At 52.5% G+C, this 128,391-nt stretch overlaps 5 protein-coding genes and 1 long non-coding RNA gene across 7 annotated transcripts; 2 read left to right on the forward strand and 4 right to left on the reverse strand.

Moving 5' to 3' along the window:
- Positions 1–1,764: 1,764 nt before the first annotated feature.
- Positions 1,765–5,936, reverse strand: LOC150005308 (uncharacterized). The gene is made up of 2 exons (XR_016512435.1): positions 5,553–5,936; positions 1,765–2,107 (listed from the first exon to the last, which is right to left on the reverse strand). It is a non-coding gene; the product is annotated as an uncharacterized LOC150005308 (long non-coding RNA).
- A 140-nt stretch (positions 5,937–6,076) lies between these two features.
- On the forward strand, positions 6,077–18,079 carry ZBTB47 (zinc finger and BTB domain containing 47). The gene is made up of 6 exons (XM_090284581.1): positions 6,077–6,232; positions 9,340–10,893; positions 12,471–12,618; positions 13,757–13,872; positions 14,401–14,545; positions 14,749–18,079. Exons 1-6 carry the CDS (start codon positions 6,230–6,232, stop codon positions 15,108–15,110), a joined length of 2,328 nt encoding a protein of 775 aa, XP_090140707.1. The 5' UTR covers positions 6,077–6,229; the 3' UTR covers positions 15,111–18,079.
- An 8,077-nt stretch (positions 18,080–26,156) lies between these two features.
- On the forward strand, positions 26,157–32,419 carry KLHL40 (kelch like family member 40). Its single transcript, XM_090284612.1, has 6 exons — positions 26,157–27,408; positions 28,699–28,859; positions 29,117–29,224; positions 29,416–29,601; positions 30,921–31,067; positions 31,879–32,419. The coding sequence occupies exons 1-6, from the start codon at positions 26,248–26,250 to the stop codon at positions 31,988–31,990; spliced, it is 1,875 nt and encodes a 624-aa protein (XP_090140738.1). The 5' UTR covers positions 26,157–26,247; the 3' UTR covers positions 31,991–32,419.
- A 213-nt stretch (positions 32,420–32,632) lies between these two features.
- HHATL (hedgehog acyltransferase like) lies at positions 32,633–41,821 on the reverse strand. The gene is made up of 13 exons (XM_090284613.1): positions 41,696–41,821; positions 39,916–40,034; positions 39,495–39,562; positions 38,915–39,028; positions 38,586–38,780; positions 38,005–38,214; positions 37,465–37,636; positions 36,866–37,010; positions 36,712–36,747; positions 34,864–34,977; positions 33,598–33,799; positions 33,062–33,203; positions 32,633–32,862 (listed from the first exon to the last, which is right to left on the reverse strand). The coding sequence occupies exons 2-13, from the start codon at positions 40,019–40,021 to the stop codon at positions 32,738–32,740; spliced, it is 1,629 nt and encodes a 542-aa protein (XP_090140739.1). The 5' UTR covers positions 40,022–40,034; positions 41,696–41,821; the 3' UTR covers positions 32,633–32,737.
- A 5,503-nt stretch (positions 41,822–47,324) lies between these two features.
- CCDC13 (coiled-coil domain containing 13) lies at positions 47,325–89,163 on the reverse strand. The gene is given in 17 exon segments (XM_090284611.1): positions 47,325–47,899; positions 48,466–48,599; positions 49,677–49,681; positions 50,934–51,088; positions 58,631–58,753; positions 60,849–60,932; positions 61,429–61,568; positions 63,479–63,685; positions 65,157–65,333; positions 67,940–68,101; positions 70,244–70,348; positions 71,553–71,669; positions 73,888–73,977; positions 75,549–75,691; positions 79,083–79,231; positions 81,018–81,244; positions 89,106–89,163. Coding segments are annotated over 16 exon segments (2,172 nt in total). The 5' UTR covers positions 81,239–81,244; positions 89,106–89,163; the 3' UTR covers positions 47,325–47,739.
- Positions 89,164–96,529: 7,366 nt separating this feature from the next.
- On the reverse strand, positions 96,530–104,446 carry HIGD1A (HIG1 hypoxia inducible domain family member 1A). 2 transcript variants are annotated; one of them, XM_090284608.1, is made up of 4 exons: positions 104,376–104,446; positions 99,113–99,227; positions 98,353–98,487; positions 96,530–97,549 (listed from the first exon to the last, which is right to left on the reverse strand). In XM_090284608.1, the coding sequence occupies exons 2-4, from the start codon at positions 99,207–99,209 to the stop codon at positions 97,500–97,502; spliced, it is 282 nt and encodes a 93-aa protein (XP_090140734.1). In that variant the 5' UTR covers positions 99,210–99,227; positions 104,376–104,446; the 3' UTR covers positions 96,530–97,499. The 2 variants fall into 2 exon arrangements, with proteins under 2 accessions (XP_090140734.1, XP_090140733.1); XM_090284607.1 differs by having other exon boundaries at positions 99,113–99,223; positions 104,376–104,437.
- Between the last annotated feature and the right edge of the window lie 23,945 nt (positions 104,447–128,391).

Below are 128,391 nucleotides of genomic sequence, written 5' to 3' on the forward strand. Positions count from 1 at the left end.
CCAGGCCATGCGTGGGGTACTTGGGAGTGAGAAAGAGCCCTAAGCTGGAGGGATCTGGCAACCCTCGATGGACGGAAGGGTGACTTTGTATGTATTCAAACCATTACCCATAAAAGGTTCACAAACAGGGTTAAGGGGCCAGTTCTTTGCCAAGTGGACAGACGAGAGCGTATTAGAAAATAAGACCTAAGTTAAACAAACTTACTCACTAGTGAATACAAAACATTGTGATTCATGTGAAGGATTTTCAAAAGCTGCCTGCAGTGGAGAATATTGCTTTAATAATACTCTGGGAAAAAACTGAATTCAGAACCCAAACAAAAACTGCCAAATCTCATTATGTTAAGAAAAGTTATTGTTGGGCAGATTGGTTTTCTGTTGCTTTGTAAGTAATTACCGCAAACTTCGCAGCTTAAAACAATGCCCATCTCTTAGCTCATAGTTCTGTAGCTCGTGAGTCTGGCTTGGCTTGGGTGGGTTCTCTGCTCAGGGACTCACAGGGCTGAAACCGAGGGTCCGCAGGGCAGCGCTCCTTCATGGAGGCTCTAGGGAAGAAGCCGCTTCCAGGTTCGTTCAGGCAGGTGGCAGTATTCTGCTCTGTCGGGGGGGGGTGGGGGGGGGTCCTTTCTCAGCTCCTTGAGGCTGCTCGAATTCCTCTTTATGTGCTCCCCTCCATCTTCATCTCCCCGCCTTCCTCCTCTGTGTAAGGTTCACATGATTACACCAAGCCCACTGAGAAAGCCTCCCTATTTTAAGGTCATAGAACACATAACAGGAGTGTTCCCCTATCCACAGGCTCCCGGGCTGGGGCATGGAGTGGGGGAGGGGCGTTTTAGACGTCTGCCTACCTCAGGCAGTAACCTGGCCCATCGGGGCTGAGACAGTGGGCCCTGGAAGCTTCGTTCGTTTTCTGTGGAAAAGAACAGCCCTCGGCTGCAGCGTCCAACTTGTGTGTTTACCAAATGAACTACAGAGACAGCTTTTCTTCCTAAGGGGATTATTCTGTATTTTAAGTTAATTTTTAATAAAATGGAATTATGTTGTGTATTGTGCTTCTTAATAGAAAATGCATTATTGGACTCTTTGTAACGTCCTGTTTACTGCAAATGAAATATGATATAGCTGGTATTGTTTAAAAACTAGGAAAACTTTTGTACATATCAGCAATGTCTAATTTGTATACACTTCATTTAAATTCCCCTAAAACTTGAAAGGGGCACCTTGTAGAAATAAAATACACACTTAGTCTAAGTCTGAGTCTGTGCATGCTTCATCTTTACTCATCCACACTGAACTAGTCCTTCTGAGGTTGGGGAGGGGACCTGGAGTCCTTGCTGCCCCTCCTCTGAGGCTCCCTTTCATCGGGTCGCTGAGCACCAGGCCCAGGCAGAGACGTGCACCTCCCCAGGGAATCACTGGTGGTGCCTGGTGTCCCCTGGGGACCCGGGTTCCTCCAGGCCTTGCTGTGGTCACCCAGCTGTGGCCTGCAAGCAGAGGTCCTTGCTGAGGAAGGAGGGGTCGCGTTCTGTCTGCGAGTTGCTGCCCAGGGACAGTGCCATGCCTGCTGACCCACCCGTATAGCCTCCGCGCCTCACTCCTCACGGTTCCCCAGCCCGGCACAAGGCGCCCTTGGAGGACACAGTCACAGGGACATTTTTAGTGACCACAGGAGAATGTGCAGAGCAAGAACAATTAACTTTTTTCTCCTCGGGACCCAAGGAATTTGTATTTGTTTAGTAAATAAAACAACCTCTCACAGTAAGACTTGCAGAGATTACATTTTCAAAATTCTGTCATCATTAGACACCTGCCCACTCCCAGCCCCAAGTCAGGCAGTTCCTGACAATGGCCAAATCCAGATGTGTTGCTTTAAGATTTTAAGAAAAGTTCCAAGTCTGCTGTGGTCATTCCCCACGTGAGGTTCCTGCGGGGTCTTACTTTCTAGTGAGCTCTGGGACCTTGATTCACGTTCCGATAGTGACCATCTGCTGGGCAGTGTTGGGGGCAAGGAGTCCAGGGCTTTGGTCTTGACTGTTCTGAATTAGCTGGGCATTGAATAGGAGGTAAGAGGGTCCAAGGAAGATGCCTGTCCCATGCCACCATGTCACTGGAAGGGAAAGGAGACTCCACTCCGTGCAGTGAGAAGCCCGCAGATTCTCTGACCAGGTGATGGGCCCGAAGAGGGCATCCACTCGGCTCCTGCTGGCCATGGTGACAGGCGAGAGCCTGAGGTCCCCTGAGAAGCGTGTGATGGGAGGAGCTAGGCAGGGTGTCTCATGCACTTCTGCTCAGCAGGGAGCCGTTCCTTGATGCTGTAAAGGCAGAGCCTCGCAGGAGACGGGAGCTGCTTGCCTCAGGACCTACTGGGTAGCTCAGGTCAGTGCCCAGCGAGGCAAGAAGCCCTACACAGAGGGGCAGGAGGCCGGAATGGTCTTTTTTTTTTTTAAGGTTTCAGTAGAAAAAGACAGTGCTCCTTGCCCCTACCTCTTCCTGTGAATCCGAAAGCTTCAGGTGGGGTTGGAGGAGCAGCAGGGAAATCCCAGCTGACCCAGGGCCCTGCAGGGGAGGGGAGCATAGGTCTCCGGGAGGGGGGGTTGGAAGGGCGTTGCTTATGTTCTGCCTCCAAGGAGCTCAGAGCTCAGCACTAATAGGCTACAGCTGCTGGCGGGTGGGGACCTAATTCAAACCAGCAGGTTGCCCTGTTCTCTCCAGCAGCACAGACGTCATGGCCTTGGCATTTGAGGCCTCCCTTACAGCGCCTGGGATTCTCTCCCACCCTGTTGGGTCAAGGGACCCCACACCTCTCGTTAATGACCGAACCTGGCCCTCCACATGGGCCTCGTACCCTCCTCCTGGAGCAAGCCCCAGGGGCCAGCATCCCTAAACTACTTGGCTGTGGGCTTGGTTCAAAGCATTTAATCTAGTTCTAGGAGGGAGGAGGCTTTAGTATCCCAGTTCTTCAGAAAAGGGGCTGAATTATAAAAATCCAAGCAATTCCTCTAAGGTTACCCGACTTTAGGAAGTGGTGGAGTAGAACTTGAACCCAGGCAGTCTGGCTCTGGCCCCAAACCCTTGAGGACTGTGCCATAGAATAGTTGCTCATAGGGGTCCTTTGTATCTTCAAAATAAAATCAAATTAGGCCACAGGCACTGAGGCCAGTGGGATCCTTTCAGGGCATCTGGCCTGGTGGTTGATTTTAGTTTGCAGGAGGCCCTGGATGACCTGAGGCTGAAGTGCCAGCCCAAATGGCCACTCTGTTCACCCTCCTTCCCCCATCTCAGCTACAGCAGCTACACAGCTCCATGGTCCCCAGTGAGGCTGGCCCCACACAGCCACACAGCCACGCATACACACACACAATACACACCCTCTCTACCCCCGATCTTCCCAGGTTCAGTAGGGGCGAGTCTGGTTTCCCCGACCAAGTCTGGGGGCTGCTTGTTTGGGTCTGTTCCTCATCCCTAACATGGGAGAGCAACTTGGGGATAGATGCTTAGGGAAACCTGAGAGCTGGTCTCTAGAGGCAAGGGGCAGGGGCGTGCTGCTGATCTTGCCGGCACCCAGTCCCCAGTGCCTGAAGGCTCCTCATGCTCCTCCCTTGTCTCCACAAACTCCTGGCTTCCCACTGGAGCATGCCATTCTGGCCCAGGGTTCCCCTCCCCAGTAACCTGGTCTCACCCCTTCCCCCTCCAGAAAGCCTGCCTTGACCAGGCCTGCGGCAAAGCTCCCATGGCGGGGCCCTTGCCACGGCCCAGAAAGTAATCCATGCGGCCAGGCACTCTCGCCCAACTAGAATTTGGACTCCATGACATCAAATCACCTCCAGTTCCTGCTGCTGCTAAACTGCCTCCTGCCCCCTGGTGCTCTCTCTGCCTGGGGTGCCCTTCTCCCTCTGCTCCAGCCGAGGTTCACTCAACTTGCAGGCCTCAGCTCCGAGCGGCCACCAGGCTAAGCTTCTCCAACAGCCTCTTCCTGCCCGTTCCAGTGTGACTGAAGAGTCAATAGCTTCTCAGAGAGCCCGGGTTCTGCCTGGGGCTCCCCAAGATGGGTAGTAGGCCAGAGAAGCAAGAAGAACAGGTGAAGTCTTCATGAAGACCCTGTCATTCCCTCCCTTCTCACCCAGCCTCTAGCCCCCGCTTTGGCTTGACTGCTGCAGCCAAGGCCAATCCCAAAGGGGCCAGCAGCTTTACCTTGGTCACGCTGGCCCGCCAAGCCATGACTGGAGTGTCCCTGCAGTCCTCTGCTGGGCTCCTCCCAGCCATGGGGGAGGCCACCGTCTCCCTGGCTCCTGATGCTGGTGCCTCCCTGTCCTTATCCAACCAAAAGCTACACAATCCCTCCCTTGCCACTGAGTCAGATAAGAAGGTGGGTTGGGAGGAAGAGGCCGAAGGCAGCCCTGAGGTGACAGACTACTGTGACATGTAAGCTGCTGTGGCCTGGCCTTAGCCCAAGACCTCTGGGAGCTGGGCCAGCTGTTATGTACCTACCATGGCCACAGAAGAGCAAAAATGTATGCAGTGGCTGCCTCTAGGGCACGTTCCCATCTGTGCCCCTTCCTCTCTTTGGGTCTCTTTTTCCACCAGGGTCTCTCCTGACCCTCCATCCAGCCAGGTGCATTTCTTCCCTACCTCCTGCTGCTGTCTTTGCCTCCCAGGTGTTTTCTCCCTGCCTCTGGGACAGCCTAGTCAAAAGGACCTCCCCATTCTGGCCTTAGGGGAGGCCCATTCAAACTTGTAGGACAGACCATCCGACTACAGGATGGGGCCTTCCTGGGATCGTGGCCTCTGCCTCATTTTCCCCTGGCACTCAGAACCAAGTCACTCCGCACAGGCCCCAGAGTCTCTGCCCACTCGAGTAAGGTGGCACACTCAGGGGATACTCCTGCAGCGGGTGCATAAGCACAGGTGCCTGTGTGGGGGGAGGGGTGGGGCTGAGTGGTACTGCCAGGATGGGGGCAATGGGATGGTGAGCGAACATGGGGCAGCAGGCAACCTGGAGTGGGGTGGGGTGGTGCATCTGATGACATGGCCACATAAAAGGCCCACAGAGGCCCCCTCTCCACAATTGTGGCCCAGCCACCACCTGGGCCCTGCCAGCCCCAGCCCCTGGTGGTCCCCACCCTGCTGCCTGCTCGGCCTGGCAGCGGTCCTCTGTAGCCTCCTGCCAGCACAGCCAGCCCCCTGCCCCCACTGGTGTCCGTGCCAGAGCAGCATTCCGCAGGCCTGGCTTCATCTCCCCAGCAGAGGCCAAGCGAGGAGGCTACGAGCAGCCGTCAGGTCGCAGGGCTGGGGGCACAGTGGGGCCCGGGCCTCTGGCCCCCACTCCTCTTGTCTCTTCTTTTCCTGGGCCAGTCGCCTTACAGGATTTGGTCACCACAGCTGTGGTGCCTGTTCTTGTTACCTCCTGCCCTACGTGGACCTGTGCCGCCAGAGGAGGACACCGGGTAGGTACCGGCTGACCAGAACCAAGGCCTGGGAAGCGAGCAAAAGGAGCCCTGGGCTGCCCTGGGGTAGGGGTGAGGGGCCCGGCTAGCTGGAGATCCCAGACTCACCCTCAGAGCAGCCCGGGACTGAGGTGGGGGTGGTGAGCGCCGCTAGGGTGCCGGTTCTGTTCCTCGGCGTGGGATCGCTCAGGGGAGCAGGTGGAAGCCTTTTCTGCATCTGCTTGGGGGGCGGGTGCGCCCAGCCTCTAGATCTCAGGGCCGCCTCCCACTCCGACCCCGCCTCTGTGGCGCAGCTGGGGGCACCGAGGTTAGACTCGGGGACTAACCAGCCGGCGGTGGAAAGGGGGCTCGGCGCGGGAGAGTGAGGCCGGGGTCCGTCCTCTACGGTGGAAGGCACGGGGCCTGGCTGCGGGCCCCAGCGGCCTGAGGCAGAGCGGGCAGCTCCGGGACGGTGCACGCCACGCGTGTCCATGCCCCGCGCCGGCACGCAGGGCGGCCTGGCCCTTTAAGCGTCCAGACGGCGGCCCCAGCTGACGCGCGGGCTCCAATCGGCGCCCCGCGCCCCCCGCCCGCCGCGCCCGAGGCTCTGGGGCCGCAGCTGCTCGGCTGCTGGACTCGCTGCGGCCCTGCGCCTCCGCCCGCCCGGCCGCGCCCCCGGGGGCCATGGTCGCGGGGCCCTGCGCGGGGGCGGCCCCCAGCGCGGCGCTTCATGGAGCGGCCCCGGCCTGGCCGCCGGGGGCAGCGCGATCCCGCGGGGCCCTGTGAGCCCCCAGCGCCAAGGCACCATGGTACGCAAGGCCCTGCCTGTCCCCCCTCTTATCCGCCCACCTGCCCGCTCTGCCCTCCCGAGCACCCAGCCCGCTGACTCGGGGTGGAGGGGTTGGAGGGATTTCCCCCCTCGCCAGGTCTCCCGAACCCCTTCTGGGTCCCCGTGGGCCCGAAATGCTGCGCTCCGGTGCGGCCCTCGGTGGGGAGGGGGTTAAATTCCTGGGGTGGGGGCCTTGGGCGCGAGAGGCTGAGGTCTTGCTGGGTACGAGTGGAGGGGGGCGCTCCCCTGAGCTTTGACTGCGCCGCCCTCGGACTGGGTGACGGGGGAAGGGGGAGGTCGGATTCCCGCCTGGGCCTTGGGCCACGTGGGCGCTGGAGCCGCCCTGCTTGGGGATTCGGGGTGCCTGGGCCAAGCCGGGTGTTGGGGGGCTGCCCGCAGTTCCAGTCCAAACTCCTGTGTGACCTTGGGTCGGTCCCCCGCCCTCTCTGGGCCTGCCTCCTGGGAAGGTGGGGACCATAAGCACAGAGGAGCCTGGGCTAGACACCCCCGTCCCCAAAAGGAGGAGCCTGGAAGTCATGAGCCTGCGCCCATTGCTCAGAGTGGGCCGCCCCACTGCTGCCTGGTGATGAAAGGATTGTCATGGGGGTGAGGGGGTGCAGATGGAGCCCTCCAGGGGGGCACTGGTCAGGTTAGGGAGGCAGCTTCTTGGCCATGAGGCAGGTAACCCCTCAGGTGTAGAAGCTCTGAACTGAGTGAGGGCCTGGGCAGGTGTCCTGGCACCTGGCTTCTCCCCAGCCTGGCTTGGGGACCAGGCTTTGAGGGCACAAAGCCCCCTGGCAGCAGGAGTGCCTGACCACTCCCCTGGTCCTGCATCTCAGCCAGGCTGGCCTGGCCCTCAGGGTGGGGTATGTGGCTACAGCTGGCTCAGCCACATGGGGAGGGGCACGGCAGCTTCAGGGAACTGGCACATCTGGCTGGGGAGGCGGGCACAGCTGGTGGGCCCCGTGTGGAAGGTGCCAGGCGAGGGGGCAGCTGTGCCCTGCTGAAGGGCTGCCAGTTACGAACTCAGGCAGCATCTGTGCGACTTCTCAAAGAAGTCCAGTCACAGTGCCTGGTCCTGAGGTTCTCGGCCCCTCGGGAGACAAGGATGGTGCTGGCTTAGCTGGGCTCCTGCCTTGTGAATGGAGTCTTTGGGGCAGCACCACCCGCAGGCTAGCACTCCTCCTCTGCCGAAGCCAGAGACCCTGGGTCCAGACCTGCACGCAAGAAGGTCGGGCACTGGAGGGCAGTCTGTGAAGGGGAGCAGGGTGGATCGGACCCAGTGACCTGGGGTGGGCTCCCCCCAACAGACCTGGCTTTGACAATTCCTTATCCAAACAACTCCCTCTGCCACTAACTGGCCACTGGCGCCCCTAAGGAGCCCCTGTTACTATCCAAGTTGCACCCTGACCCCTCACTGACCTACAGGTAGCAGCAGCTCTGGGGAGGAGGTTGAGGGAGAGGGTCCCCAGATGCCTCTTCCTGCTTTTTTTAAGTCATTAAAGTTCAAGAAATCTGTCTACATGGAGTAGTATCCAGCCCAGCAGGGAAAGCTGGGAGGCCAGGGGTCCTGCTGCTGCTCACTTTGGGACTCTCCCATTCTGCACCTCAGTTTCCCCACCTGTGCAATAGGAGTTGGCCCCAGAAGATGAATCAGAGTGGGCTCTGCGTAGGTGCGGGCTGGGTGCTGCCCTGGGCTGCTGTTGTCCCCCGTAGCTCCTTGAGGCCTATTCTGAAGCCCAGGGCAGATTCTCATTCGAGTGACTGTGAAGGTGAGAAGAGACACCCCCACACACCTCTCTGCCCAGTCTGGGCCCACCCACTGCTACCCTAGCAGTGGAAGGACCAGCATGGGGGGTAAGGGTGGGCTGTGGATGGATGGGATCTGGGTTTCATCCCAGGGCCTCCAGGCAGTTGTCTGGGGGACAGAGGTGGCTTTGTGGCACTGGAGCAAGGTCCTCAAATATAGGATGCTCTGACCCAGCTGGACAGCATCTGAGGAGGACCAGAACCTGGAACCTGGGGGGTTGGTCCAGCCAGGCAGACAGTTGGCAGATACTTGAGCATCTGCTGTGCACGGGACCCGTGCAAGGGAAGGGGGCCGCCTGCCTGTCTGTGCTGCCCACCTTTTCGGGGGACCACTGTGGTGGAGCCAGGAAAGGTTAAGCCAGTTCCTGTTGTTGTAATCCACAAGCACGAGAAAATCCGACCCATCAGACTTCAAGGGCCTCCTGGAGGCTGCAGAGGCCCTCGATGGTGTGGCCTTGCAAGATGGGGCCATCTCAGGGCCTCTGGGACAGGCATTGGGGCCAACATGGGTGATGTGTCCCCCCACCCGCAGAACCCCTGTGTGAGGGGGAGTTGCTGGTGGACAGGCCTGAGGCCTGAGGCTCAAGCTCTAGCAAGTGATGAGGGGCTGGCTGGATCCCACCAGCCTTCTCCCGTGGGCCAGCAGGACCAGGTGGGCAGGGATCGCTTCACAGAGGTTTTTACCTCTGCGGTGCTGAGGCCCAGGCGAGGTGCCACTCCCAGGGTGCAGCAGCTAGAGTCCCGGCAGTGAGCGAGTGAGCCTGGCTTCTGTTCTCGAGGTGTCTGGGGTTAGGCAGCTGTGGTTTTATTTGTGTGAGTGAGTGTGGGGGAGAGAATTCTTGGCGCTCAGGAAATGCCTGTGTCCCTACTGGGGTCACCACCTAGTCCTAGTTTGCCCACGAGGGCCCTGGTTTAAGCACTGAAAGTCCCACATCCTGGAAAACCCCGAGGTTGCTGGCACACCTGGACAGCTGGTCAGCCTGGGCCCTTTTCCCCTCTTCCTCTTCCCTTCCCCAGATGACTTCCTGTTTTGCAGCAGAAGAGCTGGAGGCCCAGAAAAGTTAACTGATCTTTGGCCTCAGAAAGTCTCGATCGGAGTTTGAGCTCCAAGGGACAGCTAACTTGAGCTTGAATCCTGGTTCTTCTTCCTCCTCCTCCTCGCTTGAGTGTTGCCTCCTTTTCTGTAACACGGAACCAGGAGTGATGGGTGGGCTGCCTCCCGGATGGTGGGCCGGGGTCCTGCTGGCCTTGCCCTGACCTGTGCCCTCTGTCCTGCAGTTGCTGGTTGAGAAGACAACCGACTCACCAGCGGCCGAGTTCTCGCTGGTGGAGGACGTGGCACTGCACTTCGCCTGCTTGATGGGCCGTCTGAATGAGCAGCGCCTCTTCCAGCCTGACCTCTGCGACGTGGACCTGGTGCTGGTGCCCCAGCGGAGCGTCTTCCCGGCGCACAAGGGCGTGCTGGCCGCCTACAGCCAGTTTTTCCACTCGCTCTTCACCCAGAACAAGCAGCTGCAGCGCGTGGAACTGTCCCTGGAGGCGCTGGCGCCCGGCGGCCTGCAGCAGATCCTCAACTTTATCTACACGTCCAAGCTGCTGGTTAACGCGGCCAACGTCCACGAGGTGCTCAGCGCTGCCTCGCTGCTGCAGATGGCTGACATCGCGGCGTCCTGCCAGGAGCTGCTGGACGCCCGCTCCCTGGGTCCCCCGGGCCCCGGCGCTGTGGCCCTGGCCCAGCCGGCCACCAGCTGCACCCCGGCCGCGCCACCCTACTACTGCGACATCAAGCAGGAGGCCGACACCCCGGGCCTGCCTAAGATCTACGCCCGTGAGGGGCCCGACCCCTACTCTGTGCGCGTTGAGGACGGGGCGGGGGCTGCAGGTGACACAGTGCCTGCTGCCCTTGGGCCTGCTCAGCCCTTCTTCAAGGAGGAGAAGGAGGGCGGCGGAGAGGAGGCTGGCGGGCCCCCGGCTGGCTTGTGCAAGCTGGAGGGTCGGGAGGAGTTGGAGGAAGAGCTTGGGGGCTCCGGCACCTACAGCCGCCAGGAGCAGTCCCAGATCATCGTGGAAGTGAACCTCAACAACCAGACACTGCACGTGTCCACGACGCCCGAGGGCAAGCCAGGCACCGCCACAGGCCCGGCCACCATGGTGCTGGGCCGGGAGGACGGGTTGCAAAGACGCTCGGAGGACGAGGAGGAGGAGGAGGAGGAGGAGGAAGAAGAGGAAGAAGAAGAGGAGGGTGGTGGCAGTGGAGGGGAGGAGGAGGAAGAAGAGGAAGGTGGCAGTCAGGGAGAGGAGGAGGAGGAGGAGGAAGGGCATAGCGAACAGGAGGAGGACGAGGAGGAGGAAGAGGAAGGACACAGTGACCAGGATCAAGAGAGCTCAGAGGAGGAGGAAGATGAAGAGGAGGAGGGGGAGGCGGGGGCCAGGCAGGGGCCAGCAGGGCGCAGGGGCAGCCGGGCAGAGCCCCCTCCCCACAGTCACATGGCCACGCGGTCGCGGGAGAATGCCCGGCGTCGGGCACCCCCTGAGCCCGAGGAGGCAGGGCAGCGTGGTGGGAAGAGGCCAAAGCAGCCCCCTGGAGTGGCCCCGGCGCCGGCTCGAGGGCCACAGGCTCCCGATGGGTTGGGGGCCAAGGTGAAGCTGGAGGAGAAGCAGCACCACCCATGCCAGAAGTGCCCGCGTGTTTTCAACAACCGCTGGTACCTGGAGAAACACATGAATGTGACCCACAGCCGCATGCAGATCTGTGACCAGTGTGGCAAGCGCTTCCTGCTGGAGAGTGAGCTGCTGTTGCACCGGCAGACAGACTGTGAGCGCAACATCCAGGTGGGCCTCGGGGCGGCTTCACGGGGCAGACGGGGCGGGATGGGGCAGAAGGCCAGCTGAGGCCACACAGCCAACCAGGCCGGGCCCTGGGCACCCAGGGTTCTGCTGTCTGCATGGCCCCAACAGTCTGGGGGGACCAGACTTAGCCCCCAGACAGCAGGACCAGCCCAGGCCCAGGTTGGAGAGTGTCAAGGAGAGCTTTCTGGAGGTGATGTGTAGGGCCGGGCTGCGACACATGGGAAGAGGTGCAGATAGGATTGGAGCAAACGGTACCCTTATCCAGAAGGGCAAGGGAGCATGAACTTGGGAGGAAAAGCGAGGTGCCTGAGCACAGGAGACGGGGGCCAGCCAGCAGTGAGGAGGGACAAGCCAGCAGAGCTACTGTCTGGAGTCACAGCTCACTCAGCGCACAGAAGCACAGATGGAGGGAGGAGGGGGTTGCCCAGAAGGGGCACCGTTTTCCACTTGCCACAAAGGCTGAGGAGAGGAGGGGGCAGCTGGCTGGGAGGGGTCCCTGCATTCAGCTCTTTGGAGATGCCAGCTGGGCCTGGGGAAGAGGGACTGGATGAGAAATTTGGGAAGAGCAGGGGCTGCCGGGGCCGAGTAGGGCAGCTGGGCCAGCTGCCAGCCCCGGGGCCAGCCTGAGTCCGTGCCAGCCTGGCCTCTCAGGGTGTGGGCAGCACAGGTTTTTACCTCTGTAGCTGAGGGGGGGGGGGGGCGAGGGCAGCAGGTAGGCGGGTGCTAATTGCCTGAACTAATTGCTAATTACAGCGCCCAGTGGAGAAAGTGTTACCTGGGGGTTACCTGGTCTCCTGCCCCGCCCGCTCCTACCTGTTCCCCCTCGCCTGCCTGCTGGGCTGCTCCTTGACTCTCCACCTGCCGCACCCCTGAGCCTCCCTTCTGAAGGGAAAAGACCCTTGTTTCCTTCCCTACCTGGGCAATCTGACCAACCCGCCCCCAGTTCTGCCTGAGCCCTGGTCTTGCCTCCAGGCCTCTGGCAGTGTTCTGCAGGGATGGGCAGGACAAGGGCCCAGGGGAGAGGAGAAGGGGAGTGGAGCCTTAAGGTTCCTACCACCTACCTGATGGGACCTGGGGCTTCCTGCAGCGCCCCCTCCACCCAACAACACTTCCTGCAGCCAGCCCCTTGAGACCTATGTCCTTGGTGATCTCGTGGTGTCAGAGCATGGGTCCCAGCAGGGGGGCAGCAGAGATAATGCCTGGACCTGAGAGGGACCACACAGTGGCCCTTTGGCCAGTTATGTGTCCCCCCTCTATAGAGAGGTCCCTTGTTGAAAGGAGCATAGAGGAAGGGCCTCCTGGGAGAGGTGACCCCTGGCCCTAGTTAAGTTCAAGGATCAAGGAGGGCCAGGCTGCAGCCCTGGGCAGTGGGAGGGTGTTTAGGGAGGTACCACCCCCCAACCCCCAGAACATCAGATCTGGCTGGTCCTTGGCCTCGAGGGCTCTCTCTCCAGCACAATTCAGGTGAGGAAAATGAGGCCCAGGGAGGGGCAGCGACTTGCCCTTCATCACAGGGTCCTGACTCAGGACCCAGGGCCTGAAGTCCTCTCGCCCTACAGTGTGTGACATGCGGCAAAGCTTTTAAGAAGCTGTGGTCGCTCCACGAGCACAACAAGATCGTGCATGGCTACGCAGAAAAGAAGTTCTCGTGTGAGATCTGCGAGAAGAAGTTCTACACCATGGCCCACGTGCGCAAGCACATGGTGGGTAAGTCTAGGCCGGTGGGGGTGGAGCCTGAGGACAGAGCTGGCCCGCTGTTGGGTGTGCGGGGAAGGACTTCACCTCCAAGGGCAGTGTGAGGGCGTGAGAAGGCCCCTCTCGGCGGGGGCAGGTGGGGGGGCTGGGGTAGCTGGTTGCAGCGGCAGGTGTGGCCCCAATAGGCCCTGGAGCCAGGGCTTCCGTGTTCAGTTAGGCAGGCTGCACATTGCCCAAAGGCTGCTGGACAAGGTGTCAGGTGGGGACGAGAATCCAGTTGGCAGAGGCCCTGCCTGTTTGAGGACAGCTGTGCCTCTGATGCTCTCTCACCTTCGGGCCCCCACAGGGCTCTCTTGAATGCAGCCCTTCCCCCAGGGTCACACCTGGACACAGTGAGGAGGAGCCCCAAGTGTGTGTTGGGCCACCCCTCTGCCTTCCCCTCCCCTCCCTCTTGGTGGGCCTGGCCGCCAGTCTAGCATCCCTGCAGCCCTCCCTTCCTTGCCTGCTCATGAACTTGGGCTCAAGGGAAAGATGACCAGGGTGGGTCTTACCCCTCTTCTCCACCAGACAGTGCTCCAGTGTGAACTGCCTGGGAGCTGGGAGCCCCAGTTCTCAATTTCAGCCAGGAGCTGCTGAGCAACCGAGGACTGGGGATCCTTCCCAGGCTCAGGTTCAACAGCCCTGAGCTGAGGGAGCCCTCGCTGCCTCCGATTGCTTCTTCCCAGACCCTCTCCATCATGTGTCCGTGGGTTCTGGGGGCAGAGCAGCTATGCTTCAGCCACCGCTGAGACACAGCACCGCTCCCAGCCTCCTTTTATACAAGACACTGAAGCCCACAGAGGCTGTGCAGCGAGCCCATGGCCAGGCCAGAATTTAAGCGGAGGCCAGTCCTGTTGGGATTCTTCCACATTTCCCCAAAACTTCAGGGGCCAGGCGGCCTTGGCCATTTCTCTTGGCCAGAGGCTGAAGAACCAGAAGGGCCTCCACGCTTTTCTGACCAGACTTCAGAGCAGGCAGAACGCGCCAGTGGGGAAGGGTGGGGGGGGCTGCCTGGGAGGCAGCCCCAGGTCCTGGGACAGAGACAGTGAGGCAGACCCCAGGGCAGGTGGGGTCCCCCAGAGCTGTGACGGCCGTGGTGCACGCCCGGCAGCTCACACCAAGGACATGCCCTTCACCTGCGAGACCTGCGGCAAGTCCTTCAAACGCAGCATGTCTCTCAAGGTGCACTCGCTGCAGCACTCCGGGGAGAAGCCCTTCCGGTGCGAGGTGAGTGCCCTTCTCCCTCTGCCCCAGGGGCCACCCAGGACAGGACTGAGCTCGGGGACAGCAGCTGTTTAAAAGCCAGGGGTGGGAGCAGTGGGTACAGGGTTCTGAGACCTCCCACTCCATCCTTACCTGGTCACCCACCAACCTGCCCCCACTGCCACCCTGCTCTGCCACTCCACCCCTCACCCAGCCACACGCACTCAGGGTGGGGTGTCTCCCTGGGCTGGAACGAGGGGCGGGCTTTCTGGAGAGGTGGCAAGGAGGAGCCGCAGGTGGGGGTGAGGGGGCCTGACAACAGAGAAGGGTGCGCGGGGGTGGGGAGCAGCTTTAAGTACGAGGCCTGCCTCCACTCTGCGGCCTTTTCCCACTTCCTGATCCCCATTCCCACGGGGGCCCCGCACCCCATGGCCCTGTCACCGCTGCCCCTACACTGCTCTGACCCTGAAGCCAGGGCAAGCGCCTCCCTCCCTGAAAGCCGCTTCCCGCTCTGCCCCTCGCCGCCCCCCGCCCCCCGCCCCCCGCCCGCAGAACTGCAACGAGCGCTTCCAGTACAAGTACCAGCTGCGGTCGCACATGAGCATCCACATTGGCCACAAGCAGTTCATGTGCCAGTGGTGTGGCAAGGACTTCAACATGAAGCAGTACTTCGATGAGCACATGAAGACCCACACAGGTACGGCCGCCCCGGGGGGGGCCCTGCTCTGGATGCGCGGGACGCCCTGCCCCTTCCCCACCTCGGACCTCAGTTTACCCTTCTCACAACCGTGCTCCCCGCCTCCCCGGGCCAGTGAGGCTGGTTCAGAGTGTCCCAGGGTGGGGAGGACCCTAGCGCGCCAGGACCCCAATGACAGCGCGCTGCCCGCCGCCGCCCCCCAGGGGAGAAGCCGTACATCTGCGAGATCTGCGGGAAGAGCTTCACCAGCCGGCCCAACATGAAGCGGCACCGGCGCACGCACACGGGCGAGAAGCCTTACCCCTGCGACGTCTGCGGCCAGCGCTTCCGCTTCTCCAACATGCTCAAGGCCCACAAGGAGAAATGCTTCCGCGTCAGCCACCCGCTGCCCGGCGACGGCCCCCCGTCTGCGCCGGGCCTGCCCCCCGCCCCGCCTCCGGCTCCCGCCCTGCCCCTGCTCCCCGGGCTGCCCCAGGCCCTGCCGCCCCCGCCGCACCTGCCCGGCCCGCCCCCACTCTTCCCCACCACGGCCAACAGCGGGGGGCGGATGAGCGCCAACAACTAACCCCGACCTACACGTGCAGGACCTGGAGCCCCTCCTTGTGGGAGGGCACACCCGCCCGGCACTGCTGCGCTCAGCCCCGCCGGTGGCCGGACACGCTCTGCTTGAGGCCCCTGCCCGTAGCAGGGGTGCAGGCTGGTGGCACCCCAGATCTGGTAGAGGACACCTCACTCCCAAGTGCCCCCTTTCAGTGACTCCTTGAAGCCTTTCCTTTTTTTTTGTTTTTTTGGAAGTGAAGGAAAAAAAAAAAAAAGAGAGGACACTATTTGCAGTACCCCCCTCCAGGTGAGGGGGGCGCTGGAGGCAGCAGGGACAGTGGAAGGGGTGAGGCCTGAGCTGGCGGGGTTGGTTGTCCAGGTAGAGCCTGGGCCAGCCTTGGCAGCCCATCCCCGCCTTCCCTGTGCCCCCCTAACGGGCCCCCTTGTCCTGGAGGCTTGGGGAGAAATTGGGGTGCCAGCCCCCTTGGAGCAGCTGTGGACTCAGTCTGAGGTCTGTGCACCCCACTCAGGGGCTGGACACTAAGGGCCCGCGAGTGGTGTGGTGGGCAGTGGCGAGGCGTGAAGACTTCAGACCCAGCTCTGCACCGAGTGGAGTGGGGCAGGCGGGGGCTGGACCCCAGGCATTTGCTTTCCCCACTCGTCACCCCCAGCAAGAAGCCCCGACCTGCACCGGCCTGTCCCGAGATCCCTGGGTCTCAGGGTGCTGTGGGCAGATGGGTTGGCTCCCACAGCACCAGCTCCCAGGAGCCACAGTCAAGCAGCCCCTGCAAGCGAGTGGACCCCAGGGGAAGGGCCCTAGGAGGAGGCTCGGGCACGTGTTTTGAGGTCTCAAGGTGCTATCAGTGGGGCAGGAGGCAGGGGCTTCTGTTCACTGAGCACCCTGCCCCTCACCAGCTGCCCTGGCCGTGCCTGCCATGCTGGAGGAGATGCGTGTGTCGCGTCCCTCTTGGCTCCCTGGAGGCAACGCCAGGCCTCATGCTCTCCTAGGCCGCACCGCAGCCTGCCCCTGGCTCGGGTCAGCATCCTTGTCCCTCCTGGGCCTCGGCGCTGGTGGCGGGGTGCCTGTGGCATTGTTGGTGAAAGGACCTACCTGCATGTTCAGGCCCAAGGGGCAGGGCAGGGTCCTGAGGGAGCCCCTCCCTGTGCCCAATGCTTGCCCCCATGAGGCCGGCACTAATAGGTCACCCTTTTTTTGTTGTCATTTAACACCTTTATTCCTGCCTTTGAAACGGGGAGGAAGGTTTCATAAGCTACATGTTTCCTAGTTAAGCTCTTTCCTATTGTGTTTATACGGTTTTGTTTGTTATACTCTTTGCACCTTAAACTCCCACGACTACGCCCCCACCACCACCTCCTCCCCAGCACCGCTGGCATGGGGAGAGGCCCGAGCCCACGGGGGACAGTGGGGAGTCTGGGCCCCATCAGCCTACGGGCTGGGGGACTTGGAACCCCTCTGGCCTCCTTGTGAGGCCCATGGCGCTGGGGCAGGGAACTGGGCACATTTTAATCATCAATAAACGAAGCACTTTATTCTGTACAGATGTGGGCAGGCCCAAAGAACCCAAGTGATTGGAGGGTCTCTAACGCACGCTGCACAGCCCGCCTGCTCTCCAGGCGTGGAGCAGGCAGGGCCCTGGCCTGGTTGAGTTTGGGGCTGCCTCTCCCTCAGCAGCAGTGCAAGCCAGAGCCCGCAGACACGCTGGGGATGGAAAGGGGGCCCTCCCTGCACGAGGAAGGCTTCTGGTCTGCCTCCCAGCTCTTTGACTCCCCATCCCTAGCCTGGGCCGCCTGGGCGCCTACTTTACTGAAGCTCTTTCCCCTTCTTGTACCCGTTATCTCTGGGCTTCCAAGATGTCCTCAGGGTCCCCCCCTCCCTACTCCCCAACGCTTGCTATTTCTAACCTCTGGTCCCAGTGCCTGGCAGCTCTTCAGAGCTGGCTCACATTTCCCCCCAAAAAGTTGATCTTCACCAGTGGGCTCTAGGCTGGGACCCCGATGGCTTCCCAACCCCTTGTCGCTGACACCAGGGTCTACCATAGGGGCTGGTGGCCTTGTCACTTGCTACCCCACTGCGGCCTTAGCCAGCCTGGGGGCCCTGGCCAGGCCAGACTTTGACAAGCAGAGTCCAGAGATGGGTGTAGGGGAGCTGACAGGGAAACCCTGTCCCAAGACTGGGGTTCCTTGTCCTTTTGTACCTTCCCTCTGAGGGCAGGAGAGGGGCCCAGACAGCAGGCTGAGCTCTGGTCAAAATGGTCTTGTCGCTATATAGGGGGTCACGGCCAAGCCCTCTCCTGGGAGGCCCCATCCCAGTGGGGCCAGAAGCCCTGTGTCCCTGGTGCTAAATGCTCCCCTCTAGGGCCACTGTGGGAGGGAGCTCCTTTCCAGCCAGACCACAACGGTCTGAAGCAATAATGAACCCCAGCAGTGCCAGTAGGGATGGGGTTCTCGTTTTACCAGCTTTTCCTTCCTTTTTTTATTTTAAAAACAAATTAGCAAGCACCTGGATATTGGACTGAGGGGACTGGGGCTTCATACCCAGCCCCCAGGGCTGGCCGTAGTGGTGGGGTGGGGGGCTTAGAATCATCACCTCCCACTGGAGTTTGGCTATGAGGAGGTCCCTCTGTCCAGCTGGACTTCCCAGCCCATTTGGCCAGACCTCGGGTCTGGAACCTGGGCCTGCCCCTCTGCCCCAGCTCCTCTGGGGCTCCCTGGGCTTGGGCCAGGTTGGGGTGAGTGGCCAGAGAGATGAGAGGGTGTGACTCAGGCCCCACAGTCACAGTCCTGGGAGAGCCTGAGCCTCTACCGCTGGCATGTGCTGCCACAGGGGCCCTCGCGGCAGTGGCAGAATAGCTGTGCCAGGCCCGTGGACCCCTGGTGTCTGGTCAGATGGGGTCGCCCCACAGCCGCTGGTTGCGTGGGGGCAGCAGGCGGGTGAGTGAGAAGAGCGAGGGGAATAAAGTCAGTACAACTGTTCCTTGGCCCAGCCTCTTCGTTTTTTCTTTAAAAATCTTTTATCTTCACTCAAGGGTATATTTATTGATTTTAGAGAGATAAGGGAGAGAGAGACATTATAGTCAGTTGCCTTCCATATGTGCCCCTACTGGGGATCAAACCCACAACCTAGGTATGTGTCCTGACTGAGAATCGAACCCACAAACTTTTTGGTTTATGGGATGATGCTCCAACCAATTGAGCCACCCGGCCAGGGCTGCCCAGCTTCTTTACTTGTTGACTGCCCAGACTACGCTGAGAAAGATTTGGACCAGAACAAGGAACTCAACAGCTCAGCTATAGACCGCATGGACATCATGCCTCAGACCCCATCTTCCCGCCCCCTCCCCGCCCCCCGTAATGGTGGGCTGGACTCCGGGGAACACCCAGAGTCGGGAGCTGAGGCAAGAGGAGAGGTGCACCACCCCAAACTGATGCCAGGGCTTGGGCAGGGTGCGGAACGGGCTTGAAAGAGGAGAGGTCCTGGGGCTAGTGAGCTTGAGGCCCCCAAAACAATGCCACAGGAGGCCAGGGTCCCTGCAGGTGTGGTTTTCTGGGAGCACCAGGTATGTGGCTGCAGGAGCCCCTCCCATTCATGCTCAGTGCTGCGGGGGGGGGGTGAGGGAGGGCACCATGAGGGCCAGCGTGCAGTCATTCCTCCCTTCATGGGCAGGCCAGTGTGAAGGGGCCAGGTATCAGAGATGCTGTCACGGGTGCCTGAGAGGACAAAAGCTCCTAAGGAAGACAGGTAGTGACCTCTCTGAGCAGGGAGCACGTGGGTCCCCCGGGACCTCTGGCACACTGGCTCCGTCCCAGGTAGGGCTCTAGGCCCCGGGGGGATCTGGTGAATGAGGCCCCTGTGTTTGGGTCACTTTTAGTTTGGGTCCAGACTGGGAGGGAGGACAGAGGGCTGGTGGGTGGACTCATCAACCAACCCGAGGAGTGCCGGTTCCCAGGGTGCCTTTTCACATGGTCCCATTTCCTTGACTGAAAGGACCAGGGGCTCACTCAGGTCACCCTAGAAAAAGGCTCGCCAACACACCCAAGGGCCTGGCTGCGCAACCCCCTGCCCCAGGTCTCTTGGCGGTGGGGCAGCGTGTGTGTGGCGGGTCTACCTCTCTGTTTCTGCTCTCTTCCCTCTTGCTACCCCTCAGTTTTCACTCACCTCTCTGCACATCCTTTCCCTTCAGCCCCACCTGTGCTCCATCATCATCGAAGTGTGGTTAACCCTTAAACAACCTGCAGTTAGGGACGCTGAATGCAATGCAGTCGAAAATCCACGTATAACTTTTGATTCTTCCCAAACTTAACTAATAGCCTACTGTTGACTGGAAGCCTTGCTGATAATAATTAATCAATACATATTTTATATATGTATTATATACTGTATTCTTACAATAAAATACGCTAGAAAATGTTATTAAGAAAATACATTTATAGGACTGTACATATTTACGGACAAAAATTCCGTGTATAAGTGGACCCATGTAGTTCAAACCCGCATTGTTCAAGGATCCACTGGATTCCCAAGTTCCCCCTCCCGAAAGCCTTGGGCACGTGCCATGTGAGGCTGGGAGGCAGAGACCACCAGGGGGCTGCGGGGCGTGAACGGCAGGCACCATGGTGGGCACCTCTGGATTCCTCACTCTGCTCAGCTTTGCTCTTCGGGACCAAGCAGCTCCCTAACACCCCGTGACCTGGAGCTCGGGTCCGAGCAGTGCTGGCCTGCTGGAGAGAGCTGGCTTTCCTTCTGTCTGAGGCACAGGAGGGGGCAGGGAGGTGGGAAGTGATGCAACGCTGGCTGAGCAGCGCCCTTGGACCTGCCCCCGTTATGTGGCTTTTGAGAGTTGTGGCTGGTAAGTCAAGATAGGCTGCACACAGTCAGTGGCATTAAGCCCATTCCCATTGCTGTACAGTCACCACCACCACCCAGCCATACGACTCTCGCAAAACTGAAACTGTCCCCATTAACAGTTACCCCCTAGTCCCCCTGCCCACTCCCAGCCCCTGACAACCAACACTCTGCTTTCTCTATCTATGATTTGACTACTCTAGATACCTCATATAAATGGAACCATACATCCTTTGTCCCTTCGTAATGGGCTTATTTCACTTACCATGGTGTCCTCAAGGTTCATCCATGTTACAGCATGTGTCAGAATGCCCTCCCTTTTTCAAGGCTGAATAATATTCCATTGCATATGTGTGTGACACCACATTTCATTTACCCATTCATCCGTCTATTGTCTATTGACATTTGGGTTACCTTCACCTTTTGGCTATTGTGAATAATACTGCAACAAACACAGGTGTACAAATACCTCTCTCTTTGAGATCCTGCTTTTAATACCATTGGGCATATAACCAGAAGTGCATAACTGGTAATTCTATTTTTAATTTTAAGACAAACTGTCATCCGTTTCTCATAGTGGCTCTACCATTTTTACATTCCCACCAACAGTGCACAAGGCTTTCAATCTCTGCACATCTTCGCCAACACCTGTTATTTAGTTATTGTTTTGCAGTAGCCGTTCTAATGGGTGTGTGTGGTGGTAGGTATCTTGTCGTTTGGGCTTACATTTTCCTAGCCATTAGTAACATTGAGCATCTTTTCATGTGCTCATTGGCCATTTGTATATCTTCTCTGGAAAAATGTTTCTTCAACTCCTCTGCCCATTTTTTAATCAGGTTGTCTGTTGTTGAATTTTAGGAGTTGTCAGAGCTGTTACACCTGTTACATCGTAAGGGGCAGAGCCTTAGGTATATTTGTCAGTGCGGGGAAGGGGTCCGAGAGGGAACAATGCCGTTTGCTTATTACTCGCCCCTTTTCCAGGCACTTCTAAGACTTCTCCCACTTCCCGTATGGGACTGGCGCCCCTCGAGCTCTTGCCCTGGCCGTCGTTCCCAGAGGGGGTGGATCTGCAGACATTCTAGAACCATGAGGGCCCATTAAACAAGTGGACTCTGCTGAGAGACCAGCAGTTTCCACCTCTGCCCCAATCCCCACTGGTTTGCAGTCAGAAGCAATGAGGCTTGATTTTCCCCGGTGCTGAGACTGTGAGCTCTGTGGTCTGGTCTGGTGCTGGGAGCGCTCCCCAGGTATCTGTGACTGCGCTTTCCACTGGCCTGCTGCTGCCACCACACCGTGTCCTCTCTCCCAGCCTCTGCCCCTCCTACCTGTATGGATGAGTATTTCTTCTTTACATCTTTGTTGGACTTCCATGCAGCTCGGTTTTCTGGAAATTCTGGTTGTCTCTGGTTTTGAGGTAGTTGTATTCCTCCTTAGTTGTGGAGGGAGACACAGCATGTCTGCCTCGGCCTCCATCTTGGCCGGAAGTCCTATAGCTGTCTTTACACCAGTACCACAGTATTTTGATTTCTGTAGGTTTGTAGTAAGTTTTGAAATCAGGAAGGGTGAGATCTCCAGCTTTTTTTTCCCAAGAATGTGTTAGATGCCTTACATTTCAAGTCCATGATTCATTTTGAGTTAATTTTTATATGAAGTGTGAGATTTAGGTTGAGGCTGTTTTTTGTTTGTTTTGCCTGTGGATGTCTAATAGTTCTAGTACTATTTATTGAAAAGTATTCTTCTTCCATTGAATTGCTTTTGACCTTTGTCAAAAATCAGTTGAGCGCATTTAGATCTATTTCTGGGTCTTTCGTTATGTTCTATTGATCTATATATTTGTCCCTCTGCTAGCACTGCACAATCCTGATTACTGTGACTACACAGGAAGACTTCAGATCAGGTAGAGTGATTCCTCCCACTTTATTCTTCTTTGCTAGAAGTGCTGTTACTATTCTAGGGCCTTTGCCTTTCCATATGGATTTTATAATCTTGTCTATGTCTACTAAAAACTTTTCTGGGATTTTGATAAGCTACTGAATTAAACCTATAGTTCAAGTTGGGGAGAATGGACATCTTCACTATGTTGAGTCTTCCAATTCACAAGCCAGTATGTGGCTCCATTTATTTAGGTCTCCTGCGATTTCTTACATCAGCATTTCGCTATTTTCAGTACACAGATCCTGTATGTATTTTGCTAAGTGTATTCTTAAAAATTACACTTTCTTTGAAGTGACTATAAATGCTATTAAGTTTTATGTTTTGGTTTCTACATATTCATTGTCAGAAAATAGAAATGCCATTGATTTTTGTGTCTTGATCTTACATCTTTCAACCTTGCTGAACTCATTTATTAGTTCCTGGATGTTTTTGTTTGTTTGTTTTATTTTGTTTTGCAGATTCCCTGGGATTATTTCCCCTCTGTTCCTAAAAGATAGTTTCATCAGATATAGAATTCACCATTAATGGTTCTTTCAGCTCTTAAAATATGTTACATGCTCTTTTGGCCTCCATGGTCTCTGGTGAGAAATCCACCATCATTATGTGGATGTTCCCCTGTCGGGAACGTGTTGTTTTCCTCTGGCTGCTTTCAAGGTTTTTCTCTTTGTCTTCAGTATTTGAAAGTTTAATTTTGAGTATTGGCATTGATCCTGTTTGAAGTTTGCTCAGCTTTTTGAAGTCGCAGGTCTGTGGCTTTCACCAAAGTTTGGAAGTTTTCAGCAATTATAACTTCAGTTACTCTTTCAGGCCCAGTCTCTCCTCTCCCTCTGGGGCTGCTTGATGCCAATGTTGGATCCTTTGTTCTTGTCTCGTGGGCCTGAGAGGCTGTTATTTTTTATTTTATTTTATTTTACTTTTTGCTCCGCACTCTCTCTGTTCTTCAGATCGCGTATGTTCTACTAATCTGTCCTCATGTGCACTGACTTTATCCTCTCTCATCTTCCCTCTCCTACGGAGGCTGTCCAGCAAGTTTCTATTGCTGTTATTCCATTTTTCAGCTCTGTAATTTCCACTTGCTTCTTCTGTATAACTCCTGTGTCTTTGCTGAGATCTTCAATTTATACAGATTTGTTCCAAGAGAACATGTGATTTATCATGGAAGCATTGTTATGACGGCTGCTTTGCAACCCTTGGCAGAACATTCCGACATCTGACTCGTCTCAGTGTTACCGTCAGTTGATTCTTTCCACATTCAAGTTGCGATTTTCCTGGTTATTATTACAGCTGGTCATTTTTTATCATATCCCGGACATCTTGGCTATTATGTTAGAAGACTCTGGGTTCTTTTTTTTTTTTTTTTTGGAAACAAGCAGTCACCCTGCTTAGGTGTAGCACGCAGGCCCAGGCCAACTTTTGTGGGCTGTTTCCAATGACAATTTAATCTGTCACTAGTTTCTGTTTCTGCTGCCTGAGAGACCAGAAGGGGTTCCCCAAGGCCAGGTGCCCAGAGTCACAAGTCCCACAAGGCGACTTGTGGGTGATGGATATGTCCTCTACCTTGATTGCGGTGGTGACTTCACAGGTGTATAAACATACATCAAAATTTATCAAACTGTACACTTTCCATATGTGCAGTATATTGGGTGTCACTTACGCCTCAACAAAGCTGTTTAAAAACAACATAACACTGATCTTTATTTGTTGACCCTCTAAATTTCAGTTTCCGATATCTACCTTGTAGTTTTGGTGTGACGATTGAGTAAAAATTAAAGGGATGGCATTTTCCTTTGATTGAACGAAAAGCGGTGGAGTCATGCTATCTCCACCCACACCCGGTCCTCGGCCCCCTCCCTGGGTCATTCACAGAGTGAGCACAGCAGAGATGACACAGGACTGGCCGTGATGTGACGGTTGTTGATGTGGGATGATGGGTACATGGGAGGTCAGTATACCAGTCTTTCTACTTTGGTGTGTGTTTGCATTTTCCATAATTAAGAGTGAAAAAATCAACAGTGGCTCCCCATTTCGCTGCGAGGGAAACTGCACGCGGCTCTGCACCGTTCCCTCACCCCTCCTCTCCATCCCCATCTCCTCCTTCTCCCCTCCTCATTCACTGCTCCAGCCTCACCAGCCCCCTCCCCTTCCCGGAAGGAGCCAGGTGCTTTCGTGCCCCAGGGCATTTGCTCAGGCTGTTCCCTGCCTGGAACCCTTCTTCCCTTGGCTCAAATGTAGTCTTTTAGTGAGTCCATCCTGCCTCCTCCATTTAAAACTCTTACCACCTCCACCTGTCACTGCCCACACCCCATGTCCTGCTGTTCGTCACCAGAGCACATATCACCATCTGACATGCTGAGTAACAATTTATTTGTTGCTGTCTTTCCCCGACCCCTGGCTAAGCGTAAGCTCCATGAAGACTGGAATTCTTGCCTGATGTGTTCACTGCTGAATCCCCAGCAGGTTCTCGGTGAATGAATGAGCCACATAGGTATAGTCTAGTGGAATGCTTGGTAGAGAGTGAGCACTATGGGATTCATCATCATCTAAAAATACATCGTGGAGTCACTTGGTAAATATAAGTTAATTCTTCAGTCAGTACCTTCTGCCCGGGTCTTTGGAAAATGAGACTATAATTAATGGGTCTTTTGCTGTTGTTGTTGTTGTTCATTGGTGGGAAGCAGTGGGTCCTTGGGGGTAGGCAGATCGGCCTGGAATTCTGGCCAGGCCACGTGTCAGCTGTGTGACCTGGCCAAGTTGCCAAGCCTCTCAGCCTTGTGTCACTGACAGGACCTGCTGGGAGTGCCCTGCACTCCAGGGCTGGGTTGGAAACCCTCCCCTTGCCCTCCTTGTCATTTCTGCAAGATGGACAGGACCACCTTCAAGACCTTCGCACATGCTCTGCCCTCAGGAGCCTGCTGGTGGGGCGAGCAAGAAACGGTCAAAAGCGCTGCTCAGGAGGGACAGGCAGTGACATCGCTGAGATCACAAAGGGGGAGGTGACTCAGTCCTGGCCCAGCCCGAGGTCCCCTCTCCAATCCCTCCACCCCCAAGCCTGAGATTATAAACAAGTGACTCAGAGGAATGATGGGAGATTGCCCCTAACAGGTCACACCAGTGTCCTGGGGGCTAAATTTAACCCACAGCTGCAGCCTCCAGCACTTTGGAAACAAGTTAATCTTGGTGGGGGAGGCTGATGTGTGTGAAGGGGGATAGGTCAAGAGTCCAGAGCAGTGTGGGCATAGGGGACTGGCAGTCCTGGGTCTCTACCCTGATCCCTTAGACTGTAGACAGGGGCCGGGGGGCCCAAGGCCAGGCAGGCTCGAGTCAAGCCAAGAATAGACCAAAACGAGGGAGCACAGACAGCTGAAGTCCTGGAATATTAAACTTTTCTGGAATATTAAACTTTTCGAGTGTCTCTCTTTGAACGCCAAAATCCAGAATGTCACTCCCCCTAGGATGTTAAAACCCTGGGGGGTTGAAGCACCTACAATAGTTGAATTCTAGGAAATTAATCTTCTAACACATCTGACACCTAATGTCTGACATCTAAAACCCTGTGACTGTTCTCCTAGGAATACAGACCCCAGTGCTTCTGAACCTCAGCAGAACACATTGAGGCCCCTCTTAGTCTAACTCCTCCACCTCATTGGTAAGAAGGGAAACAGAGGCTCAACAGAGCCATCTGACCCGCCCTGGGCTCCACAGGAAAGTGGCCACCTAGCTTACCTAAGGCACAGCTGAAGGAAGGTATCAGAGCTGGGGAAGGAATTGGAAAAGATCTTCCCATTTTAAAGGCAGGACAATAAGTTCCCCAGGGAGTGAATGCCATGCTCAAGTTCCCTGAGCACCAAACCCAAGCACACTGTATCCCGAGGTGGCTGGAGTGAGATGTCCTCCAGAGACGGGGATAGAGGCACTCGATGGAAAGACCCAGAAGGCAGGAAGTCAGGGAGACCAGGAAGTAGGACTCTGATGCTTGTCCCTCCCTGATGTAAATGGCAGAGGCTAGGTCGTCCCCTCCCCCAAGGGGCACTACCCAACCAAGGAATGCAGTCAAAGCCACCCTGCGCTCCATTTAGAAATGAGGCAGTAAGGCCCTCATCTTCCCAGAAGGGCCCAGAACCCCCACTCCCATCCCATGAGCCCCTGGGGCTGAGTCAAGGCTGCTCTGGGAGGGGGCCTCTGCCCAGTTGTCCCCTCTGCGTCATGTGCAGGAGGCCAGGCAGCTCGCCTTACAGGGCCAGGTCCGCCTCTATATATAGCCCCAGGAAGACAGCTGCATAGACTGAATACGACCCAGCGGGAAAGCAGGGAGTACGGAGAGGAGGCCCCCGGCACCCTAGGTCTGCGCCCGAGGCCACCCACCATGGCGCTGGGCTTGGAGCAGGCAGAGGAGCAGCGTTTGTACCAGCAAACGCTCCTGCAGGACGGGCTCAAGGACATGCTGGACCACGGCAAGTTCCTGGACTGTGTGGTGCGGGTGGGTGAGCGCGAGTTCCCCTGCCACCGCCTGGTGCTGGCCGCCTGCAGCCCCTACTTCCGGGCGCGCTTCCTGGCGGAGCCGGAGCGCGCAGGCGAGCTGCGCCTGGAGGAGGTGTCGCCGGACGTGGTGGCCCAGGTGCTGCACTACCTGTACACTTCGGAGATCTCGCTGGATGAGGCGAGCGTGCAGGATTTGTTCGCCGCGGCACACCGCTTCCAGATCCCATCCATCTTCACCATCTGTGTGTCCTTCCTGCAGAAGCGCCTGTGTCTCTCCAACTGCCTGGCCATCTTCCGCCTCGGGCTCCTGCTCGACTGTGCGCGCCTGGCGGTGGCCGCCCGCGACTTCATCTGTGCTCGTTTCTCTCTCGTGTCTCGCGACAACGACTTCCTCGGGCTCTCAGCAGACGAGCTCATCGCCATCATCTCCAGCGATGGCCTCAACGTGGAGAAGGAGGAGGCTGTGTTTGAGGCGGTGATGCGGTGGGCGGCGGCTGGCGAAGCTGAGGCCAAGGCCGAGCGCCAGCGCGCGCTGCCCACCGTCTTCGAGAGCGTGCGCTTCCGCCTGCTGCCCCGCACCTTCCTGGAGAGCCGCGTGGAGCGCCATCCTCTCGTGCGGGCGCAGCCCGAGTTGCTGCGAAAGGTGCAGATGGTGAAGGATGCCCACGAGGGCCGCATCACCGTGCTGCGCAAGAAGAAGAAGGAGAAGGGGAAGGAGGCAGCTGGGGCCAAGGCGACTGACAAGGGCACAGGAGAGGCCAAGGCAGAGGAGAACGAGGAGGAAGACGAGCGTGTCCTTCCCGGCATCCTCAACGACACTCTGCGCTTTGGCATGTTCCTGCAGGACCTCATCTTCATGATCAGTGAGGAGGGCGCCGTGGCCTATGATCCGGCAGCCAATGAGTGTTACTGTGCCTCCCTCTCCACCCAGATCCCCAAGAACCACGTCAGCCTCGTGACTAAGGAGAACCAGGTCTTCGTGGCTGGGGGCCTCTTCTACAACGAGGACAACAAAGAGAACCCCATGAGTGCTTACTTTTTGCAGGTGTCTGGCCAGCCTTGGGAGGGGGTGGCCAGTGCCAGGTGCTGGGCACTGGGGTCAGCCTTGAGACCCAGGAGAGAGCTGTGTCTACTTGTTGGTCAATGTCATTGGTCTAGGGTGAGATGTAGACTAGGGAGGTTCACTGACAGCCACTTGCCTGAAAGCTGAAGACAGTTATAGGCAGTGGACCATGAGCTGCCTAACTTTGGTGTTTCAGTTTCAGGGGGATGTTAGCCCCAGGATGGTCTGATGTGTTGGGGGCTCTAGCCCTGCACAGGGATGCGGTCAGACATGGTGAGAAGAAGGAGCAAGGTTGGTGTAGGGATTCTGGGCAGGGCCTTTGCCTGAGGCCAGGACTGGAGTGTGGAAGAGAGTGTCCCAGACAAAGGGATCAGCCTGCCTAGTCCAACCATTATACAGATGAGGAAACTGAGGCCCAGGAAGGACCAATAGAGTGCCCAGTCCAAGTTGTAGTGTGACTGTGGGATCTCAGAAGGCAGAAATGGCTTCCTGGTGACTGGCCATTATAGGTGTGAGCCAGATGGGTGGGATTTGGAGACCCGAAGGGGAGGGTGGTGGGAATGAGCCTAGCGAGTTGGTACACTCAGTAAGGCCAGGGGTGAAAGGGGTGAGGAGGAGCTTGATGCCGGACTTAAGCTGGGAGGTGAGGGCAGCTCTACCAGTTACCAGCCAAGGCACAACTGTTCATTCTCTCTGGGCCTCTGTATATAAATGGGGGTATTGCTATTCCTGCTTGAAGAGGTTGTCTGAAGGTTAATGGTGGGTCTAAAGAGTTCATCAGCATCGGGCTCAGCCCTCAGAAAACTTTTAAAAAACATGAGCCACTAGTATTGTTATTATAAGACTGTCCACATGGACAGGGCGAGAGACTTACACTGCAGGTTTTAAGGGGGAGCGCCAGGGTTGCCTGTATTTGGGTTTCCTATGCAGTGGGATGGGGTGAAGAGCAGGGGGCAGGGAGGTAAACTGGGGCAGGGCCGGGGCCACCGCTGATGTCCCTCTCAGAGGCCTTGGCAGAGCAGCCCCATCCAGGTGCTATACTGGTGACCTCCAGCATCTGCCCATTCAGAAGTGGGGCAGCATGGCGGCTTGCAGGCTCAGCTGTTCTCAACCTCATAGGAGGAGGGACACTGTCTCCAGAAACCACCTCCAGGCCACGCTGGCCCTACCTGGAGGCCTGGACTCCTCTGTGACCCAGGGTGACCGGATGGGACTGAGCTGGGGCTGGGGAAGTGGGGCGGGGGGCGTAGCTGACTGCATTCCCGCCCGCAGTTTGACCACCTGGACTCAGATTGGCTGGGGATGCCGCCGCTGCCCTCACCGCGCTGCCTCTTCGGCCTGGGAGAGGCCCTCAACTCCATCTACGTGGTCGGCGGCCGGGAGCTCCAGGACGGAGAACGTTGCCTGGACTCTGTCTTCTGCTACGACAGGCTGTGAGCGCGGGCAGGGGGCGGGGCCGCCCGCGGGATCGGATTGGGAGCCTGGAGGCGGGACCCGTCTAGAATCTAGCAGGACAGAGACTTGGTAGGGGCAGGCGGTTGGCAGGTGGGACGCTAGAGCGAGGGAATGAGGGATCTGGGGAGTTTCGGTAATCTACCGGGTGCGCCCCGAATATGGAATATGTGTTGGGTGGGTCGGTGGATGGCAGAGACAGGGACTGAACGCGCCCACCCTCTCCTCTCCCCTCCAGGTCGTTCAAATGGGGTGAATCAGACCCGCTGCCCTATGAGGTGTATGGCCACACGGTGCTCTCCCACATGGACCTTGTCTATGTCATTGGCGGCAAAGGCAGCAGCAGGTGAGCTCAGGCCTGGAGAGAGGGCGGCAGCAGGGCTGCAGGTGAGATGGGGCAGAACTTCCCTGAGGCTGTCGGGTGTTTGTCTTGGCTGCCTAGGGAGGCAGGGGACAGCCTTAGGGACAGCGCGAAGGTGGGGGGTGGAGGGCTCTGCTTCTGCTTCCCCCCTCTCACTTACGGCCCCCACCCTACAGGAAGTGCCTGAAGAAGATGTACGTCTATGACCCGAAGAAGTTTGAATGGAAGGAGCTGGCACCCATGCAGACTGCTCGATCACTCTTCGGGGCCACCGTCCATGATGGCCGCATTTTTGTGGCTGCTGGCGTCACAGACACGGGGCTGACCAGTTCAGTCGAGGTGTACAGCATCACAGACAACAAGTATGGCTGCTTGACCCCTGTCTACACCCCCTTTCCCAGGCAGGACAGCCAGGGACCAAGGGTCTCACTGTAACCCCCTGCCTGTGAGGCTCTGGGCCTGTCCCAGCCCTCTCTGTGTCAGCCCTGGAAGCAAGCACAGCTCCGGTCTCGGGTTTTCACAGTCAAGCTTGGGCATCAGCGCAGAAATAGCCCCTCTCCCCTGATCAGCAGTGAAGTGGGCTTCCCCCACAAGGCGGGGCAGGGTTCTGGTCGGCCTGGCCTGCAGGAGAGCACTCCCAGGAGTGGCGTACGCAATGCCAGGTTCCTGGTGCAGAGATTCACACGACGTACCAGCCTGGCACTAGGGACGCAGTAGCGACCCAGCCACCACACCCTGGGGGGTCAGGAAAGACACCACTGCAGTGGGAGAAGGATGCCCAGGCAGTTAGGAGAGGAAGGCAGGACCGTTGGAGGACGGGCCATTGCTCAGAGCACAGGCAGGTCAGGGGTGAAAGGAGGTGGGGAGGGGCGTACTGGGCTGTGGAGGCAGTGAGCAGGGCTGAGAACTTCACCCAGAGGCAATGAAATGCCTCTGATGGGTTTCACTAAGAAGCCTCCTGGCAGCTGAAGTGGAGAAGAGATCAGGAAGTTCCCAGGGAGCAGGGTGCTGCTTTATAACAAGAGGTGATGGTGGCCCAGAGAAGGGCTTGCGGGGGTGGAGGGCAGAGCCAATGCACTGAAGAAAGCTTTAGGCCAGGGCTTCTCACACTGCAATGTGCCCACAAGTCTCCTCGGGATCATGTTAGAGGGCAGAGGTGTGTGCGCTGGGCCTCGGGTACCAAGCCCTGTGGTGGGTGGGGACCTGAGAGCGTCTGGGAGGGTGGGGATGAGGGGGCTCAACAATGGGAGCCAGGGGAGAGGAGGGGAGACAGCTTGAGGGTAACTGGACTGTGGGGGAAGAGGGGCCGGGCAGGAGTCCAAGGGGCCGGGAGCTTGATGGCCTCTGAGCTAGCAAGTGGGAGTCGGTTCAGGAGCGAAGGCGGGACATTGGGGAGATCCATGACGGAAATGGGGGCAGGTGGGAGGGAATGTGGAAGGGAAGTGGGAGAGGCGAAGAGAATGGGGAAGGCAATGAAGATCAGGGGAGGGGGAGGGGAACAGTGTTGTGCACCAGGTGGGCATTCCTGAGAAGGCCCAGAGCAGGACATTGTGCTGAGAGCCTGCGAGCCTGGGCTCTGGATTTCAGAGGGCTGTGGCTGGGGCTGGGGCTGCTGGGGTAGGACAGTCACCGGGCTTGCTGAGGCGTCTCCTGTGACGCACCTGCTGCCCCCCCTCCCCAGGTGGACGCCCTTTGAGGCCTTCCCGCAGGAGCGCAGCTCACTCAGCCTGGTCAGCCTGGCGGGCACTCTCTATGCCATCGGCGGCTTTGCCACTCTGGAGACTGAGTCCGGGGAGCTGGTGCCCACAGAGCTCACCGACATTTGGAGGTGAGCCTGGCCCCAGGGAGGGGAGGGGGAATCTTGAGCAAGGCTAACAGCTCACAGCACAGCAGCCAGCAGCCAACAAGGCACCTGGCAGGCTCGTCGGGGGGCAGAGTTGGTCCCTCTTCCGGGAAGAGACAGTGGACCCTGTTCAGCCCTGGTTCTTTCCATTTGGTTGGGAAAGTCTGTGCTTGCACATATGACACCATGCCCCACTGTGGGGCCCCAACAGTGTCACGGTTGGGAGCTCACCCCAAGCTTAGGGCACAGACCCATGGAAACAGGTCCCAAAGTAAAGCGGTCCTGAAGAAGCAGTCAGGCCTTTCCTTTCCCCTCCCTCCTGGATGCTCTGGGAGCGGGCTAGGGCCAGGATGGAGAAGTTGCTAGACCCCAGCTTCCAAGAGCCATTGCTTTCTGTGTTTGGTCCTTCCTGGGGGTTCAGGGGAGAGGTTTCAGTTACCTGCGGCCCCTGCTGAGCCTTCCATCGCCCCACTGCTGCAGGTGGCCTCCAGGGGCAGTGCTGTTGGGAGAGCAGGAGTTAGGGGGCTGAGTAGGGAAATTCTATGTCTCAAGGGAAGATGTAGACCTTACTGGAGAGAAGTAGTCCTTCCTCGAATGTGGGGTGGGTGTTCTTTGGGGGTGAGCCTTTGTGGGGGCCCTTTCCCAGAGCATGAGAATCCTCCAGGAGGGGACCATTCTCCAGGGCTGGGGCCAGGGGACTCCTCAAGGGTGGGCCTCATGTCCCCAGCCACCCCTCCCTGCCGGGCCTCCCTCCGAACTTGGCTGACCAAGCTCCTCATCCCTGCCCCACCCCCAGGTACAATGAGGATGAGAAGAAGTGGGAAGGTGTTTTGCGGGAGATCGCCTATGCCACCAGTGCCACCTTCCTACCTGTGAGGCTCAACGTGCTGCGACTGACCAAGATGTGACCAGCCCAGAGGGCCTGAACCTGAGCACCCTCCCGTCCAGCCTTCCGGGGGTTCCAGGGAGGAAGCTGGGAGAGGCCAGAGCCCGCCTGGATCTGTCGTAATGGCTGAGCGAACCAGGGAAGGTAACGTGGCCCAGTCCTAGCCTTGGGACAGGGACCAAGAACTTGAGCCCCCCCCTCTGCTGTCTCCATTCCCCCCGTGTTCTTGGTCCTTGAGCCAGAAGCACAAGGACATATCCCAGGCTGCATCCTGGCCCTGCCCCAGCCTGGCTGCGTGCGCCAGTGAATTTCCCACAGGACCCAGTCCTCGCCTGTCACATGGGGACTGTCCCCATCAAGTGCTCCCTGCAGCACAGATAAGTCCTTTTCCGTAAGAAGAATAAAGCACCTTCTGAGCAAGCAGCTCAGGGTCCAGAATCAGGTGTTCCGACAGAGTGGTCAGCTAGTTTGAAGATTCCCGGCTTTAATACTCAGCTTTTGGGTTACCCATGTTGGTGGTCTCTGCCCTCCATGCGGCTGTCTCCTCCATACTCTACACGCACCAAGAGCTTGACCCCCTCCCTGAGGCCCAGAACTCCCAGCGCCTCATCCAGCACCGAGGAGCCAGGAGAATGCTCGGGGGAAGGGCTGGGACCAGCCAGACTGTGGTAGAAAAGTCTTTTATTCTTTCGGTCAGGCTGCGTCTGGCCTGGCCTGGCCTGGGCCCAGGAACGGCTGAGCAGAGCTGTCTTTTCCTCCCCCACCGCCCCTACTCCGGCTTCAATTTGTCCTGCCTCTGCTCCTCCTCCAGCGCCAGGGTTCGCTCTCGTTCCTTCACCAGCTGAACACCACAGTAGGTGACAAACAGGACAGCCAGCGTGGTCTGGGGAAACCCTGTGTAGGGAAGAGGTCATTGAAGCCTGGGAGCAGACCCGCCCCTCAGTGACTCTCCTCTTCCCATGTCTCTCCCTTTCAACCGGCCCTCCCTGCTGAGTCCCTGGGGTATTGGGGTGAGGTGGGGGCATTTCAGAAGGTCTCGGTCCTTGCGGTTGCTGCCTGGCTTGTTCCTTACCCCCGCCCTCCTGTCCCTCACCTGTGAGTAGCAGGCGCCGGGCGACCAGCTCTGTGAACTCCAGGCTGTTCAGGCTTACAAGGTTGTACATGATGATAGCCCAGAAGTTTATGGCCCCGAAGACAGCCCGGACCCTGCGGGACATCTGCTCCGACAGAGAGGCCTGCCCGGTCCCGGAAGGCGTTGTCAGTGTGGCGAGAGGCCCAGGGGAAGAGGACATGGTTGGTCAGAGGCCTTGCCCTCGTGGTCGTGGGGGTCCCCAGGGATGTGCCTGTGTCTCTGAGAGTCCCAGGTCAGCTCTCCATTGTTTTTAAAGATGGGGAAACTGAGGTCTGGAGAGAGGGCAGAGCCTGACCAGCATAGCCAGGTGGGGCGCCACATCCCACAGGAAGTACAGAGGGCCAGATACCCACAGGATGAGCCATTGTCCTGACAACCAGGAGGGTGGTAGGGAGAAAGTTCTGGACCAGGGACCAAATGTGGCTGGAAGCCTTCAGAGAGCAGCAGTGCCCAGCGCCCCGCCCCCCCCCCCCCCAAGCCCCAACCCCTCTGCTCACCTCAATTCGTGCTAGGGGCCCCCACTCTGCCAGCTTCTGCATCCAGAGCTCAAAGTTGAGGCCAAAGCAGTTAAGGATTGACCACAGGTAGACAATCTCACAAGGCCCAAGCCACAGAGTGGTGACGGCAAAGGTGGCCACTGTGGCCACCAGCTCCGGGATCACGGCTGAGTGCTCCCCACCAATGTGGTCATACACGTACCTGCAGGAAAGGTGGGAGAAGGGACCAGTGGCAGTGTGGGGAAGGGCAGGCAGGAGACGGGCAAGGATACGCACCGGGACGGCCCTCCTCAATGCCGTCATCCGGCACACTCCACATGCCTGCCCGCAGGTGGCTTCTCTTCCTCTCCCCAAGGTCAGGACGTGGGGTGCTCGGCCTGGGACTCCAGATCTTCTCTGGCTGTTTTCGTTCAGTCCCCCAGTAACCCCATCCAGACCCACAGCTCTGAAAACTGTCTCCACGCTGAGCCCCCCATCTGTGTCTGGAACCCAGTCTTCCTCTGGACTTTTCTATCCAACTGTTACCAGACATCTCTCTTGAATGACAGATTCCCCCATCCCTGCCCAAACTCGCCTCGTCCCTGTCCGAGTTGATGACACTACCATCCATTCCCTTGTAGGCCAGGAGTCTTAGTGCCATCTTGAGTTTTCAATTCCCACCTCCACCCACATCCAAGCCCGCAAATCCTATGGGCCACCCCCAGCCCTGACCGCGGCTCACCACCGCCCTTGTCCAGGCAACTTCTCCTCTCACAGAGGTTACTGCCTGTCTCTTAACTCATCGTGCTGCTTCTGCCTTTGCTCCCTTCCCTCTGTTCCCCAAATAGCAGCTAGAGGCATCTTTAAATGGTACACTTTAGATTACATCACTTCCACAATCAAACCTTCTCCTAATGCCTTCCCACCGCCCCACTACAATTAGAATAAACTCAACTTCCTTACTGTGGCTCGGAGATCGCACGTCCTCTGGGGTCTGCTGCCCCTTGACCTCATCCCCCGTCATTCTTGACCTCATTCACTCTGCTCTGGCCTGTTGGCCTTCCTGACCCTCAGACACAGCAGGTTCCTGCCTTGAGGCTTGTGCACCTGTTCCCTCCATCTTGAATTATCTTCCCCAGGTTCCTTTGTTACTCAAGCCTCAGTTCAAGTATCGCCTCACAGACCTCTGCCCAGATCCTGTGGCCAGCTTCTACCCCACCATACTGTGCTCATTTTTATTTTTCATAATGCTTACTGCTCTCTAAAATTATTTATGTGTTTGTTTACCTGTGTATGGTCTGTTTCTCCCCATTAGACTGTAAGCTCCATGAGTTCAGAGACTTTGCCATGTTCACTGCTGTATCCCCAGTGCCTAGAACAGTGCCTGGCACATAGTAGGTGCTTAATAAATATTTGTTAAATAAAGTCAGTAGAAGACCCATTGAGTAACGTCCTTGAGCTCCTCATTTCCAGTGGTTTCTTTTCCACTCCGCCTCAGCCACCCACTCTCCTGGTCACAGCTGAACTTTGTCACCACTTGAAATTTCACTCATTCTTAATTCCAGTTCTTTGCCCAGCTCCTCCTGGCCTCGCCCCCTAGCTCCAGCTCTCCAATCTCATCAACACCCACCCTTCCTCATCCTCTGAACCCTCCTTAACAGGCTTATATTCAGTGAGCAGCGTTACAAATAACCTACAAGCCTTTATTTCTCACTTCTCTCTCACCTGTCTGGGAGAAACCCATCACCCACTTTCTCCTCACCTGCACCCAAGAAGCTCAGCGCTGATGGGGAAACTCTCACACCTGCACATAGTAGAGCCTATAAGTCCACTCCCTCCAACCCCACCTGGGCTCTCAATGCCAAGTTTTCTCTAGTCAGCTTCTTCCGGGCTCTGCAGGGGATACGCCACCCTTATCTCCCCTTGCCAAATATGTGTGGGTGTCTGGGGACCTAGGCAGGAGAACACACAGATACCACCTCCCTCCATGCCCCCAACCCTGCATCTCTCAGCGGATGACATTGCCTCTCGCCCACTTCATGGAAAAATCCAGAGCCTTCAGGTGGAATCCCCCACCCTTCTATCCGACCCTGCCCTCCTTCCTCAGCACACTGGCTTCCCTTCCTCTGCCTGCTTCCATCCCCTTCTCCCTCCTCAGGGGCCTCCCTCCATCAGTCAGCCCTCTGTCCTGCATCACCAACACCTTCCTCTCTACAGAATAACCCCCCCCCCCCGCGCACCCCAGCATGGTCCACTATTTCTTGTCTTTAAAACACCCCACTGTCCCCTTTAACCGCTCCTCTGTCTTGCCCTTCAGTTGCAGACGTCTTCCAGGAGTTGTCACACAAGAATTCCCCTGCAGTTCCTCAGTTCCTTCTCCCTCCTCACCTGCACCTGCCGCTCCAGTGTAAGGCTGAACACCACCACCAACACTAACGCTCAGTCTCTAGCTTCCGTGACCCCAGCGGCACCTGACTCCGTCGTCCCCACCACACCTGGATGGTCTTCTCTTAGTCCCAGGATGTCACATGGCCTTGACTTCTCTCCTGCTCCATGACCACTCCTTTCAGTCCTTTCTGCCTGTTCTTACTCCTCCCCCCATCCAGAGTCCTTCCAAGCCCAGTCTCAGCTGTCCCATCTTTCCTCTTTTCACTCTGTTCTTTCTCCTTGGGACTCTTAAGGCCTGAGGACCACCCACCCCTGTCATGCTCAGAGTTCCATCCATCCTCCAGACTTCTCTGAACCCCCTCCCAGAACCTGCCAGATTCTCACCAGACACTTCTCGAATGGAATCCCTTTCTGGAAACCAGCCCCCATCCTCCCAGGCTGCAGGTAGGAATCTGGGTCATTGCCCTCTCCTTCCTGATACCTGCGGCCCATGGCCAAGTCCCGCCCAGGCTGCCTGCTGTATTGCTCTACTCCAACGATGGCTCTCACCTCCAGGGTACCCCCCCAACCCCCCGCAACTCCAAACCCCTGTGTCTTTCACCTAGACCTGTGCCACGACTTCCTCGCTACCCTCCCCGCTTCCTCTGGGCCAGGGGTGATCTTTCATTACATGGACCAACCTCGGCACTACCCGCTCAAACGCCTGGCCCCGTGACTCTGCCCAGCCCCCTGCCCACCCAAACTCACTTGCAAAGCCAGTCGTTGATGCCACGGTCAAAGTGCCTGTAGGAGGAGGGCGGCTGAGTGTGAATCAACCAGGAGCAGGGCTCCTGGGCACAGAGAGGGGGAGGCTAAGGAAGGCGGGAACCCCGGGGTGTGGCCCCCCGATGCCCGCGCTCACGTTTCTGCGAAGAGGTAGAGCGCTGTGATGCACTTGGGGGGCTGGGGCGGGTCCAAGTGATCCAGGCGTGCCACTGTGTTGACGATGCCGAAGAGGACGGCCGCCTTCACCCAGTCATACACCAGGTTGGAGTAGGCTAGGCCAGCTGGGGACAGCACATTGTCACCACCTGGGGGCGTGTCATGCTGCCCCCACCCCCACCCCAGGCACCTAGATCTGAGCGGGCTGCCCTCCGCTACCTGCGCAGGCTTCCCATGTCCTGGGGGAGGTCCTGCTGCCCAAACCGCTCCCATGGGCACTCCATTCCCAACCTCCTGGGCCATGGCCACCCCAGAGAGACCCCATCCCATTGTGGAGCTCAGCTGAGGCCCCAGAGAGGTGGAAAGGGCTCTGTCCCGTACCAGTCTGGCCTCACAGGACAAAGCGAACAAGTTCCACACATTTCAAAGGATAAGTCTCTGCTCCCGCACCCTTTGGTAGGGGCTGTGCCCCTTGAGGTGTCAGCTTCCCCAGCAGGGACACCGTGGGGGCACAGAGGGTCTGTCTTTCTGGGGTGGTGGCCCACACCCCACCCCTGTTCTGGGCTCCTGTGCACCCACCGAGGGCACTGTCTGGCAGGCGGTTGGCAAACTTGAGGTCGCTGGGAATGGTGAGGATATAGAAGAAGTGAAAGAAGATGTCCACGGCCAGGACGGCCGCCACGCTGAGGCCCGCCTGGGCCCGGATCTGCCACAGCTCGCCCTCGCGCCGCACCGGCTCCACCTGACTCACCTGGGGGATACCGAGTGTCCCAGTGGGGAGCCACCACCTGCCTGGGGGTCTGAGGATGGGGGAAGAGTTGGCTGCATCCTGGCAGCCCTGCCTGAGGGGGGGAACACTCAAGGAGGGTTACCGCCTTCTGGGGGAGACCCAGTCCTGTCTTGGGAGCCCCAGCCAAGCAGGAGGAGAGCCCTGTCTGACGGAGGAGGCGCACCTCCATCCTGTGACCCCTGCCTAAGGGGAAGATGTGGCCCAGTCCTGGGGTCTGCAGAAGGGAGCCATGCCTGAAGATGGGGACACAGCTGCCCTGGGAGTCCTACCAGTGACCAGGAGCCCCTGTCTGAAGTGGGAGAGCCAGCCCAGCTCTGGGAGCGCCTCACCTGGGCGTGGAAGCGATCAAAGGTCATGATGGGCCCGAAGAAGAAGAAAGGCAGGTAGAAGTTGTACTTCAGCAGGTCAGCTAGGGAGTAGCGGCGGTCAGGGTGGGCACAGCTCTCCAGCGCAAAGCTGGTGCAACGCAGCACCGTGAAACCACTGCCCCCGTGAAACAGCACCTCTTGAAGATCAAAAGTGCCCGTTACAAACCCGTTCTGGATGGGAGAGAACAGGCCGCCAGCTCACCACGTGCCCCTTGTCTCTGGGAAGCCCACCCAGCTTCCCCCAGTGGCCCAGCCTCATCCTGTCCCTTCCTCTCTCCAGATCTGGTCAACATTGGCCACTCAGGGTCCATTCCTGTTACGTGCTGGGGAAAGAACAGGGAACAAGCTGGACATGTCCCTGCTTTGGTGGAGGTGACTGCCCTGTAGGCAAGGCATACTCACTCCATGCTCAGAGGCTTGGAGACAGCTGGGAAAGTGGAGGAAAGGCTTGGGGAGACTTGGGAGGTAAGGGCTTTGGATGGCGTGAGAGGTTTGGGGCCCTATCCCCGCACCCTCCACCCCTGCCCCTCCCTGTTGCGCACCTGCCAGGAGATTAGGGGGTCCAGCTTGAAGGAGGCAAGGCTGGCCATGCCGAGGCCGAGACAGAGCCAGGGTCGACCCAGGAGTGAGGCCGCGTAGAGGCCGACACAGTGGCCAAGCAGCAGCAGCAGGTACCAAGGACCCATGGCACCCCCCACGGCCAGCGCCCCGTACACAGCATACGTCCAGGAGCGGAGCTGAGGACAGGGAGAAGGCTTCATTGGCTGATCCGTACCCATGCGGTCGGGACCCCAGCATGGATTTCCCACAGCCCCTGTGGCTGCGGAGGGGCTGGGAGCCGGGGGACTGGGGCGGCTCAGGCCGTGCTCACCTGGGGAGCAACCATGGTGCAGAGTTTAGCAAACAGCACATGTCCGGAGAGGGCGAAGATGATGACGTTGCGGAAGGAGGTGAACCACATCACCCACTCAAAGTCGGCCACGTCCTGGGGTGGGCCGGGCAGGTTAAGGTGGGGCAGGGGGCGGGATGGGCTGGCCCTCAGGCAGGTCAGGGTCCCAGCACCATCCCAGTCCCCATGTCAGCAGAGCCAGGCTGGGGTGCCCCGCCTTTCCCTCTGAGGGAAGCACCAGGCAGAGAAACAGAGAGGAGTGAGGGGCACCGAGTGGGCTGCCCTGTCCCTCAAAGCTCCCCCTCTCCCCGGCACCTTGCCTGACACCCCGCCATTTTGGCATTGTTCCTGGGAAGGATGGTGCCAGAGGCCCCTGCTAAGGCATGTCTTGATTTGTTTCTTAAATGAGCAGGGTCTGGGGTAGGAGGGGCTCAAGCAGAGACACCCCCCCCCCCAATTGAGAGCCCTCAGAATAGGGGAGAGTCAGAAAGGGTGTGGGGTCGGAGAAACCTGCCAGGGGTCAGGTGCCCTCGTCACGGATCCTGGGGCGTGGAGAACCTACCATCTTCCGACCAATGTACTCCCAGCCGGGTCGCACAGACTCCCGGAAGGCCTTCCTATGGACCCCATCTGAGAACAGAGTTGGCCTCAGGGAGCGGACCTCCTCCGCTCTGCCGTGCCTGCCCCTGCATGAGGCTGTCCCCCTCCCTGGGAAGTATGGGCTTCCCTCAGCCTCTGCTTCCCTCTGGGTCTCCCTGGGTCTCTGCGCCCGGGGCTCTCCCTCTCTGTGGCTCTGTGCCCAGTCCTCTGTCAGTGCCTCTGCAGGTGCCTCCCTTTGACTGTATCAGGCTCAGCCCAGCCCCCAGGGCCGGGGGAATACCCTTGGTCTGGATCCTCTACGTTTCTGGCCTTGCTCGTTGTTGGAACCCTGAGGCCCCAGGAAAAGAAGGGTCCCGCTCCCTTGCCCAGGGCCCAGCTATTACCTTGTGAAGCCTCAAGGAGGCCCCGGCCAGCGTAGCCCAGGGCCCCACTCAGCACCAAGGAGTACAGGCCCAGCTCTGCCGCCGGCAACGCTGTCTTGACGCCCATAGCCTGGATGGGGCTGGGGGAGATAGATTGGGTGAGGGCCCCGCTGACCCCCCCAGCCCTGCCTAGCCCCACTTTATGGTCCCCCACTGAGGTGGTGAGGACCCCATTCCTGAGACTGCCCCCCCTGCCCCATGGGGTCTCATGCCATCATTCTCCCCACCCCCCATCCCCAACTCTTCTCAAGCCTCCCCTCACCCTAGCTGCTGCCCTAGCTCCTACCTTTCCCACTGATGTCTTGAAAGCGTAGCCTCCACCCTCAGTCTGCCTTCCTCACCTTTGTTTACTCCCCAATACCTTGCGGTGGGCCGGTCCCCACCCTGTGCTCAAACTGCTCCTGCCAGGGCCTCAGATGCCCCTCGTGTGAAGCCCTGTCTGCATCCCCACAATTTGTCTCTGGCCCTCAGGGTCCCCATGCTCCTGTCTCAGTGCCTGACAAAGTCCCATCCCCTCCCGGCCCCCTCCCCTGACTTCCATGCCCTCCTGAGCCACCTTGACTTTCTGTGACCTCCCAAGGGCCATCCCACAGAACCAAGCCTCCAGCCTCTCCCCGACCCCCACTGCCCCAACCAGCCCTTGAGCCCCGGCCTGCCGTGTCCCTGCTCCCTGCCTGTGTCCGTGACCACGCCGGGCCACTCTCTCAGTGCTCTGTGTATTCAGACCCTGGATGCTGGCTGGAGGTTCTGCTATTTGAAGAGTTGCCCTGGGGAAGTGGGAGTGGGGCCAAGCGGGCACCAGGGAGGGTGCTGGCCGCTGTCCAAGGTGCTGACCGGTATCAGGCTCAGGGCGAGCCTAGCCACTCCCTCCTACCAGAGCCTCCTTCGTCCCCAGGAGCTCTGCTGGGCCATCTCTGGGACCTCAGCTAGCACATACTCCCTTCCTAGTTGGCTCCAGCCTGGCCTGAGACCTTCCCAAGGGTTCCATGGATAACAGACTCAGGGTCCAAATTAAAGGGAAGAACACACCTTGGCACCCTCTCAGGTTGGGCTGAGCCAAGAGGTAGCAGGCATGGCTCTGTCTCCCACCCCAGGTCCCCTCCAAAATCTCCCTCACCAAGTCTGGAAATGGCTCTTCTAGGTCGGCACGCTTCCTCTCACACAGATGAAGGGGTCATGGGCCAGAGGAGCGCAGGGACCTGCCAAGGTCACACAGCAAAGCTGGGACAGGATCGGGCGTTCTCAGTGAGCCCCTCTGCACTCACGGATCAGAGAAGCCCACTGCGGCCCCTTCCCATCCCGGGGGCTGCAGGCCCGACTTCTGCCGTGCTGGCTGGGCTGCCTCCTCATGGGCCGCGGGGGCAGGGCGGCCCTGAGGATCAGGTTAATGGAGCAGGAGCTTGAAACCGGAGCACGGTGAAGAGCCCGCGAAATAGCTTTGTCAGCTGCCTCCCACTCGCCGCTTTCCAATTTTAGCTCCCCATGGCCGGTGCGGGGTGTCCCTAGTGAGGCCTCCGTGAGCGGGCCCAGGGCTGGCCCCGAGCCGGGACCTCTCCCCATAGACCCCCAGACCCGGGCCAGCTTGTGGTCACACGGGCCCCCCTGCCCCCGATCCTGCCTGCCTCAGGCACACCTGGGGTCAAAGTCCACTTTGGGACCTGAGGTCTAAGATGAGGAGCCTGGGGTGGGCTCTGAAGATCTCAAGGACCCCACAGTGGCTGCACCCCTGACTGGCACTGACCTTGAGGAGGCTGTGAGGGACCCTGGCACACTGCCCACCTCAGGGCTCCGGGGTCCTGCGTCCGACCGTTTGTCTGTCTGACCAGCTGGGCTCTGGGGCCACGGTGGAGTGTGTCCAGCTCTGGGGTCCCCACCCCCTCAAGGCTATGAGAGGTGAGTGGTGACAGCAGGAGACGGGGGGGAGGAGGAGGGCAGGGAGGAGGTGGCCTTCCTGGAGCGGAGCTGAGCAGAGTGGAGCAGAGCCCAGTGCTGCAGAGCCGCTGGCCACAGAGAGCCGCAGGGAGGACTCGGCAGGGGAGGGGGGAGGAGGGCAGGGGGTGGCCAGTGGCTCAGACAGGGCACCTGGGCCTCCCTTCAACTTACCTTCCCTGGTCCCTAGAGCACCTCCTGCTCACTACTAGCCAGGACTCCCCTCTTCCAGGGAGCCTTCCGGGTGGCCCCTGCTGGTCTCTCCAGACTTGTGATCCCTGCCCACAACACACACACACACACACACACACACACACACACACACGTGCACACATACACACACACACACACGTGCACACGTGCACTCACACTTTCATGCTCAGCTCCATGAACCCCAGCCTGCACCTTAAGAAGTGAACTCCCAAGTGCTGGCCCAGGACAGACCATCTAGCCCCTGCCCCAGTACATTTCATCAGGTCGAGAGTCCTGGCCGGCCAGGCATCAGGCCTGGGGAGGACTCACTTGCCTAGTGGGGTTAGAACTGGCACAAGACATGTGGCTGAGGGGCCCCCATACTCCAGCCCTGCCCCATTGGGAGCTGCCTGGGTGGAGGGGTGATAGCAGGGTCCTCTGGCCAGGCTGGAGTGGGTACTTGGGGTGGCTGGCATCCTTCTGATGGCAGGGTGGAGGCAATGTCCCTAACCAACTGGGACTCCTCAAGGGGGAAGAGTGTGGTCAGAGCCAGGCCCTCACTCTGGGAAGGGGCAGCGAAAGCCTCAGCCCAGCCTACTTGATGCAGCCACCCCAAGGACAGGAACTTCTGATAGTCCCCCTTCGGGATGAGAGCCTCAGAGTCTATGGGGGACCATTCACACATGTGTGTGGAAGACCAGGGATTGGGGCCTGGGATTAGAAGTGTGACTAATCACAGGGCAGGTGCTGGGGCTGCTGCCATAGGCGCAGGTACAACTGAGGGAAGGTAGGTCTTGCTCCCCCACCTCCAGCAGAGGTAGTTTGAGGACCCGAGCAAGGCATGGGAAGGAGAGAGAGACCCAGACCGCCCCCCCACCCCACAGTGCCTTCAGGCAGCAAGCTTCCTCCCAAGCCTGCAGACACGCTGGCCTGAGGAAGAAGCTGGGAGACCCCAGCACGCAGTCCCCACAGTGACCGGAGGCCTGCATGCCTGGCCCCTGACCCAGAGAAGTGTGAGAAGCGGTTACTGCACAGCGTGGGGGCTGCGTGAGGGCTACAGCCAGGATCATGGCCACTAGAGGAGGCCAGCATCCTGGAGGGCTGCCTGGATTTGGGTGGAGGGACACTTGAGCCGAGTCCTGAGAGGGTCCACGGTTGTCAGGAGTGAGTTAATCCCAGTAGCCGGGTGCGGCACTAAGGCTGTACGTGGATGAGCGCTGTAATTTCACCACCCCCTGTAGGGAAGGTGTTACAAGCAGCCCCAGCTGATAGAAAAGGAAACCGACACATCAGGAGGTTAAGTGGTGAGTCAGCCCCGGGAGCTGCCCCAGCTGGGGTCCTCAGGAGGCTCCAAGCGGAGGGTTCAGGGAAGCGGACAGGGCGGTTTGGCTCCGCAGCAAAGCACTCAGGTCCAGCCAGCTCACTTGAACCTGACCTGCGCCTCGCTGGTGTGACCCCTTCTCTGTGCCTCAGATCCTCAGCTATAAATGGGCAGACTTCTGGCCCTGACCGTGCTGGGTTCTTGCTGGGTTCTTGAGGGGTTTGATGACTCACTCCAGGACAAGGACTTCGCTGCTCACTGAATTGCTCATAAGGAGACGCAGCCCGGACCGGTGTAGGTCCGGTGTCGCTCAGTGGCTTGGGCGTCGTCTTGTGAAGCAAAAGATCGCTGGTTCAATTCCCCATCAGGGCACAGGCCTGGGTTGTGGGTTCGGTTCCTGGTTGGGGTACATACAAGAGGAAACCAATCAATGTTTCTGTCTCACATCCATGTTTCTCTCCCTCTCTTCCCCTCTCTCTAAAAATAAATAAAGTTTTTAAAAAGAGAGAGAGGCGGAAACCCTCTCACAAACCCCCTCACTCAAGAGGCAGAAGCAGTAGTCACACACAGCACATATTTACGGGGTGACCCCTCACAGTGGGGTCTGTAGGAAGCTAGGCATGTGGGATGGATGGCAGGAGGAGTGCAGAGCTAGGGGGGCCCCTGGACCAGGGGCTAGGTGGCCCACGCCAGCTGCACCCTGTGTGAGGGGTCGTGGGAGGAGAGAGTGCCAGTCCACAAAAGGAGGGGCAGCAAGCTGACTGCGGTAAGACCAGCTCAAGCACCTGGGATCACAACAGCTACTAGGAAAATCGTGGTGGGCAGAGTTCCTTCTCATCCTTTAGGGTTTTTTGTTGCTGTTGTTCAAAATAAAAATGGAGGGAAAGTATCTTGGGTGTGTATGTAATATTTTGTGTTGGTTGTGTGTAGGTCTGTGTGTATATGTTTGTGTTATATGTCACCAAAAGCATGGGTTGTATGTGTACATGTGTGTGTGATGTGTGTACTGTGTGTACATATGAGGCTCAGGGGCTGAGACGTGGGGCGGGGGTGGGCAGGCGGGGACTTCCCTGTGGGCCAGCAGTGGGTTGGCCAAAGTGGGGGATGTAGGGGAGAGGCTGGCTTTCCACACTGGATTCAGGGGCCCAGAGGAGGGACCCAGGGACAATGGAATGAATGTCTTTGGGGCCTGAATCAGCCTGAGCCACACCGAAGTCTTGTCTAGCTCAGCTGTGGTGCCCCAGAGGCCCCCATGGGGACAGGGGCCAAGCCACACCCAGGGCTCAAACAGGTCTCACTTGTCAGTGCGGGAACCTGAGCACCCAGGCCCAGGGCACCTGCTTGGGGTGCAGCCAAGGAGAGTCCTCACGTGAGGCCTCTTTGACGGTCCTCGCCCCTCCCCCTGCCACCTGGTGGCTCTGGGCAGTGTCTTCTCATCCATGAAAGGGAACGTCATCCTCAGGGTCTCGGGGACAGGTGGCCTTGACCTGGACAGACCAGGCTGCCCCAGTCCCCACCTGGCCCACCTGGGTTAGATCCTTCAGGGTCCCAGTCCTTGGCTTCTTTGACAAAACTTCCTTCCCTGAAAACCCCTGCTCCCAGGTTTCCCTGGGCCTCCCCTTCCTCCCTCCCCCTCTCACGCCTCAGGGAGATATGGACAGCCCCCTCCCCACCCAGAGCTGGGCAGAGCACGGGAGCCGCAGCAGGGCAGCTGGGGGCTCTGAGGGCCCGAATTCTGCCTTTGAACTTCCCACCCCACCTGTACCCTCCGGCCCCGAGGCTCTGTGGTGGCCCTCTGTTTCCTAGGCTCTCTGACTGCAGCCGGAGCTCCCAGAGAGTCTGGTCACCGCAGAGGCTGTAGGCAGTCCGTGCCCGCTGACCCTGCTGCCTGCCCGGCTCAGAGGGTGGGGGCCTGGAACTTCTTGGAGCTCAGGGACCGAGTCTGCTTCACCCAGGACCCCTGTGCCTGGGGCAGAGGAGCTGTTGGGTTTGCTGAAGCAGCAGAGGTAATACTAAGGCCAACTTTTATTGAGCACTTATTGGGTGTCAGCTGCTTCTCTAGTACTTGGCACTTTTTCTTTAACTCGGTAACTCCTGAAGAGAGATTCTGATGGGAAATGGCACAGATCTGGTCTAACTAAGCTGGGGGGCTGATGGCAGGTGCCAGCAGATGCGACAGGGACCCCTGGCCCACAGCTTCCTGGCAAAGCTCTCAAGGTTGCCCATAGACCCTGTAAATTGAAACAGTTGCCTTTATACCCACCCCTGGCCTCAGCAAGGACTGAACGCCCAGACTGAGCTCTGCGAGGCGCCAGCTAATCCGTGTTCCCCAAAACGTGCAAACTAGCTTTACCGTGCCCGAGTGCAAGCTCCCCCTTTCTCGCCTACATAAATTCTCCTTTTATCTCTGTGAACTGAAATCAATGTATGGATACATGCCCCTTGTACAGAAGTAAACAGCAAGCTAATACTCAGCTCAATGTCTTTGAGTTTTTCTTATATAATAGCAGCCCTGGAGGGAGGGTTCTATTATTGTCCCCATTTTACAGACGAGGACAGGGAGGCTCAGAGAGGTGAGGCCACATGGCTGGTCAGTGAGGAAAGGGACGTGCCCCATGCACCCCCACCTGTTCAGACCCCGTAGCTGGATACCCCTTCCTTTCTCAGACCCAGCCCTGAGCCAGGAAGGGCAGCAAAACCACCCTTGGGTGGTCAGGGTGCGAGGTCTGCCACCCTGCACACCCCCAAGGTGACCCTTGCCACTCCGTCCATCCCTGAGGAAGATGGCTTGTCCTGTGCCTGCTTCCCCCTCCCAGGAGGACCAGAGCCTGCACCCCCACACTTAGACCTCCTGCTGGGGCTCCCCTTCGCCTGCAGGTGAAGGTCCCAACTCCTCAGCCTGGTGTTCCGATTCTATATTTGGACCGCTGCTCGTGCCACCCTGTCCCCTCCTGGCAGGCCCTCCCCCTCGCTCTGTCTGGCCATCTCCCTCCACAAGGCATCGGAGAAAAGCTTGTCCTTCCCAGGGACCCTGAGGACCCGTCAGAATTGACTCTTGGTCCTGATAGGCTGGGTCACCCCCTGCAAGGTCAGGGCACAGAGTTTAACCACAGCTGTGTCCCTGAGGAAGGACCTCAGCAGACAGGGTCCCAGGAGCCCTAGGTGACTTTCCCTGGGGACGGGTGCTTTTGTAGTCTGTGTTCCTGAGTTTGAGTCACTGCACAAGTGACACGGGACTGGGCTTCATGTGTGGGAATGTGCGTCCACGTCCACACGCGCCTGTGTGCACAAGCCCACGCGGAAGAGCCTGAGTGTGGAGCTGGCCTCGTCTATGGGTCCCCGTCTGTGGCTGGTGCTCCCGCGTCTGGGAATCCGCGCGCATCTGCATCTGTGCGGGGGCCTGTGTGGTATTGGGTCAGGCCTGGGGCTCTCCTGATGCCATGCCGCCCCCCACCCTTGCCCAGCCCACCCCTGGGAGGGAGCCACACCATGCCTTCACCTGGTCTCCTGCCCAAAGCTCCAGCCCGGCCCCACCTCCGCCCTCCGCCCCCAGCGGCCACCAGCTGCAGCCTTTGGAAGCAAGTGGAGGTGCCTCTTGGAGCAGCCGGTTGGGGGTGGACTCGCCCCGCAGGGGGGCGGGCACGGCCGCCCTGGTGGCTCTGCTCTGCAGGAGGACCCTGCTTTGGAGGCAGGCAGGCTCCGCTTCTTCCTGTGAGCCTCAGTGTCCTCATGTGTAAAATATGGTGACAACCCCCTGGGTACGAGAGGACTAGACGGGCTCAGATTTCCACAGGAGATGCTCACTCACTGGGAGCTGCACTGATTATGAAAATAATCATTATTATTACAAGTTCAAGGGTTTGCATCTAAGGAAGAGCCCTGAGGAGTGGGCCAAGAGGTGGCTGGGAGCGGGGGGGCGGGGGGGGGGCCCACAGATGGAGCCACGGAGTAGGGGGTACAGGTGTGCCCTGGTGAGGGCTGGCGTGGGGCCGAGTGGCCTGGGGGGTGCCTCAGCCCCAAGCAGGAGGGCTTTCTGTGCATATGAAGTCACGTGGGTGTGCGGGGGCTCCACTGGGCCTAGGACAAGGCCGGTGAGCCCCTGTCCCAGAGACGACATCTGTCCGCAGTCAGCTTGCTGTCCCAGACTTGCTGCTGCTGAGCAGGCGGCTGGGCTCCTCCCTGCCATAGTCACGTCTGCCCGGGGGCTCCCCCAGGGCTCCACTGGGGCTTTTGCTTTGCCCTCCTGGCCCGATGTGCTGGCTCTGTCACCTTGGGGAGCCTGTTCCATGAGCAGGGGCTGAGCTGGCTGCCCCACCCGGCCAGGGTGGCAGGGGGCCGCTCTCCTAGTGCTTGTCCGCCTTCTGCTGCCGCAGAGCCTTCAGGAAGATCCCTTTCACCTGGGCCAGGCTCTCGTGGTACATCCGGAAGTCCTCCTCCTTTCCCCGCAGGGCACTGCTCATGGCAGCCTTCAGCTTTTCATTCTCCTCCACCTGGATGGCCAGCCTGCAGCACACGGAGAGAAGGCTCCGTGAGGCCTGAGCTGGCGTGCACGTGCGTGTGTACCCGGGACCCCGGGACCCCGGGATGGGGCTGCCAATGCGGCTGCTCCTTGGGCGCGGGCTCTCTCTGGCCTGCCCCATCCTCCCATGGACTCTTGGGAGCCTTCCATGCGAGATTCCTCTCTGTGCCCACCCGCAGCCCTAGGCCTGGCGCCAGGTAGCTCCCCAAAATGTTGGCTGCCCCAAGGATGGTACTAATTTGTAAAGGTTCCCCCCTCCTTCCTTTCCCATCACTGCATTTGACTTTGAAAGGCTTAACTGAGTAAGAAAAAGGGGTTCGGCAACCCATGCTTAGTAAAACTTCTTTGAGGGCTTCGGGGTTACTGGGGTCATGGCTGAGGCTCTCTGCCTCCTGATGGCCAGTTGCTGAATTACAGGCCTACAAGCCACAGCTAGCAGGACCAGCCTTCTGGGCAAACAGAAGTCAAAGGGGAGGGATGTGATCCTTCTGCCCATCGAAGCTCCGCCACCCGGACAATGCCACCCTCAGGAAGGCAGGGCAGAGGGCACCTGGTGGTCAGCTCCTCCATCTGGGATTCCACGGGCATGCTGGAGAGCGGGCTGAAGGATGGGTCCTTTCTCTCGCTCCCACTCTGGTTGTGCCTGGTGGTAGAGCTGGGCAGACCTGTAGGGCGGTAGCATCACTTCCTGTGATAGGCCATGGCCCTGTGCTCATGCTCTCCCTCCCCTCCCCCAACTGCCCCTTCCTGCTCTTCTCACTCGTTGAAACATTATACCTCCTTTGAGGTGTAGGACAAGGCCTGCCTCCCTCTGGAAGCCTTCCCTGATACCTGCTCTGCATTCCCCTGGACACTGGCATTGTTGGCTTCTGCTATAGCCCTGACTTTGCACCAAGGTGGTCCCTCTCGTTCCTCTGTCCATCTTTGTATTTGGCAAGTTTCTGGAAGGGCTGAGGTCTGGCCTGCAGGTTGAGCCTGAGTCTAGGCAGTCACTTCAGCTGATGTCCTCATACCACTGCGACCCCGCCATGTCCATCCTGTCCAGCAGCTCCATATACACGGAGGAGCCAGGGTGGCTGCAGCCAGGGACCAGAGAATGCTCAGAACAAGAAATCAAAGCCCAGCTGGTGGGGAACTCGGACATGATCCCAGCATCAGAAACCCCCCACTGAGGTCGCTCAGGGGCAATCACCTGGCATCAGGGATCTGTCTTTCACCCCCTGCTGTGTGGCCTCAGGGAAGCCATCAACCTCTCTGAGCTGGTTTCCCCACCTGTAAAACGAGGAGACTAGTTCTCCCCTCTAGACCTTCACGAGGCCTGAGTGAACTCACACACACATGGCTCTCAAGGCCCTGTGAGACAGACCACTCCTCAGGACCCCGGGGCTTCTCTGACCCCGCCGGTGGCACTGCTTCCTGCTGCTCCTCCAGGCCTCCCGCCAAGCTCTGCCACCTCTTCTCCTCCCTCCCACTTCCCCACCTCTGCTCACAGGTCACCTCCTCAGAGGGTCTTCCCTGGCTGCCCCAGGCAAGACAGCTGCCCTCGGACCCCCTGTCCCCTTCCTCTGCTTCGGGCCATAGTACCTGCCTCTTCTAACCCATCCCGTCTTTTACTGGCTCATTTCCTGTCTTCACTGAGCTGAAACTGCCTGGAGGGACCAAATCCGGGAATCAGGTGTCCTCACGTTACAGGTTGGGGCTGTGCTGTGCTCCGCAGGCAGAGGAGCACTGCTCTGCCCATGTCACTAAGGCCCCGTGGACACTTTCTCTCAGGCAGTTGCCCCAGGCTGAGCATCTGAGCCCCCGGGTTTTCTAGGCAGCATCTGAGCTGTCTTCCTGCCATGGCTGGAGGCCTGGCTGCTCGGCAGGAGGTGAGCCTGAGGCCTGGAGGCAGCGCATCCTTGGGGACCCGCTCCTGAGGGCCCAGCACCTTCCTCAGCCTGGCTGCTCAGCGAGCCCTGGGTCCGCTGGTGAGAGGAGGGAGAAGGGCACAGCTCCCCCTTTGCGTCTCATGTTCTTATCTGATCTGGGCTGGGAACAAAGGTCTGAGTGTCTTTGGCTGGGGGAGGCTGGGGTGTTGAGAGGCAGGGCAGTGGGGCAGCACCTCCACTCGAGGGGGTTGGGACGGGATGTCAGAGGGTGGCAGGCCCAGCCCCTCTGCACTGGAGATCCCCCTCCCTGGGGGTCAGCCACCACAGAAAGGCTTCTGGCTCTGGCCTCCTGCACGCCACCCCCCGCCGCACCCCCCCCTCCCCCCCCCCCCCCCCCCCCGCTTGCCCCAGCCCCACCAGATGCTAATGCTGCTGGCCTGGCAACTCCTTGGGGAACCGCTGTGTTAGCGCAACAGGCCTTTCAGTTTAGGACAACAAGCCCCTCCACAGCTGGGTGTGGTCATGTGACTGGGCTCTGGCCAGGGCGCTGAAAGCAGGAGTGACACAAGCAACCTTAGGGACACGGACGTGAAAGGCAAGGAGCAGGTTGTCCCCCTCGTGCTGCAGGTGCGGACATCGAGGCAGTGCCCTTAGACCACACCCAGGATGGAAGCTGAGTACTGAGGACAGTGAAGCACAAGACAGAGGAGCCCGGGTCCCCAGGCCTCTGGAGAGGCCCCTTGCCCCACTGACAATGGTGGCAGCTGGGGGCAGCAGGGGACTGCTCTGTGGGTTGGCCGCTGCTGCTCCAGCCTCCCCAGCGGACCCACTTTGCCCCACAACCAAAGTCAGCTGGGACAGAGGATTGAGCGCCCGGGTGAGGTGGTGGCTGAGGACCTTCGGTGAGGGCCTGCCACCTTATGCTAAGGGCTTGCAGGGAGCTGGGCCAGGGCCACCTGGGGCGATGGCACACTGGGGCTCCTGGTTCTAGCTCGGGGGTGGGGGGGAAGAGGACGCACAGCAGCAGGGGCAGAGCCCCCCCCCCCCGCCCCCATGGAGGCCTGTGCTTCCCACGCTCTCACGCTCTCCTCCACGGGGTTTTTCCGCCCCGGCTCCTGCAGCCCCTAGTCCCCCGGCCCAGCCCCACCTGTTCTGCTCCGGGCAGCTGCCCTCGGTGAGCCTGCTGTCCTCCCGGGCTCCAGTCGCATCTTCTCCAGATGCTGCTCTAGCACCACGCTGCGCTGCCGCTCCTCCTGCAGCTTCCTCTCTGACTCCAGGAGCTTGCCTTCACTCTCCTCCACCCTGGGGACAAGATGGGACGCAGGGGCTGCCACATGGCCCGGCAGGCAGGGCAGCCCCCAACCCAGCCCACCTGCTCTGGCGTTCAAAGGTGTGTGCCCGTCTTACACGGGTGGTGGGGGGCCGGCTCTTCATTTTTATCACGGTGACATATTCCAACAAGAACGTGCATTTAGAAGTCCTATCGCTCTCCAAGGCTTAAAACGAAGACACCTGCCCCCTCCCTTCTCCTCGCTCCCAGTTCCTGCTCGCCAGCGGCAACCCCTTCTAGCGCTCCCAGCTGCTGCGGCGACTGTTCACTGCCTTATTCCCACAGATGCTTATGCTGCTACTTTTAAGGTTTAAATATAATCTTCAGACCTCCTGCCGTGCAACATGAGAGCTTAGTTTTATTTCGATACTCTCCCCTTCCCAAACAGAATCACCTCTCCGCCTCCCAGTGTGGTTATATTACCCCCCCCCACCTTTGTGTTTTTTTGCTGGATTAACATTAGGTGGTGCATTCATTTTTACTGCTGCTGTAACGGATGACCACAAGCATAACAGCTCACAATGACACATATTCGTGATCTCAGTTCTCTACGTCAGAGGGCCCAGCAGGTTCAGCTGCGGTCTCTGCTCCAGGTTCCAGAGCCAGGTCAAGGTTCCCGCTGACCTGGGCTCTCACCTGCAGGTTCTGGGGGAGAACCCGCTTCCAGGTTTCTTCAGGTTGTTGGAAGAACTCAGTTCCAATCAGAGGCCTGAGGTCCCTGTTTCCTGCTAGCTGTGGCCGGGTCATTGTCCTCTTTCAGAAGCCACATGGCCCCCTCCGTCTTCAAAGCCAGACTCACGCTTTGAACCTCTCCGGCTTCTGTAGCATCTTTCTGATAGAGCCCAGCAGGAGAGCTTTCTCTGCTTTTAAGGGCTCCAGTGATTACATGGGGCCCACCCGGTAATCCAGGATAATCTTCCTATGTTAGGGTCCATAACGCTAATTGCATCTGCGCGGTCCCTTCCGCCGTATAATACAAAGTGTTTGCAGGCGCAGCTGCAGGGAGCGGAGTTACAATAGAAATGGAACGCTTACACTTTCTTCCTTAATTGTTGCTTCTCCTGGAGTTAGTGATTGTTTTCTGTTTATTATTGTCTATGGTCGTTATTGTTATTGCTGTTTTCTATACGCCTGTGATGAATTCATGGGCCTTGAAGACCTTGTTGTTTGGTTATTTCGCATGAAGGACTTCTTTAACCTCACTGGGGCTACGGGGAAGGTCTTTCCCGTGGCTAGGTGTGGCACCTGAGACTCTGGCGATATTAAAGGCTCAGATAGAAGGCCGAGATTTCCTGAGACGCAGCCCAGGCAAAGGGCCCACACACATGCAGCTCAGAGCGGCTGCCGGGAGATTTTCAGTGCTGGAGGGAGTGGCCTGTGCACTCTGGGGAACAGTCAAGAAGGAACTGAGTGGTGACAGTTTTGAAAAGTATACAACTACTAAAACAAAACATTATACAAGCACAGTCTACAGCCTCATAACCAAAAAGAAAACAAAAAAACTCAAAACAACCTAAAGGTCCATCAACAGGGAAAAGACGGTAAGTGGTAACATATTTGCCCCATGGAATATGACAGAATATGAGAGGATTGTGCTGTTCAATGCAGCGGCTGCCAATGTAATGCCCATGCGCAGCTATTTAAGTTAAAATTAATGAACATCAAAGAGAATTAAAAATTCAGTTCTTCAGTCATACTAGCCCCCTTTAAGTGCTCAAAGGCCACATGTGGCTAAGGACCACCTCGCTGGCTGGCACAGATATAGGACATCTCATCACAGAAAGTCTACTGACCAGCACCGCTCTGACAACGAGAAAGAGTGAGGAGGGGCTTCGTGTGTACAGACACAGCAGCCCTCCCAGTCCCGGAGCTGGTGAAGAAAAGCAGGGGCCACGAGAATCCACATAAAACCCTTAGGTAAATAAACGGTAAATCAATCCTAGAGGATGAACACAATAAAATACCCTGCGGCCATAAAAAGAAGCTGTGCGGACAGGGGGAATGCCTGCGATATATCACTAAGTCAAATAAGGAGCAGGAGAGGGTGCCTAATATATGAACTAATCTTAAACTTTATAATATTAAACATTTAAAAACAAATCAATACCCGTGCTAACGTAACTCAGCCCATATACTGAAACAGGAATATTTAGCAGACACTGACTCGTTATCTGTGGGAGAGGGGCTCTCATTTTTCGGTTACGTTTTTCATTAATGCTTCCACTTTGTTTAAGTTTGTATTCCATTTGTGATGGAGGGGTAATAAAAGGAACTAACAGCAAATGCCATATAAAACGCTAAAGCACTTTATGAATTCCCACCCCCAGACTCTCGACTTCTCCCCTTCTCCCCCAGATGGGCCTGTCTTGATAAATGTCACCGTCGCTCATGCAGGAGCTTGGCCAGAAAACCGGGGAGTCACTCCTGCCTTCTCTTTGTTGCTCGCTGCTTTCAGCCTCCGATTTATCAGCCGGCCCTAGAGCTCGTCCTCCAAACACGCACAAGGCCAGCCCCTTCTCACCCTGCCTGTGGCTGCCTCTGGGTCTGCCCCTCTGCTTGCTGCTACAGATTTCAGTGTCTGCTCAAGACCCCTCCTGCTCATAGCTGCTGCGGTTCTTCTCTTTTGACCAGCCTTTGTTCTCACCGACTTTTCCTTCCTCAGTCGTTAACTGAGCCAATGCAGCTAGACTCTCGTTCCTTAGTTGGCTTTGAACGTGGTCCTAACAGCTCTCCAACACCGTGTGCATCAACCTCATGCAACTCTGAATATTTTTCAATATCTGCTACTTTGTAATTGATTTTCATTCTATTTCAAGAGTTTGACCAAATGGACTGAATGGCAATGTGAAGTGATGAGTATGAAGTAATTAAGTCATTAGTGAATGAACGTTTTGGTGTTAAACATTTTGTTCTTGCGTTGACTGGTGTGGCTCAGTTGGTTGGGCATTGTCCTACAAAGCAAAGGTCGCCAGCTCAGTTCTGATCAGGGAATATGCCCGGTTGCAGGTTCAGTCCTGGTCAGGGCCCCTAAGAGAGACAACTGATCAATGCTTCTCTCTCACATCGATGCTTCTCTCCCTCTCATTCTCCCTCCCTTCCTCTCTCTAAAAAATAATTAAATCAAAAAAAATTTTTGCTTTCACAAGGACTGTAACTGTTGGGATATTGATAAAGAATACTCAAATAAAGAGGTCCTCCTACCCAGGAATTAATTCAATACAAATGATACAAGATCTGTATGGAGATCGATATTACACATTATGTACATAATACTGTATACATAATTTATAAAGAGCTCTTTAGAGATGTAAGGAAAAAATAGGAACAAGTCACTAAACATGGACAATAGTATAAAGATACTTAACAGAAAAAAAAGATGTAAAAGGCTATAAATATGCAAAAAATATGCTCATCCCCACTTTTGGTTAGAGCAAAGCAGATAAAAACAGCAATCAGAGATTAGTGTTCCTTTGTAGTTAGCCAAAAATGTTAGTGATTGATAAAATTTAGTATGACAGAAGGTATGGGGAGGAAATGGTCCCTAGTTCACATTATTGGTAGGAATGTAAATTGATTCATTTTAAAAGGGCAATTTGCCATTATCTGTAAACATTTTCAATGTGCATATTCTTTGATTCAGTGATTTCACCTGCTAGAAATTTATGGTACAGATATACTCCTATAAAAATGTCTAATGTGAGTCTCTCTTTTAATAATATATGTGTGTGCATACTTGTACATATAAAAATACACATATATACACATATACTTGAATACATATTTTCAGATGTGCAGAGAAAACATTTTGGAAGTACTAACAGTTCTTTTCTATGAGGAATGGGAAATTGTGGGGTTGGAAAGGAGGCTTTTTATAATAAGTAACATTCGTTTGTCATGGTAAAATTAATAAAACTTCTAATAGTCTAATTCAGGGGTTTTCATGTCAGTGTGAGAGCGGAAGACTTAAACTTGGGGTCATTTGGGGCAGCAAGCTGCAGGAAGCCCCAGGGAGTGCCTCACTTCCGGTGAGAGGGCTGAGACAGTCCCCACCTCTAAGCCAGGGAGGTGAGAAGATGCTTGCAGGCCACCAGGGCCTCAGTCGGGGATGATCATGAGAAACTTGGAAACAAGGCCAGCACTCACGTGTTCAGGAAGTCCTAAACCAGTAAATTAGCATAAATTACCCATCAGTGACCACTAAAACCCCAAAGTGCCACAGAAACAAAAGCAGAACCGTTCTGGAGAAGCACTTTCATGACCTAAGAACTCCCACAAGAAAAAATGCACTGGAGATAAGCTCACAGAAACCACACAAAAATCTAACCACAAAGGAGATATTTCACCATGAGGGGGACTCGGTGGACATTACTTAGCATCCTAAGTAACAAAGATGATAGAGCAACTTTAAAGGGACCGAGTAAGTTTAAAATTATTAAAAGAGAAAGGCAAGAAATCTTAATTAAAGAACAAATGTTATAAGCAAGTGAACAGGAGGTTTTACACAGAAAAGAATAGCTAAAAGTGAAAAAATACAGTTATTAAACTGGGTTTCACGGCAGATGAATTACAGCTGAAGAGAACAAGTGAGCCAGAAACAGAGCTGAAGAAACCACCCAGTAATTAGCCCAAAATGTTAAGAATGTTTAAGAGTGGAAGAAAGGATAAGAAGACCTAACATACGTTGACTAGAAATTTTAGGTGAAAGAATAGAGACAATGGTGGGGGTGGGGGGGAGTCCTTGGACTGAAAAGCACACTGATTCCTAAATAGGAGAAATAAAATAAAATACCTGACACGTCAGAGTGAAACTTCAAAATGTCAAAGACAAAGAGAATCTCTGAAAAGGCAGCCAGAGAGGAAGGATGGACACATCTACAAAGTAACAATGTCAAACCGATAGAATGATGGAACGTGTAACTTCCAAATTTGTACAAGATGGGGAAATAAAACTCAATCTATCCAATAGTATAAGCGAGAAGAATGAAGAAAAAAGAGCAAAGAAGAATCATGCCAAATGGAAAATATTGAGATGACTGAAATATTTCCAAATATTACAAAAATGAGAATGTGTTGAACTTTACTGTTCAGACACAAATTCTCAGATGGAATTTATAAACACAGCAAACTACATACAAGGTCTGTCTGGAAAAAGTCCAGCCATTGTTAATATAACGAGAATGGTTTGCGCAACATCGATGTAACCTGGCAGCCAAGGAGCGTGGCCTGGAAGCACGTGCGTGAACAATGATGACTTCACTGTAATTAGTCAGTGGGGGTGAGAGATGCCATTGAGTGAGTACGTGTACGGTGTGGCTATCGCATTCTAAATGACTGAGAGGGTGGAGCAACGAATCTGCATCAGATTTTGTGAGCTTGAACATTCCTCTGTGGAAACTATTCGGATGGCTCAGAAGGCCACAGGTATGGGCAGCTAGTGACTGGCAGCTTCATCACAACAATGTGTCTTCTCATGCATCATGTCTCTCATGCAGTTTTTTGGCCTAACACCAAATCACCCAGGTGACTCAGCCCCTCTGTACAGCCCAGATTTGGTGCCCTGCAACAAGCTCCCTTATGCGAGACTGGGACAGGCTCTCCAGATCAAGAAAGGAGCAAATATTGAGGATCTCCGAAAAAGAAAGTTTCTGTACTTTGCGGTGAGAAAGTTTCTGTACTTTGCGGTGGGGGAATCTGAGTTCATGGGGGCGGGGGGGCCGGGTTCCTCTTTCCTGTGAAAGCCCAAGGAGACAGCAGTGTTCCATAGTAGAGAAGGCCAATGGGCCCAGGACAGCTTCACAGAGCTCCCCCCAGCCCCCAAACGACACAGTGGCAGAATGAAGCCCGTAAGATCCAGGCTATAGGCTGACAGAGAATCACATGCGCATGGCTCTGAGTGGTGCCTCCTTCAGTTCTGAGCCCTCAGTGCCTGCTTGCTTCACCCCAGGCCCAGCTCTGCCAGGAGAGGCCCTGCAGATGAGCTACCACCTGGTCAGAGAGCCACGTAAGGAGAACCGAGCCCCCGCTGCGAGCTGCCAGCTGAACGGAGCCACGTGATCCTGGCTGGCTGGCGTATGTGAAGCAGAATCACCCAGGCAACCCACAGACCATGAGAAAGAATAAACCATCGGGTCTGAAGCCACTACGCTTGGGCTGGTTTCTTATGCAGAAATAGATCACTGAGTCACCCGGGTTCACCAAAGCCCTAAAACTCAGGTGGAACTCAAAGGAAATGCGAAAGAAAGCCTGAACGGACTACATTCCTTCCATCTGGTCGACCAGAGGCTTGTACTATCTGCCACATCAGAAAAATGTCGAGTAGAAAAAGAATTACTGTTACCTGTCTCATAGACCCACATATGCCTGAAAGTCAGAGCCTCCCTATGTACGTCAGGAAAAGGCAAGAGTTAATGCTGATCACTTGTCACTGCTGAGGTGGTGGCCATCCACCGACCACTTCCCAGCACCCCCAACTCCTTTGGTAATGGTGTTCCTTTTTTCTCTTGGGCAAACTGTCCCTCCCCCACCGGTAAGCACCTGGGGGTACTTCCAGTCAAGGTGCCTGGCCTGTGTCCAGGGGAGAACAGGAGAGCAGCCCAGGTCAGTGAGACCTTCTCTCCTAGAACCCACGGGCACCCTAACTGAAAGCCGCTGGGCCTTCCCTGTTTGACGGGCCCAGGGGAGACCACCCAAGGTTCCTGCTACCAAGATTCCTGGACCTTTGTGAGCTTCTCTCCTGCTCTGTGCCTTGGAGTCTGCCAGCGCCTCCCAAATATCTGCCTTTCCCTTCCCTTAGTCAGAATTGGCTTCTATGGCCTGTCATCAAAGAGCCCTGACGGACGTGCGAGGTGGCCTGTTAGGGCAGAACCCAGTGGTGTCCTTTATACTTTCACTGTGCAGGTCACATGGTGAGGCCATGTGTTGGACTGGGCAGCTGCGTTTCTTGCCAAAAGGGTCACTTGAGTGAGGAGCACCGATTTATCTGAATGGAAACCTGTCAACAACCCCTTGGGGAAAACCATACTCCTGGGCCGCTGCCTCGGGCCACACGGTTCCCTTGCTGTCCCCAGGGGAGTCTCAGCTCCCCAGTTCTCAGCTGCTCTCTTCCTCTTGGCGATGCCTGACGCCAGTCTCACCGCCAGCGGCGCCCAGGACAGGGCCATGCTCATCATAAATTTTCAGTATTGGTGGAGACTTGACTGATTTAACTGCTCCAGAGAGTCTCTGCCCTGAGAGTCCTGCCTCATGTCTCCCTCCCTGCCACAGCCCCACTGGGAGCATGTAGGGCAAACCACAGTGTGACCACAGGGCCTCCAGGTTGTGGGGCTCTTGGGTGGGGATGTATGTGCACGGTGTCGGGTAATGCCCTGGACCAGCACTGTGGGAGCCAAACTCTCCAGTAAGGTGGCCCCAGTCATGGACGAGGCTGGCCCTGTCCCAAAGGGGTGCCCTGTGCCAGGCTGTTCGCCCTCCAACTACGCAGGCCCGTGCAAGTGAGCCCGGAGCCCAGGTGATACCGTTTCTGCAGGACAGTGACAAACTCGGTGAGCCGGTCGCGTTCCACCTCGGTAGCCTGCCAGAGAGCCTTGAACTCCATCACCTGTGCCTGCCAGCCTTTCTGTTCTGGGGAGTCCGAGAACCTGGGGACCAGGAGCAGGACCATGAGGTCATTTGAAGTGTTACCTGAAGATATAGTTACCCCATGATGGTAATACAGAGTTCTGGACATTCAGGGGTCCTCAGAGATGGCCAGAGAGAAGGACGTCAACCCAGCCCCTTCCAGCCCTCCCAGTCCTCCCCTGTTGGGTTCTCCTCAGCCCGCCGTTGCTGGCCTAGAGCTGCATCAGCACCTCTGCTCATCCGGTCCCTGTGGGGCCTGGGATTAGCCCGGCAGCTATGGCAATTGGCTTCTGGGGACCTGGGGTGCTCTGGGTCGCTGTGTGACCTGCGGCTGGCTTCCCGGCCGAGAGCCAGCCTGCCCCGGCGCTCCTTCATGTCCCAGCTCGGCTCCAGCCCAGCTGACTTTCTGCGAGTCCCGACACTTGGCTTTGTCCCTTGGTCCCTTCTGCTTCCCTCTTTACCACTGGGCCTGCCTGCCAGCCCCTTCCCTGCTGGCTGGGGTTACCCCAGCCCCCCAGAGGCCACGTGCATGAGAGGGAGTCTCAAGCTGCTCTCTGCTCCGCCCTCACCTTCCCCAGTGAGACCCAGGTGACCCGGCTTTGCTCTCCCAGCCTCACAGGACACAGGCACGCGAGCTCAGAGGCTGACGTGCTCTGTGGCCTCAGGCAGGTTTCCTCCCCTCTCTGGGCCCGGTCGTCCCTCCGCACAGGGACGGGGCTGCTTGAGTCGGGCTCTGAGGACAGGCTCCTGCACGTTCTGACTCCCAAACCTATTCTAAGGCCTTGCTGCTCAGAGTGTGGCCACCAAGTCGGCGGCTGGGGCATCACCTGTGAGCTTGGTGGAGATGCAGGACCCCAGTTTCTGCCCAAACTGGCCGCTGGCTGAGAACCCACATCCAGCCTGGCGGATCCCAGCTGGTCTGGGCACGCAGCGGCGGAAAGGAGCGGCAGGAAGGAGGAGCGGATTCCCTCACCCCCACCCCCCACTCCCAGGGATCCCACCAGTCTCCATGTCATCCCCGATGGACACATTCTCTGGGGTCGCTCCCACCCCACATACGCGGGTCCTGTCATTGATGGGAGGGGGACTGCAAGCTCCATGCAGGCAGGGCCTGCACGTGGTCAGGTTCAGTAAATATTTGTGTGTTGTGGGAGAAACAAGCTTGAGAACCAGCAGGCTGGGCAGCCCGGGAGCACGCTGGCTCCTACATCCCCGCGGAACGCAAGTGTCCCTCCCCGCACAGGCCTGGAAGGGGCCTCAGGGGGTCATCTCGTCCATCTCCCTGCTTCTACTGCTGTGACTGAAACCTCAGCGAGACAGCGCCTGCCCCTTCTCTCCGTGGCATGAGCCCCATGGCTCAGAGTTGGCTCTGTGCCCCCAGGTGCCCTCTGATGAGTGGGGCAGCTCAGGGCTGGCCTTGGCCCGTGGTCCCCATGCTGCCAAATGGCAGGCCAGAAGTGTCTCAGGCCTGTCTTGAGAAACAGAAGTGCGGGGAGGACCAGTTTGCCCAGAGCCACACAACCAGTCTAACTCCAGAGCTCTGGCCTGGAACTGGAGCTGGCCTGACCGAGGGTGGGGGTGGGGTGGGGCTGACAGCAGGGCCTGGGCCCAGTGACAGTGGGCAGGGCTCAGGACAGGGTTCAGAGGCGGGACAGAGCTTTCCTTTGTCTGTGAGCTGGCAGGAAGAACAAAGGGTGCATTTTAGCCCCAAGGCTTGATTCTATCAGGAAGATGAGGCCAGAGAATGGAGAGGATATCAGTGCCTTACGGTAGGAACATATGATGAGAAATGCCCCCCCTGGAGACCGGTTCTCAGTGGGCAAGAGAAGCAAGGGAAGGAGCTGGGCTCCCGGCCCCGGAAGATCCCTGCTCACTGCAGTGGCAGGAACGCCAGACTGCGACTCCGAGGCCAGGACCAGTTCTGGAGCCTACCCGCCTGCACGCGGCCCTGGACCTCCCTGACCCTCCCTGACCCTCCAAGTCCTTAAGTAGCCTTGGAAGAGCTGCTGGACTTGGTGTGGCCCCAGTTTCCCTCCTTTTAATGGGATGGCAGCCCTGGCTAAGCAGTCAAGGGTGGGAAGGACTGCGAGGGCCCGGGGCACCCTGGGTACTCACCTGGGTGGGGCCCCATGAGGGCTGGGCAGAGAAGGCCACGTGAGAGCAGACTCCACGAGTGTGTGGCCCAGGCTGGTCACGGAGCTGCGTGAAGGCAGAAGGGGCCCCGTCACCGCAGGAAGGCGGGCTGGGCCCTGCTGGGCCTCACTGGCTGGCCGGGGTGCGGGCCGGCAGGGACCTGGGGAGCCCGCGGAGCTGGGCGGGGCTGGCCCTCGCAGCAGCCCTGTGGGTTTGCTGCTCTTTCCAGGACGCTTGCTCAGAACGAGAGAACCAGGAGACATCAGAGCCTCGAACCATCCAACACAGGTCTGTGTTGTGAATCTTAGAAGCAGGTGAGTTCCACGAGGATTTTACAGGGAGCTGTAAGCAGACGCTCTCGAAGCGGGAATGTCTGGGCCTAACCGCTCCTTCACGCCGGTGCAGGGCTAATGGGAGGGGAGAGACCCACTCTTGGGAAGGGTAAGGCCACAGCCATCTTAAAAGTGCGCCCATGGCTTCCCAGCAGAGCCAGCGGGAAACATCCTGTCTCCTGAATAATTAACATTCACTTCCCAGTCCCTCCAGCTCATTTGTTACTTACCGAGAAGATCCAAGCCTGCCAACGTGATCGCCTGCCGAGGCTGGGGGCTTGGCCAGGCCCGGGTCCTCCAGGAGCTTGGAGTACGTGGGGCTGCCCTCGGGCCCGCTGGGCCTGTCGCCCTCGCCTTTATTTTGATGATACTGCAGGGAACAGACGTGGGTTCGATTCTCAGGGTTTGGCTCAGAGGCCTGGATAAGCCAGGAGGGGGCCTTGGCTTGATTTTGGGGCTTTCAGAGGATATGAAAGAGGCTTCTTTTCAGGACTGAAAAGCGAGGCCTGTTTGGTGAAGGCTCTCCTGGCATGATAATGACATCTAACAATGCCCCTCTTCAGAAAGGGAGCCACATGGTGTGAGGACATTCGGGTCCCAAAGGGAAGTGCATGGCAGCCTTGACGGCCTTCGGGACAGATCAGCGACTGAGGTCCTGAGTGGGCCCATCTCTGTCGGCAGCCCCACCCACACTGCCAGGTGTGACTGAGGCCAGCGCCTTTGTCAGCTGGAGACACTTGGATCTTCCAGACACCTGGAGCCAGAGAGGCTAGCAGAGGCTCAGCAAGGCCAGCAGCCTGGTGGGGAGGCTGGGCTTCCCAGGCTCTTATCCCTCCCCCACGCCCTCTTCTGGATATCCAGTGAGGCCTGGCTGAAGCAGGAACCCTGGGGACCCCAGCAGGAGGTCAGCAAGGCGTGGACCGTTGGTATGAGCCCCTGACCATCTGGCGTGCCCCAGCCCCGTGCATTCTGAGCAAACTTGTGGCATGCGCCAAGCTGTCTGGTGGGCAGCGTTCACCCCCACTGTCTGGAGACCTTTGAGGGAAGAATCAGTCTTCTTTTGGGTGCCTGGAGCCTGGAGGGTGGTGAGGTGAAGGTGCCATTTCAGGCTTCACTCCCTGGGATCCTGGGGGCCATGAGGAGATGCCCCCAGTCACTGCCACACCTACTCTGTCCCAGGGCCTTACTCATGCCCTGGCTCTCCCTCAGCCTCGGGGGCTTTGGCATTCTCTACTGCAGTCAACCCTGTGACTTCAGGGCGCACTGCCAGCACCAGCCAGCACCAGCCTGGGGCTGTGGGCTTCCTAGGCACCCATCCCGCGACTGGACCCGGAGCCCTGGGGACCTGTGGCTGTACCAGTGAACCTGGCTGTGTGGCTCCCTGGGCACTGGGAAACCTGTGTGAATGCCAAGGAATCCTTCTCCCCAGAGGTCACCAAATCCCCTCCCCCCAGCACCACGTGCCTGACCCCCACCAGCCCAGGCTGCACCCTCCAGGCATCGGCCAAGGCAAGACAGCTTCAGCAGCTCACGCGTTCCACACACATGTCCTGGGAGTCTGTGCGATGATGCTACCGTGGCCAGTGTCTCCTCTGGGGGAATTATGGGGAGAAAACTGGAAAATGTTCGCACAGTGTGACCAAAGTTTGGCTTAGGGATGCACAGAGAGTTCATAGAGTGCCCGGGAGGGGCAAATGGCAGAGGATGGGGACCCTGGAGCTTCCCAGAGGCACGCATACTAAGTAAGATGCAAAGGCTGCAGGCAGCTGGCCAGGCAGGGCTGCGGGGACGGAAAGGGAAAGCGTGCACACAGGCCTGGAGTGGGGAGAAAGCAGGGCTGAGCTAAATGGCATCCCCGTGGCCACAGTGTGGGGCAAAGAGAAGGGTGGCAGCAAGAGCTGGTCACGTGGTGCCCGCACGCTGGACCAGGAAGTGCGGCTTCCCACTACCCGGAATGGGAACATGAAGGCCGGCACTCGAGCCACCGTCTTGGATCAGGAGGCTGAGGGCCACAGCTGCGGAGGGACGGGTGAGCTGGAAGGAGCCTGGACCCTTGAGGCCTGCGTGAGGGCAGGGATGATGGGAAGCCGCGGACAGGTTGTATGCAGAGCAGGGAGCGGATGGGGTTTGTGCCTTAGAGAGGACAGGGGTGTGCAGAGCGGACTGGGGAGCCAGAGTGGCACCAGGAAAGACGAGGTGCGACCCGAATGAAGGCAGGTGGGAAGGCGTGGGAGCAGCCGGGATTTCCCCGGTGCAGGGCGGAGCCGGCGCCCTCCTCACCTGCGCACTGAGATGCCCGATCTCCAGCTCCAGCTGCCGCACCTTGGCCTCCCGCTCGGCCACCATGGCCCGCAGCTGGGCGACCAGGCTGCTGCTCTGCTGCGCCTCGTTGTTGAGCTGCTGGTCCAGGCAGTGCTGGGAGGCTCGTGTCTTCTCCTCCTGCAGACTCAGGCTTCCCAGGATCTCCTGTAGCTGCCTCAGCTGGTCCTGGGGTGGGGGGCCGAGCAGGCGGGGAGGCGAAGGTCAGCCTCGGGCCCTGAGTAAGGAAGGACACGGGATGCCCGCCCCTGCCGCCGCCAGCACCCCGCCACGCCCTGGGCCTGCAGGGACCTAACAGTGGGACACTGGTGTCCCTTGCAAAGCAGGAGGAACACCTTCTTGCCTGCGCTCAGGGGTTCACCAGGCAGGTGGCAGCCATGCCCTTTTCCTGGCCCCAAGTTTCTTCTCCCTGAGATTGGAGCCAAGAAGGACATCAAGGGGCTCTCGGGACAACAGAAAGCAGCTCAGATGGTGGCTCCTTGGCCAGCAGGGGTGATAGTTCGGTAAAAAGTAACCATATCCCACTGTGCTGGGAGACCTGGACGCCCCCCACCCCGTGGGACCCCTTCCACACCTGACTGAGGCCCTATTCCATGAAGATGTCCCAGAGGCCACTCATGAAGTGGAAGCTCCCTGCCGAGGGGCCAGAGAGGACCACGTCCATGACTTGGAATGAGGGGGGCTGCTGTCCTCACCTCAGGGTAGAGGACAAGGAGGCACAGAGAGCCCCAGGGGGGCGCTGCCGGTGAAGGGCAGGGCTGGGCCAGTTTGCGGCTCTCATCATGCCAGCTTCAGTGACAAAGGAAGGTGGCACCTCAGGGCGCCTCCAGCCCCATTCCTTACTTTAAAACTGGGAGCTGAGGCTCAGCGAGGGGATGCAACTGGTCTAGGGTCACACAGTGAGGTACCCACAGAGGCCGGCCCAGATTTCAGGTGCTCTGTGCCCCGCCCACCACCCCACAGGGGAAGCGATCGTGGACTAAAGGGGGTGCCTAAGCCAGCATGAGTTCCCCCAGGTGCTCTGCTCAACCAGGCACGGCACCACAAGCACAACTTGGAATTCAGAGACAAAACTCTGGGGCGCCCCCGGCCCCAGTAAGAACAGGCCAGGCTAAGGTTGGGACGGCAGCGCAGCGTTGCTAACCAAAGGCTTTCCAGCCGGATCAGCCTGGTTTGAACTCGGTTGTATGGTCTTGGATGACTTTACTAACCAACTGGAGTCTTAGTTTTCCCATCTGTGAAGTGGGAGTATAATACGTGACCCTAGGAGTTATGTTGGCCACTAACCATTATAAACTCGTCCCCAAGGGTCCAGACGGGGAGGGGCTGTGTGTTACCACACCAACAAGAGCTCGTACTAGCCCCCCAGATGTCCCTTCCATTGCTGGGGTGTACGCCTGTTCCTCCCTCTCGCCCAGTTCTTCCTCTTTTGGCTTGAGTCTGACGTGGGCCTCACACAGCATGACCCCTATTCACCCTCAGGCAGCCACTGGGCGGCTCCTGGCCCTGGGGCAGGGCTTTGGGGCTTCTGGGCCATGCAGGGGGCACCCAGGGGCAAGGGAGAGCTCCCCGTGGCGGGGCCCCGTTCCCCGGGGGTCCGGGGCCCTGGCTGCAGCCCCGCCCGAGCACTGGGCCGTACCATGAGGGCGTCGATGAGCTCGTCATCATGCTGACCCTTCTCCACCAGGGTCCCCATTTGACTCCTGAGGGTCTTCACTTCACTCGCCAGCACCTTGTTCCGGGACCTCACGCCCTCAGACTTCTTTTTCAGCTCTTCCAGCTCTCTCTGGAGGGTGTCCCGCTCACCAGCAAGCTTCTGGAAGTGGAAAGTGCAGTCCTGGGCGGGGGGCTGAGCGGGCCCTTGCTGCCATTCATGGGGAGACCCAGAGTGGGGAGGGGCCTTGTCCACAGCCACAGAGAGAGTCAATGGAGCCGGGGCCCCAACTCCCAGCTCTTGCCCGAGCACAGGGCAGACTGGACTAATGGATGACTGCGTCCCTCCCTCGGCTCCAGAGGATAGGCAGCTGCCCCCGCTCTGCCTGAGTCAGATGTGAGAGGACACCCCCTGGCCACCTCCGGGTCTGTCTTCCAGGGGCTGTCTCCAGACCTCACCCTGCCTAAGCCGGGGACAAGAGAGAAGCCGTGCTTTAGCCAACAGCACTCGGTCTAGGGTTCGGTGGGAAGCGCCTTGCTCCACCAGGAGCTAGAGCAAGAAGGGAGGCTCCACCTGCCATTCTGTCCATCTGTCTGTCCATCCGTCCGTCCATCCACTCCTTTCCTCAAGCACGCCACCCCAGGCCGCACCTCCGTGGATCAGCCACAAGCTGGGAACTCATAGCTGCCTTTAGAGCCTCTCATTCACTCATTCCTTCTGAAACATTTCCTGAGGGCCTCCTATGTGCTTGGCATTGTTATAGGTGCTGGGGACACAGCTGGGAACAAATCAGAGTCCTTGTCCCCAAGGAGCTGACACCATAGTGAGGGAGCAGACAGTGCCCAGTGGTGATAAATGCTAGCTGAAGGGCGGGGACGGATGGAGAGCAGCATTGTCAGGGGAGGCCTCTCTAAAAGGGTGGTGTCTGAGCAGAGACTGAAAGAGAAGAGGGCAAGTGCAAAGGCCCTGGGGTGGGACATGCATGGCTGGAGCTCAGTGAGTGGTGGTGGTGGTGGTGGGGTATGTCAAGGCAAGGTCAGAGGGGACAGAGGCCAAACTAGGCAAACCCTCAGAGCCAAGACTGAATCACAAATGAGGGTTTGGGGCAGTGGGGGACAGACTCTGCTTTGGTCTGGAAGGGTAATTATCACTGGAAAAAGGTCCCCAGATCCTTGGTGAACTTAGAGAAACAGAAACCAGTAGGACGTGAGGAGTCTCCAAGCCCACAGCTCTTTGCAGGGAGGCAGCCACTGTCCCCTCAGGCTCCGCTGTCTGCGCGCTGCAGGCCTGGGGGCGCCTAGCGGAGCAGGCACACACGGGAAACCCGTCCTGCCACAGACATGGCAGCTTACGGGTGGCCTGACGCGTCCTTCATACTCTCCTCTGTGTGAACGTGTCAGTCTCAGCTCGGTGCGCCACCAACCCAACACCTTCAGGTGTCAAGGCCCATGTCCCTGGGACGCACTCCCTGTCTTCCCTACCCAGCTGCTGCTCCCACCGAAAGTCCTTCATCATTCTTCCTGCCCCGCCCTGCCCACCACATCCGTCACTGAGCCCCAGAAAGTCGATCCTCAATGTCCCAGGTGTCCAGTCCTTCTGCTTGAGTCCTGCCATCTTGGTGCAGGTCCTTGGGCTTGTCTCCTGCCCCGACCCAGCCCCATGGCTGACCATGTGACCTTTCCAAAACACAGGCTGACCACGTCCCTCCACAACTTATATCTCTTTGCTGGTTCTCCACTGCCTTTGAGATAAAAGTCCAAATCCCTGGGCAGCACACAAGGCCCTGCAGGACCTGCCCGGGCCCACTGTTCCCTTCCTCACACCTGAGGGCCTAGGATGGCGGGAGGTACAATGTGGCTGGTCACAACCAGGGCCTAGCACGGGGCTGTCACAAAGGTCCTCTCCCTGTTAGGCAGCCCATGGACGGGGCCACTGAAGTGGGACTGCTCAGGCTTCCAGCATCCCCTCTTTAAGGAGGCCCCTACTCCCCACTGTCAGACTGAGTTTGGGGAGACTGACTCATTCCCCAGACCCCGGGGCAGACATGTGAAGTCTGGCCAATCAGAGCATCCTGTACCCTGAACTGTAGCGATTGGCTCAGCTAGGATGGGAACATGGCCTAAGTCAGCCAATGACACTTAATTCTGGGACTCTATCAGAACTCCCAGGAGCCCTTCATGGGGGCTGGGTTGGAGGACTGAAGCTGGGATTGTCAGGAGTCCCCATGGGCAAGAATGAAGCTAACCCAGGAGATAGTGGTGCTGAGACGGGGTGCCAGATCTCTGGATTCATCTGTGCCCAGAGCGAGGCCACCTCTAGACTGTTTGATGACGAGGACAAACTCATCCTCTTTATGGATCAGCCTGGTGGAGTCTGGCTTCTGACACCCCCTGTTCAGCCAGGGAGACGCAGGCCCTGGAGCTGGGCCCAGCCAGCCCACCTCTTCCATCAGCCCGGAGCTCTCCTCCTTTCAGGCCATCTAACTAACCCTAGCACATGCCTGGGACTGGGACGCTGTCCTCCTCCTTTTAGAGTGGAAGTTTCGGATCCAGCATCTCTCAACCAGCCAGGCTGGGGCCACCCAAAGTTCATGGAATGGGCTCTGGGCGAGGAGCCGGTCAGGTGGCTCAAGCTGGACTGACAGGATGTGAGGAACACACAGAGGCGACCCAAACCCCCGGTGTCCCCTGCCTCTCAGGGGATGCCTCCGAGTCCTTGCTGGGGTGGCCATGCTCTCCAGCTGACACCCCCGGGCACGCATGCCTTACCTCCCAGCTTTCCTGTTTTTCCCTTTCCAGGTTGCGGATTCTCAGCAGGTTTTTCTCCTGTGCTGACAGCTTCCTTGGGTCTGGACAGACAGACAGCTCATCACTGGCTGTCCCCACAGACCGGCTCTGGGTCTGTCCCAGCTGTTTCTCAAGCTCTCGAACCTGGGGGTGGGAAGACTCATTGTTTCACAAGCGCGGTCTGCGGTCAGACTCAGCTGCTCAGGGGCCCGCCCTGAGGTGGGGCGGGAGACTCCACCAGACAGATGGACGTGGACATGCAGATGAGAGGGGCCAAGGTGGGGAGGGATCTGAGGTGGCACCTTGAGCAAAACGAGAGAAGACACTAGAGAGGTTTAGCTTGGAAAAGAGAAACTTCAAGGTAAATGAAGAGAATCACCCCTTTTCTGAGGGTCTTCAGGCTGAGAAGCAGACGTGTGGCCCCAGGAACTTCGGAGGGAGAGAGAGGAGAATCTCAGTGAAGAACCCTAACAGACAGACCACCTGAGACGCCGTGTGCTTCTTGGGGGGCTCTGGGTGCCTGGCCACTCGCAAAAGATGCTGCTGAGGGAGGGCAGAGCTTGGAGGCAGAGAGGCCAGCTCAAAGCCTCACTGGCTGTGTGACTGTGCACAAATTACTTAACTTCTCTGAATCTCAGGTCTGTCATCTGTGAAATGGCCCTAAGGGGACACCCTGATAATGCTGTTATGAGCATTCAGTGCCCTGAACTTGTCTGAGCCTGGGAAGCCCCAAGACACTTCTTGGAATGACAAATCTTGGGTTCCACTGCAGACCAACAAGTCAGAGCTCCAGGGGAAGGACGGGGAGGACCTGCGTTTTAAACAAGTGCCATGAGTGATATTTAGGATTACGCAGCTTCGAGAGACCTTAGGGCAGCCCAGGTGAAGCCCTCAGCACAGAGTCCAGCACTCAAAGGCTCTCATCTCGACAAGAGGCCAGTAGGTGTCATTCCACAGGATGATGCCTTTATTACACTGGGGATCAAGTGGATAATTCCTAGGGCCCTTCTAACCCTGGTTCCCATGCCGACACAACATAAACGAGGGAACGAAGTTGAGTAAACCTGAGCCAGGGCCAAAATTCACTAAGTTCACCAGTGAAGGGCAGCCTGCGCAAACACCTGTCAGCGCCCTCGTGTGGCGCTGCGTGGTAATTCCATTAAGCATTAAAGAACACAGGATTGCTTTTAATCGTTTATTTACACAATTTAACAACAGTAATGAACATGCTCATTATGTCCAAGCACTGTGCTTAACGAGTGTTATTTCATTTAACTCTCAAAAACCCAAGAGAGAAATACAGCACTAGCATCTCCATTTTACAGGCAAGGAGACTGAGGCCCGGGGGAGTGATTTGCCCAAGGTCAGAGAACCTGTAGATCAGTGACTCAGGCCAGACACAAACCTAGGTCTCCTGAACCCCAAGACCTCACACTGGTCATCAGCTACAGTTTTTCGGAGACCTTTCCCCCTCGGTGTTGGCTTCAAGGGTCCAGCAGGAAACCCTGAGGATAAAAGCCACCCAGAAGCTGTGACCCTGAAGTCCCTGGGGCTAAGGGACTTGGCAACTGTGGAAGCTATACACCTACTGGGGTTTCTTGGTTTGAAGGCAAAAACGAGGAAAAAGTAGCCATGGCTCCCTCGGTACAGCGCTTCCTCCATGCCTGGCACCGTGCTGAGCATTTGACACACACTGACTCATCCAGCCCTGCTGAGAAGCCTGGGGGGTCGGCACTGCCATAACCCATGTATACAGATGAGGAAACCGAGGCACAGAGAGGTGAAGTCCCTTGCCCGGGGCCACACAGCTGATGAGTGGAAAGCTGGGATTTGAGTCCAAGCACTTGGGCCCTGGAGCCCCTACTTGTAGCCTCAAAGGAGACTTCAAATATTTAGAACATAAAGAGGGAGACAAAGCTAAGTTTTTATGGAGTAATTAAAACTTTTAAAAGTCTACAAGCATCTGGACAAAACTGGAAAAAGCCTACAGAGTACACTAGTCACGCAAATTTACATAAAACTCAGGGCAAAAAAATATGCCTGGAGTCAAATAAATCAAAGGCTTTGGCATTTGTTGGGCGCCAGTGCCTGGCACATGGTAACGGTTATATAAATGCTTATTCGTTAAGTAACAAATTAAAATCAGGCTGGGCGGGGAGAATGTGGAACAACGACCCTGCAGGAGGCCTTTTCTGGGCTCTGCGTCTGCTGCAGGCCGGTGCGGGTCCTTCTGGGGCCTTTCAAGCCCTGTGTTCTGGGCCAGGAGACGTGTGATGACTCACTCACCTTACTCTGCAAAACGAGAATCTGTTGCGCTCGGCCCCTCCAGGTCCCTGGTGAGGACAGAAGCTGCTGGATGTTCACATCTTCCCCAACCTCGCTGGCCAATGCCTGAAAAGGGCGGGGTCTTCAGTGAGGCCAGGAGAGAGGGGGCCCCAGCAGAGCCCCCATGCTGCTGCCTGGTCAGAGGCTCCCACAAGGCCCAGACGCTGCCTGCTCAACCTTCCTCCCACCCCCAAAGGCCGGCTGACCACACTCCAAGAGCAGCTCCCCCTGGGAAAGTGGTAGACCCCTCATCCCCCAGCATTTCTTGGCGATGATCGGAGTGGCCAGGAAACTGCCGACAGTGCCCAGATGTGGCCCCTCGCTCCTGACACATTCTGGGATGAGTGAACCACAAAACTGACCAAGACCTGCTTCCTTAATTTGTTCTTGGTCCCCTAGACCTGAGCTCGCTCTGGACGGCTCCAGGAAGTGCATTCCCACAGGCCCTCGCCTTCTGTGCAAAGCCACCGACAAGGGGCCACGTCTGAGAGCAGCAAGAAAGAGGGCTTCTGAGTGTCGCTCAGGGATGCTCGGTTCCAGCGCTGCGGCTGTTAACAGGGGGTGTTCAGGCCCCACCTCCAGGCTTCGGGGTGGAACCGACTCGCTCAGCTTGGGCCCGGGGCCACTCTGAAGCCTGTCACGGAAACCTGAGCTAGCGTATCAAGTCTCTGGGGCTTGTTTGTACAATAGAGCACTGTTTTGGAAATCTTGGCTGGTCTGAGTGGTTCCAGCAGGAAAGACAAACGTCAGAGAATTCACTGTAAATACAAATAAATAATGAACCAGCTGGGCCTGCATCCCAAGTCTGAGGATTTTCCTTTGAAAGGTGCCTTTAATACACAAACAACCTATTCATTTCCTAATATTATAGATAGCAGAGGGCAGGAGGCAGGTCTTGTCAGGCTTCCAAGTCCAAGGTGGCTTAGGAAGGAAAGACCCAGGATCCGCTGGGGTGCACACAGCACAGGGAAGATTGTAAGGGCTCTGCCTGGTTGGACGGCATGGTCTCCCTTGGTCTGCAGTTGGGCAGGCATGACAAGGGCATGTAGGCAGGGCCCCTTGGGCAGCCAGCGACCCACTCACCAAATGGGGCTGTTGCTAGAGCTGGTGGAAGGATGCTACTAGATCTGGAGTGTGACCCAAAGCAAGCAGCATGGTGTTCACAGGGCCAAGCCTTCTTCAGTCCCTTAATGGGACCCGTTATCCCTGTTAACACCCCGTCCCGATCCCAGCCCCAGCCAAGGAGACCCACAGCCTAGCTCTGAAGTACCTTCTGGGCCACCCGGAGCTCCTGCTTCAGGGACTGGGCCTGGTTGCGGAGGTCGCTCATCTTCAGGTTGGCGGCTGCCAGCCTGTCCTGCAAGGCCTTCACCTCTGGCGCCTCCGGCTGGCGGGGGAGACAGGATGGCGAGCGGCCACTTGTTGCCGCAACAGGAATAATGATCGTAGCCCGAATGTATCCAAGCATGTGCTGGGTGCCAGGCCGGGTGCTCAGCAAGGAGCAACTCCGTCCTCACAGGCCCCGGTGTGGCAGGGTCTATGGTCACCCCCTAGAGACCCAGCACAGAGGCTGGAGGAGGGTGGGTCCCCTGGCTTGGGGTACCTGGCTGGGAACGGACAGTGTGGATGTGAGTCCCGGCAGCCCGGCTCTATATCTAGAACCCCGTTTCCTCATCTGCAAAATGGGGGTATGCAAAGCCAGCTTCCAGGGACTGGGCATGTGGATAGGATGACCGATGTTCAGGGCGCCGTCGGGGCAGGTTCTGACAGAGGGCAGTGCCAGGGGGTCTGAGCTGACCTGGGTGGGCAGCTGGTAGAGGGGGCTGAGGGCCCGACGGTGCTCTGGTTGGGGCCGGGCCCACAGGTGTGCACAGCGATCACCCCCTCTGCCACGGGGCCCAGTCCTCCCGTCCTGGGCAGCGGGGCCAACCCTGCCCTCTGCCATTTCAGAGCTGTTTCTGCCCAGAGTGAAATTCCTCGGGCTTTGTTGGGGGCTTGTTTTCTTTGAGGAAATAACTGAGACCCGGCCCGTGGGGGGCAGACATGCCAAAGCCAGTCACACCACTGGCCCTGCAGCCCCAGCCAGGGAGGGCCGCCCGCTCCCCCCTGCAATGAGGAGCGAGCCTGCAGGCCCTTGGCAGTGTAGGGGGGGACATTGCTTTTGTTCTCTCTCGGATCAGAAGAGGCCCAGAAAAAACACATGGTGCTGATGAATTGGGACTGGCAGCCCATCACCCACTCTCCTGTCAGAGACCTTCCTGGCTCCCTGCAGCCACAGAAGAAAGCTGGAACTGCCACTCCAGCTGCCACTCAAGTCTGCCCTCCATGGGGGCCCCACCCCCGCTTTCTCTGGCTCCTGTTCCCCACTCCCTCTCATGGGCCCTGGGCCTCAGGCAAATGTCAGCCAGCTGGCTCCCAGCTAGCAAACATGATAGAAGTACTGACCGCTTCCCAGCCTCTGAGCCTTGGCTTGCCTGTTGGGAGGCCCTCCCCCACGTCCCCTCTCCAGCCAGACCCCACTCCGGGACCCCCTCCACGCCCCCTCCGGGACCCCCTCCATGCCCCCTCCCAGCCACCTCAGGCACCCCTGTCCCCTCCTTCCTCCAGTATGGCCATTCATCTCTCCTCTTGGACTCCCTGCTGGACAGAGGCCTCGTCTGATTCTCTGGGTCCCAGGTCTCAACAGGGGCCTGGGCAAGTGCTTTCCCATCCAGGGCAGCCCTGCTCAGGGTCAGCACATGGACAAGCTCAACGCTCTGGATAAACCAGGGGCTGCTCAGCATGGTGCTCGGAGCCGGGAAAGGGCCCGAACGCTCCGGCCGGCCCCTGCTGAGAGTGGAGCCCCTCTTCTGCCTCCCCAGCAATGAGCAGGTTACACAAGACGGGCCCTCAGGAACCCGAGGGGCCCCTCACTGCACGTGGAGGACTGACTTTTCCTTGGGACAGGCAGGAAGCAGCTCGGTGTGGAGCTGTAGGCAGGTGGGAGGAGGGGCTGGGGAAGGAGCCCTGGACTGGAGTTTTGGGGCTTGGACCCCTGGCTCTCCCACTGGTCTGGCTTCCCGCTTGTTCTAGAGACCCCGGTGCCATCTTCTGTCCAGCTGTGGCTCTGCGCCCCTCCCCGGTAGCCCACGGGGTCATGGAGCTGCAGCTCCCACCTCCTGGGTTTCGTCGGCTGCTGCCTAAAACAGAATCTTGGGAACAAGCCCCCGTCCCCATTGCCGCTTTCCTCTGTAGACTTGGAGCGTCACAACATAAACTGCCCCCCAGAGGCAGGGCTCCGTGGGGGCAGTAGTGAGCTTCCTGTCCCTGGGGTGAGGTAGAGGTCGATGTCTCCCCAGTGGGCTGAGAGTGGGCAGTCAGCTGGATGAAGCCCTGAAATTCTAGGGTTCTGGGATCTGCAGGCACCTCCTGACCCCCCTCTCTGGGGACTGAATCAGCCTCCACTGGGGCTCCCTGATGGCTGTCCTGGGGACCCTGTGATGGTGACACTGGCTCCCCAATGGGGTGGGCGCGGGCCTGGACAGAGGTCCCTACATTCCATGGAAGAGGGGAGATCTGGGCTGGTGGCTGCCTCACTGACTCCCCGCCCAGAGGAGAATTCATACCAAGGTTCCGTCTCCCATCTGGGCCCTCGGCGGCTTAGCTCCTGCGTCGGTGGCCCCCTTGGCGGGCAGCCTGGCCAGGGCCGTCTGCAGCTGAAAGAGCAAACCCCACACTTAGTATTTGAGTCTGCTTGGCAATGGTGGCACCTGGAGCACTCTGATGCCACCCCTGGGGGCGTGGGTACCGGCTGCAGCGGTGGCCTTCCAGCACACGTTGGGGTGACCAGCGGAAGCACCTCACTTACTGACTGCGATGGGAGAGGATTTAATGGATCACCTGCCTGTCTCCCCAGCCACACCAGGGAGCAGCGCTGGGAAGCACTAACAACTTCATTAGTAGCATCCTGGAGTGCTAACGATGGCCTGGGCGCGGAGGGTGAAGGCATGAGAGCCTTTGGGTTGCAGACGAGGAGACACTGAGGATCCGGCTGCGTGGCCCATGGCCTGGTTGCCACGACCATCACCATACACAGGCAGCCAGCAGAGCCTTCATGGGTTTCCCCATTGCTCCTCACACGGAGACCATGGCCTGTCTAACAAGGCGGGGCATGACCCCCCTCCACCTCTGTGACCTGATCTTGCTCCACTCTTAGCCTCTCCAGTCCCCTTTCAGACCTTCTTCCCCACTCAGGGCCTTCAGAGCTGTGGGGTCCTCTGCAGCGAGGCTCCTCCCCCACCTCTCTGAATCTGCCCCTTCTCCTCCTGCAGGGACATCTCCCGCATCCCCCACCCTCACCTCCCATGTAGGCTCCTCCTCTAAGAGGCCCTGGGTGCTGGTCTCTATCTCCCAGGAGGGCAACGACCAGGCCTATTTTGCTCCCCACGGTCTCCCCAGGGCCTGGCGCAGAGCCCGAGACGGCTCTCAGAAATGTGCTGCAGAGTAAGAGGCTCCGGTTCCATGCCAAGTGCAGTGACCGAGGAGGCTCTGGAGAGCGAGGGCACTGGATCTGAAACCCGGCACCAGCACATTCTGCGCGGCTCGAGAAACCTCTTAACCTCTTCCAGCCCCGGCTCCTTCAGCCACACAAGGAGACGCTGCACGTGGGCCCCACTCTGGCTCCCGAGGGACCACGAACTGCGTGGGCTGCGCCCTCGGCCGCCTGGATGGCTTTGCGATGAGCTGTGGGAGGGGAGGGGGCAGCAGAAAGCGGAAGGTGGACAGAAGTGAGACCAGCTGGTGCAGTGCTCCTGGCTCCAGCTTCCGAGGATCCCTGGAGGTAACAGTGTTCATCTAGCGCTCACTGCATGCGAGGTCCTGTTCTGAGCATTTGGCGATGTGACGTCATTGAGTCCTCAGAGCACCTCAGGGTGCGTGCTCTGATGGCTGCCATGTGGCAGACGGGGGAGACTAAGGCAGAGAGTGTTTGTAAAGTGCTCAAAGTCACAAAGCAAGTCGGGGAAGGAGCTGAGGTCCTCAGCCAGGCAGCCGGGCTCCAAGTCCGTGTCCTCACCTCTGCGCTGGGCTGCCTCTCCGTGCCCCGTGGGCCCTCACTTCTCAACACACTTTCCCCTCTCAGGATGTGACAAAAACTGAGAATCTCATCGCAGTCACTGACCCACGAGCCCTCCAGAAGGACCCAAAGCGCCTCAGTGTGGCTCCCCCTCTGGAGGGGAGGCCCAGGGGCTGAGCCCCCTCCGGAGGCAGGAAGGCCGGGGCCCCTCACCTCCTGCTCCAGCTCCTGGACGCGACTGCTCAGCTGCTTCACTCTGGTTTTCGCGCCCTCTGACTCTGCCATCAGCACCCGGTTCCTTTTGGACAGCTCCACGATTTTGGTGGCGATGGCATCCCCAGCCACACCGGCTGTGCCTAAAATGAGGGGAAGTGCTGAGGTCGATGAAAACCGCAGGCCTACACACAGCAAACCCATGCTATACCACCAACAGCTGAGGCTGCATGGTGTGACACTCACAGGGGAGGGGCGGGGGGGGGTCAGGAGAGTCACCCTATCCCAAGGCACCCTGAAACCTCACTCCAGCGAGTGGCATGTAGCCACTCGGAGATTCACCGTGTTCTAAGAAAACCATAAAATTGGGAAGCAGGGTTTCAGTTCTATGGGAGGCAAGTGTATTGTGCCAATTCTTCATGCCCTCCTCGGTGACAGGGTTACATAGCCACCCCTGATGCCCTGCAACTTTGCTGTGCCGCCCAGTGAGAAGGGAGCAGGCAAACTCGCTTCTGCCACCTCCACAGGATCAACACACCCAGGCCAGCTGGCTGGTCCCAGGAAGAGGAAGAAGGACACATGGAACAAAGCTGGCCCACCCCAGGCAAGCCAGGCCTAGATCAGCGGAGCCCCAACCAACCCCCGGTTGTTGGCGCAAATGGACGCTCACTGCTGGATACTGCTGAGATTGTGCGGTTGCTTCTTCACAGAATTCTGTGGTAACACTTAATAATACAGATGCATGTGTTCACTGAGTTTCTACCAATTGTTGAACGCCCTTGGTGTCAGGGACTCAGTGGCGAATAGGAAAGACAAACATAAATATGTACCCTAATACCTGGGAGGAATGAGTGCTGTGAAAAAAGCTGACGCTGGGCACAAGAATGAGAGCGGTGGGGGCGATGCTATTTCAGGGGTGGTTGGGAAAGGCCTCTCGGAGGAGGTGACGTGCGAACAGAGACCTGGGTGAATGAAGTGGGGGGGGGGGGCACGGCAGCCATGCAGAAGAGTGTCCTCAGCGGAGGAAAGAGCGAGTGCAAAGGTCTGGGGGCCGGAAAGTGCTTGGAGGGTCTGAGGAAGCAGCTGGAAGGCCAAGAAGGGGCAGGAGGCTGTGGAAGGGGTGGCTGGGGGGATGTAAGTGGGGTGACGTGGGGCCATACAGAAGGCAGGCAGTAGGGGGCTGGCCTCGCGTGACCACTGGCAGCTTGGCATCCCTTGCCCTCTCTGGAGGGCAGTTTCCCATCTGTGCAAAGGCAGTTTTGGCGGGATGGTCTGCAACTCCCCTGAGTGCTTCTGGCGCTCCAGCAGTGGGTCATTGGCAGAGACCCCTTCTTAAGGCTACTCTTGAGACCGTAAAGCACCGCAGAACAAGGCCGAGGTGGAAGGTGAACAAAGGTTCTTGAAAGTTTTCAAGTCAACTCGGCCCAGGCTCATGCTGCGGGCCTGCACCAGGCAGCAAGCAAGGCAACTCGGAGCGGCTCCCCTCGGCAGCCTCACGTCCGCTGGACGGGGTGAGGACAGTGAGGAGAACGGGTTCAAGACACGGGGTGGGTGAGGAGCCAGGCCCAGAGGCGCGAACGGTCCAGTGCCGAGTCCTCTGGGCTATGTCTTCCTCCCAGGACTCAAAACAGTACAAACCCTGGAACTAGACATCAGCCAGAGGTCTAAGATGAGCCTCCTCTAACCCAAAGGGCAGGAAGGGGAGCTCGGAGACAATGGGCAACATCCTCTGGGCATTTTTTCCGATTTGCTCCCAACCCTGTCTCCAGACAAGCCCCACGCTGGAGCTGCCAGCCGCGATCATGGGAACAGACGAGCCCAGAAGTGCTAAGTATCTGGGTAAATACAGGACACTGTTTTGGTCTCTTATGTCCTTCACAATGTGTTTAATGGCTGAAAACAAATATGCTAACAGTGTCTGATAGGATGTTCAATATACATAGAAATAATAAATATAAAAGCTGCAACAGGAAGAAGGGGAGGATAAAGGGACCCACGTGGAGGTAAAGCTTCGTCATTCCACTTGAAGGGATAAAATATGAATTCTAAGTAGACAGTGAAAAGTTAAGTTATATAACCACTAGTGCAATCACGAGTAAACAGTACAAAGAAATATAGTAAAAAAAAACTAAACTATAACGGAGCATGAAAAATCCTGCCGAAGGAAAACCAGTCTATCAGCTGCCAGCAGCTGTCACTTGTGGGCGCATTTAAAAAAGTGAACTGGACCAGTCAGACTTTTCTCTTCCAAACGCAAAGCTGGAAAGCAGAAATGGTGACTTCAGAGTATGAACTGGATTTCAGAGGAGAGATTTAAGGGACAGTTGGGGCTGGCAAACAGGTGAGGCCATGAGAGAGCTGGCACAGACAGGGAAAGAGAGGGGGGATGCGCGGGGCAGGCTGGGGAGAGGGAGCAGCCCCAGGTCCTGTCTCCCAGGTCTCCTGGGCACAGGGGATCTCCGACTCTCCCCGGAGCCCAATCAGCTTCTCTGCAGCCTTGCAAAAGGGCAAGCTGCCCCCTCACGTCCGAACCCAGAGTGTGCGTCTGTCTTCAGTGTTTTGTTTTAGACAGAAAAGGCTGAAGCCTGGAGGGAGGCACAGTAGACTACTGGGGGTCTGTAGGATGCCAAAGTCCCTTGCTGTTTAATGAGGCACTGGTCCTCTGGGTGGGGGTACTCCCCTTAAAGGCGTGTAAGATCAAAGCAGGGAGGGATGCCCTGGCACATGTCGGGTGAGGCCTGCTGCGCTCTGTGATTGGTGAACTGACTTTGCGGTCGCTTAGTCAGCCTTCTGGGAATTGCTCAATGGGCAAACCTGGAGCGGAGGCCAAGGTCCCCGCCAGACCTCCAGGGCCAAGGTCTAGCTCATAACCGCAGAGCCAACATGCAGCCCACACCCACAGGGCGAAGGTCAGTCTTAAACCCACAACGCCACAGCCCCCACCAGGCCCATGGTGCCAAGTTCGCCACCAACAGAGCCAAGGTCCAGCCCAGACCTGAAGGGCCAACGTCCATTCCAGACCCTGCTGGGCCCTAGGAAACCCTCCGGGAACCACGAGCTTCCCTGCGTCACCCACCTTTCTGGAGCCACAATGCAAGGAGAGTAAATGTCTGTTCCTGCTGGGGCTCTTTCACGTCCACCATTCGACAACAGAACCAGAGCACCAACAAACAAGGGACACTGTTGGCCCACTGAACACGCTGCGAACACCCTGCAGAACGCTTGTTGTGAGCGAGTCCCAGAGGAGTCACCAACACTGCCAGGAAGCCCGCTGCCCCACTACTCCTGCTGTTCTCCCATTCCCGTTCCCTGGCGCGCTGGCCTCCGTGGCCCACTCTCTTCCTCGCCCCGCTCCCTCGTTTCCAGGACTCATGCGGACAAGCTGGGCCACAGCTGGCCCTGGGCACTCTCACTTGGACACCTGCCCTCTGAACCTGCTGTTTGCCCTGCCGGGTAGACTCCATGACAGTTGGGCCCGGACTTCCGGGCACCTGGAATTCAGGGCAGGGACAGACGCAACAGTGGTGGAGCTACCTGTGAAGGCAAATCTGTCCTCATCTATTTTCTTTTTGAGGTGCTTGATTTCAAAGTCCCTTTCCTTCAGCAGCTTATACAGCCGCCCATTCTCATCCACCGTCTCCCTGAGCTGGTGGCGAAGCTGTTCAATCTCGTCTTCCAGCACCCTGCAAGGCAAAGGCAGAATTACTGCTTCCTCGCGGGCCCCGGGGCCGGGGGCAGGCCCCCACCGCCTGGGTTGGTTGCACCTCGTTGGGCACCTCGTAGGTGGTGATAAGAACTGATCTGTACAAAATAGGAATGAGACATTAGGGAATCCTTAATGAGCAGATTTTAACACATTGGTCTCAAAACGGAGTGATTCAGCACACACTTGTCGCAGGCACATGCACACACACGGGAAAGGAGAAAGAAGTTCTGAATAACATGGTTTCCTGTGGATTCAATGGAGAACATTATAAAACAACTACTCTGAGAATCCATCTGACTTTTAAGCATCCACGGAACATGCACAAAAATGTATTAATACAGTCCACAAAGGCAATCCTAGCAAATTCCAAATAATGGACATCATACCATTTTTTTAATAGCAATTAACTAAAATCAGAAATCAATACTAAAAAATAGCAAAAGTAAAATAAGAAAACTGCAAACCTATGTTTAGAACTAAAAAAGAAAAAAAAAAAGAACTCCTAAATTATTTGTGGATTAATGTGTATTACAAAGCGTTTAGAATGAATGGACTGCAGAAGCAATCTATATTAAAACTTGTGAAATGCAGCTAATGTGATACTTAGAAGGAAATTTATAGTCTTCGTTGCACGTACATATTAGAAGACCAAACAGAATCTGTTCAGAAATAAAAACAGGTGGTTGGATGGTTTTCAATATTATAAATTGTCTGCAAGGCTCTTTTTAGAACACGAATAACACATGACGTTAGTAACTCTGTGATCACTTCCATTGTTACAAATGGAACAGGCTCTTTAGAGACAGTCGCTCAGAAAGTAAATAAGTTACAGAGGTTACAGGTTATAGTATAATAATTTAGATAACAGCTATATTATTGTTGTTGTTAATCCATCAATGGCCCAAGTCTCCATCAATTCTAGTTTCTCAGATTTGGGCAAAGATCATTTGCAAATAGGCCTGGGGCTCACTTGGAGCCAAGATTTAAGAGCTGTATGAATTTTTTCAATCATTGAAAGATCTTTATTTTTTTCTCAATTAGCATTTTTAGTAGACCATTTTAAAATCAATAAACCGTAAAAGGTAGAATTTGAAGACAGAGAAAATAGATTCTGGGTGAAGCCAGAGGCCAAGAGACAGTTCAACAACTGTTATAATATTTATGTAAAAATCACAAGCTGAGAATTTTGTATCAACACAGACTCCTGTTTCTAATAACTGGCATAGATCAATACGCATCTATGAGACATCAAATTTAGAGCAAACTGGAAAGGTTCTGGACCCTCTACAACTTTTCCACCAACTGTAAAATAGCAGGAACCCACGCAGAGCTTCCTTAGAACAGACAGGTGTGTGTGTTGTTAAGTCAGGAAAGGGACATTGCCATGGGAGAATGATCCCAGACAAGATTTGGACAACGATTTTCGATGAACCGTCAAAGTCTGCCAACTAACTGCTCAGAAACCCAAACATAGTTTCTGTGAGAAACTACGTAAGAAAATCCAAGTGAATAAACTACACCCTGATGAGTTTCACAATTTCAATTAGACTTTAAGTGGTTTTTTTAAGGACATTTCATAATAACTTTTGTCCACAGGAGCACAGACCTTCGATCCGATGGGAGAGTCTTCAATAACAACCTGTCAACACCTCTGCCTCTCAACTTATAAACGTGCACCCAGGCACCTGACTGTCTGTGGTCGCTTCTCCCCCACCTGCCGACCTCCCTGGGCTGCTCCTGGCAGAGTCCAAACCTGCACTTACCTCTGCTCAAAGGTGTTTTTCGAGTTTTGCTCCCCGGCTTGGAGAAGGCTGAGGCCATCGAAGACCTCCAAGGGCTCTTTTGGGTCATCTGCTCTGCTGTTGAGGCTCAGTTCCTTTTCCTTCTGTTTCTCCATCTTCTTCTGTAACCTTTTAAGCTGCATCTCCTGCATGGCCTTGAACTGGAGCCGCAAGGTGTCCTGCGAACCTTCATCTGCTGCCATCTTGCCCTAGGAGTCGGGGAAAAAAGCCTGAGCTGAAGCAAACTCCAAGAAAGGGCACATTCCCCGAGAGTGCTCAGCCCGGTCTACAGCCCCCAACCCTGGAGTGTCCTGCTTAGCTTTGCACGTGGCCATGTGGGAGCTCAGCAGACCCAGCCTCACTTCAAATCCCCGGAAAGCCAAAGCTGAGCTGCACGTCCTCCTCTGGCCCTTACTGTGCCTCCAGACTGCGCATGGCATCAGAACACTCCCCCATCACTCGGACTCAACACCTCATCCCTCCCTGTCCCTAAAACAGTGGTACTCAACTCTGGCTGCACATTAGAATCTCCTAGGAGCTCCTAAAATATACCAGTGCTTGGGCACATGCCTGGAGCAATTAAATCCCAATTCCTAGAAATGGAACTGAATCATTACTTTTAAAATTGAGGTATAATTTTAAGGTATACTTTACATACAGTAAAGGGCTTACATCCTGAGCACACAGGTCAATGAATCTTTACACAAATATACACTCCTCTGATGACTGCCGGATCATGGTGCAGGGCACTACCTGTCCCTGAGCAGGCTATCAATCATCCCCCAAGGTAACCACTATTCTACCTCCGCCATGGACGATGAGTGTCATCTGTTTTCTTTTTAACCAACTCCATTGAAGTGTGATTTACACACAATAAAATGCACCAATTTTATGTGTGCTAATGAGTTTTCACAAATATATACACCAGTGGAAACCACCATCACCATGACAGATCATTTCTATCACACCAAAAAGTTCTTCCCCTGTGCCCCCTTACGACCAATTCCCCTGCCTGTCCCAATCCCAGGCAAACTCTGATTTGTTTTTCATCACTACATTTTTGCCTTTTCTAGAATTTCATACAGTTTGAATCATACAGTAGGCAGTCTTTTATGTTTTGTTTTGCTTAGCCCTACCTGTTGGCAATTCAACCATGTTGTTGCGGGCATCACTAGCTCCTTCCTGTTTATTACTGGGTAGTAGTCCATTGTATAGATATACATAGTTTATTCATATGTTCACCAGTTATGGGACACCTGAGCTGTTTCCATTTTTTGGCTACCAGGAATAAAGCTGTTACAAATATTCACATACACAAAAGTCTTTGTGTGAACATGTTTTTATTTCTTCAGGGTAAATACTTAGATTTGGAAATGCCTAGTTATATGGTAAATTTATGTTAGCTTTATAGGAAACTGCTAAATTGTGTTCCAGAGTTATATTCCCACCAGCAGTGCATGAGAGCTCCTGTTACTCCACATTCTTGTCAGCACTTAGTATGGTCGGCATAGGTTTTAGTCTTTCTAGTGGGTCTGTAGTGCTATCTCAGTGTGGTTTTAATTGGCATTTTCCTGAGAGCAAATTATGTTGAGCATCTTGTCATGTGCTTACTGGCCATTTTGTGATGTGTTTGTTCACATTTTTTGTCCATTAAAAAATTGTGTGGTCTTCTTATTGAGTTCCTTTAAAAAATATATTTTATTCATTCGTTTTCAGAGAGAGGGGAAGGGAGAGAGAAAGAGAGGGAGAGAAACACTGATGTGAGAGAGAAACATTTATCCAGTATGTGCCCCAACCGGGGAGCAAACCCGTAACCAAGGCATGTACCCCGACAGGGAACCCAAACGACGGGATGATGCCCAACCCACTGAGCCACACTGGCCAGTACTTATTGAGTTTCTTATATGTCCGGGATGTTTGTCTATTTTTGAATTTCACGTAAATAGAATAATAGAGCACTGAAAGTGGAATTTTAAAACTGTCCCCACACGCTTGTCAAGTATAGCCAAGTGTCAAGCATCCCTGACGTAACCAAACTCGAGTCACATCATCCATCCACCATCCGATTGCTCATAGGTCTTGTTGACTCTCCACAAATGTCTTCAGACCCGTCCCCATATTTCCATCCCCACGGCTATCACTCTCATCGTCATATGCATGGCCACCTCAGGGCATCTGCACTTGCTGTTCCCGTTCCCTGGGATGTTCTCTTCCCAGCCATCCACCTTCCTCGCCATTCTATTGCAGAAAGCATCTGTACCCTCACCCCACGCCCCCACCCTGTTTTATCTTTCTCCGCCGCCCCTCGCTTCACCTGACACGTTATATGTTGGTCGTCTGCGGGCTGCTCCTCTTCCTCCCCACCAGCCCCACAATGGCAGGCGCTGTGTGATGCTCACTGCCGGTGTGTAGCAGGCGTGGGATTAGTACTCGGTAAACGAATGATGGATGGACTTGCCCCCGGGGCTGCCCGACCAGGTCCCTACTGCCCTCGCTGCCCCTCTGCCCCTTCCCGCCTCTCTTGCAGCCTCGCCGGCCTTCGCTGCTGAATGACTTTCTCTAAAGTGCAGCTCTGGGCGTGACACGCCCCTGCTCTGGAAGCTTCGGTAGACGCCTGTCAGTCCCAAATCAAATCCAGACGCGTGACAGCTTTGGGGGGATTCAGCCTCGGCCTCTCCTTCCAGCCTGTTTTCCCCTTAATGATGGCAGCTCTATCTAATGTCACTTTGGTCCACTGAGTCCAACTTAGACTTTTCCGTAAAGGGCTAGATAGTCAATATTTGAAGCTTTGCAGGCCATATGGCCTCTGTTGCCACTACTGCACTCTGCCATTGCAGTGAAAAGCGGCTTCAGAGAAGGCGTAAATGAGCGGGTGTGGCTGCGTCCCAACACAACTTTATTATAAACATAGGCAGTGAGCTGGATCGGGACTGCGAGCCTTACTTTGCCAACCCGATTAGAGGAATTTCACCTGGAAAGGTGTCTTGAGAGAGAAGAAAACCCTATTAAGCCAATTATTTGAAGATGTAACCAATAGAGTTTAAAAATAAATGTATCCTGTGATTCCCTATTTTTGTACATTATAAGAAGAGACAACCATATACTTCATTTTCCAAATTGGGTCACATTGGGGAGTGCAAGGGAGAGCTATTAATAACCACTCTGGGTCCACGGCGAGTCAGGAAAGCAGCTTAGAGGCTGTGACCAGCATGTAAAGCAGTGGTTCCCGCCTGTACTGCCCACCGGAAGGACCTGGGGCACTTTAAAGATACTGACACTGGGTCCCACGTCCAGGGATTCTGATGTCACTGGTCAGGGTGCAGCCTGGATGCTGTGGTCCGGGCTGCTATATGAGAAGCCCGGTCCAAGCTGAGAGGGCGCCTGAAGTTCAGGGTGAGCTATGTGAAGCTAAAACATCTCTGTACCTCTCCGGGCCTCAGTCCCTTGTTCAGTAAGCCAGAGATGACGGCACGGAGGCCACATGTGCTGTGAGGACAAATACAAAGGGCGGCGTGAAAACGCTGTGTCAGCTCTGCCGCTAGTAACAATAAAATGTTACTCTTTTCTCCCTTCCTGGTGGTCTCTGTTGAGGACTCCCTTCCTCCTCCTCCACATCCAGTCACCTGTCCCTCACAGTGATGCCTGTGACGCTTCAGTAGAAAGCCTTCCCTGGCTACTCGGCCGACAGTGATGACCAGGCCTCATGACGGCTGCCTCCGGCCTTGGCAGCCACTGCCGCGCTTACAAGGTCACCTCCTCTGCACCTCATCTCCTGCCTGCTCCAGATGTTGGGTGGCATCGGGCTCCCCCCAGACTCCCCCCAGGGTTTTCCTATCTCTCTGGCTCCCTATTTCCCACCTTAGCTGCTTGGGTCTTGTCTTGTCCCTTTAATCCCTACTGCACACAACCATCTGGGACTTTTCCAAAACCAGGTCTAAGTGGCTCCTGCCTCTGCAAGATCTGCCAGGACTCACAGGTGCACCCTGCCTGCCGAGGGCCCAGGACTCACTGATGCACCCTGGCCGCCGAGGGTTGCATTCATCTACAGACAGTTTTGTCCGACACAGAATGCTATGCTAGGATTTCAGTTTGTTGCCAACATTCAAACATTTACAGATTTCGATTAAATCCAGACCTCCAGATTCTTTTGTAAACATGTACGGACCTGGCCATGCTGAGCCCACGGTCCCGCGAGGACAGCAGCTGCCAGGCGGAGGGAGTCCTCTCTGGGCAGAGCGAGTTCCTGCCACTCAGCCGTGGTCCTACCGCTCCCAGGTGCTGCAGCCGGCACGTCCGCCGCCTGTTATCACTGCAGTAAACGCTGTTCTCTCCCTTACACCTGCCGGGTTCACCCTTTTCATTTCCCATCAGCCCCTGCAGATATCTGGGTCTATGACCCCTGCTCAAGCTCCAGCCCAGCTGCATCTCGAAGGCCTGCTTCAGCCACTCTGCCTGCCTGGGGTGCCTTCCTCCCCAGGCTCCCCACAGCTGCCCTTCTCCTTCCCACAACACCCAGTTAGCCCTTAGGGTTCCCCTGGGGAGACTCTGTGGGCTCCTAGCATCTCCCAGGTGTTCCTTGATCACTGAACTTACGTCAATGTATTATAATCATCTAAGACTGTTTCTATTCTTTCCCTTTACTAACAGGCCTCTTAAAAGCAGGGGGCTTATGTCTTATTTAGTTTTTAATTCTTGGCATCTTTCCCAGAATGAGCCTTCAATTGATATATGTAGAACTGTCACTGAATGAATGTGGCAGGTACTCTAGGATGAGAGACAGAATACATGAATGGATAAACACAGTAACACTTAAAGCTTTTTCCCTTTCCTATTCCCAAACATGCACTTGAAGTCAATGGGGGGCAGGTTCTTCTAGGATGCCCACTGTTGCCTGGGCAAATCACTTTGTCTCTCTGTGGTTCAGTGTACTCATCTGTAAAATGGGAAGGTAACCATTAACTACCTAACAGGGTGGTTGTGAGAATTAAATGAAAGAATGAATGGAAAGCATGTAATACAGGGCTTGGCATATGAGCATTCCTGAGAATGTAGCTGCTATTATCCTCCTCATCAGATGAAATGCAGGGTCCTCAGCCCAATAAACCTCTGGAAGACAGCAGCCTGTACAAACAGGGCGCCTGCAGCCCACCTCAGCCCCCAGGGCATCTGCATCTGCTCTGTATATGCACACAGCCCGTGGCGTTTGAATTTAATGGGTCTGGGTTTTGGCCTGGGCATCTATTTTTAGAACTCCCAACAGGAGCCTAAGGATGCGCCAGCCAACGCTAGGTGAGCCTGGGAGACCTGCAGCAGGGGCGGGCGCCTCCATCAGCCTAAAGCTGTGTGAAGAAGAAAGTGGCCAGCTATGAGCAACTGGAAATCAAAATTTAAAATGCAATACCATTTATACTCATATACAAATGGAAATACTTAGGTATATATCTAACAATATATGTGCAAGATTCATATGTGGGAAACTATAAAATGTGGATGAAAGAAATCAAAGAATAATTAAATAGATATCACATGTACATGGATAGAAGACCCAATATTGTTAGCATGTCAGTTCTTCCCAAATTGACCTATAGATTCGACACAATTATAAGAAAAATCCCAGCAAGGTACTCTGTGGATACTGACAAGTTGATTCTAAAGTTTATATGAAAAGGCATGACTCAGGGTAGCCAATGCAAAAGGCAGAAAAAGAACAAAGTTGCAAGATTGATGCTTCAATTTCAAGACTTACGATAATGCTACGGTAATCAAAACTCTGGTATTTGTAAAGGAATAGACAAATGGGCCAAGAGAAAAAAATAGAGAGCCCAGAATCAGACCCACACAAAGAGAGTCAACTGATCTTTGACAAAGAAGCAAAGGCAATCCAATGGAGAAAAAATACTCAACAAATGGCATGGGAACAACTGGACAGCCACGTGCACAAAAAAGAATCTAGACACAGACCCTATACCTTTCACAAGAATTAACTCAAAATGGATCACAGACCTCAGTCTAAAATGCTAAACTATAAAACTTCTAGAAGACAATATAGCAGAAACTCTGGGTGACCTTGTGTTTGGCAATGAGTTTTTAGATACAATACCAAAAGCATGATCCATGAAAGAAAATGCGGACAAGTTGGGTTTCACTAAAATTAAAAACTTCTGCTCTGCCAAAGGCACTGTCAAGAGAATAAAAAGACAAGCCACAGATGGGAAGAAAATCTGTAAAACATCTGACAAAGGAGTGTATCCAAAATATAGAAAAATTCTTAAAACTTAACAATATGGAAACAATCCAATTAAACAGTGAGCAAAAGATCTGAACATACATCTCAGCAAAGACGATCTACAGATGGCAGATAAACGTATGAAAAGTTCAAAATAATAGGTCGTTAAAAATTACACATTAAGACAATAATGAGATAGCACTATACACCTATTAGGGTGGCTAAAATCCAGCACCCTGACACCCCAAGTGCTGACAAGGATGTGGAGCAACAGCAGCTGTCACTCACTGCTGGTGGGAATACGAAACGGTGCCGTCACATTGGAAACAGTTCGGCAGTTTCTTTCAAAGCTAAACATAGTCCTACGACATGAGCCAGCAATCATATTTGCCCAAATGAGTTGAAAATCTGTCTCCACAAAAAAACTGGAAGCAAATGTTTATAGGAGCTTTTTTTCATAATTACTAAAAAGCAAAAGCAATCAAGAAGAAGCCAGTCTGAAAAGGGCGCATATTGTACAATTGCAACTATATGATAGCCGGGAAGAGGCAAACCCACAGAGAGAAGTAAGAAGACCAGTGGTTGTAGGGGTTGGAGAGAGAGGAGGAGGGATGAACCGTAGAGCGGACACAGGGGACTTTAGGGCAGTGGAGCCGGTCTGAGTGATACTGTAATGGTGAGTATATGGCATTATGCATTTGGCAAAACTCACAGAATTGTATAATCCAGAAAGTGAACCCTAACTATAGACTTACAAAGTTAATAATAACATTGTAGGATCATCAATGGTAACAAATGTACCTTACCAATGCAAAGTGTTCATAATGGGGGGGAGGGGAGAGGAATATATGGGGTCTCTATATTTTCTGTTCAGTGTTTCTGCAAATCTAAAATTGGTCTACGAAATAAGCCCCCCCCCCCTTTATTTTTTCTTAAGGCTAAGGAACTCTGGGCTCAAGAAATACTTAAGCCATGGGATAAGGAACGTGGCACCTACCCACCATGGCACTTCCTGTGGCCAAGAACCAGAGCCAGTTGAGTGCATAGGCGACAGGGGCCACTGAGGAGGGGCTGAGGTCCCATCCAGACAGGGGCCTCCCTTGCCCCCACCAGCCTGCTACTTTCTCTCCTTCTTTTTCCTTCCTCCCTCCCCTCTGTATTATTATTATTATTTATTATTATTATTATTTTACTACATTCTCCTCGAGTATTCCCAGCAACCTCCTGGGGCCCTGGGGGTGGAGAAGCGACGGCCTGAGAGGCTTAGTTGGACGCCCTGTAGGACAAGATTCACTGACTGCCTGCCCAGCCAGCATCAGTGCAGGGATGGGTTTGGGTTGGGGATGGGGGGAAGATGACTGGGTCGCCAGGCAGGAGTCCCGCACCGAGGAGCACTCTCCGACGAGTCCCCGGTCCCATGCGGGCTGACCCGGAGGCAGGAGAAGGGGAGAGTGGATGCCACCAGGTCCCGCAGTTCTCGCTCCGCCCCAGTGTGGAGCGAGAGGCCTCCGTAGCAGAGACCAGTAGAGGGCGCCGGAGGTCTGGTGGACCAGAGTTAAAGTTCTGACTTTGTCACCCGCTACTTGGCTTTGGCCAGGTGACCCACCCTTTGCGCTTCAGTAACCCTTGCACCGCACGGGAAATAAGTGCCCCGAGAGGGAGGAGGCTGCGTGTTAAGATTCAGAGAACCAAGATTGGACTGTCCTCACTCTGCATCCCGCGTGCAGTGGGCGTCCGGCCAGTGGCAGCGCGCTCGGACGCGCGTGTGCGCTCCGGCTCCGACCCAGGCCCACCCCCACCCCTGGCGGCGGCGGGCTCCCCCAATCCCACCTCCCGGCACTTACAGCCCTCACTCAGCTCCTGCCTTCTGGGGCCACCGCAGCTCTGTCTCCTCTTCCTGACGCTCCTCAAGCTGCCCTGGCAACTGTCACCAGGGAAACCAGCTACACCAGTCACTACGAGTATACGGTGGCCGAGAGGGCGCCGAAGTTCAGAAAGTGACAAGTGACAGAAGTTCGGTTGGTCCTGGGGGCGGTGGTTTGATATGGAAACAGGCGTGGCGGGCTGGAGGGGGGTGTCGTGCGCCTGGAGACCTCAAAGTGTCTCCAGTGGTCCGCTTCTGGAACGTATGTTTTGAAAGTTTTGTGGACCAGGTGTTCTGCACAGAAGTCCACATTCCGCATTCCTGCAGGGGAGTTGAAAAGTGAAGGACCCCACCATGAATGTCTTTGAAAAATGTAAAAAAATAAATTAATAATAATAATAAGAAGAAGAAGTGGGGGGACGGTCATGTGTGATAGTGAGTGAAAAAAAAGCAGGATACAATATAGTTATTGCTAAATAAAGTTATGTTTTTAAAACCGGGCACAGAAACAAGACTGGGAGAGATGCATAGAAGTAGCGTTAAATTATATTTGGGTGCTGGTTTTATGTTTACACTTTAGAAGCTTTTAAGTATAATGAACATGGTTTATTTTCATAGTGGAAAACACTTTCCAATTTAAGTCACTGCAGGTATCCCGCCTATAACACGGTACTTCTGTAATATCGTTTTGCTCTAACACGGTTAGAGAATTGGGGAAATTCCCATATAACATGATATTAGGGAAATCCCCGTACAATACTAAACGTGATAAAAGCTTTTAAGAGCAAAAGCGTTTTCATTTGAGAGCATATGTCGTATCAGATTAGCCTGTAGAATTTTAAAATTAATCAGAATGTTAAACCCATTTTGTTCATGGAGTATTAAGAGTCATATTTCTTAAATGAAGATCCTTGCACTAAAAGGAGCACAAAGTTTAAGAGAGAACTCCAAAAGTGCTTAGCACCGTATAACGAAATTTATAAAGACTTCTCAACTAAAACAAAGCAATCTAAAATAACAGATCTTTTTTGCAAAAAGTAGAGCATAGAAATCAAGATAATGTTGAAGAAAGTTCAGAGGATGAGGATATCTTGTCAAAAAGAAAACACATTCGGTTAATGGAGTTTGGTAGTGATGACGAAGAAAACATTACTTAATTCATATTAATATGTAATACTTTTTATGAAAATTGCTTTAATAAAGATATTTCTCTTAATTATAAAAACATAATAGTATGTTTTTTACAATTTTTGGCACCTAACCCCCCTTTTTGAACTAGTTGTTTCGTATAACACAGATTTGCATAACACGGCATTCGTTAGGAACGTAACAACTGTGTTATATGGGGGTTACCTGTACTATATTCAGGGCTATATAGGAGTGGGAGACAAATTTCTAGGAAAGGAGATCCGAGGAAGCTTTCCAAATATTTATCCAGGTCTTTATAATTTGAAAATCTTCAGATATCTCACAGTTGCCTTTCTTTTTAGCCTCATAAGACATCCACTCACAGACCTGCACGAAGATGCAGCAGCAAACCACATTTTGCAGAACTTGAGCACATCACAACCAGAAGACTGACCTTGACACAATCCATCTTATTCAGATTTCCCCAGTTTGAGTTGTATTTGTGTGTGTATTTAGTTCTATTCAATTTTATCACATGTGTAGTTTTGATCACTGAAGTGAAGACACTGAACACAGTTTTTAAGTGTGTGGGAAGGGTTTATAAAGCCTTAAAATATATATAAATACTAAAATAAATGTATGGTTCCTACTTCGCTGATTTTCACCTATCGTGTGTGTGTGTGTGTGTGTGTGTGTGTGTGTGTAGAACATAATACCCGTGATAAGTAAGGGAATACTGTACCTCAAATTGTTAAATGGAATTACTATATGACCCAGCAAATTCCCCTCTGTGTATATGCCAAGAATATGAAAGTAGGGACTCAAATACTTTTTAAACCGATGTTCATAGCAACACTATTCACAGTAGTGAAAAGGTAGAAACAACCTAAGTGTCCACCAATAGATGAATAGATAAACAAAATGTGGTATATCCACACAGTGGAATATTATTTGGCCATAAAAGGAATGGAATTCTGATACATGCCACAGCATGGGTAAACCTTGAAAACATTATGCTAAGTGAAATATCCCAAACACAGAAGGACAAATACTGTATTATTCCATCTGTTAGGTACCTAGAACATGCAAATTCAGAGAGACAGAAAGTAGAACAGAAGTTGCTGGGGGCAAGGGAAAAGGGAAATGGGAGTTCCTGTTAAAGGTTACGAAGTTCCTGTTTGGGATGACGATAAGGTTCCGGAGGCAGACGGTAATTAATAATGGGTTTACAGCATTGTTAAGTGTATTTAGTGCTACTAAATTGTACACTTAAAAATGGTTAAATGGTAAATTTTGTTTTGCATATTTTACAATTAACTTTTTTTAACGATTTTTAAAAATCCTCATCTGAGGACATGATTATTGATTTTAGGAGAGGAAGGGAGAGAAGCATCGATGTGAGAGAGAAACATCAGTTAGTTGCCTCCAATATGTGCCTTGACGGGGATCAAACCCATAACCTAGGTATGTGCCCGAACCAGGGATTAAACCTACACAGGATGATGCTCCAACCAACTGAGCCACCCAGCCAGGGCTACAATACTTTTTTTTTTTAATCTTCATCCAAGGACATGTTTCCATTGAGGAGAGAGGAAGGGGGTGGTGGCAGGTGAGGGGAGAGAGAGAAACATCCATTGTTTGCCTCCCGTATGCGCCCCAACCAGGGACAGAACCACCACCTAGGTAAGACATGCCCTGACCGGGAATTGAACCAGCAACCCTTTGGTACATGGAATGACACTATAACCAACTGAGCATGCAGCCAGAGCTACAATAAAATTTTTAAAAATTAGTTGAGCATATTCATGGGAATCTAATTGCTCTTTTTTTATAATTCCCAAATTAGGTCCCTATAACATTTCAGTGTAGCTCCAATTTTAAAGTGGGACCTATATCCATACTTATTTATTTCTTCAAAGATAAGGTCACCAAATATAGTTCCCTTCACTGAAATTATACCTCTAGTCTCTGCAAATAAGTAAATGTAAGCAGTTAGTGATCCTGCTCTTCCTATGAGAAGCAGAACTGAAATAAACTCCATCAGAAATACAAATACCTGGGTTTTAACTCTGTGACATGAGTCAAGTTATGCATCTCAACTTCCTTCTTAAAATAGCAACAGTAGTACCCTTATTAGCATTATATGCAAATAGGTCACAAAAGTGCTTTGTAAACTGGAATGCTCTTCAGTTGTCATAGTATCTTATAGTTTTAGCTGTTTTGCCTCAAAATGGAAGTAAGCTTTGCAGCAGCTTAAGACCAGGCTCCATGGGGCTCTCCCCGTCTCAGGGCTCTGCACTTACGACCTTGGCCTTGCAGGTCCAAAATCGAATCTGGGCGCTGTACCAGGAGCGTCTCTTGGGGCTAGACCTATGCCAGTCATGGTATGAAGTGATTGACATATAAACCAGAACACCGAGCCACCAGTTTACTTTAAGGGGCTGTATGCATATATCCAGGGCCTCATCCTTCCCAGAATCAGACACCCAAGAAGCCAACAGTCATCAGAAATATACTGTGGGTATGGATTCAGAGCAAACAGAGGCAAACTGCTTCAAGATATTTTTCTCCAGGGTCACGCCATATTAAATATTCCTCTTCACAGTGGGGAGCGCCTGGACAGATGAAAATTGTTCATTTTTTCCTAGGTTCAAGTTCCTTCTGGCTGAAGCTGCTGGTTACAGTCAGTCCTGCCTCTTCAACTCTCCATGGATTTGGGCTTTTCTTGGTCACCACCCTCTCATATTATCCCCCCGTACAGTTTGTGTTTCAGCTTAATACCATTTTGGCTACAGTCAAGTCTTATTTTATCCATGGAGCTCTTTTGCCTAAGAAGTGTTTGTGTATATAGTGATCTCATTCATCATATGCTGACTTGATTAGAAAACTCAATGTTCTGCCAGGGTTTATTAGTCCTTAGTTTCACGGCACTTCTCTGATGGATGAGCTCTATTCTGGCTCTCCCCCAAGCCTTCAGCATAATGGACTGGAAATATAGTTTAGATTTCCCCCCAAATTTTCTCCATTTCACTCTTAGTTCATATCACCGTCTTTCAGAACACATGGATGATGATAAATTGGTTTCCTTCTGTTGATTACGTCCCCAATACCTTGTGTACTTCCTAGTTTTTAATTCACCTCCTCCATAGTAAAGACCATTTGTAGATGGGAATTCCATCTTCCTCCTTATAAGGGTCAAAACAAATATTGGCTGAGGATTTTCAGATATGAAAAATCTGAGGATAAAGCAGCTATAGTAATTGGAAAAAAATATTGGACTTGGGACCCGGATGGGGAGTGTGTATGTGTGTGGTGGAGGGTGCAGACGAAGGAAAAGAATGAACATTCCGAGAATGGGCATGACTTTATGTACCTGCCCTCCCTCCCATCACAGGCTCTCCACGTGACCAAGGCTCTCAAGTTCTGGACTTGTGCCCCAGCTCTGCCACTTTCCCATTGTATGGCTTTGAATAGCTTAGAGCTCTGCCTCACTGAAAACCTCAGGATAGTATGCACTTCAGAGTTTTTGTGAAGAACTAATGGAAGAAAGTATTAAAGCATTTTCTATACAGCAAAGCAGTGTGTGTTAAAGACTATCACAGTGGAACATGGATTGTGTTTTAAACTCGAATATGGCGAAATCTGCAAATAGATACAGTCCACTGTGGCCTAGAATTTTAAAAAGCTTTGCCAAAGGCAGAACTTGGGTAGTCTTTGATTTAAGGAGTGCACTGAGTTCACTGGGAGGGAAGGGGAACATTCAGGGAAGGAGCAGAGCACAGGCGGAGGCGTCCGGCAATGGCAGGCACAGGACTGTGGCATCAGCAGCACCGCAGGAGCTAGGTGGCAGAAAGGCGATGACAGGCCTCGGTTCCAAGTGGTGGCAACAAGGAGAGGAAAGGACAGATCTGCATGTTCAGAGGCTTTGCTTATGAAAGACTGACAGGACCCGGTGGCTGGTTTAATGGCGGTAAACGACAGGAGGAGCAAAGACGCTGGAGTTTGCGCCCAGGGTGATGGTGGGAGACGGGTGAGCTAGGAAGGAGCCCGGCGGGGAAGGCACTAAAGATGGAAAGAGACGAGCGGACTGCAGGCCACAGGGCTCTAGCTGGAAGGTAGGATGGCATTTCCACCTCACACGGCGAAACACTGGTTACACTGTTAACACTTCAGTTACACTGGGGACAGGAAGGACCTGGCGCCACTACTACAGGAAGCTCCAACACTCCGGAGGACCTACTTCTACACTCCCCTGAGGGAGCGAGTGGACGCTGGCCTGGAGAACCATTTATCACTACTGCATGTAGAAAACGTGCCAGCTTTTGTCTTGCTGAAAACAAATGCTTTTGCCTCGTTTCAGTGACTAAGGGGAAGGCAGGCTCTCCTTAAGAACAAAGCTAGGAGGCATAAGCGGCGCGGGCTGGTTCTCCCATGAACTTGGATCAGGTAAATCACTCACCGAGGAAGGGGCAGTCCAGCCAAGGCCTGGGCACGTTTGCTTTCCTTTCTCAAATTTCCCCATTCTACTTGAAGAGCTTTCAAACAGGATCAAGTATGTAAGTACTTGACAGTTCCACTACTTGGCACACGAGAACTATAAAATCCCTAATGTTCATTCAGCTTTGTTTGGCCTCGTAGGTATGTGGCCATAGGCTGCAGATTTATGTGACCATTGATCCTAAATTTCAAGTTCCTATAATATTTCCTCACCCGAGGCCAGAGGCATGGCTCACATGTCACATCCTCCACTCTAAAACTTCTGACTGATACAGTGGTCAAGGATACTTTGGGGGTTTATTTAAGTGTGGAATCAAATTCTACCCCTAATTACCAGTAGTCACTGTTGCTCATTAACGAGACATAAGTACGTTATTTGGGGACAGCAGGATCCTGGATGTGAAAAAACAAAACCTACTTATTCTAATTCAACAAAGACTTATCAAACACCTGTATGAGCCAGGGACAAAGCCAGGTGCTTTGGGTGAAAAAGATTACCAAGCCCCAGACTAGACGAGGGGAGGAGAGGCATGGAAGCAAGCATACACGGAGGCTTCATAACACCTAACAGTGAGCCCAGGAATCCAGCTCTGAGTGAAAAATCAGCATACCATCTCATTAAGGTAGGACATCATTTTCTCAGGACACTTTTTAAAAAAATCCTCACCCAAGGATATTTTTTCATTGCTTAGAGCGGAAGAGAAACATCGATGTGAGAGAGAAGCACCGATGAGTTGCCTCCTGTACCTGCCTGGACTGGAGACCTAACCCCAACCTAGGTATGTGCCCTGACCAGGAACTGAACCCACCACCTTTCAGTTATAGGATGATGCTCCAACCAACTGAGCCACACCGGCCAGGGCCTCAGCCATACTTCTGGCTCCAACCCTGACTTAGGTCCCCCAGACAGATGTTCCTGCTGCATCCTATACCTAGTATTCATCATGCCTTTGGCAATCACTTATTTAACGCCAGCCTTCCCTGCTGGACCAAGTTGTGAAGGGCAGAGGTTGTGTATCTCCTGTGCTGGTGCACTCCCAAACTTAACAAGGGTTAACAGCAACGATTCACTGAGCTCGTTAATGCTGAGCCCTTTACATTCACCACTGCACCTAATCTTTCCAACAACCCCAGGCAACTGATAGTTACCATTTCACAGATGACGAAACTGTGGCTACTTGGCTAGTAGGTGGCAGAACCATGAACCCAAGTCTGATTCAATAAAAGGTAGTATTACATCCGCTTGAGCTACTCTGGTGAACTGCCATAATCTGATGCCAGCCTATCCATCCACCCTTCTTTGGGCAAGCAACCTCCTCATTTGATTTTGATCTCATAGAGTACTACCATCCCAACACCTCACTCTTGTTTTTCTCTCTATCCTCTGGCATTTGCCTAGGTCAATTTCTCTCAAATTAGTACTTATTTATTTTCACAAAATCAGTAATATATTCATCTATTAAAAAGGCAGTTTTCTGAAACTTGTTCCCAAATGTGTTCTTCTATAGAAGGCTTATCCTTCATGAAGTAACAGTTAGGGCTGCCTACAAGCATCTCCTATAACGTCATTTGGAAGCAAAGTTCCTAAGTAATAGCTTATAAATCACTTTCTCATAGACGCATATAAATGGGTGCCATATTCCTGTTTGATAAATATTCTTTAATTGTCGTTCCTACCAAAGGTACAAAATGTTCCTTCTCTTTTCTGGGAACTTGGTTTTTATGCTACTTTGAGGAATGACTTATTTTTCCAAATTGAAATAAATACAAGACATCTGATGTGTTCACTTTGTTTAATAACACCATGTTTACCATGTTATCACCATGGAATGTAAATTGAGGTTAGACAGGAGATTTTCACAAGTGCAATAAAGCCTTCTGTAGTACACAAAAGTTTGTGTATGATGTCGGACCACAGCTTGCTCTTAAACCATTAATCACTTCCATTATAGGTAATTTCTTTAGTTTAACATTTATGATTCTTACAGAAAAAACAGACATACTGCATATATTTAAAAATTGGTTTTCATTACCTTGGCATTAGCACTTAAAATACATATTTCTATTTCAAGATGACATTTAAAAATTATTGTAATAAAACAGCAGCAAAAATATGTCTGCAATTACAAAAGAGCTAAACTAGGATGCATAATTATGTCTGTAAGTATGACTCTAAAATAAATACTACCTTCTAGCAGCTATTATCAGCATTTTAGGTTTGGTATAAACACACACACACACGTTCAGTGGTGGGGAGGTTTGTAATGTTATATGCTATGCACTGTTCTGAAAGGGTTCTTCAAGGGTTAACCAGCCCTAAAAACTGAAGTACTTATCAGTCCACAAGGCAGGCGGGAAAAAATGAACTGGGGCAAACAGGGTTCCTACATAACATCAAAAGCATGTGATATTCTGCAGCAACTGGGAGTACTTCAGGGTTGGCAGGGTGTCTTCTTTAGAATTACCCCCAAAAGAGATTGATAAGGTGGACATTTTACCACTATCAAGTGCATTTAAAAGTGACATGTTTCTTATGTGCTAATGACTCCTCTGAATGACCTAGTTAGTGAACTAGTCACTAGTAATTTAGTCACCCAGCAAACCAAGTCTGCAAGAAAGGAAGCCAATATTCAAATTACCATGTTACTGTCTGACCCAGTCAAATGATTTATTTTCAACATAAATATATAACCTCAATGTGAGATCTCTAACTACAGCAAATACCAAGACCAAGACAGGATCTCTTCTTCTAAGGTTTAGGTTTTGCCCAGTATTCCTTATACATGGAATAGCCCATACCTAGAGAAAAAGAATGCTAGTTAAGCATTTAAATATTTTTTCAATATTAAGAAAACTAAAAACAGTTCATAAAATAGCTAAAAGTAGCACCTTTGCTAGCATGTAATCTTTACAAGGGGAACAAGACTGTAGGCTGCTTACACTCTTGCCATCTTAAACAATTTAAGTTTCTAAAATTATTTTTATAGTTTCCCAAGTAGCTTGAGACTAGTAAGACTAGCTCAGACTGTTCAATATTAATCTGGCAAATTTAAAAGCTGTTACCCTTGCTACATAACACTAGATAACGTCAATGAATCGTAAAGCCAATAAAAGCATGTAATACCTACATTTAAAAAATCTATTCCACTTTCAACTCAATAAAACAGCAATCATGTCTCTCTCAGATAATGGATCGTACTTCCAATCCTACTGGCATGTCTAGACTCTTTGGTGAAATTATAAACTCAGTGATGGACAGGATTGTCTTTCTTTCTTTAAAACCTTAGTAAGATATACCAGGTGGGACAAAAGTAAGTTACAGTTGTGAGCTTGCAAAGCACAGTTTATTCTTGTATTATTATTTCTTAATTATTGTGTTATTTTCCATACAAACAACTGTAAGCCTACTTTTGTCCCACCCTGTATCATACAGTAAAATTATGTCACTGCTTGAACTATTTTTTTAATAATTCGCTTCTCCATGAAAATAAGTGATATTTGAAAACTCATTCAAAATCAGCTTAAAGTATCTACACTGTTTTAGTAACAAACAAATCCGTTAGTGCGGAACCACAAATCCGAAACTTCCTGTAGGAACCTACCAAGCGTCATTGCTCCCACAACAAATCCTTGCGCTGCCACCCGCATGTGGATCAGGTGAACGGACATTTTAGTGTTTCCCCTGCTCTTCAACTTATATAATCCATATGCGACAATTGCTGCGAAACCCGCCATTCCTGAGAAACAAAGTCACAATTATGTCAGACACGTGGGGGCAGGGAACCAAGGTGATTTTACCATCCATCTACTATTTTATTAAAAATCCTTTAAGAAACCATTAATTAGTTAACATACACATTGTGTTTTTAATCTTCTCCCCCCAGAACCAAAAATCCAAAGATGGTAGAAAAAAGTAGCAGATCCAGAAAGTTATGATCTTCAACATGTGGGTCTGCGAAGCCAGTGGTTAAGTTTCTGTAAGAACCAGGAAACTCTTCCTTTCTGTCCTGCCCCCTCTCTGAAGGCAGGCAAGTAATACAACAGAGAATTTAATAAACCATAACTGTGAGTAGAGCAGCTTTTAAAAAAGTCTGGTGAGTCCTTCTAGCAAGTCACTGAGACTAATAAGGGTGGTCTTGGGATTCCCCACACATTCACTGAAATAAGAGTTAATAAAACGAGAAGTCTAAATACACACGGAAAATTTTTATGAGTCATATCACACCAATCTCAGTGTATTTCAAGAACATATGAAAAAATCTGACAATAATGCCTATGGATGAGCTTGATGGATGAGTCAATCGCACTTTGATTGTGTTACAGTATACAGATTTATTATGAGAACGTCAAAGTCAAGCTTACCGATAGGGACAAATGGTGCCTCTCTAGCTTTTCGCATAAACTTAGATCCCTGACCTTCATCATATGAAGAAAGGGAAACATCTGAGTCAGTCGACATACTGATTGAAGAATCTTCCTGAAAGAGAGTTTCGTGAGGTTCTGCAATTGAAAATAACTAGAACAGTAAACAACCGGACGCACTTAAAATAAGCCTACTTTCCATAAAAACCTGGGATGTGCGATTCATGAATTGTAAAGAATGTTTTTAGAAATCAACTGTATTTTTCACCCACAGCCACTTTTAGGTAGGGCTGTGTGTATTTATCCCCCCTATTGTTCTGATGTTCCTCCACACAACCAGTCCCTTTTTGACACATTGCTAATAACAGTGAATTTTTAAATTACTTTTGTCAATTAAAATAGCTATTAATTTTCTACCTCCACCCTTTAAATTTTATTTTTCCTTCATATGTCATCAACTTCAACTTGACTTTATTCAAACCAAACTGATCCTCCTTACTGCCTCTTCAATAGGATGTTGAAAATTCTACTAAGCGCTTTTAAGTGCAGTTGAGTGTAGCCTCTATTGCTTTAAACTACAACTGACTTAGTTGCTCCACACGCTACCCGGCTTCAGTTCTCACCTTTGAATAGTGACATACCTGTCACGGCTCGAAATGTCTCCTTTTAAATATAACTGATGTTCAATTGAACTAATACGTAGCTTTTAGTTTTCTATGATTCAGGGTTATCATTTTTAACATCATTGCAGCGTTAAAGCAAACTACTCTCAAGCTCTTCTTAATAAAAGACTATCTCCTAAGCTTTAGTTCTGGTCTTCCTTTACATACTTGATATTTCCTCTTAAAATTCTTTCTTTTACATTATTCCTTTAAATGGTATCAAAAAAGGCAAGATACTAGCCTGATCATTATATGAATAAGGGGGAGGAAAAGAAGATCCATGTTGATTATCACAAGGACTGAAGGCTCCCTTCTCCCACTTCAGCCCTCTTCCTTGACAAAGGAGGCTAACGCATTTCATCACAATGAGCTAAGAACAGTTTCAATTTCACCTTAGTCCCAGTAACTATGTACACACTTCCTTCTTCACGGAGCTGATTTGAACTGCCTATAGACTTTACCCGCAGATAAAATAAGGGAGGCACACGTAGTATGTAAGTGCACAAGTCTCTGACTGGTATCAAGTACAATGAAGTCGAAAGTCAACTGCCCATCCCACTACCCATGTAAAATCTTACCTTCACTTCTGGGTTTTTCACATTCATGATACTCCCTTCAGTAACAATAGCTCTCATTTCACACTTAGCAATTCCATGGGTAGTGGCAGGCTAAAGCCCTCAAAGAAAACCCAACTCTAGCCCTTGGCTGGTGTGGCTCAGTGGACTGAGCAGCAGCCTGCAAACCAAAGGGTCACTGGTTTGAGTCCCAGTCAGGCCACATGCCTGGGCTGTGGGTCAGGTCCCCAGTTAGGGATGCGCGAGAGGCAACCACACACTGATGACTCTCTCCCTTCCTTCCCCCCTCTCTAAAAATAAATAAATAAAATCTTTAAAAAAAGCCAACAACAATAACAAAAACAACTCTAGAGAAGATTACTACTTATTTGGAAAAGTGAATCATCCCTCCAAGCCCCCTTCTCCACTGGCATCTGACAAAGACGACCTTAATCCAGAGGAGTTAGACAGTATCACAGAGTTAGGGAAAAGAAAACTCAGAACTACATTTTCTCTCTCATTTTTGTACTCTATTACCCAATAGAATAAACCCTTACTTACTGAGCTTTTATTACACGGTGGGGCAAAAGTAGGTTTACAGTTGTTCCTATGAAAAATAATCCTACAATCAGTAATACAAGAATAAAGTGTGTTTCACATGCTCACAACTGTAAAGCTACTTTTGCCCCACCCTGTACATACGCGGTTCAACAAGCTCAGGGTTCGGGATGCTCACTATGCTATCTGAAGGGATAACACATAAACACAAATAATTAGTGGTTCCAAGTTAAGACTTTTTTAAAAAAAGAGAAATGACATGACAGAGTGTTGTTACTTGCCAAGAGCGTAACAGAGACATAAGAACTAAATTTAGAGTGTGATATCTTCTAGCTCAAGTAGGTTTGGGAAGTTTCACGGAGAAGTATTTGAGAATGGCCTTCAAGAAACTACATAAATGGACGACACAGAAATTAAACACTGTATTTACTTTAGGCTAGTGCGTGTTTGTTAGTTGCCTTCATAAGTAACCACAAAATTCTCAACGGGCATAACTTTTATCACAAATTCTCCTTCCAGCTCTCTTGTAAAAAACCCCCATTTTAGTCACGCGAAACATCTCACAGATGACGTCGTACCTCCTCCACGCCTTTGCACAAGCTGACCCCTCTAACACTTTTCCGTTCCTTCTCCTTCATATACCCTCTTTCCTGGCCAATCCCTCCCATTTTCCAGGTTCTTAATGTTACTTGACCTCTGGAAAGTCTTCTTTGATTCTCTAAGTTCAAAACAGATGCTTTGGTTATGCAGTCCCTTGGAATGCTGTTTTCTCTTGTTTAACTGTTTCTCTTACTAGAATCCTTGAAGTCAGGAGGCTATACCTGCCCTGCCCTGCTTCTATCTATCTCCGCTGCCTGGCACAATGCTTTGCATATAGTAATAACAAAATGTTGAACCAATTTAAAATATTTTTCAACAATTAAAATTATTCTCAGGTAATTTATTTAGGAATATTTAGTGAAAAAATAACAATTACATACATCTGTAGAGTTTAATCAGTCAGTAAGGAAAATGTCAAATTGTATATACCAAAGCACTCGTTTATTTCTTACATGTTATCTATGAAAAAAGAAATGATAATCAGAGTAGGTCTTGGTTTCTTGCAACCATGAGACAAAACTATAATATACCACAATCCACTTCTAAATTCTAGTACCTTCTTTTGCAGATATAAAAGTATGCTTTGTTCCTTTCCCTTAATTATTTCTAAGCTAAGAAGTCATCTGGGAACTTCTTTAAAATCAAGAAAGTAGGTAGTTTTTCCTCTACACTCTCACATCTGGACCACTATAACTGTCCAAAAGGCAACGGAGCAGTATTCACCCCCTGCAGGAAGGAGGGGGCCGGCTGTCCGTCCTGTACATAGAAGAAGAAACAAATGAAAATCCACCGATTTCATTCCTCCCAGACTGAAGTTTGTATCATACAGACTCTGAAATTCGTATGGATAGGCCATTTGACCTAGCTTTCAGAAAGTAGTCTTTCTGATCAGGATGTGGGGGGACCATGTAGTCATTACTTTCTTTAAGTGACTCATGATAACCTGCCTCTGATCCAGATCCCTTTGTGTGAACATTCCAGGGCAGTATCAATAAGGAGCAATATTAAAAATCCAACACTGAAATCAAATTATATTTTACACTATCTTATAAATTCTAACCCTGTTATAACACTCCCTGAATATAAGATTTTGATAGTTCTAATTACAACCTAGAAAATTCCCAAGTATTCATGATTTACAGCCATCTAAACTGAAAATGGTTAACTTTTATTAAAGTACCAGTATCAGTAATATGTCATATAACTTGAGAATAACAACTCATGATTAATACTAATAGCCTTATTTTACAGATGGAAAAGGGGTGAGGAAGGGTTATATGAATTGCTCAGCGGCAGGGACACATTTCTGGCAGGGTATGACTTGACCCAAGCTCTCCTGACACAGGCCAGGGTTCCTCTGATTGACAATACACTGCCAAGCCACTGATCTTAGGATGCTGGTATATTTTTAACCTGAAAACTATTAAAATCCATTCCTTTACAGAAGCTGCATCTCTCTCCTTGAATTGTGAAAACTATGTTAAGTCGTTCCTAAAATTAAATGGAACCTCCTTCCCCAGGGACTCATCTAACAATTTCAATTGTGATTTTAAGTTTTTTTTGTTTTTTTCACTATCACCACTTCTAGACTTTCCTTTTCTCATTTTCTCATCCACACACAGCAACGGACCCCGATTTCTGTTAGCAGGTTGCACAGGTGCATGAAGAGGCACCAGTAACCAGATATTCAGAGCCAGTTTAAAAAAACACAAATTATTCTGTACACTGGGGAAGGTGCTCCTGCGGAGGGCCTTTCCAAACGCACAGGAACCTAAAGAGGCTTCAGGGAAGGCGGACGAGCTGCCCAGCACCAGGAGATCCGACAGACGGACGGATTTTCACAGCCCGTCATTCCGCTCTCAGGAACGGCTACTTAAGAACACTGGCTTCAAATTTTGGTTTTGCATCAAGTCACCTGCCAGCCTGTTTAAAAATGGCTGCGACGGCTCCACCCCGAGGATTCTGACTCGGCCGGTCTGGGGCAGGGCCCAGGGAGTGTGTATCTGCCTCAGTCCCCCCCGCCCCACCCCCAAGTGAATTTGGGGGCGTACGGAAGTTATGAGTCCCTGGTACACAGGACTCGGATATGTTTGTCACTCTGGGCCCTGGGGCTTCAACCTGTCACAACTTCTCTGCCAAACCGGCCCTGCTGGAAGGCGCCTTCGGTAGGGACTCCCCTGAAAAGGGAACTAGCTGCTCCCCACACCGGTAGTAAACAGAGAGGGGCGAGAAAGCACCGCCCTGCCATTTCGGCTGCTCCCGCTTCTAAACCCACGCAATGCTTTACCACCTCTACCCGGAAGAGACTTAAATTCCGTCACAGAGGGTTCGGACAGGGCCCGCGCGCGGCCTTCTCGCTTCCCAGGGCAGGAGAGGGCCCCCAGGGTGGGAGGAAACGCCGGGTCGGAGAGGAGAGGAGGCGAGCGCTGGAAGGTCGTGCAGTTTTCCGCCCTTCCCACCAACCTTTCCACCTTCCTCCCCTCTCTCTTCCTGTGACCTTGTCAGGACTCCGGGGCCGGAGCGCGCGCCCTCCCAATCCCTTCTTTCCCACCGCTCGGTTCCGCTCTCAAGGCCCGGCACTCCGGGGCCGCTCCGGCCCCAGCTCCCTCCTCCGGTCGCTCATTACTGTCCCATCCCTTTCAGCCACGATTCACCTCCGCGTTGGTTCCATATCCCCTCGCCCAACAGGGCGTCAGGCCTTTGTACCCCCCACCTCCCGGAACCACGAGGTCCGGCCTGAGCCCCGCCAACTGCAGCTCGCCCCATTCCCAGCCTCGCGGCCCCCAGCCTTTCCAAGGTGCTCTCGGCCGAGCCAAGCGCGACCCCACTTCCTCCCGCCCTACATCCGGGCGTCCTCCGCCCCCAATAACCGGTTCACACTTCACTTACCGAAAACAACAGGACCTCACAAATTCCAAACCGCTTCTGTACTTCGCCGGCGTGCGCCGTCGGGTTGGCTACTCCCCGTCCCGCCCACAGCCCGCACCAGCCAATCAGAAGGTCGGTCTCGGCCGGGGGGGCGCGTACGTGTACGCGGTGGGTGGGGCGGCCCGGAGCTGATCCCGGATTGGACGGGACGGCGCGCCGCGGCTCGGAGTCGCGGGCTCTCGCGTGGGGTTCGCGTCAGAAGTGAGAGCTCGGGGTGGAGGGTTAGCACAAGGGCGCTCGAGAGCCCGTGGCTCCCGGCCCGGCTGCGGTTTCTCTCGCCCTTTCCCCCTCGGGAAGCGCTGGCGAGCAGTGCGAACTCGGTCTGCGGAGCGCGGACCAGGCGGGGCCGGGGATGCGGCGTTTCGACCCCGGCCAGTTGTTAGGAGGCTGCGAGCGAAGTTGCTCCGCGGTCTGGCCCTCAGGGACGCCGAAGGCTGTGGGATGATGGAGCGATCTATCCTTTACGCTCCCCCAGCGAATATCCGTCACGCACGCGCGCTGTGGGGCCGCCAGTGGCGCCCTTCATGGAGCTTACACTCCGATGGGGGGCAGCCATGCATCGCCGGCACCGGGTAGCTGGAGCTGTCACCTCCCCCAGACCGGAGGAGGTTTCTCTGAAGAAAGAAGGGTCAGAGGCCCCATGTGACAGTGACCTTCCGGGGACAGAGGCCCTAATCTATTGGTAGACACTCAATAACTGTTGAGCGCACGGATGCAAAGTATGAGTGGCTGCACGGTGGGGACTGTCTGTGACGAAATCAGAATCTGTGGTAACCACAAAAACAGGCATTGCCACGTGCGCTGTCACCAGCTGGGAGCGAAGTGGTTTGATCGTCTGGTCATTGAGTTAAGACTCGTAGGAAACGTTCACGCTGTGTCCTGATAAATCAGAAACTGCGTCCCTTGGCGACATAGTATACGTGGAGCTCCTTGAAGGCGCGTGTTCTGTCTGGTTCATGCCAAACTTTTTGAGTTTAGTACGAATCCAGTCATGTTAAATGCAGTACCTGGAGGGCTTCAAAGATACGGAGGGCTAAGCAATCAGGGACTCATTTAAGATCATTAAAACGATAAAAGAGCCAGTCACACTTGACTATGAAGGTAAATCAGAAGTTAAGGGTCTTCTAGAAACACAAAGGCTAGTAGCAACGGGGACCACAGCCTATTCATTCCCGAAGGGGGATTTATACAAATCAAAAGTGTCAGCTCGTTTGCTTATTTCTAGGGATTGGGATTTGAGTCAGGCAGACCTGAGTCCCAGGTTAACTGCGAACTACCCATGACCTTGGGCTTTACGCGTCCTCGAAACCGCTTTCCTTTCTCTGTTTGTAAAGTGGGGATAAAAGTAGCGATTCCGGTTAACGAGGAAATGCAGGTAGGGTGTGAGCCCAGTACCTGGCCTGCACAGGTTTAGCTATTGCTTTAAAAATTCCCATGTCAGTCATTGTGCAGAAAGAGCCAGGCCCTGCCCTGTTTGTGTGAGAAACAATTCCTTTCTGATCAGTATGTAGAAACCAAAGTCTTGGGAAACGATGATGGTAAATATCTGAAACAAGATGATGCCGATTTTTACCTGGCTGCTGTGGCTCAGTGGATTGAGCGTCGGCCTGCGAGCCAAGTGTCGCTGGTTCGATTCCCAGTCAGGGCACATGACTAGGTTGCACGTCAGATCCCCAGTTGGATAATGCCGATTTTTAATGGAGATTCTTCTGCTACACTGTGTTACATATCCTGTTACAAGGAAACAGCAGTGACAGCTGACGAACTATTACATCTTTCATAATACAGGTATTAGCACCGGTAGCAAATACACAAAATGTATGCTTCCATTCTCCTTACTCTGTGTCATTCTGAAGTATAACTGATGCAGAGGACTTTAAAAATGATTTAGGTTCTCATGTATTAAATAACCCACCTGTAGTTTATAGAGAGAAAGGCAGCGCAGAAGTATCTATCTGCTCGCTTTGCTGATCTCTCTGCAGAGCTGACTTGAGCTGACTTGGCACATGATCATATCTACTCTCTACTACAAGGGAAATGGACCTCTGAACTCAGATTTCTATGCAGGGAAATGCCCAATTTAAAGCTGCATCACCCTGTTTTTTACATCCTTCTTTATTTATATTTTTTATTTTTAGGGGACAGGAGGGAGAAAGAGGGAGAGAAACATCACTGTGTGGTTGCCTCTCGCATACCCCCAACCAGGGAGCCGGGGACCCCGTCCACAGCCCAGGTCTGTGCCCTGACTGGCATCGAACCGGTCACTCTTTGGTTTGCAGGCTGGCACTCAATCCACTGAGCCACACCAGCCAAGGCTACATCTTTCTTAAAAGTATGTGTGATTTTTGTGAAATGTTGTCAAAAACGAATGTTGAACCTTTTGAGAAAATTCATAATACCTATTGCCGGGCGCATAGTCAGTGCGATATATATTAATAATTATATTTCTGGTGTTTTGGTGACTTCCTGTAGGTCTTACTTACCTTACCTGCAAACACAGTCGATAGTTTCACATGTGCCTGTGCACATGTGTGTGCTTTGCATTTTAAAAAGCATTTTGGTTACAGAGCTTTTGCATAAAAACCATAAATATGACATGCAACCAGGACTTCAGCCGATAAGAAGCAAGGTGCTATCAGGCACCTTTCATTTTTTTAGTTTACACTGTCTCCTACTTTTATGACATTCATTTGTAAAAAATTTTTTTTCATTAATAACCAGTGTGGCAGCAGGTTTTGTGTGTTTATATAGTGACGTTTTCTTTAGTGAACAAAAATATACTTTAAATATTTTAGCCCTGACTTGATTTTTCCACTGATGCACTTTGTATTATTTGTTACTGTTTTTCAGGGCAGCAGCATTCTTAAGAAGTGCCAAGGGGAAAAAATGTGGTGGAGTGGAAAGGGGACTGGCCTGGCGCCCCCCACCCCCCACCCCCCGGTTGCTACCATGCATGACGTCAAAAGACATGGCTTTGAGTGCTTATTAGCATTATGATCGTGAACAAGTTATTTAGCCTCTAGGAACCTCAATTTTTTAACCAGCAATGTGGGGCTATTAATGAGTGCCTTCTAGGGGTGCATCGTATAATCTAAATAACCTTATATAAGACAGCAAGATCAAAAGGGCAACAAGAATATAAGGTTCAGCATAGAAAATATAGTCAATGATATTTTAATAATTGTGTATGATGTCAGGTAGGTACTAGACTGTAGTGTTAATTATGATCTCGGACGCTGAAATAAATCCGGCAGGCAGGATTATTGGCCAGTAACGAACGGGGGACTGTGGACTGTGGCTCACTCAGACCAACAGTGGAGAGCGGGAAGCCTCATCCTCTTTTTATTAGGATTTCAAAAGCTACCAGAACAAGGGGTGTGACATTCCAGCCAACAACAGGAGAATTTTACAAGTGAAAGAATTCTTACAAAGTGTCACTAATATGTAAAATACAGCCAGGGTAACTCCTGGTTTAGCTAGCACTTATCACAGAAGCAAGGTAGACACACTAATCCTCAATGCCAGCTCCATTTTAAGACTTTATTAACAAGGAGGCAGATGGAGTACACAACAGAACCTGTTTTACCCAGGATTCCACGACTCAGTGGCCTCGACAGCCTAAAGCTGAAGGCGGAGACAAGAGTTGCTCATCATCTCCTGAGTTATGGGATGACACCTGATTGGAGGGGCATGAGAATGCCCCTACCCAGAGATCTGTCTTCCTGCAACACTAGACTTATGGTGGGGGGTCGCTTTGTAAGTTACATAAACGTTTAGGAGAGAAAGTGTACGTATGATCTCTACATCTTCCCCCGCTGGTTCCTATTCTTACCACACGGTAAAAGCTACAGAAGAGAAGGGCATAGTTCCAAGGGACATGGCCCATGTCTTACTTAAGTCTATCTGATTTGACACCATAAATCTTCCCGCGACACCTTTCTTTTGGTTCTCCCTCCAATCTGCTCAGTCTTTCTTCCTTGCTGTCACTGAATTCACTTCCTCTGTACCCTAAATCATGGTGTTTTCCGGGGCTCTGTGCTCACTCCCTTTCCTTCTTACTCTCTTCCCTCCCTTGGGGTGATCTCATGGACCCTTACGGTTTTCAGTCTCATCTGCCTGCTGATGTTCTCTTCTCTCTCTGCCCTGTTTCTTGCCTCAGCTCCAAAGCTATACAGGGTGGGGCAAAAGTAGGCTTACAGTTGTGAGTACAAGAAACGCCGAGTTCTTGTATTCGTTCTTATTAATTATTGTAGTTTCCCTCCCAACTGTGAACCCACCTTTGCCCCCCCCTGTATATTCAGTTGTGTGTTGGACATCTCCACCTCAGTATTCCACGTCCATAGCGTGTCATAAGTGAGTGGAATTAAGCACCCTCTCCTCTCCTTGCCCTGCTCTGGACGCCCTGCTCCCCATAAGCTTGCAGTTTCTCCTCAACTCCTTGACTTGGTCGGTGGAACTGGTGTCCATCCTTTAACGCAACACGAAGCGTGAGCGTGGGCCAATCCCTGATGCCGCACCTCCTTTTGTCCACATTCACTGGGCAGGGAACTGAGTGAGCACGGACCAGCCCCGTGAAGCTCTCGGGGAAGATCTGCGGCAGAGAGGGGACTTCATTCTCCTAGCACTGCACTCTGACCACCCTGGCCCAGATTTGCCTGATTGCTGTACGCAGTGACGTCGAGAGGATCATTTACACAGGACAGCGCTTAGACAGATCAAAGAAGGAAATGCATTGGTGTCGTTTTAGGCTTGACACGAGACTTTTCACTGACAACATTTTCAGACAAAAAGCTGTGAAGTCATCGCTGGAAAATGGATCTTGGATTCACCGCACCTCCTCAAAATTCCTTTCTGTTCTTCCTCATAGTTATTTGTAGGGGGGAGAGGGGGGAGCAGGGGAGCTGAGCACATGGGGTGGTGGGCACAGAACTCCCCTAACAGAGCTGAAGCCTTCCTGCCTCTTCGCCTTGTTTTGAAGGCTTTTAGTTTGGGGTTAACAAAACAACCATGTCTTATTAAAATTTTATATATTTTTATAGCCCATATATTTTGTTATTAAATGTCTTTCAGTAGAGAATGAGTAGGCAGAATTTGGTCTTCTTAATATTCAGTTTTATGTGGTTTATATCCTGATTTTAAAAATTAGAAACCTTTTAATCTTATATAATCTATATCACTAAAATGATTGACTTATTTTTATATTCTGTATTTGTACAGGTTTGGGACTAGATTACACAGGAACAGAATCGATTACTGGAAGCAAAAGCTTTCTGTTTCTTACAGGCAATAAGCTCTTTATCAGAAAGGATAAACATGGTTTTCTGCCTGAACATTGGATCACAAGCACCCTGGTGGCAAAACCTGTTACATTTTCACCCCCAGCTGCTGCTGGTGTTATACGCATAGGAGGCCTCCAGGAAATACTGGTGGAATGGCCCCGGCCATCTCTCTGCAGAGGTGAGTACCTGAGTTCAGTGACACTGGCTGCATAGGGGCTGTGTGGCTTCTTAATTTTCTTGACCGCCCACCATTTACACACTTCTGAAAAGAGCCCCCTGCCCCTCCACTGCCTTGGATACTGATGGCCTCCCTGCTTCCTCCCAGTCTGTCTCTCCCGACAACGACTTAGGGCTATTTTTACGGTCTGCTAATTTGCTAAGAACGAGGTGCCTCTTCTGGGAGGCACTGCTGTACTCAATGGCCCTGCAAATAGGTTTTTATTGACTGATCTCCAGGCTCTCCGAGTCATTTTGCCCTCGCTCTGAGTGCAGGGCACCATCTGTTTATCTTGATGGCTTAATGAATTGAGGGCTCATAAATGTAGCTGACGCCTGAATGAGATCCAGTCACGGTAAGGACAAAATAATGGATGGAAAAGCTACTTGGATAGCCCTGGGAGAAAATGGATTATACAAACAGGCACTTCACTCAATTGGTGGCCCTGAGTGCCTCTCCCTATGCTGATGCTTTTGCTCAGGGACAGGAACCTGCCTGCCCTGTTCAGGCAAAACCGGACGAGAAAGATTATCTGCCTGACCCAAGTTCCCGCAGTGAATCAGCAGTCGATTGTGTTGATCTTTTCAAAGAACAACTTTTGTTCTTCAAAAAATTTTCTTTACTATATTTCTATTTTCCTTTTATTTCTGTTCTAATATTTATTGTATCTTCTGCTTGTTTTGGGTTTAGTTTGCTCTACTTTTTCTAGTATCTTAAGATGGAAGGTTAATACATTGATTTGAGGTATTTTTTTTTCTTTTTTAACATGGGCATTTACAGCTCTACATGTTTCTTCTAAGCATTGTTTTCCCTGCCTCCTGTAAGTCCTCTGTTTTGTTTTTGTTTTCTTTCATTTCAAAGTATTTTGGTTTCTTGTGATTTCTTCTTTGACCCATTGGTTATTAGAGGTGCGTTGTTTAATTTCCACATAATTGTGAACTCCTTTAATTTCCTTCTGTTAATGATTTAATCTTACTCTCTTTTGGTTGGATAACATGCTTTGTATGATTTCAGCCTCTTTTACATTTATCAAGACTTGTCTTATGGCCTAACATATGGTCTGCTCTAGAGAGTGCTCCACGTGCAATAGAGAAGAAGAGGTGTATTATCTCATTGAGTGGCGTGTTTTACTTATCTGAGTTTTTAGGTATTCACTTTCCACCTGGCAAAACACTGTTAATCCTTTGAGTTCCAGGTCCAAAGAATTTTGTTTGTCGAGTCTTTCTTAATCCATCCCACCAGCTAAAATGTACAATTTTCTCATTAGAACTTGCACTATCCCTAACTTTATTATATGGGTAGGTCAACACCCCCCAGCTGTGTTACAGCCTTTATTACATATCAGTGTTCCTCAGCTCTGGTGTTAACTATGTCTTAAAGCTAGAACTCCAAGTCCCGGAGACCTTACTTTTGGTAGTAACTTTAAAGCATGCCCTCGACAGGGTGGGAGAATTTGGTGGTTATTGAGCATCTCTTAAATGTTGAGCCCTAGGCTGCATGCTTCAGAGACTGGGGCCGGACAGGACAGGCATGGCGCGCTGCCTCTGCAGAACGTGCACCTTAGTTAAGAAGACACTGTCTCCACGCAAGAAACCTTTACCGCAGATCTGACCAAGTGCCAAGATGAGGCTCTAAGAGTTGGGGCTTTTCTACTTAGTCTCTCCGTCCCTGCATGAGAAAGAGACTCCGAGTTGTGAGGTTAGAACAGCCCTCTGAACTCCTGATTTAAAGCCACCAGTTAGGGTAGAACCCCCTGGAAGCTGGTTAGCCAGTCTTCACTTGGACATCTCACCCACAGGGAGAAGCCCCAGCACTCACTACTCGGGACCTGATGGTGGCTGCATGCCACCCTTGGGCAGGGGGTGGAACTTGATTGCTTTTTAGTGACCGCAAACTCCTCAATCTTCCCCATGAAAGAAACTGTAAGCCTTAAAGTGTGAAGTCAGCAAGGGAAGGAAAGAGCTGTAGTCATGAGCTTTAATCCCAGTGGGATAGGTCAAAGCATACTTGCACTATATCATTTTGATGTCAGGTAAGGAAAGTTAGATCAAGTTCATCCTGAGAGGCTCACTTTTGGGGAAACCAAAATGAACTTTTTTCTGAGACCTATTATTCTCCTAGAGACCACTTGTGTGGTAATGTGCTGGGGGGTTCTGAGGGTATGGGACTCGGACAGGCGAATTCACCCCACATACTAGTAAGACATTTTATTCTGTTATAATTCAGGATAAAGACTGATGATTTCTGGGGCTGATCATGCTATTCCTGGAGGTTTCTTTCAGGAATACAGTGTGATGAAGATTTTCAAGCCAGAATGTAAACTCTTTTCTCTAGTAATCTTTGAAAAGAGAATTACACAAGAAAATAAAAGCCCTGGCCAGATCGCTCAGTTGGTTAGAGCATCACCCCAATATGCCAAGGGTGCGGGTTTGATCCCAGGTCAGGGCACATACAAGAATCAGGTAATGAATGCATACATAAGTGAAACAACAAAAATTGATGTGTTTTTTTTTCTCTCTATCTCTCTCCCCCTTCTTCTCCTCCCCCCCCTTAAAAAAAGGAAATAAAATTATATTATAAAGTACAATACCTACAATCTTGGTGATGCACATTAGATAAAACAGGAGTCTAATACAAGGGCGGGCCCACAGTTGCATATAATATTGGACTAAATGAATGGTATTTTTATCAGTCACCATGGTAACACTTACTGACAGCCAGTCAGAATACTACTGGGCAAAGCACTCCAGGAGCGGGAAACGTCAAGCCATTGATATTGCGAGTTAGAGAAGAGTCAGAGCAGGTCCCTGTCTGTCCCGTAAGCAGGGTGGATGAGCGGGTGAGCTTGAGATGGAGAGGAGGGGGAAAGAGGTGAAGATCGATGAGAGGGCCACAGTGGTAGAATATGTAAGATGCACTCTTTGATCAATGCAGAGTACCTAGAAGGCTGTAAACCTGGGCTTTGGTAGAGGCGAGTCACAGGGAAATGGCTGTCCATGTGTCCACATAGCTGGGTCAGGACTCTTCGAGCTTTCAAACAGGAAGATTAGCTCACTAGGTGCAAATAAACCATCCACATGACTTTATACTCTAGGCAGCAGCCCTATTGAATTGATGACTAAGTCCACCTATAACTTACCAGGAATTCTCTTCCCAGGGAGGTCAGAGGAGGAAATGGGAGTGGCAGGCCAGGCATGACAGGCAATTCTGGGCAGGCCAGAATGAGTCGCCATCCCCGATGCTAATATCAGGAGGTGAGGCCAAGGGCTTTTGCTTCTGCTGCTCGTTCTCTTCCCCTTTCCCCCAGTTCTGGTTTTGTCAGTTCTGTCATCCTCTCCCATTTTTGACAGGGCCCCGGAGCTGAAATAGCTCTCACTTTATATGTAGGGACCCGAGACCCAAAGAGGAGAAGGGACTTGCCCGTATTCCTGCAGCGCGCTGATTTCAGAGTTGGGACTAGGAGAAGGGCCTCTTGACTCCCAGCCCCTTGCCCTCTGCCCTCCACAAGGCTCCTCTCTTTGAGTCTTCTCCCCATTGTACCAACTGAGAGGCAAAAGGGACACAGAACAAGGCATGGCAGAAACTTAAAGGGGTTGTCCCTCAACTGTGAAGTGCCCCAGGGAGCATAGGGAGAGGCAGGGGGAGTTTGGGGGCAGAGGTTCATCTTCCATGACTCTATTCTCAAGAGAAAACCCAGTTTTAGGTCATACTAAAAAATGTAAACTGTGAACTAACAGACTCTGTGACCCTTTCATAGGTCTCTTAGTATTTTATTAAACAAATCCTGGGACCTCTTGTCAATATTTTCTTTTTCAGTACCCCTTTTAAATAGCTTTTTTGAAGTTCGTTAACTTACAACTAGGATCCATATTTTTCTTCCCTGATAAATGTGATGAGGACTTATCTTTCCTGCTTGAATTGCCCAGTGACTCCCCTCCTCTGGTGACCACAGGGCCACCATGGAGGGGGCTTAGGTTGTATCCATGTACCAAAGGAAGTGTGTAATTTTCATGGATAAAATATTGGAGGTGCTGCTCTCTAACCTCTGGCTGATGAGCACACCTCTGCTTCCTTCTGCAATGCAGTCCTTACAAGGAACAAAACCTTGCTTTTAAATTTTGTCTGAATCCCCCTCTCCCGACAACCTGACAGTCAAAAACAGGGTACGGAGTCACACAGGCTGAGGAAGAGCAGCAGTGTGATGCAGGGTGAAGCAGGTGCCTGCCTGGTGAGCTCCTCACTGCCGTCCTTCTGTGTCCTCTTCTGTCCCCTTCTGCTCCTGGTGATGCTGTATCTAAGTTCTGCCCCTGGGCTGGTTCTCTTTTCAGAAAGGCTTTGTTGGTCTATCTGTTTGACTGTCTCTGTCTGGCCTCTCTTGTACCCTCTCCTCTCAGACCCCTCAAAATCAGGTGTATGTTATATCTCCTTAGGCTAGAGAAATATTCTGTGGATGCTCCTGTCTGGGTCAGGAAGGGAACTCCTCCACCTTCCCCCGAGTCAGTTTATTTTAAATATTTTGGTCCTACTTCTGTATAATTTGGGATTGGTGTACCAGAGAGGACCCAGAACTTCCGAGATGGATCCTGGGACCATATTTCCTGAAATGTGTAAAGAAAAAAGGGAAATGCTCCTCATGGCCACAGTGAGTCCAGCGATCTCTTGAGAAAATGAGACCCAAACCCTAACTGTCACCTAGGAGAAATATATTGATAAGATTCTTTTCCAGGAAGTTTTATATGTTCTTGTAATTAAAAAAAAAGAAAGAAAGAAAGAAAAGGCCCTGATAGCAAAATATCCAGCCTTCTGCCTTTAGAGGGGGTGTGCCAGTTGTCCCTGAATGCCTCCTTATCCCAAACCCACCCTTCGTTGCTCTCCTTGTGTTACTAGAGCATTTCTTCCTCGCCACAGGCTCACTGTCATCAGCAGGGGGTGCTAGAGGGCAAATTTCATCCCCACGAGCTCGCGGTTTCCAGCCCTCCAGCTCCAGCCTACCAAGAACCCCAGCTGCGGGGGACTCATGCTTGCCAGGCAAGGCCCATAGCATCCCGCCTGCCCGCCTCAGCTTCTGACTGGGTCCCAGCTCTGCCCCGGACAACCCGGTGAGCTTCTCGGCCGTCCGGCGGCTGCAGGCCCACCCTCTCCAAAGAAACCTGTGTGCCAGCCTCAGGGAGGGGCTCCCTCCCTTTTCAAGTTAGCTCCTTTGAGGACTTTCCCTCTGCCATAGGGTGTTCTTTACAGTGTGGTTTAATTCCCTTATAGTAGTTCCCTTTGAATAGTAAATCATTTTTTATATTAAACTTTTCTGTTTCAAATTATTGTGGTTACTGTCTCCTCACTGTCCTTTCATGGGACATTATGCTCAAAATGCAATTACTAGTAAACTAAACAATACCCTATTAGGTCAAGGTTTTGATAAATTCAAAAATCCATTGAACATGTGAAACTACATGGGTCCTAATATGACTAGAAATTACACAAAATGAGTCAGAACCAGTTTATTCAGCCAGAAATCATATCTATGAATTTTCTACTTAGAACTGGTATTAAATCATTGTGTAACTTAATGGGAGTAAAATAAAATTTACAGCATTTTGGAGACTGAGATTTCTGGAATCTCAGAGGACAGTTTCTCCGTTTTCCCTTAGTAGCATCGAACCAAAACAGAATAATAGCAGAAAGCCTCCATGTCTTAAGACCTTGACACCAGGAACTATTAGAAATCCAGTGTCATCGCATTGGGGAAAAGCTACTCCAGTCCATCTACCAGATTAAGGAACTCCATCCCCACACTCAGAATGTGTGACCAAGTGTAACGTTAGCCCGGTACTGTCCCATGGAAACAGATGGTGCACCGCAAAGGTAACTTAAAATTTTCTAATAGTTACATTTAAAAAGTAAAGAGAAGCAGGTGAAATTAATTTTAATAATATATTTTATTGAACACAGAACACTGAAAATATTTTGTCAAGAAATAATCAATATTAAATCTATGTGATATTTACATTCTTTATTTGTACCGAGTCTTTGAAATCCGGTGTGTGCTTTGTATCTGCAGCACATTTCAAGTGCTCAGTAGCCACATATGGCTCGTGGCTATGGTATTGGGCAGTGTGGCTCTAATTCATGGTTTGCCCACACATACGTAATGGGAGTGACACTCTAGGAGACAGTTAAAAAACATTGCCTTAAATAAACTTAATTCTGTAACTTTATTGATCATATTGATACTGTATTTTTCAACCATTTTCTTGTATTAGATACAAATGAACATAGTAGTGGCTATGTGTATTATTTAGGGATCAAGATTTTCAGTATAAAAGTAAAATCAGAATCAAGGATTTAAATAGGAACACTGTTGAGCATTACTACTGAGCTTCTTAATCAGGTTGATATCCACCCATATATGGATATGAAGAATACAGAAACTGTTAAACATAGCAGTTAGGCGACACAATCTGACTCGAAGGGAATATTAGAATGAACCTTAAATTCTGACATTGAGTCAGATGAAGAAGCCATGTGAAATATACAAAATTCAATTGGATCTCATTTTAAAGATCCTATGAATATAAGAGAATGTACAGTTCCATCAGGTCTTCATGTTTAAATGCCAGATACTATGGAACATCAAGGTCAAGGGCCTCTAGAGAAATGTACATATCTTTTTAAAGATATTTACATGTCAACATCTGTACATTTAGGTATCTTAAGATTTCAAAATGCAACTTGGCTAGGAGCTGCAGACTTTCAAGGAGAAAAAATATATAACATAAAACTTGAACCCAAGGACGCAGACTAGGTGGTCACTCCCCTATTTATGTTCTTAAGCATATATTTATCATATATTTATTCTTAACTTTTTCTCTAGAGTATTTTGAAGCAGTTCCCAGATAGCCTGTCTTTTCCTCAATTACCACCCCTTGATGTTATGGAATCATTAATGTAATTATATGGAGAGTTTAGTGTGTGTGGCCCATGGGGTCTCCAACAAGATTCTCAGCTCCCCAGCCCAAGTACCTGCTAGCAAATAGCTTCAGTTCACAGGTATGGTAACACCTTCTTTAGCATCTTTTAACCTGGGGAAGCTATAGAATAAAGCATAGAACTCTTTAAGAGAAGAAACCTATTAGTATTAATATATTTTTTGTGCTAAGAAAGTGACTTTATATTTGATGTTTTTATGTATTTGTAATAGGGTAGGTTTGGTCTGGTAGAATGACAGCTTTGTAACTGATTTGAAATATTTGAGCAATATAGATGTTTTCTATTGAAAGTGAAATCTTACTAAATTATTCTTAATATTGAAACATCTAAGAGGCCTTTAGATTCCTAATATCAACAAAAGAACATCCTGCCTAAGAAAAAGTCTTATAAGAGTTTATCTGAAGCAAACTGACAACAGTTGCCAGGAAGCAAAATCTCAACAAATTGAGAACATGCTCCGGAGAATGGCAACTTTACAGCTTATTTTGTACATTAGAATCCAAGAAGACATAAGGAGGGTTACAAGAAATCCATTGGTGGTAGATGAGGGAGACGGGAGAAAACAAAGCTGGGAAATCTCTGAAATTGGGTAAAAAATAAAATAAACACATACTTCTTTTACATCACTGGCCACAGATAGCTAATATTCACGACCACATGGAGACTGTATGTGGCAGCAAGACAACATTGAGGGGCTGGTGCTCCAGTGGGAGGTTGTGCGCTGCGGGGTGTCTGGAAAAGGAGATACTCTGACATCCCAAAGGCCTGTTACCACAGATGCCACAGGGCTCTGGTCTCTATGAATTATATCCAGGTTTACCTTCTTTGCTCTTGGTTTTGATGTAGTTGTTGCTTGTCACCCTGTATCTTCAAGGATGGCCTAGAGCCCTACAGAGTCCGGGGGACACTCAAGAGGACATCCCAGGGCTCTTTCCCTCTGGGTTCTTCCTTGAAATTCCTTTTCATAGACCCCGTATCCTGCTGGAACATAAGCGCTGTATTTCGTCTCAGGTGGCCTGAGCTGCAAAGGAACCCAGGACATAAAAGTGAGTACTTCACAATAAGATGACAAGGGATTCTGGGGCCTTGTACTTTTAGTGTGGGAGGCTGTGCCTTAAGTGGTCTGGAAAAGATTACTCTGACATTTCAGAGGTATGATGTCTTAGATGCAAAAAGGTAATAGACAGGCTCACTTCAGGTAAAGATTAACCTTTGTCAGGGAAGCTGCAGGCCTAGTACTTGGCTACCTGCCATGACTCGCTTTTGGTTAGAAATTATGTTCAGATAATCCGATGTGCTTACGTTCGATCTCTGAGTTTGCAAGGCCCACCGTGCAGGCTTCCCCTGAGCTGCTCAGTTTGGAATGTGGCCCCTTTTTTGTCCACACTAATGTTTGGAAGTTTGGTGTACTGGATTTACAAGTATGACTTTCCCCTCGGGGAAGTTTTGTCTCTTAAGTTAAAGCATGTTTCTCTCATACATCATGCTTCTCTCCCTCTCTTTCTCCCTCCTTTTCCCTGTCTGTAAAAGTAAATAAATTTTTTTTAAAAAAGTTATGAATTACAAATTAATTATCCTGATTGCAGAATGAACTCTATGTATTCATTGTGCTACGTAAGGTTTGCTTGTCATGATACATTAAACAAGCATTCCTCTCGACTCTTAAGCTTTTGAAAAGCCAGGCAAATGATACTCTGTGCAGAGAAACAAGCCAAGACTACGTGAAATCAGTTATAGTCTGAAAGGGCGTATTTATAGCCTACTAAATATATACGATAGATGGGAGGACACAAAGAAGAAAGGAGCCACTATCTCCCCAGAACTTCATGTCACTCATTTTGGAAGGTAAACTCTCAAGTGGCAGAAATCCTTAATGTTCGACTCTATGCAGAGAAACTGTGACCCTCCTTGTATATTTTCAGTGTTTTACTGAACAGAAACTATGACCTTTTTTAAAATAGACATTTCCAGACTCCCTCGTTTTAAATAGCTTTTTGAAGTTTGCTAATATAGGTTCATCAATCATAGGCCTAAATGTAAAACCTAACATTATAAAATTTATAGAAGAAAACATAGGAGATAATCTTTGTGACCTTGGGGTAAGCAAAGATGTCTCCGCTAAGACACAAAAGGCACAATTCATTAAAGAAAATATTTAATCATTTGGACTTTAGCAATTGTTTGAACTGCTCTTCAAAAGACACGGCTAAGATAATGAAAACACAAGTTGCCTACTAGGAAAGTATGTTTGCAAATTATGTCGCTGATAAAGGACTTGTATCCAAGGTATATAAAGAGCTTGCCATATGCAATAGTTAGAAAACAGCCGGTTTTTTTTAAATGTTGGCAAAATATTTGAAAAGACACTTCACCAAGGAAGCTGGATGGTGAGTAATCATATGAAAATATGTTCCATATCATTAGTTCTTAAGGAAATGCAGATTAAAATCACAATGAAATAGTACTTCACTCTCACTAGAATGCTAGAAGACCGACCGTACCGATCCTCAGGAGGATGTGGAGCAGTAGGAACGCCCAGATTTTGCTGGTAGAGATGCGGAATGGTCCAGCCACGTTTGGGAAACAGCTTGTCTCATTTCTCAAACAGTTAAAACATATGCTTACCATACGACCTAGCCATCCCATTTCATCCCGAGAGAAACGAACACCTACAGTCACGCCGAAACCTGCACATGAATGTTTTTAGAAACTTTATATGTAATCACAAACAACTAGAGACAAACCAAATGTCTCCAGTTGTAGAGTGGATTAAAAAAAACTGGTACACCCAGAGATATTGTTGAAGGGAATGGAATTTGGTGCAGTCGCTTTGAAAAACCGTCTGACAGTATTTACCAAAGTCAAACGTATACCCTGGCAACTGCAGTCCTAGGGACACAGCCAATGGAAATACAGAATATGTTTGCCGAAGGGCTTGTACCAGAATGTTCACAGCAGTGTTACCTGTAATAACCCTGAAAGAGTCTGAGTCCATTTTTATCCTCTTGTTGGACTGTTCCCTTTATCATTATGAAGTGCCCTTCTTTGTCTCTTACGATAGCCTTGGTTTTGAAGTCTGTTTTGTCAAATATAAGTATTGCTACCCCAACATTTTTTTTCCTTTTAATTTGCTTGAAATATCTTTTTTGCTTCTGAGGTGGGTCTCTTGGAGACAGCATATATATGGGTCTTGTTTTCTCATCCATTTAGCTACCCTATGTCTTTTGAGTGGAGCATTTAAGTCATTTACATTTAAAGTGATTATTGACAGATGCATATTTATTATTTTATTTTTAACTGTTTTCCTCTGTCTTTTTCTTTTTTCTTCTTAAAGCTAGCCCTTTAACATTTGTTGTAATACTGGTTTGGTTATTTAGCTTTTTCTTGTCTGGGGAGCTCTTTGTTTCTCCTTCAACTTTAATGATAGTCTTGCTGGGTAAAGTAGCCTTGGTAATAGGTCCTTGTTTTTCATCACCTTGAATATTTCATGCCAATCCCTTCTTGCATGAAATGTTTCTGTTGAGACATCAGATGACAGTCTTATGGAAGCTTTCTTGTGGTAACTAACTGCTTTTCTCTTGTGGCTTTTAAGATTCTCTCCTTATCTTTAGACTTCACCATTTTAATTATGGTGTGTCTTGGTGTGGGCCTCTTTGGATCCATCTTGTTTGGGAGTCTTCTGGACTTGTGTGCCTTTTTCCTTCACCCAGTTAGGGAAGTTTTCAGTCATTATTTCTTCAAGTAGGTTCTCCATCCCTTGCTCACTCTCTTCTCCTCCTAGTATCCTCATGATATGGATGTTATTACTCTTCATGTTGTCCCAAAGGTTTCTTAAACGTTCCTCATTTTTTAAAATTCTCTTTTTCTTTTTGCTGCTCCGCTTGGGTGTTTTTTCTACCTTGTCTTCCATATCACTGATTCAGTCCTATGTTTCATCTAACCTACTGTTTATTCCTTACGGTGCATTGTTTATTTCAAGATATTGCCTTCTTTAGTTCTGACTGGTCCTTTTGTTATGGTTTCTATGTCTTTCTTCATGCTATTGAGCCTCTTTACAATCATTACTATAAACCCTGTATCTGATAAATTGCTTGCTTCCATTTCATTTAGTTCTTCTTATGGAAAATTCTCTTGTTCTTTCATTTGAGACCTGTTTCTTTGTCTTCCCATTTTGGCTGCCTCTTCGTGTTTTTTTCTATGCATTCGGTAGATCTGCAAAGACTCTGGGTGCAGGCCTATGTCAGATGCTGCCTGGGCAACCTGTTGGGAGTTCTCAGCGATCCACAGCACGTGGCTCCCTTGCTGGGCCTGGGTATGTGCAGAAAGAACCAAGCTGTGCACCAAGGCTGGCTTTTACCAGCACCGGGCCAGTGGGAGGGGTCAGCTAAAGTCTCAAAGCTCCCAGAGTTCTGCCTTTGCCTGCAGGCTTTGTTAGGCTTAATCAGTGAAAGTGCTTCCATCGCAGCCCAGCTTAAGCTTCACCTTGTGAAGCAAGAGGGAGGCCTGTGGGTGGGACTATTGCTTCTCCTCAGGCTGATGCCGATGGGAGGGGAGTGATCTGCCTGATAAAGCCAGCTTCTGCAGCATGGGGGAGGGCTCAGCGCAGGAATCCTGGCAGCCGACCCTTCAGCTCTCTCCCCAGAGCCACCAACCCCAGACTCTCCTCACACGGCTCTAGTCCGCTCCGCCCGCCTCTGCTGGAGTCCAGGGTAAGTGGCTGCAAACAAAATTTTATGTGTTGGCCCTTTATGAGGCTCTCTGCGTCTCTAGCCGTTTCTCCCTGGCGGACAGAAACCCCACTGCTTTTCACAGCTGGATGTTATTTGGGTTCCTTTCCTGGTTTTGGTGCTCTAGGCTGTGAAGCCCAGTTTGGGGTTTAGACCCCACACTGCTGAAGGGGAACCCCCTGGTCGCTGAAATCTCTCTCTGAAACTTCAGCTTCCACCCATGGGAGCCCAGCCAGCCCTCTCGGGCCTTCACAGTTCCTACCCGTTTCAATGTGGTGACGTGGTTTCTTTCATATGTTCTAGGTTATAAGTTTTCTCTCCAGCTAGTGTTCAGTTGGTTATTCAGGATGATTTTTCTATAAGTTAGTTGTAATTCTAGTTTGGTCCTGGGAAATGGCGAGTGTAGCTTCCACCTACTCCGCCAACATCTTGCATCTCCCCTGACTCCATTTTTCGTGTTTGACCATGGACAGCCTTCAAGCCCCACCATGTAGTTCAAGTAATAGTTTATTTGGGAGATGAAAGAGAGTGGGGAAGTGAGGCAGGGAAGGGAGGGCCGATGATAGTAAAGGATGTGTTATAAAACCAGTTACCCCTCGGAGAAAGTAGGAGAGACTATACAGAACGCACACCTCAGAGTTTGTTCCACCTGAAGGGTAAAGAAGGTAGATAGGTACGCACCAACTCAACCTAGTTGAGGGCTCCTGATGAGGCAGGAGCATTATTTCCCTGGAATTTCTGGCATGCTGTGTTCATGGACAGGAGGTAAAACAGGCTTTGGTAGCCAGAGAAAGCCCTCAGATGAAGCTATGTGGGTATTGCCAGTTGGAAGTCAGCCAATGTATACTGGGTAGGGGAGGGCAGGGCACAGGCAGACCTAACAGCACCTGCTATAGATGCTGTGCCCTTGGATTCTGAAACTTAAGTGTACAAGAAAATAGGATCATATTTTCTAGAAAAATTTATCTTCTATTTTGAGACCCCCCCAACCCCCAGGATATTGGAAAATATATCTCAGTCACTGTGAGGCCATCCCTTCCCCAGTTCCCCAGATTTTCATCAGTTCTAGGAGATTCGGTCAGTGCCCAGGCAGTTATTCCCTCCTGGCCACAGGAAATGGGTGGGAAATGAAACAAGGAAAGGCAGCATTTTAGAGCCTTGGCCAGGTCTTCTGTGCTGCTGGGTGAGACCTGAGGCAGATGGTCTGTCATTGCAGCCATATCACTGAACTGATCTTCATTGTAATGTGGGGAGGAGGGGCAGAGGAAGAATGAGAGGGGCCCAGGCACACGGCAACCTGAAAACCAACCACTGCCCCTAACCTGAGGAGTGTCTGCTACACTCACAAATGAGTCATATTGAGTGATTTTCAGGAGACAAAGGAGAGTAACAGGGCTGAGTCCCACACGCCACTGGATCTGCTGGGGTAGGGAATAGCTGTGGGAGGTGAGCTGTGAGTGGGCTGGGTAATTCAAGGAAGCAAATTCTGAGAACAAGACCTAACTAACTGTGGCAACGTTAGGCTCCTGGGAATTTTAGCAAGGCAATACTTCCCTGCCAGAGGCAAGCCCATTTCATTCTGTGTCAAAGGACAATGTCATCTCAGCTGACAATGAGCTACCGTTGACCTCACCTGTTGAGAATTTTTAAAATGTAGTTGAAGGAGTCAGGGCTCACACTGCGATAACCACTTAGCATGCCAGCCCCCAAGGACAGCTCCTTAACGGGGAAGTTGCGGGTGGAATTTTTGCTGTCTCATGCTTGTTATGCCCCGCCATCTATGGTACTTGGTGTCCTAGATGGGAGTGGGACGGCCAAGTGCCAGGGAATGCCAGTAGCTGGGAAGCCAGTAAGGAGGAAGCTGCTAGAGCAGGGTCAGGGGTGTGCAGGAGTCCGCAGGAGGGGACCGCAGGTGATCCAAAGTACGCTAGCTGCCATTGTACAGCCAGTAAAGAATGAATGGGCCTGGCGTTGACTGTCCATGGCTGCTCACCTCCATGAGAACAACAACCAGGCAGTCTGTGCTCCTGATGGATGAGCAGCGCCGCCCGTGAAGCATCCGACTTGAATCAGATCAAACGTCCAACTTCCAATTTCCAGGAAATGCAGAGGGTGGAGAAGTGTGTCAACACCAAGGATGCATTCAGCATGGTCCACACTGTGAGAACTGTCCAGACAGGATGAACAACCAGTTTCTTCAATAAATATAAAAAGATAGAGGTGAGGAGGGAACCAATAGATTTTTAAAGATTTAAAAAATACACCAGCCACTCACCGTGTGTGGAGCCTATTTGGATCCTGATTCGAACAAAGAAACCACAGGGAAAAATTTATGAGGTCAGTGACTGAATATTTGAGGGTATTAGGAATTAGTGTTAACTTTTTAAATTGTGACCATGGTCAAAGCTCTTATCAAGAAAATGATAAAGTTTAATGTAGTGGCACCTCTTTGTAGGTACTCTAACTATCTTAAATGTTTAGACCTTTTGACACAACAATTTCAGTTCTGGGACTCTAACAAAAATTTTACAACAACTATAAAAGATGTATTTGTAATATAACATTATTTCTAATAATAAAACCCCATAAATAACTTAAAAAATAAAGGCACATACTGAAATATTTACAGATTACATGATAGAATTCCTGGTGTTTGCTTCAAAATAATGTAGAAAGGGGTGGGTGTGCGGGAGTGTGGGTGAGGAAGGCTGGCCACTGGTTGAGAATTGTTGAAGCTGGATGACGGACACAGAAGAGTTCATTATACTGTTCTGGTACCTGGGGGCGGGGCAGGTGTGTACAAATTTCCACAATGAACAACTTAACAGAAGCACAAAACCTATCTGGTGAGGAGAGGGAAACATCTGGATTTGGAAGGGAAGTGCAGTCGGACAACTGGCCAGGGGTCGAGGGCCGGAGTTGGGGGCGTCAGGCCACCAGGGCTGGGGACAGACTTCTGGGGAGGGCCTCCTGGATCGACAGATAGGGTGAATTGGTGAAGGAGTGGTCAGGCAGGGTTTCCAGTTCTAAACTGTTGACTGATCGTCAGCGCTTCAGTTCGAAAGTGTTGAAAAGAAAATCATTTTGGCAGAATGAAACCGCTACAGGACGCTGGCGGCTCAGCCTGTCCGCACCTCCCGCCCCCGCCCAGGCTCAGCTGTGAACAGCGCCAAAGATGCGCAAACGGTCTAAGCAAAGCCAGGGAACACGGGTGGGCGCGAGTAAGACTCAGCTGTGCTCACACCAGGAAGACGGTTTGCAAACTGGGAGCATGCAAACCAAAACGTGGAACGGAGCTCAAGGGTAGGTTGTTACAAAGCTGCTTATATAATGAGAAAGCAGTGCCCCTTTATTCTTTATAGCCATTGGTTGTAATATGAGAATTTTTAAAAATTAAAAAATTTTTATTTTCAGAGAAGGGGAGAGAGAGAGAAAGAGAGGGAGCGAAGCATTGATCTGGGAGAGAGACACAGATTGTCTGCCTCTCGCACACTCCCAACCGGGGACCTGGCCTCCAGCCCAGTCCTGTGCCCCGACTGGGAATCGAACCTGTGACCCTTTGGCTCTCAGGCCGGCACTCAATCCACTGAGCTTCACCAGCCAGGGCTAGAACTTTCTTAAATAATAGAAACTTGGTCAGTGGTTACCTCTTACCAACCTTGGGAAACAATTCAAGTTTCGCTCATGATTTTTCATGAGCAAGAAATGACCAAGGCCGAAGTTAGTCTTGCAAAATAAACTAAATTAAGCTTTGCTGGAATGACTAAACTGGTTTGTCTGCTCATGGAGTTTTCAAGGCTGATTTTTATTTTTATTTTTTTACCAGCCCGTTTCCAAAGCCCCATACAATGTTGTCTCCTTTGCTCGGTAACCGAGGGTATTCCTAGTTGCAGCTTTTTGCCTTCCCTGATGTTGGGCTGACTGGGCCTCCTGGCTTCCAGTCATTTATTCCCAGAAGCGCAGGCAGCAGTCCTCAAGGACAAAGTTCCAGAGCCGGCAACAGGGCATCAGGGCTGATGGAGTGTGGGCATCATCAAGTCCAACCCTCTGTAACCACCCTACAGACAAGGAAACCGAGCCCCGTGAAGCCCCCGGGGAGAGAGTCTTTGTGTACAAAAAGACAAGTCCTTGAGAACAGTAAGTAACCTGGGAAGTCTTTCTACACAGAAGCATGTCTTCATTCAAAAGATTTTTATGGAGTGTTTACTGCTTGTCAAGTGCTGGCTGGGCTACACTGTGAGGGGTCCTCAGATGAGTAAGAAAAAATTATTTTCCTGGAATAGCTAACCAGGTCTGCATTGGAGGGGCTGGTAAGAAGGAAGAAACGAAGAATTAAACACCTGGCTGCTGTGGCTCAGAGGATTGAGCATCGGCCTGCGAGCCAAGTGTCGCTGGTTCAATCCCCAGTCAGGGCACGTGACTAGGTTGCACGTCAGGTCCCCAGTTGGGGGTGTGTGAGAGGCAACCGCACAGTGATGTTTCTCTCCCTCTCTTTCTCCTTTCTCCTCTCTCTAAAAACAGATAAATAAAATAAAATAAAGTAACCTTGTTAAAAAATTAAAAAAAAAAGAAAAAAGAATTAAACAGAGTGTTCACATACATTGTGGCCAAGGCAGCAGTAGGGTGGGAGTCGGAAAGCCCAGGAGGCCCCTATGAATGGTGTTTCTGGGCAAGTGGCTTTCCGCCTCTGAGCCTTTGGCGACCCTGCCTACAAAACGAGTGTGATAACTTCAGCTTGGCCTGACCCACAGAGAAAACATCTGGAGAATGTCCCCATGAATATTCGCATGTCATTTATGGTTGAAGGTTTCTGGCAAATGAATGAACATATTGATTTCAAACACATATGTTTGTACCAAGGCAAGGAACTGGTAAGTGGTGGAAAGGTTGCATCCCCTGCCCCAACACCTTAGCAGAAAGAAGCCCCCTCCCAAGGCCCTGAGCACAGGACCCCGGGCACAGGTGCAGAAGGAGAGACAGCACGTGGGGGTGGGGAGGGCTGGCAGGGGCCAGCCAGTGGGGTGACGCAGGGAGAGGACACAGGCAGCAAGAGGAGCAGTACTGGCTTCCTGGGGTGCCGTTATAAAGCCCGATGGGAGGAAGCTGGTCTGAGATTCCGGCATGACATCTAATCCAAGGGAGTAAACGTGGCCGCTAGCAGAACTGTCAAATTCGAGAGCAAGTTTGTGGTTTAGAAATTCCGATTTTAAGGGATGAACCAGACTGACCCTCTTGAGGGCTTAGCCCAGAATGGGGTGCCCTTTGCCCAAGGAAGACGAATGGAGAGGAGACAAAGAGTGAGGTAGAGGATGAGTCGGGAGCCAACGGGGCTCTTCCACCAGAAAGCCAGTTTGCCAGGTGCTGGCTGGGCTCCGTCAGCAAGCCGACCGGATTGCTGTTTCCTGCTTTGTTGGGTAGAGGATGCTGGAAACTCCAGCAGCCCCTCCACCTCACCTGCACGGAATCCCTGCTGGTTTTTACAGCCAGATGTTGTGGGGACTCTTCCTCTCAGCCCTGATGGTCCAGGCTGGGGTCCTGAGACCCCTTCGCTCCTCAGGGTGGACCTTCACAGCCAAGAAATCCCTCCTGATTCTTAACTGCCACACGTGGGTATGGAGTTAGCCCATCACATCTCCACCCGTCCTGCCAGTCTCCACATGGCTGCTTCTTTGCAGCCTTAGTTACCAGAGTTTTCTGTTCAGCTACTCATCAGGTGGCCCTCAGTGCAGTTACTCTGTAATTTAGCTGTAATTTTGATGTGGTCGTGGGAGGAGGTGAGCATCATTGACCTATTCTGCCGTCTTCCTTGCACACCCTAAAGACAGCAAAGGAGATGAGTTCGGAGGCTTCTCCTGTAAGTCCCCCGACTCCCGGACTAGTTTCTCTTGCTGCTGTGTGCTGCTATCTCTGCTTTCTTACAGTAAAATCCCAACTAGTAAATACTCATTTAAAAAGAATGATGGAAATAGATAATCACCATTTGGCAAATAGTGTCATCAGCAGATGTTGCCCTCGGGGCTGGTGGGAAGCAGCCGGCACTGTCCCTTGCGTGGAGAACACTTCCTCTGCGTGAAAGAATTGGGCCAAGTGCTGCCCAGCTGCCCGCCACTTGGGCTTCTCGGCAATTCCCTCTGCAGCAGGGGCCGGGTCTGGCCCGGGGTGGGTGTGTGGAGCGCAGGAGGACTGACCGGAGAGCAGCGGGGTGACCAGGGCCTACCTGGCCAGGCTCAGCCCTTCCTGGAACTCCCTGCCCCTGGAGCCTTCACCGACTTCCTCTGACTGGAACCTGCCCAGTTCCAGCAAAAAGGCCCAGCCCTTGCTGGGAAGATGTCTGGCTCTGCATTGCCCCCACAACCTGCCCTGTGTACCAGGGAATAGGTGTGCGAGGAGCGGTGGCTGCAGATTCAGCTTCCCAGGAAACAGATGGGTTGAAGTTACAAAAGAGGATGAGACAACTTGAATAGCAAAAAAAAATAAGGATGATAATGGAATAAAATTAATACCCATGAGTCCACACTGATATAAATGAATGAATAAGTAAATAGGGAGAAGGGTCAACTTTTTCTTACAGTAAAATTCCAATTAATAAATGTAGAAGGAATGTTGGAAATAGATAGTCACCATTTGGCCAATACCACGGTACTAGTTGTCAGGAAGTATCATCAACAGATGCTAAAATTAGTAAAAATATGATAAGTAAGATGTTTGCATAGTTTCGAATTACCTCCCCACAAGAGGCTTAGTCATTACTAATGAATAAATATAATTTT

Source organism: Furipterus horrens, unplaced genomic scaffold, assembly GCF_987537825.1.
Source record: "Furipterus horrens unplaced genomic scaffold, mFurHor1.1.pri manual_scaffold_7, whole genome shotgun sequence".
In the NCBI taxonomy this organism is placed as follows: Eukaryota; Metazoa; Chordata; class Mammalia; order Chiroptera; family Furipteridae; genus Furipterus; species Furipterus horrens.

Excerpts from the sequence above, each read along its gene's own strand:
- ZBTB47 (XM_090284581.1), top strand. Across the intron at positions 12,619-13,756 it reads CGTGCGCAAGCACATGGTGG|CTCACACCAAGGACATGCCC; the intron begins GTAAGTCTAGGC and ends CACGCCCGGCAG. Across the intron at positions 13,873-14,400 it reads AGAAGCCCTTCCGGTGCGAG|AACTGCAACGAGCGCTTCCA; the intron begins GTGAGTGCCCTT and ends CCCCGCCCGCAG.
- KLHL40 (XM_090284612.1), top strand. The coding sequence starts at position 26,248 with ATGGCGCTGGGCTTGGAGCAGGCAGAGGAGCAGCGTTTGTACCAGCAA. Across the intron at positions 27,409-28,698 it reads TGAGTGCTTACTTTTTGCAG|TTTGACCACCTGGACTCAGA; the intron begins GTGTCTGGCCAG and ends TCCCGCCCGCAG. Across the intron at positions 29,602-30,920 it reads TACAGCATCACAGACAACAA|GTGGACGCCCTTTGAGGCCT; the intron begins GTATGGCTGCTT and ends CCCCCTCCCCAG.
- HHATL (XM_090284613.1), bottom strand. The coding sequence starts at position 40,021 with ATGGGCGTCAAGACAGCGTTGCCGGCGGCAGAGCTGGGCCTGTACTCC. Across the intron at positions 38,781-38,914 it reads GCACCATGGTTGCTCCCCAG|CTCCGCTCCTGGACGTATGC; the intron begins GTGAGCACGGCC and ends CCCTGTCCTCAG. Across the intron at positions 38,215-38,585 it reads ACCCCCTAATCTCCTGGCAG|AACGGGTTTGTAACGGGCAC; the intron begins GTGCGCAACAGG and ends TCTCCCATCCAG.
- HIGD1A (XM_090284608.1), bottom strand. The coding sequence starts at position 99,209 with ATGTCGACTGACTCAGATGTTTCCCTTTCTTCATATGATGAAGGTCAG. Across the intron at positions 98,488-99,112 it reads GGCACCATTTGTCCCTATCG|GAATGGCGGGTTTCGCAGCA; the intron begins GTAAGCTTGACT and ends TTTGTTTCTCAG. Across the intron at positions 97,550-98,352 it reads TGTGGGAGCAATGACGCTTG|GTATGGGCTATTCCATGTAT; the intron begins GTAGGTTCCTAC and ends CTTTTTCTCTAG.